Source organism: Homo sapiens, chromosome X, assembly GCF_000001405.40.
Source record: "Homo sapiens chromosome X, GRCh38.p14 Primary Assembly".
Taxonomy (NCBI): domain Eukaryota; kingdom Metazoa; phylum Chordata; class Mammalia; order Primates; family Hominidae; genus Homo; species Homo sapiens.
The window spans coordinates 119,780,662-119,884,687 of record NC_000023.11 but is presented as its reverse complement, the minus strand read 5'-3'; the positions used below and the strand labels follow the sequence as shown (position 1 = coordinate 119,884,687).

General features: G+C 44.3%; 4 protein-coding genes, 1 long non-coding RNA gene, 1 other non-coding gene and 1 pseudogene across 16 annotated transcripts, besides 7 other annotated features; 5 read left to right on the top strand and 2 right to left on the bottom strand.

The window, feature by feature from the left end:
- NDUFA1 (NADH:ubiquinone oxidoreductase subunit A1) lies at positions 8,026-12,856 on the bottom strand. The gene is made up of 3 exons (NM_004541.4): positions 12,675-12,856; positions 11,295-11,384; positions 8,026-8,174 (listed from the first exon to the last, which is right to left on the bottom strand). The coding sequence occupies exons 1-3, from the start codon at positions 12,774-12,776 to the stop codon at positions 8,154-8,156; spliced, it is 213 nt and encodes a 70-aa protein (NP_004532.1). The 5' UTR covers positions 12,777-12,856; the 3' UTR covers positions 8,026-8,153.
- Positions 12,533-13,242: an enhancer, noted in NCBI's record as "active region_29902". NCBI's record gives its function as "activates an Ori minimal core promoter by ATAC-STARR-seq in GM12878 lymphoblastoid cells {active_cell/tissue: GM12878}" and the evidence as "EXISTENCE:reporter gene assay evidence [ECO:0000049][PMID:35858748]".
- RNF113A (ring finger protein 113A) lies at positions 12,955-14,213 on the top strand. Its single transcript, NM_006978.3, has one exon. The coding sequence runs from the start codon at positions 13,075-13,077 to the stop codon at positions 14,104-14,106; it is 1,032 nt and encodes a 343-aa protein (NP_008909.1). The 5' UTR covers positions 12,955-13,074; the 3' UTR covers positions 14,107-14,213.
- Positions 31,691-31,750: an enhancer, noted in NCBI's record as "active region_29901". NCBI's record gives its function as "activates an Ori minimal core promoter by ATAC-STARR-seq in GM12878 lymphoblastoid cells {active_cell/tissue: GM12878}" and the evidence as "EXISTENCE:reporter gene assay evidence [ECO:0000049][PMID:35858748]".
- UPF3B (UPF3B regulator of nonsense mediated mRNA decay) lies at positions 31,725-79,377 on the top strand. 7 transcript variants are annotated; one of them, XM_017029738.2, is made up of 16 exons: positions 31,725-31,915; positions 32,815-32,921; positions 33,087-33,193; positions 39,392-39,490; positions 41,387-41,497; positions 42,910-42,953; positions 43,430-43,612; positions 44,004-44,042; positions 46,161-46,321; positions 46,637-46,931; positions 49,661-49,768; positions 52,929-53,138; positions 61,645-61,746; positions 69,381-69,488; positions 77,107-77,213; positions 79,253-79,377. In XM_017029738.2, the coding sequence occupies exons 1-15, from the start codon at positions 31,760-31,762 to the stop codon at positions 77,200-77,202; spliced, it is 1,926 nt and encodes a 641-aa protein (XP_016885227.1). In that variant the 5' UTR covers positions 31,725-31,759; the 3' UTR covers positions 77,203-77,213; positions 79,253-79,377. The 7 variants fall into 7 exon arrangements, with proteins under 7 accessions (XP_016885227.1, XP_047298331.1, XP_016885229.1 ...); XM_047442375.1 differs by having other exon boundaries at positions 77,107-79,377; XM_017029740.2 differs by lacking the exons at positions 77,107-77,213; positions 79,253-79,377 and having other exon boundaries at positions 52,929-53,036; positions 69,381-69,591.
- Positions 57,875-57,974: an enhancer, noted in NCBI's record as "active region_29900". NCBI's record gives its function as "activates an Ori minimal core promoter by ATAC-STARR-seq in GM12878 lymphoblastoid cells {active_cell/tissue: GM12878}" and the evidence as "EXISTENCE:reporter gene assay evidence [ECO:0000049][PMID:35858748]".
- On the top strand, positions 61,643-62,823 carry LOC100422368 (UPF3B, regulator of nonsense mediated mRNA decay pseudogene; annotated as a pseudogene).
- LOC107985694 (uncharacterized) lies at positions 73,720-92,972 on the bottom strand. 5 transcript variants are annotated; one of them, XR_001755949.2, is made up of 3 exons: positions 92,671-92,972; positions 90,952-91,112; positions 73,720-79,309 (listed from the first exon to the last, which is right to left on the bottom strand). It is a non-coding gene; the product is annotated as an uncharacterized LOC107985694 (long non-coding RNA). The 5 variants fall into 5 exon arrangements; XR_007068309.1 differs by lacking the exon at positions 90,952-91,112 and adding an exon at positions 85,368-85,485 and having other exon boundaries at positions 79,041-79,309; XR_007068311.1 differs by lacking the exon at positions 92,671-92,972 and adding an exon at positions 85,368-85,485 and having other exon boundaries at positions 79,231-79,309; positions 90,952-91,310.
- Positions 75,308-75,602: a silencer, noted in NCBI's record as "tiled region #4463; HepG2 Repressive non-DNase unmatched - State 24:Quies". NCBI's record gives its function as "weakly represses a minimal TATA promoter and a strong SV40 promoter by Sharpr-MPRA in HepG2 cells {active_cell/tissue: HepG2}" and the evidence as "EXISTENCE:reporter gene assay evidence [ECO:0000049][PMID:27701403]".
- Positions 75,308-75,602: an enhancer, noted in NCBI's record as "tiled region #4463; K562 Activating DNase matched - State 5:Enh". NCBI's record gives its function as "activates a minimal TATA promoter and a strong SV40 promoter by Sharpr-MPRA in K562 cells {active_cell/tissue: K562}" and the evidence as "EXISTENCE:reporter gene assay evidence [ECO:0000049][PMID:27701403]".
- Positions 93,058-98,184, top strand: RPL39 (ribosomal protein L39). Its single transcript, NM_001000.4, has 3 exons — positions 93,058-93,114; positions 94,677-94,780; positions 97,956-98,184. Exons 1-3 carry the CDS (start codon positions 93,112-93,114, stop codon positions 98,002-98,004), a joined length of 156 nt encoding a protein of 51 aa, NP_000991.1. The 5' UTR covers positions 93,058-93,111; the 3' UTR covers positions 98,005-98,184.
- Positions 93,064-93,323: an enhancer, noted in NCBI's record as "active region_29899". NCBI's record gives its function as "activates an Ori minimal core promoter by ATAC-STARR-seq in GM12878 lymphoblastoid cells {active_cell/tissue: GM12878}" and the evidence as "EXISTENCE:reporter gene assay evidence [ECO:0000049][PMID:35858748]".
- Positions 95,193-95,252: an enhancer, noted in NCBI's record as "active region_29898". NCBI's record gives its function as "activates an Ori minimal core promoter by ATAC-STARR-seq in GM12878 lymphoblastoid cells {active_cell/tissue: GM12878}" and the evidence as "EXISTENCE:reporter gene assay evidence [ECO:0000049][PMID:35858748]".
- Positions 97,204-97,335, top strand: SNORA69 (small nucleolar RNA, H/ACA box 69). Its single transcript, NR_002584.1, has one exon. It is a non-coding gene; the product is annotated as a small nucleolar RNA, H/ACA box 69 (small nucleolar RNA).

Genomic DNA, 104,026 nt, shown 5'->3' with positions numbered 1-104,026 from the left:
ACAGTATACCAAAGAAACTGTGTTTTTTTGTTTGGTTGGGGTTTTTTTGGTGGTGGTGTTTTGTTTTGTTTTTTGAGACGGAGTCTCACTCTTGTTGCCCAGGCTGGAGTGCAATGGCACAATCTCAGCTCACCGCAACCTCCGCCTCCCAGGTTCAAGCAATTCTCCTGTCTCAGCCTCCCGAGTAGCTGGGATTACAGGCATGCACCACCACACCCGGCTAATTTTGTATTTTTAGTAGAGACGGGGTTTCTCCATGTTAGTCAGGCTGGTCTCAAACTCCTGACCTCAGGTGATCTGCCTGCCTCGGCCTCCCAAAGTGCTGGGATTACAGGCATGAGCTGCCACGCCCAGCCACCAAAGAAACTCTTAACCACGTGGAAAATATCTTTGTTTTCTTGGGGCAGTAATGCTCAGTGTTCCCAGTGTTTTCCCTACCTTCTTTCTGTTGCCTTTGGGATTAGTTTTTTGGGGTCATAATTAAAATTGCATGGTTGTTTATAAGTTTTATTGCCTGATCACTCTCCAGCCCAAATATAATAATTGGTCTCTCCATGTTTGCTCGAACTGAGGAAGGCACCTACGAAGAACCAAAACAATGGATGATACCAAATGTGTTCAAACGAATAAAGCAACAGTTACTTGAGTTTATACAAGTAATATCTGCTGGGTCATTTTCTCAGTGGTTCCCTGTAAAGAACAATTATGTGTCTAATGGTGAATCAAGATTTGTGGAAATCCTAAAAGCAATTATTTGGATTTTTGTTGCAGAAGAGTCTTTGGGGTTGGAGGAAGGAGTATTACAGACAATAGCATAAGACATATAGGGTACAGAAATATGCCAAAAAAACTTAACAATTAAAGATTATGCAAACGTAACACAGGATTTATTCTTTATAGGAATTTCTTTCTCTCTGCCTTTTATCAAAACTGCATCAAAATGTGACAATTGGCCATGTGTGGTGGCTCACGTCTGTAACCCTAGCACTTTGGGAGGCCGAGATGGGTTGATCACTTAAGGTCAGGAGTTCAAGATCAGCCTGGCCAACATGGTGAAACCCCGTCTCTACTAAAAATACAAAATTAGCCAGGCATGGTGGGGGGGCGCCTGTAATCCCAACTACTCGGAGGCTGAGGCAGGAGAACCACTTGAACCCAGGAGGCAGAAGTTGCAGTGAGCCAAGCACTCCACCACTCATGCCATTGCACTCCAGCCTGGGTGACAGAGTGAGATTCCATCTCAAAAAAAAAAAAAAATTCTAGAGTATTCAAACCTCAAAGATAAAATATTTGGTCAGGAGGGTATGGATGAGGTGACAGAGGGAGCATTACACAAGCACACACAGACCCAAACCAGTAAGCTGAATGACAGTCTCTTTTGATATCTAAAATCCAAATCTATACACTTGGTATAGAAAAAAAAAAAAACCCTAAAATTGTACCATGTGCCTTGTTTCCCACAGAAGTACAGGAGAATAATTTCTCAGTTCACAGAAGTATCAGAGTGATATGGACTCTTGAAAACCAACTGATGTTTAACTCTCATCCTCCATCCCTTACCCTCAACCAGAAGCTTCTTGGTGAGAATGGCCAGCTTCAGTCCTATCCATTCAGCACCTTCCCTTAGAGCAGAGCAAGCAGCAAGAGCTGAGAGGGGTAACCAGGCACTCGGTTCTCACAGTGGCATGAAACTGCGTTTTTAGCTCTGCTTTCAGAAAACAGCTTCCAAACAATTAGTGTCTTCATCAAAGTTCCTACCGTCTGTTGTCCTTGCAGTGCTCTGAGATTCCCTAGCTGTGACCACTCTAACAGGGGACCAAAGACCTGGCCTGAGGGTCCTCCCAACATCACTTTTGTGTAAGTGCCTGAGGGATTTGGGGGTTGGCTGGAGAGCTGTTAAAGGGGTGCTCAAAATGCAGCAATGGTCCATTCCACATGCACGAGGCTGTACACTTAGAAACTACTTCACATACATGATTTCGTGAGATCTTCTCAGCTACCCAGGGACGTATGCAGGGCACATACTGTCCTCACTTGAGAGATGGGAGAACTGAAGCTAAGATCAGTGATGTGACCTACCAAAGGCCACACAACCCACAGGTGGTGCAGCTTCCTGATGTGAAGTTACTCCCAACTTTCTGTGTCTCCACATCTTACATCATCTATTTGGAAAAGAAACATGTTGTTCTGTGCCTTCTCAAGCTGAGGCACATCACTGAGAGTACATTGGGAGGCTGGGCACGGTGGCTTATGCCTGTAATCCCAGCACTTTGGGAGGCCAAGGCAGGTGGATCACCTGAAGTCAGGAGTTCGAGACCAGCCTGGCCAACATGGTGACACACCGTCTCTACTAAAAATACAAAAAATTAACTGGGTGTAGTGCACATGCCTGTAATCCCAGCTATTCGGGAGGCTGAGGCAGGAGAACTGGCTGAACCCCGGGGGTGGAGGTTGCAGTGAGCTGAAATTGCGCCACTGCACTCCAGCCCGAGCAACAAGAGCAAAACTCCGCCTCAAAACAAAAAAAAAGAAAGAAAGAAGAGTACATTAGGATACTTCCTTGGAAAAACAAACGCCTCCAGGGAAGGGATATGCTTCAAGTTTACAGATGAGCCAACAGAGATCTGAATGAAAAAAAGAACCAGGAGAGGGAGGGAGAAGGGAAATTGCTCCCATACATTTCTGAATAATTAGGACTTTTTAAAACTTTTTTCTCTCTTTAACGCTTTTTTTTTTTTTTTTTTTTTGAGAGGGAGTCTCACTCTGTCACCCAGGCTGGAGTGCAGTGGCGCCATCTCGGTTCACTGCAACCTCTGCCTCCTGGGTTCAAGTGAGTCTTGTGCTGCAGCTTTTCTAGTAGCTGGGATTATAGGTGCCCACCACAACACCCAGCAATTTTTGTATTTTTATTTATTTGTTTGTTTTTGAGACAGAGTCGCCCTCTGTCACCCAGGATGGAGTTCAGTGGCTTGATCTCGGCTCACTGCAACCTTCACCTCCCGGCTTCAAGTGATTCTCCTGCCTCAGCCTCCCAAGTAGCCGGGATTACAGATGCACACCACCACGTCCGGCTAATTTTTGTAACTTTTGGTACAGATGGGGTTTCACCATGTTGGCCAGGCTGGTCTCGAACTCCTGACCTCAGGTGACCCGCCTGCCTCGGCCTCTCAAAGTGCTGGGATTACAGGTGTCAGCCACCACGCCTGGCCTAATTTTTGTATTTTTAGTAGAGATGAGGTTTCACCATGTTGGCCAGGCTAGTCTCAAACTCCTGGCCTCAAGTGATTGGCCCGCTCTGGCCTCCCAAAGTGCTGGGATTACAGGTGTGAACCACTGCGCCCGGACTCTTTAATACTTTTTTTCAAAATAGATAAGGAGTTTTGCTGTGTTGCCCAGGCTGGTCTTGAACTCCTGGGCTCAAGCAGTTCTCCTGTCTCAACCACCCAAAGTGCTAGGATTACAAGTGTGAACCACTGTGCCCAGGCAGAATCTTTTTAAAAAACACTTCCCACTGTGTTCCTTAATGGAGAACCTGCTACTGTTTTCAGAGTTTCTCAACCTTGGCACTATTGACACTTAAGGCTACTGGAAACTGTCAATGTGGGACTGTCCTGTACATCTTAGGATGTTTAGAAGCATCACTGGCTTCTAACCACTAGATGTCAGCAACACCTCCCCACCCATACCTCCTGTTGCCTCAAGGAAAAATGTCTGCAGTCGTTGCAATATGCCCTGGGAGGCAAACTCACCCAGCTGAGAACCACTGTGCAGAGCAGCCAGGCAGATGTGCGCAAGTCACATCACTCTCCTACCTCTTGCTAGACTTCCCAGTCGCCCTCAGGAGGAATTCCGACACCCAGGGGGAGACATTCACGTTCTGGGCCCTGCCAACCTCTCTGGTCCCTCTCTTCTGCCTCACACTCTTCGCTCTGCAGAACTGCTTGTAGTTTCCCACATAGCCATGCTATTTGTGTCCCCACCCTTATGCTGTTCCCTCTGCTTGGAATGTCCTCCCCTCAGTTGTTTGTCTCGTAAATCCTATCCAGCCTTCCAGACAGCTTAGTGTAGACATCCTCTGGAAACGTATCCCTAAGCTCTTTCCTTTCCCCTCAACCCAAGGCTGGGTTGCCCCACTTCTGCGCTCCCACAGCACCTTCTGCAAACTTCTGTCACAGCACTTATCCTTCACATAGTTGTCTGTCACTCCCACTGACTGAGTTCCTGCAGAGCAATTCTGTGTCACATTCATTTATTTTAGGTCATTTTATTTTTTGGTAGAGATGGGGGTTTCGCTATGTTGGCCAGGCTGGTCTCGAACTCCTGGCCTCAAGTGATCTGCCCGCCTCAGCCTCCCAAAGTGTTGGGATTACAGGGGTGAACTACCACATCCGGCCTGTGGTGTCATATTCAAATCTGAGGTACAGCACCTGGCATGTAGCATTTACTCAATCAGTGTTTAGTGAAGTAAACCACAAAGAACAATACACTAGGTTGGGAGTCAAAACATCAGGATTCTAGTCCCAGCTCTGCCACTGGCTAAGTGATCATTTGGTTCCCAAACAAAAGGCAACGCCATTGTCTTCCTCTTCCTTCTGAATATGTGTGGCTTCCTCTATCTTTTTTCAGTCTTTTCCTATTGACTACTTTATTTGACCCTACAAGTAACAACCTGGTACATGTAATTTCAAACAAGAACCATTATTCCAAACTTCCAAAGAAGTGAACAGTATGTGTCAGATACTACAATTGCATACAAGACAGAAGAACCCGTTTGTATTTGTATGTGCAAAAAGAAACCCTATTGGCCAGGTACGGTGGCTCATACCTGTAATCCCAACACTTTGGGAGGCCGAGGCTGGCAGATCTCTTGAGCCCAGGAGTTCGAAACCAGCCTGGGCAATATGGCAAAACCCTGTCTCTACAAAAAATACAATTAGCCAGGCGTGGTGGTAAGTGCCTGCTGTGGTCCCAGCTACTCAGGAGGCTGAGGTGGGAGGATCACTTGAGCCCAGGAAGCAGTGGTTGCAGTGAGCTAAGATCTTGCTACTGCACTCCAGCCTGGGTGACAAAGTGAGACCCTGTCTCGAAAAAAAGAAAAAAAGAAAAAGAAACACTATTGACCATTTTTGGTTTGGGTTTAATAAAAAAGGATTTTTTTTTTGAGCCACCATGCCCAGCCAAAAAGGATTATTTTTAAAGTAAAAAGAAACCCACGCCAGGCGCAGTGGCTCACAGCTGTAATCCCAGCACTTTGGGAGGCCAAGGCAGGTGGATCACCTGAGGTCAGGAGTTCGAGGCCAGCCTGGCCAACATGGTGAAACCCCTTATCTACTAAAAATACAAAAACTAGCTGAGTGTGGTGGCGGGCACCTGTAATCCCAGCTACTTGGGAGGCTGAGGCAGGAAAATTGCTTGAACCCAGGAGGCGGAGGTTGCAGTGAGCTGAGATCACGCCATTGCACTCCAGTCTGGGTGACAAGAGCGAAAACACCATCTCAAAAAAATAAAAAAAAGAAACCCTTTGGGGTGGTGTGACAATTGACAGGTGTTGGGCAGGGGATTAGAGCAACTATTTTCACTGCATACCTCATATTGTTGGATTTTGAGCTAGGTGAATATAACATCTATTTTTTAAAAACTTAATGATAGTAAATAAAACCGAGCAAATGGGATAGTTTCCTAAGCAGCATTTTAACAGGCCTTAAGAGCTGGTGACAGATGGATCTGACATCAGTAGCTTTACCACATCAGTTAGAGCTGCTTAAGAAAACCCTTCTAATTGCACTTGCAGAAAAAAAAAAAAAAGAAAAGAAAAAATAAAAGAAATCCACCGTTAAATCTTCTATCTTCAAAGTGCTTTAATCTGGCTCACCCCCTAGCAGTAGAGTACAAAAATAAAGCTCAATTTCACAGCAGATGCTACAAAAAAGGGCAGTGAAGAATTTGGACTCTTAACCGTGAACCTAACCAACTCTACCTGTCATTTTGTAGCCCCTCACTATACAGCTGTGTAGCTGTGACAGTCGTCTAAGGACATAAAAATGTAGGGGATGATCCCTGCCTACAGGCAAAATGGAGAAATAACAGACCTAAAAATCAATAAAAGTAGTAATAGATAAGTCATGTTTTCAACACATCTTCTGTATCCACAACTCCCTAGGTGTACTACTTGCCCTCTTCCTTCCTTTCCAGGGATAGCTTTTTTGTTTGTTTTTTGTTTTTTTTGAGACAGAATTTCACTCTTGTTGCCCAGGCTGGAGTGGCGGTGGCGCAATCTCAGCTCACTGCAACCCCTGCCTCCTGGGTTCAAGCAATTCTCCTGCCTCAGCCTCCAGAGTAGCTGGGATTACCGGCATGCGCCACCATACCCAGCTAGTTTTGTTAATTTTAGTAGGGACGGGGTTTCTCTATGTTGATCAGTCAGGTCTTGAACTCCCGATGTCAGGTGATCCACCCGCCTCCCAAAGTGCTGGAATTACAGGTGTGAGCCACCGCCCGGCCGGCGATAGTTCTCCTAACAGTCAATTACACAAGGCCTGTGAAGCATTAAATGATAATACAGGTTCTATTAAGTTTGTAATCATGACCAGGCTTTCCTTATACAGTAAAAAGTAAAAGGTCATTGCCGATCAAGGGATGGCACAATCCAGCCACCACTGTAAGTTTAAACACCACTTCCTTCTATAAGCCCCGCCCTATAAAATTAGATCAATGGCAATCACACAGTGCAGGCATGTTCAAGGTAACCAGATCAAATGTTAAACTGGATAAGCAATGAAAAGCAACTTAGTATTCTCACCTGGAAGTGTCATCTGTGGTGTTGCTTTATACACATGGAGTTATCACCATCTTTAGTTTTATCTTTTCAGATCTTCATCTTTGGTTACCTTTAATGTTGAACATGCATCTCTATTTCAAGTGCTCAGTACACTCTCATTTTAATAAACCGAATGATTGCTGTTGCTGTATACTAAAACAAAAATTAACTTAAGCATATACTATTTGTTAGATACTATACAGAATGTATGAAGGTTGAAGGTGCAATCCGTTTTAAACATATCCCAACTGGAATTTTTTTTTTTTTTTTTTTTGGAGACGGAGTCTCACTCTGTCACTGTCACCCAGGCTGGAGTGCAGTGGCACAATCTCAGCTCACGGCAACCTCCACCTCCCGGTTTCAAACCATTCTCCTGTCTCACACCACCACTGCGCCCGGCCTGGAATTATCTTCTTACACCCCTCTCAGCTCAAACCTAACCAACTGGAATTTTAAACATTGTAGGATCCACTCAGAAAAGGAACTAGAAAAAAAATACTTTTTCTGTATTCCCCTGGTCATCTCTGAAGAAACTATGTTTGTAAAATTTACTAATATCAGCCGGGCAAAATGGCTCACACCTGTAATCCCAGCACTTTGGGATGCCAAGGTGGGTGGATCACTTGAGGTCAGGAATTCGAGACCAGCCTGGCCAACATGGTGAAACCCTGTCTCTACTAAAAATATAAAAACTGGCCAGCCCCGGTGGCTCACACCTGTAATCCCAGCACTTTGGGAGGCCGAGGCAGGTGGATCACGGGGTCAGGAGTTCAAGACCAGCCTGACCAAGATGGTGAAACCCCGTCTCTATTAAAAATATAAAAATTAGCCAGGTGCAGTGGCAGGTGCCTGTAATCCCAGCTACTCAGGAGGCTGAGGCAGGAGAATCACTTGAACTTGGGAGTCGGAGGTTGCAATGAGCCGAGATTGAGCCACTGAACTCCAGCCTGGGCAACAGAGCAAGACTCTGTCTAAAAAAATAAATAAATAAAGTTAAATAAAATATACTAGTGTCTATTACAATAGTAGCAACTACAATTTATGAAGTATTAGCTGCTAGGCACAGAGACAGGTGCTTGATGTACATTATGGATGTACATTATGTCTATACAAGCCTCACAGTTGCCTTCTAGTTTTTTTTAAGTGATAAAGACTACATTGGGTAGATTGCTTGATTTTGTGTAACATATTTAAAAAAAAGAAATGCATTTTTTTCATTTTATTTTTATTAAGCACTACATAACACATTGCATGCTACATAATACACTGTAACCTTCTAGCAGGGGTAGATGGCCATAACTGAGTTATTTTTTTCATCAATCAGGAAAATGCTTCCTTAATCAATGTTCTCCAAACCCTGAAAAACAGTTTAAAAAGGAGAATGTGACAAGTCTGTTCCCATCAAAGATATGCCATGTACTTTTATTTCCAGTGTCATTAAATGGCATTGTTATTAAAAAGAGTGCTTCCACATCCCACATTTCTCTAACTGCAACAATACATTGGATTAAATTTTATAATCACTAAAGAATAACCTGTAATGATTTCTAGTTTTCATTTTCTGACAGCAGCATATTGCTTTATATGAAACAAACCTTCCCCGACCCCCAATCAGAACTAAAGTCAAGCAACTCTTTACCACCTGGATCCTTTTTTTTTTTTTTTGAGATGGAGTCTCACTCCCGTCATGCAGGCTGGAGTGCAGTGATGCGATCTTGCCTCACTGCAACCTGCATCTCCCAGGTTCAAGCAATTCTCCTTCCTCAGCCTCCCAAGTAGCTAGGATTAAAGGCATGTGCCACCATGCCCAGCTGATTTTTGTATTTTTAGTAGAGAAGGGGTTTCGCCATGTTGGCCAAGCTGGTCTAGAACTCCCGACCTCAGGGGATCCACCTGCCTCGGCCTCCCAAAGTGCTAGGATTACAGGTGTGAGCCACTATGCCTGGCCTCCACCTGGATCCTTTTACAAAGCACCTCAGTGAGTCAGAGGACAAGAAGGTAAAATCTGTTTTAAAAAATAACAGCCAACATGAGGTAGATACTATTATTCTCATTCCATTTTTTTTACAAATGAGGAAATGGAGGCTCAGAGAGGTTAAAAGTCACCTGCTTAAGTCCATAAGGAATTAGCAGAGCCAGAATTCAGGGACCCCAACTCCCGAACCCTTCTCTGACAAGCACTACACTATCTATTCAAAATACCTACTGGATCTTACTAAGTTGACAACCAAATACTTCAGAAGCTATAAATTAAAAGATTACACCTGGCGTGGTGGCTCACGCCTGTAATCCCAGCACTTTGGGAGGCCGAGGTGGGTGGATCATGAGGTCAGGAGTTCAAGATCAGCCTGGCCAAGATGGTGAAACCCTGTCTCTACTAAAAGTACAAAAATTACAGCGCACCTGTAATCCCAGCTACTCGTGAGGCTGAGGCAGGAGAATTGCTTGAACCTGGTGGGTGGAGCTTGCAGTGAGCCAAGATCATTCCACTGCACTCCGGCCTAGGCGACAGAGCAAGACTCCGTCTCAAAAAAAAAAAAAAAAAAAAAAAAAGACTCATCAGTGATGACACTTCTTCTAGGTATTAAATAACATAGTCCAGGTATTTGGTTTACTATTACAGGAAGAACTGCCTTAAGAGAAGTTAAAACTGTATCTTCCTTGGAGCCATCTCTTAGAAATCCTAATTCTGTCTCACATGCTAGGTGATTCTGATGGTTATTCTTGGACCATACTTTGAGAAATATGGCTCCAGATAAGTAGATATCTATTATCATGTTCATTGGATTAGATTCTCAACTACCTCTCTACTGAGAGGTGTATCACCCAGGTTGAGTCCTTATAATATTACTTAATCACTCTGACCCTTGTCTATAAAATGGAAATACTATTTACTTAGGTTTGTTGTGAGGAATAAATGAGGAAGGAGAAAATATTAAAAAGTAAACATTTTTAAAAGAAGTATGAGAATGAACTACTCCTACAAAATATAAAAACATACTATTAGGGCCAGGAGTAGGGGCTCACGCCTGTAATCCTAACACTTTGGGAGGTTGAGGTGGGCGGATCACTTGAGGTCAGGAGTTAGGAAACCAGCCTGGCCAACATGGTGAAACTCCATCTCTACCAAAAAGTACAAAAAAAAATTTAGCTGGGCATGGTGGCAGGTGCCTGTAATCCCAGCTACTCAGGAGGCTGAGGCACAAGAATCGCTTGAACCCGGGAGGCGGGGGTTGCAGTGAGCCAAGATTGCACCACTGCACTCCAGACTGAGTGACAGCGTGAGACCTTGTCTCAAAAAACAAAAAAAAAGACAGAAAAACAAAAAATATACTATTAAGTTGAGCCTTATGAAATGCTACTGCTTGGTCGTTTTTGACCTACAAAAATGGCAATGTCATAATTGAATCAAAATATAAAATTATAGTAATTCTTTAAATGAAGTATTGTTGCAGGAATAGGCAGACCTAGAGTATAGAAAAGCACATCCGTGAAACAGGCCCATGTGTACATGGAAATTTAGTTTACCAGAGTGGTATTACAAATAAAAATAAATTGGGTGCTTGGTGGTTTTTTTTTTTTTTTTTTTTGAGACAGGCTCTCATTCTCTCGCCCGGGCTGGAGTGCAGTGGTACGATCCTAGTTCACTGGAGCCTCAAACCCCTGGGCTCAAGCTGTCCTCCTGCCTCAGCCTTCTGAGTAGCTAGGACTACTAAACTCTTCTATAAATGGGTAATTGCGATAACTAGCTACCTGTTGGAAAAAAGTAAAGTTAATCCTCCTTTCACATTATACTCCAAAATGACCTGTAGATGTAACCAAATAACTAATTTTTTAAAGAAACTAACAATATTAGGAGAAATTATTTTTTAAAAGTATTTTTATGAGCCAGGTATAGTGGCACACCTGCAGTCCCAGCTCCTCCGAAGGCTGAGGCAAGAAGATCACTTGAGCCTATGAGTTTGAGGGCCAGCCTGGGCAACACAGCAAGACTGTCTCTATTTTATTTTTTGAAAGTATTTTTATAATCTTAGATAGAAAAGGCCTTTGTACGGGAGACATAAAAACCTAGAATCCAGAACAACAAAACATGATACATTGAATATCAAAATTTAGAACTACCTGATGAAAAACATCATAAAGTAAAAAAGACAAACAGCAGACTGGGAAAAATGTCATATATAAAATAGACAAAAAAATTAAAGTCTAGAATATATAAAGAACCATAGCTCAAAAAGAAAAAGACAATGGAACAGGCAAAGGATATAGGCAACAATCCACAGAATAAGAAATATATGACAGAAGAAAAACTAAAAAAAAAAAAGAAATATAAAAGATTAAATATGTAAAAAGATGCCAACCTCACTAGTAGATAAGAAAATGCTAGTTATATATTAGCACTGTATGACCCTTGGCAAGGCATTACCAGAACCCACCTCAACCCTGGCAAAAGGCTGGCATCAGAGTGGCATCTTACCTTTGACACATAGTAACGATCAACTCCAGAGATGCGCCTATCTCTTTCCATCAGACTCCAGTGATACCCAAAATGAGCAACCCTTTTTTCCTTCAAATAAGAGACAATTATTGTTGCAGTTTATAAAAGTGAGTGACCCAATTGATAGATACTACAATTTTTAAAAGGGACATTCCAGAGAAATGGAATCATCGTTTAAATAAAAATGCAAATTAGTAGTACAAAGAACAGAATCTCCTAAATAAAATCAGACCACTAAACTTTAGGATTAAGTTGGTACCTGTGACTTTTTACACTATTTTAACCAACATGAATTTTTTTTCCTTTTTTTTTAAAAAAAAAAAAAAAGAAATATCTAGTTGTTGTCTTTTGGGACACTAAGAAACAACAGCTGTAGATCACACGTGAAGAACAATAACAAAATCAAAAAGTAAATAAATTTATATCCTGTACTCTTGAGATGATGTGAAGGACTAGGAAGAGGGGAAAATGAATCCTGATGTAAAAAAACAAGATCTCGCAGTAAATTCCTAAAGGCTTGCAAGAGAAAGTGGGGAATAAAAAAGTCAAGGGTGGCCGGTCGCGGCGGCTCACGCCTGTAATCCCAGCACTTTGGGAGATCAAGGCGGGTGGATCAACCGAGGTCAGAAGTTCGAGACCAGCCTCGCCAACATGATGAAACCCCGCCTCTACAAAAAAAAAAAAAAAGCCAGGCGTGGTCCCGGCTACTCGGGAGGCTGAAGCAGGAAAATTTCTTTCTTTATTTATTTTTTTTTGAGACGGAGTTTCGCTCTTGTTGCCCAGGCTGGAGTGCAGTGGCGCGATCTCGGCTCATCGCAACCTCCGCCTCCTGGGTTCAAGTGATTCTCCTGCCTCAGCCTCCCGAGTAGCTGGGATTACAGGCATGCGCCACCACGCCCAGCTAATTTTGTATTTTTAGGAGAGACGGGGTTTCTCCATGTTGGTCAGGCTGGTATCGAACTCCCGACCTCAGGTGATCCGCTCGCCTCGGTCTCCCAAAGTGCTGGGATTACAGGCGTGATCCACCGCGCCCAACCAGGAGAATCTCTTGAACCCAGAAGGCGGAGGTTGCAGTGAGCGATTCTCAGGCTTGAGCCACCTTTTCTAATCTACCTTCCCGGCCCCCGCGTCGCTACTCTGCCCTAAGGCCCACTCTGATACACCCAGAAACGCTGTTTTTCACTAGAGCAGGATGTAGTTTCTATCGGGCTTCGTTTCGCAAGCCTCGGCTTCTAGGCAACCGGAAGCAAGTAGAGGGCCGACCTCGGAGAGAGGGTTCGCAGGCTGACGGTCTCCCTGCCCACCACCCTTTTCGGAAATCAGCCCGTGGAGTCGGCCCCCGGGCCGAAGCCGGCTTACCTTGCCCCCGTTAGTGAACCTGTGGATGTACGCAGTAGCCAGTCCTGGAATCAACAAGCACACGCCCATGACGGAGAGTCCGGGGAGAATCTCGAACCACATCTCTGCCCCGTTACCTAGGCCAAAACCCTACTTCTGGGTCCTTGAAAGGTGACCTGGCTTCGCCTCTCTTCCCAGCAAGCCCCGCGGCCGCCCGCGAGCGGGGCGGTGCCACGTACGGCTCCGGAAGAAGCGACGGAATCTGCTAGGGCACAAGAGAGACGGGCGCTCGGGCTCTCGCAGTCCTCTTCCGTCAGTGTCTTTTGCTTCGACTCCCGGCGGAGCGCGCAACGTGGAGTGACGTGCAGGGGCCAAGTGCAACCCAGGCAGCCACGGCTGTTTCGGAGCTCAGGACTCTAAAATGGCAGAGCAGCTTTCTCCAGGAAAGGCGGTGGATCAGGTGTGCACCTTCCTTTTCAAAAAGCCTGGGCGGAAAGGGGCTGCTGGACGCAGAAAGCGCCCGGCCTGCGACCCAGAGCCCGGAGAAAGCGGCAGCAGTAGCGACGAAGGCTGCACTGTGGTTCGACCGGAAAAGAAGCGGGTGACCCACAATCCAATGATACAGAAGACCCGTGACAGTGGTAAACAGAAGGCGGCTTACGGCGACTTGAGCAGCGAAGAGGAAGAGGAAAATGAGCCCGAGAGTCTCGGCGTGGTTTATAAATCCACCCGTTCGGCGAAACCCGTGGGACCAGAGGATATGGGAGCGACAGCTGTCTATGAGCTGGACACAGAGAAAGAGCGCGATGCACAAGCCATCTTTGAGCGCAGCCAGAAGATCCAGGAGGAGCTGAGGGGCAAGGAGGATGACAAGATCTATCGGGGAATCAACAATTATCAGAAATACATGAAGCCCAAGGATACGTCTATGGGCAATGCCTCTTCCGGGATGGTGAGGAAGGGCCCCATCCGAGCGCCCGAGCATCTACGTGCCACCGTGCGCTGGGATTACCAGCCCGACATCTGTAAGGACTACAAAGAGACTGGCTTCTGCGGCTTCGGAGACAGCTGCAAATTCCTCCATGACCGTTCAGATTACAAGCATGGGTGGCAGATCGAACGTGAGCTTGATGAGGGTCGCTATGGTGTCTATGAGGATGAAAACTATGAAGTGGGAAGCGATGATGAGGAAATACCATTCAAGTGTTTCATCTGTCGCCAGAGCTTCCAAAACCCAGTTGTCACCAAGTGCAGGCATTATTTCTGCGAGAGCTGTGCACTGCAGCATTTCCGCACCACCCCGCGCTGCTATGTCTGTGACCAGCAGACCAATGGCGTCTTCAATCCAGCGAAAGAATTGATTGCTAAACTAGAGAAGCATCGAGCTACAGGAGAGGGTGGTGCTTCCGACTTGCCAGAAGACCCCGATGAGGATGCAATTCCCATTACTTAGGTTTCCCATAATTCTTAAATTTAAAAAATAAACGTTTTGTTCTTTTGGAAGTCTTACTTCGTGTCCTTCCTTTGTAGAGAAAGTGACAGAGCAGGCGGGTGGTGAAGTAGGGTCCTGGATTAAAAGCTTCAAGGTAGGTATAATCAGGATTTTTAGCCCTAGGATAACCATTTTGCCTGTGTTTCTTTTCAGAACACTTTGGCATAAATTATAGGGGTGGGAGTAGTTTGAGAAAAGAGCTATAATTTGCTCGAAGTAACCAAAGCCATGATGAAAGCAAGACCTCTGAGCCTGTTTATTATATCACATTTCTGTATCACTTAATAGTTTACAAAGTACTTTCATGCATTCTTTCTCTTGGGAGCCTGTACTACAAAATATACCCGAGCCAAGGTGTTGGGGAGAGGGGTTGTGTTTGGGGAACTGGTAGCTAGCACCACAGGCTTCACATATGGGAAATGTTCCTTGCTGTCTTGGTTATTTATTTATTTATTTGTTTTTGAGACGGAGTCTCGCTCTCTTGCCCAGGCTAGAGTGCAGTGGCGCGATCTCAGCTCACTGCAACCTCCGCCTCCCCGGTTCAAGCGATTCCCCTGCCTCAGCCTCCCGCGTAGCTGAGACTACAGGCGCATGCCACCACACCCGGCTATTTTTTTTTTTTTTTTTTGTATTTTTAGTAGAGACGGGGTTTCACCATACTAGCCAGGATGGTCTCGATCGCCTGGCCTCGTGATCCACCTGCCTTGGCCTCCCAAAGTGCTGGGATTACAGGTGTGAGCCACCGAGCCCGGCTCCCTTGCTGTCTTGGAAGCAGCTATAGTTAACCCCCACGTCCATGGGTGATAAAAGTATCTGTGCTCAGCTATCCAGTGTGACAGACACTAGCCCCAGGTGGCTATTGAGCACTTGAAATGTGTCTGACCACTGTATTGGACATTACTATTGTAGACAGAACTCGTGAACCTGCAGAGGTCAAAAACAATATTTTATCATCCATTACCTGAAACTATCTGTGTTCTCACAGTCTCTGTAATAGTGCTGATCACACCTTATTAAAATTAGTCAATGTACCTGTCTCTCCAACTGGTTTATGAACTCAGTGACTAGCCTAGTGCTTGGCATATAATAAGCACTTAATAAATAAGCCTAGAGAGGTTTAAAAAGGGAGATTGGGGCCAAAGCCTTGAATCCAAGCTGAGGAGCGTTGACTGTATTCTGTAGGCAGCGGGGGAGATAGCAGAGGTTTGGGAAGAGAACACAATCAGACTTGGGTTTTTTTGTTTGTTTGTTTGTTTTAGTGTTACTGTGGTTGCGGCTATAGGATGGCTCACAAGGGAGATGGAACACGAGGCCGGGAGGCCAGTTAGGCCAAATGATTAGTAAATTTTTATTGATATGGCTAGAATTTGGGCTAATCCCACGAAACAGATGCAAGAATAAATTCTGGGTTAGTGGTTTTTATTCACATTCATTAATCCATTTAAAGATATTCTTTTTTTTTTTTTTTGAGACAGAGTCTTGCTCTGTTGTCTAGGCTGGAGTGCAGTGGCGCGATCTTGGCTCATTGCAACCTCCGCCTCCCAGGTTCAAGCAATTCTCCTGCCTCAGCCTCCCGAGTAGCTGGGACTACAGACGTGCACCACCACACCCAGCTAATTTCTGTATTTTTAGTAGAGACAGGGTTTCACCATATTGGTCAGGCTGGTCTTGAACTTCTGACCTCGTGATCCGCCCGCCTCGGCCTCCCAAAGTGCTGGGATTACATGCATGAGCCACTGCGCCTGGCCTAAAGATATTCTTTGAGTAGCTACTCTAAATCAGGCACTGTGCTTGGCATGGGGGATATTAGCAGTGAACAAGATGGACACAGCCCCTGCCCTCATGGAGCTGGACATTAAATAATGACTGTTTGTTTGTTTTTGAGACAGAGTCTCGCTGTGCCACCCAGGCTGGAATGCAGTGGCATAATCTCAGCTCACTGTAACCTCCACCTCCCAGGTTCAAGCAATTCTCCTGCCTCAGCCTCCTGAGCTGGTCTCGAACTCCTGACCTCATGTGATCCACCCGCCTGGGCTTCCTAAAGTGCTGAGATTACAGGCCACCGTGCCCTGCCTGTTTCGTTTCTTTTAATTTCAAATAGGATCTCCTATGTTGCCCAAGCCCATCTCAAACTCCTGGCTTCAAGCAATCCTCCCGCCTCAGCTTCCCAACATGCAGGGATTACAGGCGTAAGCCACCATACCTGGCCTAGGAAAGCATTTGGAAAAGTGTCATGTCCTACACAAAGCTTCGGACGAAAAGGAAATAAATGAAAAGTGTCACGGAGGCAAGGCGCAGTGGCTCACGCCTGTAATCTCAGCACATTTAGAGGCTGAGATGGGAGGATCACTTGAGGCCAGGAGTTGGAGACCAGCCTGGGCAACAGGGAGACCCCCGTCTCTACAAAAAACAAGCAAAAATTTTAGCTGGGTGTGGTGATGTGCACCTGTAGTCCCAGCTACTCAGGAGGCTGAGGTGGGAGAATCCCTTGAACCCAGAAGATCAAGGCTGCAGTGAGCCATGATTGCGCTACTACACTCCAACCTGGGTGACAGGAGTGAGACCCTGTCTCAAAAAAAAAAAAAAAGAGAGAAAAATATGGCAATGAGTAGCAAAAGAACCAGAAAAAATGTTCATTTTTTTAACTATTTCTGATAATTTATACTAAAAAAGTTATTCAGGGTTGGGCACAGTGGCTCATGCCTGTAATCCCAGGACTTCATGAGGCCAAGATTAGAGGATCACTTGAGCTCAGGAGTTTGAGAACAGCATGGGCAACATAGCAAGACTCCCATCTCTAAAAAATAAAAATAAAAAAAGTTATTCAAAAGTAGAATAAAGTGTTATGGAAAAAGATATACTTTGAATTGTTATCTATTATATAAGCTGAGAGAAAAGGTCCAGGAGAAAACACAGATGATAAAAGGTGAAAGAATGCTGCTGATGACTAAATTCTAGGAGGTAGAACAGAGAAGCGACAGAATTAAGAGCATAAATCAGTCTTAAAGAGTTGAGAGGGCAAGAGAAAGATGACGTTTGTGCACTACTCTCCACATGACGTTTTTTAATACTTGTCTGTGAATCTTTTTTTCTTCTTTCTTTTTTTTGGTCTTGAGACAGGGTCTCACTCTGTCGCCCAGGCTGGAGTGCAGTAGCGCAATCTCGGCTCACTGCTACCTCTGCCTCCCAGGTTCAAGCAATCCTCCTGCCTCAGCCTCCCAAGTAGCTGGAATTACAGGCATGCACCACCACGTCCAGCTAGTTTTTTGTATTTTTAGTAGGGATGGGGTTTCACTGTGTTGGCCAGGCTGGTCTGGAACTCCTGGCCTCAAGTGATCTGCCTGCCTTGGCCTCCCAAAGTGCTGGGATTACAGATGTGAGCCACCGTACCCAGCCTTTTCTGTGAATTTTGAAAAAGTATACAATGTACTTGCAAATGAGCATTATTCTGGAGTCCGTAGCATTCAGCAGATTCTTAAAAGGGACCGTAACTCCATAAAAGCACCTAAATCAATAGTGTACTCAAAGTACTTTTCATGTTTACAAGCTTATGATTACATTTTCTACAGTTCAGGAATATTTTCATCACCTTTAATTAAATGGTACAACTTCATTTCATAGGTGGGAACTAAATAGTTATTCTTACAATTTAAAAGAAACTAAATATGTAGAGGGAAGCAAGCGCTCCAGAAGAGATGAGGTTGCAGCTGGACCCTAAAGGAGCTTACCTAGTTTGAAAGGTCAGGGCACCTATGTCTCCCCTAGGAAATGAGCCTCAAACTGAGACCCGAGAGGTGAGTTGGAGAAAGAGTATCTCAGGTAGAGGGACAAGTATATATACTAAGGCCCTGATGTGAGAGACTGCCTCCAGCTAAAAACTCAAGGCAGTCTAAGGTGGCTGGGGAAAAGAGACAAGGTAGTCAGGGCCAAAGAGCAGACACCTTGCAAGTCATGTTAAGGACTTTGGACTTTATCTGAAGGGCAAAAATGCGCCATGAAAGCATTTTAAGGGCCAGGCGCAGTGGCTCACGCCTGTAATCCCAGCACTTTGGGAGGCCGAGGTGGGCGGATCACTTGAGGTCAGGAGTTCGAGACCTGCCTGGCCAACATGGTGAAACCCCCGTATCTAGTAAAAATACAAAAAATTAGCTGGGTGTGGTGGCGGGCACCTTTAATCCCAGCTACTTGGGAGGCTGAGGCAGGAGAATCCCTTGAACCTGGAAGGTGGAGGTTGAAGTGAGCCAAGGTTGTGCCACTGCACTCCAGCCTGGGAGACAGAGCAAAACTCTGTCTCAAAAAAAAAAAAAAAAAAAAGTGGGGGGAGCTGGGCGCGGTGGCTCACACCTGTAATCCCAGCACTTTGAGAGGCCGAGGTGGATGGATCACGAGGTCAGGAATTCGAGACCAGCCTGACCAACATGGTGAAACCCCGTCTCTACTAAAGATACAAAAATTAGCCAGGGGTGGTGGCACGCACCTGTATTTCCAGCTACTCAGGAGGCTGAGGCAGGAGAAGTGCTTGAACCCGGGGTCGGGGGTGCACAGAGGTTGCAGTGAGCCGAGATTGCACCACTGCACTGCAGCCTGGGTGACAGAGCGAGACTCCGTCCCAAAAAAAAAATTTTTTTAAGGGTTTAAAAAGGAAAATGAAATGATCAGATCTAAATTTCAAAAAGATAATTCTGAAGAGTGGGGAATGGATTGAAGGCAGCCAGACATGAAACAGGGAGATCAGTTATGGGGGTGGTGCACTGGTCCAACTCAGATGATGGTAGACTGGACTAGACTGGTGGCTGTGAACATTCATTTAATAAATTTGTATTGATCACCCATTACATGACAGGCATTAAGCACTGGAGATACAGTCATGACAAAAGCACACAAGTCCCTGCTTTCATAGAACTTACATGAAGTGAGCACAGTGGCTCACACTTGTAATCCCAGCACTTTAGGAGGCTGAGGCAGGAGGATCACTTGAGGCCAGGAGTTGGAGACCAGCCTGGAAAACAAAGTGAGACCCCATCTCTACAAAAAATAAAAAATAAAAAACTTAGCAAGGGATGGTGGCATGTGCCTGTAGTCCCAGCTAATCAGGAGGCTTAGGCAGGAAGATCCCTTCAGCCTGAGAGTTTGAGGTTGCAGTGAGATGTGATCATGCCACTGCACTCCAGCCTGGGTGACAGAGAACCCATCTAAAAAAAAAAAAAAAAAAAAAGAACATACATGAGAGACAGTGACAGATATATATATATATATCAGATTGTGATGAGTGCTATGAAAAACAATAAAGCAAGGTAATGGGCTAAGAGTGCAGGGGTGTAGGGGAATGCTATTTTATATATGGTAGTCAGGGAGGGGCCTCTTCTGATAAGGTGACATTTGGGCAGAGACCTACATGAAACAGATATCGGGGAGAAGAGCATTCCAGACAGAGAACACCTAGTACAAAGGCCTGAGGCAGGAAAGTGCATAAAACACAACTTTGTAATAGAACCAATAATTATAGAAGAACACCTGCATAACCACCACCCGGGTCAAGAACTACAAGACTGAAAACACTGAAGAAGCCCCTCAAGGATCCCCTCCAGATCACACCCTCAGGATCACACCCTCAGGATCTCAGGATCACACCCTCAGGATCTCAGGATCTCAGGATCTCAGGATCACACCCTCAGGTAATCACTTAATCACTATATTGATTTTTTTTTTTTTTGAGATGCAGTCTCACTCTGTCACCTAGGCAGGAGTGCAGTGGCGCGATCTCAGCTCACTGCACCCTCCGCCTCCTGGGTTCAAGTGATCCTCCCACCTCAGCCTCTTAAGTAGCTGGAACTACAGGTGTGGGCCATGATACCCGGCTTTTTTTTTTTTTTTTTTTTTTTTTTTTTTTTTTTTTGGTAGAGACAGTGGTCTCCCTATGTTGCCTAGGCTGCTCTGGAACTCCTGGGCTCAAGCAGTCCTCATCCCTCAGCCTCCCAAAGCGCTGGGATTACAGATGTGAGCTACCACGCCTGGCTGTTGAACCTTTCTGTAAACACTTTTTTATTTGCTGAGGTGAAATTTACATAACATAAAATTAACCAGTTTAAAGCAAACAATTTAGTGGTATTTAATACATTTGCAATGTTGTGCAACTACCACCTCTATATAGTTCCAAAACATTGTTTTCATCACCCCAGAAGAAAACCCCACACCCATTAAGCAAATGCTCCTCATTTCCTCCTCCCCTCCACCAACCCCCCCCCCAATCCCTGGCAACCACCAATCTGCATTCTCTGTGGATTTAATTATGTTATATATTTCTTTTCTTTTTTTTTTTTTTTTTTTCCCGAGACGGAGTCTTGCTCTGTCACCCAGGCTGGAGTGCGGTGGAGTGATCTCAGCTCACTGCAACCTCCACCTCCCAGGTTCAAGCAATTCTCCTGCCTCAGCCTCCCAAGTATCTGGGATTACAGGTGCGCGCCACCACGCCCTGCTAATTTTTGTATTTTTAGTAGAGATGGGGTTTCACCATGTTGACCAGGCTAGTCTCAAACTCCTGACCTCGTGATCTGCCCGTCTCGGCCTCTCAAAGTGCTGGGATTACAGGCGTAAGCCACCTCGCCCAGCCTATGTTAGATATTTCATATAAATGGAATTGCAATATGGAATCTTTCATGTCTGGCTTCTTTCATTTAGTTTTCAAGGTTCATCCACATTGTAGTATGTATCAGTACTTCCTTTCTATGGCTAAACAGTATTCCATTGTATGCATAGAACACAATTTGCTTATTAACCAATCATCTGTTGATGGATATTTGTTCATTTACCTTTTAGCTCTGACTATGGGTGTACATGTATTTGTTTGAGTGTCTGTTTTCAATTCCTTTGGGTATATACTTAGGAGTGTAGTTGCTGGGTCATATGGTTAAGTTTATGTTTAACTTTTTATATATGTATATATAGAGAGAGAGAAAGAGACAGGGTCTCACTCTGTCACTCAGGCTAGAGTGCAGTGGCCAGATTATAGTTCACTGAAGCCTCACACTCTTGGGCTCAAGTGATCCTCCTACCTCAGCCTCCTGAGGAGCTAGAACTACAGGTGCACAACGCCATGCCTGGCTAATTTTTTTTTTCTTTTTTTTTTTGTTGAGACGGAGTCTGGCTCTGTCGCCCAGGCTGGAGTACAGTGGTACGATCTCGGCTCACTGCAACCTCTGCCTCCCAGATTCAAGTGATTCTCCTGCCTCAGCCTCCCAAGTAGCCGGGATTACAGGCACCTGCCACCATGCCCGGCTAATTTTTGTATTTTTAGTAGAGACGGGGTTTCACGTTCTTGGCTAGTCTGGTCTCGAACTCCTGGCCTCATGTGATCCGCCCACCTCAGCCTCCCAAAGTGCTGGGATTACAGGCATGAGCCACTGCACCCAGCTAAATCTTTTACTTCTTTTGACAATGTTTTATAGTATTTAGAGAATAAGTATTGCACTTCCTTTGTTAAATTTATTCCTAATATTTTGTTCTTGATGCTATTGCAAATAGAATAATTTTCTTAATTTCATTTTTAGATTATTCATCAACAGCATATAGAAATAAAATTTATTGTTTTCCAATATTGATCTTATATACTGGAACCATGCTGAACTCATTTATTGGTCCTAGCAGGTTGTTTTTTAGTGGATTCCTTAGGATTTTCTATATACATGACCACGATATTCTATGTACATGAACCAAGACTATGTCATCTGCCAATAAAGTTTTAGTTCTTCCTTTACAATCTGAATACATTTTATTTCATTGTCTTGCCCAGTTGCCATTGATGGAGCTTCCAGGACAATGTTGAATAGAGGTGGTGAGATTAGACATTCTTCTCTTGTTCCTGATCTTAGGAGGAAAACATCCAGTCTATCACCACTAAGTATGTTATTAGCTGCGAGTTTTTTGTAGATGCTCTTTTCTGAGTTGAGAAAAGTTCCCCTGTATTCCTAGTTTGTTGAGTGTTGTTATCATGAAAAGGAGTTGGATTTGGGGCAAATATTTTTTCTGCATCTTTTGAGATGATTATGTGGTTTTTGCTTTTTATTCTACTGATATGGTCTATTACAGTAATTGATTTTTGGATGTTTTAAAGATAGGAAAACAAAACAAAGTGTTTTTCCTACTCTCACACTCAAGGAAACACAGAACACTCCACCTGTGGTCACCAAAATGTGTGGGGAAATACACACATACACCAACCAAGCAATTCTCCAGCTGACATCAGCTGGATCTCCTCTAAATCAATTCAATTCCAACATTGCCTACCTGGAGATAGCATCAGATCCCATAGATCCTATACAGAGATTTGGGGCTCAGTCCTATGAGACTGCCCCCCACCTCAAATGCCAATAGTAAGTAGTAGGTTGTCATCTATACTTCTGACCCACCAGCTATAAATCAGGGGTTTCTACTACCCTCTCCTCAGGTTCCATTAATTTGCTAGAGTAGCTCACAGAATTCAGGGAAACACTTTACTTAAATTTACTCATTTATTATAAAGGATATTACGAAGCATATAGACAAATAGTCAGATAGAAAAGCTGTGTAGGGCAAGGCATGTGAGAAGGGGCCCAGAGCTTCCATGCTCTCTCTCTCAGAACCACCCTCAAGGTAACTCATGTCCAGCTAGCCAGAAGCTCTCAGAACTCAGTCCTTTGGGACTTCTATGGAGGCTCCATTACATAGGCATGATTGATTACATCACTGGCCATTGGTGATCAACTCAACCTTCAGCCCTTCTCCCCTCCCCAGAGGTCTAGGTTTGTGGGGTGATGTGGGGTTGAAAGTTCCAACCCTCTAATTACATGATTGGTTCCCCTGGCAACCAGCCCCCATCCTGAGGCTATCCAGGATCCCACCAAGAGTCACCTCATTAAAACAAAAGATGCTACTATGATCCAGGAAATTCTGAGGGATTTAAGAGCTCTATATATCAGAGCTTTCTTTAATCTAATTCGTTTCTTTTGTTTTTTTTTTTTTTTTTTTTTTTTTTTTTTTTGAGACGAAGTCTCACTCTGTCACCCAGGCTGAAGTGCAATGGCAAGATCTCGGCTCACTGCAACCTATGCCTCCCGGGTTCAAGCAATTCTTCTGTCTCAGCCTCCCAAGTAGCTGGGATTACAGGCGTGTACCACCACGCCTGGCTATTTTTTTTTTTAGACAGAGTCTTGCTCTGTTGCCTAGGCTGGAGTGCAGTGGTGCGATCTCAGCTTACTGCAACCTCCACCTCCCAGGTTCAAGTGATTCTCCTGCCTCAACCTCCCGAGTAGCTGGGACTACAGGCGTGCGCCACCATGCCCAGCTAATTTTTTGTGTATTTTTAGTAGAGACCGGGTTTCACCGTATTAGCCAGGATGGTCTCAATCTCCTGACCTTGTGATCCGCCCACCTCGGCCTCCCAAAGTGCTGGGATTACAGGTGTGAGCCACCGTGCCCAGCCTTTTTTTTTTTTTTTTTTGAGATGGAGTCTCAAATCTGTTGCCCAGGCTGGAGTGCAATGGCATGGTCTTGGTTCACTGCAACCTCCGCCTCCTAGGTTTAAGCAATTCTCCTGCCTCAGCCTCCCAAGTAGCTGGGATTACAGGTGCGTGCCACCACACCTGGCTAATTTTTGTATTTTTAGTAGAGATGGTGTTTCACTCTGTTGGCCAGGCTGGTCCTGAACTCCTAACCTGGTGATCCACCTGCCTCGGCCTCCCAAAGTGCTGGGATTACAGGCGTGAGCCACCACGCCCGGCCTCCTTACTTTCATATCCATATAATGTGTTACTGCATTTAACATTTGACATAAATAATCTCTTCATATTTTTGTAATGTAACAAACATTTTATTAATTTTATTAACATTACTTTTACATCTGAGAATTTACCAGTATTTTTAAGATAACTCTATAATTTTTTCTAGTTTTTTTTAATAGCCCCTACACAAACTCACAGGATTTAGGGTTTTCGTTTTGTTTTGTTTTGTTTTTTTAACTACCAGCCTTGGAGATGTAATTTAGATTTATGAATCAGCTGTATTACTTTCTAGCCATGTAATTTTGGGTTTGAGTGACCACGTGTCTTAATTTCACTCATTGCAAAATAGGGAAAACAACAGTACCCAATTCATAGGGCTGGTGTGAGGACTAACCAAGTCAACGCACACAAAGTGCCCAGCACAGGGCAAAAATAAGCTTTGATCATGATTGTTTTGTTGTTGTGAAAGTCCATAAGTCTCCTTTTGTCCAAATTTCATCTCACTCTCAGTACACAGGATCTTTCTAAGTCTACATTATAGAAATAGAACTGATAATTTTCTACGCTTATACCTGTAAAATTATTCCCCTGAGAAAATTACACAACTTCAGGATTTTTAAAGCTTACTGGATTTACTTACAAGTTTACATGAGTGCGGCTGGGTGCGGTGGCTCATGGCTGTAATCCCAGCACTTTGGGAGGCCGAAGCGGGAGAATCACTTGAGCTTAGGAGTTTGAGAACAGCCTGGCCAACATGGTGAAATCCCGTCTCTACTAAAAATACAAAAATTAGTCCCATGCCTGGCGCCTGTAATCCCAGCTACTTGGGAGGCTGAGGCAGGAGAATAGCTTGAACCTGGGAGGTGGAGGCTGCAGTGAGCCGAGATTATGCCACTGCACTCCAGCTTGGGCAACAGAGCGAGACTCCATCTCAAAAATAAATAAATAAATAAATAAAGTTTACATGTGTGGTACAGTTTGAGCATCCAAAATCTGAAATGCCCCAAAATCTGAAACTTTTTGAGCACTGACATGATATCACAAGTGGAAAATTCCACACCTGACCTCGTGGGACAGGCCACAGACAAAACACAGGCACACGACACACAGTTTATTCAGTGTCTCCAAGGAAAAAATTAAAATTACCTTCAGGCTCTGTGTACAAGGGGCATATGAAACATAAATGAATTTCATGTTGAGACTCGGGTCCTATCCCCAAGTTATCTCATTACATATATGCAAATATTCCAAAATTCGAAACACTTCTGAAATCCAAAACACTTCTGGCCTGAAGCATTTCAGATAAGGCATACTCAACTTGTATTCTCCCTCAGAATCTAATGTCACTCCTCCAAGGCTCAGCTACCAATTTTAAACTAAAAACTTTTCTTAATTGAGAAATTCATCTCTGTTTCCCATGTGACTGAATTCCTTATATTGTTCATTAGCTCCTCCTGTTTTTTTTGAGACAGAGTCTCACTCTGTTGCCCAGGCTGGAGTGCAGTAGTGCAATCTTGCTCACCACAACCTCCGCCTCCCAGGTTCAAGTGATTCTCCTGCCTCAGCCTCCCAAGTAGCTGGGATAACAGGTGCTCGCCACCACTTCCAGCTAATTTTTGTATTTTTAGTAGAGATGGGGTTTCACCATGTTGGCCAGGCTGGTCTCGAACTCCTGACCTCAAGTGATCTGCCCACCTCGGCCTCCTAAAGTGCTGGGATTATCAAGCCACTGCGCCCGGCCACCTCCTCCTGTTTTATGTCATCAGTAGACATCAGGAATAGCTGGTTAACATCTTTCGTTATAATCCTTAAACTGTGGGAAGGTACTTCAAATAATTATACTATGTAAGCCTCCTTTATGCACTGACTGGGAAGGAGTCCAACGTTCTCATACATATTTTTAACTTGGCTAATTCATAAAATATTACCCTTTCTTTCATAGGTAATATTAGGATCAGCAGGCGCTCATGTGAAATAATTTTTTGTACTGTACAAATTATCCAACTCCTTTCCTAATTATCTGTTTAGAATTTGGATAATTTCAGAGCTGATCTGGGTCAAGAATTAATTAAAAACAACATTGAATATAACATTTAAATAAAAGTCAACTTGATCTTAAAATTGGATATTAAACCACCTTTAAGCTAGATGGAGCTGAACACCAGGCAGTTCCACAAGATTTCCACAAGGAGTTTTATTTGTGAAAGGAATTAATAAAAAACGGGCAAGACAATTTATTAAAAGTAGCCTGTTCAATGGAGGGCAGGGAAGATGTTTTAAAGTAAGATTCTTCCATTTGTGTATAGATATTTTCTTTCTGGGTTTTTGTTTGTTTGTTTGTTTGTTTTGAGACAAGGTATTGTTCAGTCACCCAGGTTGGAGTGCAGTGGCGCGATCACAGCTCACTGCAGCCTTAACTCCCGGGCTCAAGCTATCCTCCCGCCTCAGCCTCCTGAGTAGCTGAGACCACAGGTGTGTGCCACCACACTCGGCTAATTTTTTAATTTTTTGTGGAGACGGGTTTTGCCATGTTGCCCAGGCTGATTTTGAACTCCTGGGCTCAAGTAATCCTCCCACTTCAGCCTCTCAAAGTGTTGGGATTACAGGCAGAGCCTCCTTCTACTTTTCTAAAATGGGGTCCCAAACATGATACTGCTCATCATCAGAAGTGGGAAGAGGAACCTTGGAGCATACAGTGAAACTGTGAGAATCAGTGGTGTGAGGAACTTTAGGGACAGCTCTCTTTCTCCCTCTCTGTCACACACACGCACACACTTATTCTTGTTCTCCCCCTTACTTGGTGGAAAGGAGCCATATCACCATCCCTGTTTTGTTTTGTTTCTTTTGCTCTGGCATAAATAATATAATAACCTGGTGCAATAACCAAAAGGATAGAAAGGCACACAGTGAAAAATGTATGAAAAGGTGCTTAACTTAATCATTAGAGAAATGCAAAGTGAAACTACAATGAGGCACCCCTACACACCCACGAGACAATACCAGATGTTGGGAAGGGTATGAAGCACTCAGGACTCTCACACACTGCTGATAAGTGTAAATTGGTACAACCCTGTTGGAAAACTCTATGGTAGTACCTACTAAAGTTGAGCATATGCTTACTCTGTGATCCAGCAATTCCACTCCTAGGTATGTATCTGACATGAATCATCAAACAATATGCACTAAAATCCCAGCAGCACTATTTGTATTAGCCCCTAAGAGTGGGATAAATTGCAGCAGACTCATACAATGGAATATTATGTAACAGTGAAAAGGAATAATCCACAGCTACATATAACATAAATAAGCTGGGCGTGGTGGCTCAAGCCTGTAATCCCAGCACTTTGGGAGGCCGAGGCGGGCGGATCACGAGGTCAGGAGTTCAAGACCAGCTTGGCCAATGTTAGAAACAAAATGCTTGTTCCTCGGTGCCACAAAGAAATAGCACTCGAACATAAATTTAATTTTCACAGCAAGACAATTTTTACTTCTATAGAAGGGTGCGACTCGTGAATGGAGTAATGGCAAGAGCACACCTGAACAAGGGAGGGGAAGGGGTTCTTATTCCTGACACAGGTAGCCCCTACTGCTGTGTCGCTCCCCTATTGGCTAGGGTTGGACTGCACAGTCTAAGCTAATTCTGATTGGCTACTTTAAAGAGACCAGGGGTATGAGCCAGAGTGGCGGGGTGAATAGTTTGGTGGGAAGGACGGTTAGGAACAGGTAACTAAAGGTGACTTAGGTCAGAGCAGGGACCAGGGGTGACTCAGGTCAAAGCGGATGACCGGGGTGAGTCAGGACGGAGCAGGTAACCAGGGGAACAGATGTGAACTACTGATGAAAACTGGTGGAAAATGTTGTTTACTGAAACTACGAGGAAGTTAAACTTTACAATGGAGGACAAAGAACTGAACATACTGACATACTGATTCTTTGAAGAGAGATCTAGATCTCACTGTATCCAACAGCCAATATGGTGAAACCCCATTTCTACTAAAAATACAAAAATTAGCCGGGCGTGGTGGCACACGCCTGTACTCCCAGCTACTCGGGAGGCTGAGGCAGAAGAATCGCTTGAACCCGGGAGGTGGAGGTTGCAGTGAGCCAAGATGTAAGCCAAGATGGCGCCACTGCACCTCAGCCTGGGCGACAGAGCGAGATTCCGTCTCTAAATAAATAAATAAAGAAATCTCAGTCATAAATGTTGAGAGAAAGGAGCCTAACATAAAAGAATACATGCTGTATGATTCAATTTACATAAAGTTCAAAACAGACAAACTCAATAGTATTAGAAGTCATTCATAAAAGGATGTAGCTGCTAAAAAAGAAAAAGCAAAAAGGATAGTGGTATTCTTGGTGGCGAAAATGACTGGGAACAAGTAGGAAGAGAGCATCTGGAGTGCTGGCAATGTTTTGTTTCTTGATCTACATGCTGGTTACATAAGTGTGTTCACTTTGTGAAAATTCAGCAAGCTGGATGCTTACTTTTAGTGCACTTGTCTGTACATCTGTTATACTGCAATTAAAAGTTTCATCAAAAAGGAAGTCTACAGTATGTGTTAGGTAGAATAATATCTCCCCCAAAGTTGTACACATCCTAATCCCCAGAACCCATGACTGTGTTAGGTTATATAGCAAAAGGAAATTAATGTTGCTAATCAGCTGTCCTTAAAATAGGGAGATTATCCTGGATTTTACAGGCGGACACAATGTAAACACAGGAGTCCTTCAAAGTGAAAGGGGAAAGTGCAGAGGCCAGGAGTTGGAGACCAGCCTGGGCAACACAGTGAGACCCCTTCTCTACAAAAATGAAAATAAATTAGCTGGGCATGGTGGCATGCACCTGTAGTCCCAGCTATTTGGGAGGCTAAGGCAGGAGGATCACTTCAGCTCAGGAGTTTAAGCCTTCAGTGAACTGTGACCCTGAAAAAAAAACTTGGAATGGCAAGGCAGAGAATAAAAGAGATATAGACAATAGACAGAAGTAGGGGCAGGGTCAGAGAGAGATGCTTGAAGACGAAGGGTTCATAAGCCAAGGAATATGGGCCGCCTCAAGAATCTGAAAAAGACAAGGAAATCTATTATCTCCTAGAGCCTCCAGGAAGGAACTCAGTCCTGCCAACACCTTGATTTTAGCCCAGTGAGACCCATATTGGACTGTTTGTTTATTTATTATTACTATATTTTTTTGCCCCCTCACAGGACAAAGCTAAAACCTTGTTGGACTTTTAACCTACAGAACTGTAAGATAATACACTTGCATTATTTAAACCCACTAAATTTGTGGTAATGTTACAGCAGGAATAGGAGGCTAATACAGTTGGTGTGGGGGAAGATCAAGTGTTCAGTTTTGGATGCATTCGGTGGCTGAACACGTTAGACGTCTTAAGTGGAGATGTTCAATAGGCAGTTGGATACATGACTCTGGAAATCATCAGGGAGGTATGGGCTGGAGATGTAAATTCTTTTTTTGTTTTGTTTTGGTTTTGAGACGGAGTCTCGCTCTGTCGCCCAGACTGGAGTGCACTGGCACAATCTCGGCTCACTGCAACCTCGACCTCCTGGGTTCAAGCGAATCACCTGCCTCAGCCTCCTGAGTAGCTGGGATTATAGCTGCCTGCCACCACGCCCGGCTAATTTTTTTGTATTTTTAGTAGAGACGGGATGTCACATGTTGGCCAGGCTGGTCTCGAACTCCCGACCTCAGGTGATCCACCCGCCTCGGCCTCCCAAAGTGCTGAGATTACAGCTGTGAGCCACCACGCCCGGCCTGGACATGTAAATTCTAGAGTAGAGTTGTCAGCAAAGACAGAAAAGCCAAAAGAATGAATGAGATTAATAAAGGAGTGAGTGTACATAGAAAAGAGGTCTAAGGACTGAGCCCTGGGACACTTTATTCTGGCAACTGACAAACAGCTGGTGGTTTAAAGCTAGTGAGGACACCAAAACAGAGGCATACACTACCAACATGCAAGTGCAGAGCTAAGCAGTAGGTCAGAGGCAGATGCATAAACAAGGCTCATAAGAACGGCCAGGTACTGAAAGCAAGAGTAACAGATGTCAAATACAGGGAAACCGTTTTAGCCACAGGAATAGGAATCCAAGAATAGGCTGGACAATTGGAGTGAGAAAATTTAAGTGCAGAGTCAGGGGAATATATTCTAGAGGTCGGCAAAAATGGGAGTTGGCCCTTAGGCAGCTTTCTGCCTTGGGCTCCTATTGCATCTTTAATTTGGTTTCTGTCCTCTATGGGTGTCTGTGTCTCTCTCTCTTTTTGAGATGGAGTCTCACTCTGTCACCCAGGTTGGAGTGCGGTGGCACAACCTCGGCTCACTGCAACCTCCGCCTCCCAGGTTCAAGTGACTCTCCTGCCTCAGCCTCCCAAATAGCTGGGACTACAGGCGCCTGCCACCATGCCCAGATAATTTTTGTATTTTAGTAGAGACAGGGTTTCACCAAGTTGGCCAGGCTGGTGTCGAACTCCTGATCTCAGGTGATCCGCCGGCCTCGGCCTCTCAAAGTGCTGGGATTACAGGAATGTGCCACCACGCCCTGCTAATTTTTTTTGTTTTTAGTAGAGACAGGGTTTCGCCAAGTTAGCCAGGCTGGTCTCGAACTCCTGACCTCAGGTGATCCACCCACCTTGGCCTCCTAAAGTGCTGGGATTACAGGCGTGAGCCACCACGCCTGGCCGACTGATCTGCTTTCTATCACTGTGGTTTTATTTTTCTAAAATTTCATATAAATGGAATTGTACAACATGTACTCTGTGTCTAGATTCTGTCACTCAACATAATCACTGTTAGATTCACATTTGGATTGTTTCCAGTTTGGAGTTATTATAAATAATGTAAAATTGGCCCTTTTTAAGTGAAGATGGTGATCGCAACTAAATCAAGTTGGGTTTTATTTTTATTCCCCTCCCTGTGGGACATCAGTACCTGGGGAGAAGGATCCTTTTGCTAAAATAAGGTGATGAAAACAAATCTTGTATATTTTAGTCATATTACTCCTTTAAATATCAGTATCTTGTGTTTATTTATTATTATCCTTCTTTTTTATATACAGGGTCTCGCTCTGTCGCCCAAGCTGGAGTGCAGCGGCGCGATCATGGCTCACTGCAGCCTCGAATTCCTGGGCTCAAGATCCTCTCTTCTCAACCTTCCCGAGCAGCTGGGACTACAGGCGTGCGCCACTGAACTCGGCTAATATTGTAGTATTTACTAAGTATCTGTAAATCCTAATCAATATAAGGAAAATAAAGTTTTTTAAATGTTAGGCTTTTTCTTTTAGTTGTAGGAAAATAAATGCTAAAGCCTCTGAATTCAATGATAAAAAATACAAGTCGCTCCCCTAGTGAGGCAAAATTTGGACGGCATTGAGTTTATCTGATGGAAACTAAGCGTGAAGAACCTATCTTTCGACCTGGAAAACTCTGAAGATGAAAGGATTCGATTTACTCACAAACAGGGACCCTGAGATAGCTCTGGCCCCTGAACGCCCAACAAAAGCGGGTAGCTGCTTTGTATGCCGGGATTTGTAGTCCCCGACAGAGTCACTTCAAGATGGCGGAATTGCTAATGACGCGCGAAGGGGCGGGCCCCGAGGGAGTCTGGGCCGCGAGGGGATTGGGTGGCGCAGGAACTTGGCGGGCGGGAAGTAAAAACCAGGTGTTAAAACCTTTGCACTGGGAAAGGCCCAAGTCTCGCGAGAGCTTGGCAGGACCCAATGGAACGTGGGGCCCGACTTATCACAAGGGGCATTTGTTGGGGGCGGAGCTTTGACGGGAGCTTCCCGGGAGCCGTTTGTGCCCGGGGTAACCCCGTTCCGGCCAAGCCGCTTCAGCGGGGGACGTAGCCATGAAGGAAGAGAAGGAGCACAGGCCTAAGGAGAAGCGAGTAACCCTGTTAACCCCCGCCGGGGCCACAGGCAGCGGTGGTGGGACCTCGGGGGACAGCTCCAAGGGGGAAGATAAGCAGGATCGCAACAAGGAGAAGAAAGAAGCGCTGAGCAAGGTGCCCGGTCGGCCGCTGGCCCGGGAGAGGGCGGGACGAGTCCGCAGCGCGGGGAGGATGGCTGGGAATGGGGCTGCCCCCTTTCTTTCTCAGGTTCTCCTTCTATCTCTTCGCCTGAATGGAAGTCGCATCATCCTGGTTCATCCATTCACCCGAAATGGGGAGAGCCCCTCCCGGCCAAATCCTGGGTGGGGGTGAGGAAAAGAGGGGACTCCCCAAACGGGAAGGGTTTAGGTCAGAGCTGTGAGATGATAATGGGAGGGAAGAGCGACGGTATAAAGAATGAGGAACTAAAGGTGTAATTGGGGAGAAATATTAAATAGTGAAGGAGACATGAGGGATGGGAATATTATTCATGGAGGCGAGTTGGGGGAGAGTGCAGGGTGATTAATGGTACAGGAGGGTAGATCGAGAGCATCCTATTTTGAGAGCAATGGGTAGATTTTTTGTATTCGTTAGAGTTTTGAATTCTTAAGTTCAATGGGCAAGGATTTTGTTTTAAGATGTGTTGGACGTGGGAGAAACTTGTTGCTAAATCAAGATTTCGTGGCACCCACAAAGACCAGCGTTGGCTTACTAAGTTATTGCCACTAGATCTGTTAAAAAATGGGTGATCGAAAATGATGCACAAACCTGGTAAACTGCAGGGCTGCTGTAAAGAGCAAAACCTGCGATTTTTCCTTGCTCCAGGTGGTTCTCATTTCCAAGGGTTTTTTTAAACCGCGTTACTATTATGTTTGACTAATTCTGAGCATTGGGCTGCAGAAGAATATTTTCTCCTGGGTTTTTACAAGTGATCTCATATTTTAAAGCCCAGCCTTCTTCAGGAACTGTGATTCTTTCAGGTATGACAGAAAACTGATTTGTACTAATTTTATTTTCCTTATGCATTTCTTAAGGTGGTAATTCGAAGATTACCTCCCACTTTGACCAAGGAGCAGCTTCAGGAACATCTTCAACCTATGCCTGAGCATGATTATTTTGAGTTTTTTTCTAATGATACGAGGTAAAAAAAAAAAAAAAAGGAAAGGGGTAAATGAAAAAGGTTTCTTTCATTCTTTTTATCCTACTGTTTTTCATTTGATTTTTGAGCTTGTCTTTAATATATGCATACTTGTAATTGGGCCAGACACCTGCGAGTACATTTACATAATTGCTTTCCTCTCTGCAGTTTGTATCCTCATATGTATGCCAGAGCATACATCAACTTTAAAAACCAAGAGGACATTATTTTGTTCAGGGATCGCTTTGATGGTTATGTATTCCTTGACAATAAAGGTGAGTCCTGGTAACTGAAGTAAAAAGGGAATTTCTTTGTCATTTGTATGTTTAAGACAACTCGTGCATTGCGTTGCTTCCTAGAGTTTTACACATTTAATAAGCTTATTGCAGTCTTATAAATAGACGTGACTTTTCACAGTCCTTGGTTATTTTTATTAACCTACTATTTTTTTAGTTTGATCAACTGAGTGAAATTGCAACTGTTTTCTCCTCGTGTGACACATTTTTTGCCCTGGCTTAAACCTGCTGTTTTGACTGTAGAATTTCAGCCGCAGTACTGATAAGTGACTCTTAAACTTGTTTGATAAGTTTTAAATATTTACTTCTTATTTTGCTTCGAGGACAAACATTTATTTAATTCAAATCCATTAAGCCAACAGTTCCCAATTGGGATACTGTTTAACATTCTCACAAAGTTGTATATAATTAAAACATGAAACTTGATACATCTCGGCCTGGTGTGGTGGCTCACGCCTGTTATCCCAGCACTTTGGGATGCCGAGGCAGGTGGATCACGAGGTCAGGAGATCGAGACCAGCCTGGCCAACGTGGTGAAACCCCATCTCTACTAAAAATGCTAAAAAAATTAGCCAGGCGTGGCGGTCCACGCCTGTAATCCCAGCTACTTGGGAGGCTGAGGCAGAAGAATCGCTTGAACCTGGGAGGCAGAGGTTGCAGTGAGCTGAGATCACGCCACTGCACTCCAGCCTGGCGACAGAGCGAGACTCTGTCTCAAAATCGAAAAAAAGAAACTTGATACATCTCTTACTTTATATCCAGAAAGGTCCAGTCTATAGGGAAGACACATTTCTACTTTAACACTCTATTATCTGCTACCTACATTTAGCCAGAGAATATCTAAGCTGCCATTTGCCACTTTTCTTTTTGGTTTGCAATTATAGGTAAATAGTGTGTCTTCTTGTTTTGTTTTGTTTTTTTCAATATTACTTCAAAGTTGGTAAAAATTAAATTTTTGTCAGGGACTATGCCAGTAAAAATTGAAGGATTGCCACTGTTTGTCCAACTTTTATTAATCTCCCCAAGCCAGCTATTTTTCCACTCCAACTATTTTATTCCAGTAGATATTTAACTAGATTCTAGTTACTTAGCCTGGAAATCTGAGTTGTGTTTAATTTTTTCCTTTTTTAAAAATCTCTTACATGTAAGTTATGAATCTTGTCAATTTATTGTTTATCTTTTGAGATAGGGTCTCCACCCAGGCTGGAGTGCTGTGGCGCAATCAGAGCTCACTGCAGCCTGGAATTCCTGGACTCAAGCAATCCTCCCACCTCAGCCTCCTGAGTAGCTGGGACTACAGATGTATGTCACCATGCCTGGCTAATTTTCTTTAAATTTTTTATAGAGATGGGGTCTCACTACGTTGCCCAGGCTGGTCTTGAACTCCTGGGCTCAAGTGATTTCCCCCCCCCCACCTCAGCCTCCCAAAGTGCTGGGATTACAGGTGCGAGCCACCATACCCAGCTCAACACCACTTATTAAAGAGACTATCCTTTCCTCATTGTGTTTTTTGTTTGTTTGTTTGTTTTGTTTTGTTTTTAAATCTTAGAGACAAGGTCTGCTTATGTTGCCCAGGCTGGATTTTATTGTTTTTTTTTAATATCTTGTTCACCTAGCCTTAAACAGTCACACTTTATGTCCTCATCACTTAATGCCTAGACAACCACTGTCTCTAAACTTACAGGATTTTCCATTTTTTTCATTCTTGTATAATTCAGTCTATTATATTGCCATGAAATTAATCTTTTTGAAAATAATGATTTAAATTAACAGTTGGGGGAAAAAGTCCAAACTCCTTAGCCTGGTAGTCAGGGTCCTCCATATTCTGGCCTCACTTCTGTTTCTTCAGCCTGTCTTCCACAATTTCCCTCTGTTTCAGTCTGGTTTATCTATTCCTTCTCAAATATATCACAGTTTTGTTTTTTGGTTTTTATTTTTGTTTTTTTTCTTTTTCTTCTCTCTCTCTCTCTTTTTTTTTTTGAGACAGAGTCTTAACTCTGTCGCCCAGGCTGGAGTACAGTGGCACAATCTTGGCTCATTACAACCTCCGCCTCCTGGGTTCAAGCAATTCTCGTTCCTCAGCCTGCCGACTTAGCTGGGATTACAGGTGTGTGCCGCCACGCCCAGCTAATTTTTGTAATTTTAGGAGATGGGGTTTCACCATGTTGGCCAGGCTGGTCTCAAACTCCTGGCCTCAAGCAATCCACCCGCCTCAGCCTCCCAAAGTGCTGGGATTACAGGCGTGAGCCACCATGCCTGGCCTAATATATCACAGTTTTGAAGCTAATCTGATTCTCTACTCACTGGGATTCCCAACATAATTTTTCCTCCATGACTGCTTTGCAGTGCCTTCTGGTCAATTCTGTTTATTTTTATTTTTCTGCTTATGTCTACATGCCAATGATTTAAGGATAGGATACCTTGTTTTTGACATTCTGTGACAGGGTGCTTGTGAATTTTTTTCCCATTAGTCACTTGGGGTTTTTGTATTGAAATATAACTCACCTATAATAAAATTCATCCTCTTAAAGCGTACAATTCAGTGGTTTCTGGTATATTCACAAGGTAGTACAACCATCAGTACTAATTCCAGAATGTTTTCATCCCTCCAAAAAGAAACCCATATCTATTAGTAGTTACCTCCCATTCTCTCCCTCCAGCCCCTGGCAACCACTAATCTACTTTATGTATCTATGATTTCCCTCCATTTCATATAAATGTAATCATACAATATGTGGTCTTTTCTGACTGGCTTCTTTTACCTAGCACAATGTTTTCAAGGTCCATCCATGTTGTAACATATAACATATATCATTACCTCATTCCTTTTGCATTTTTAAAAATTGTAAAAATACACGTAACATAAAATTTACCATCTTAACCATTTTAAGTGTACAGTTCAGTAGCATTAAGGTATATTCACACTGTTGTGCAACAATCTTGGGAACTTTTTCATCTTGAAAAACTGAAACTCTTTACCCATTAAACAACTCCTTATTTCCCTTCCTCCAGCCCCTGGCAACCACCATTATACCTTGTGTCTGTATGAGTTTCACTACTGTAGGTACCACATATAGGTGGAAACATACAGTGTCTGTCTGGCTTATTTCATTTAGCATAATATCTTCAAGGTGTATCCATGTCGTAGCATGTGTCAGAATTTTCATCTTTTTTTTTTTTTTTTTTTTTTTTGAGATGGAGTCTCACTTTGTTGCCCAGGCTGGAATGCAGTGGCGCGATCTCAGCTCACTGCAACCTCCGCTTCCTGGGTTCAAGCAATTCTCCAGCCTCAGCCTCCCAAGTAGCTGGGATTACAGGTACCCACCACCACAGCTGGCTAATTTTTTTGTACTTTTGGTAAAGATGGGGTTTCACTGTGTTGGCCAGGCTAGTTTCAAACTCCTGACCTGAAGTGACATGCCTGCCTCAGCCTCCCAAAATGCTAGGAATTACAGGCATGAGCCACTGCCCCCAGCCTCATTTTTAAGACTAATATTCCAGTATATGTATATACCACATTTTGTGTATCCATTCATCTGTCAAGGGGTATTCGAGTTGCTTCCACTCTTGGCTATTGTGAACAATATTGTTATGAACACAGATGTGCACATATTCGAGTCCTTGTTCTCACTGCTTTTGGATATATACCGAGAAATGGAATTTCTGGAGTCATTTGGTAATTCTATTTTTATTTTATTATTTATTTATTTTGAGACAGAGTCTCTGTCACACAGGCTGGAGTGCAGTGGCATGATCTTGGCTCACTGCAACCTCCACCTCCCAGGTGCAAGCAATTCTCCTGCCTCAGCCTCCCAAGTATCTGGGATTACAGACACCTGCCACCACACCCTGCTAATTTTTTATGTTTGTGGTAGAGACGGAGTTTCACCATGTTGGCCAGGCTGGTCTCAAACTCCTGACCTCAAGTGATGCGCCCACCTCGGCCTCTCAAAGTGCTGAGGTTACAGGTGTGAGCCACTGTGCCCCGCCGGTAGTTCTTTTTTGTTTTGTTTTGTTTTTTTGAGATGGAATTTCGCCCTCATTGCCCAGGCTGGAGTAAGTACAATGGCGCGATCTTCCCTCATTGCAACCTCCACCTCCTGGGTTCAAGCAATTCTCCTGCCTCAGCCTCCTGAGTAGCTGGGATTACAGGTGCCCACCACCACACCCAGCTAATTTTTGTATTTTTAGTAGAGATGGGGTTTTACCATGTTAGTCAGGCTGGCCCAATAATTCTATTTTTAATGTTTTATGGAACTGCCATACTGTTTTCCATGCAGCTGCATCATTTTACATTCCCACCAATACATGAGTGTTCCAGTTTCTCCACATCTTTGCCAACACTTGTTATTTTCTGCTTTTTGATAGTAGTCCTCCTAATAGGCGTGAGATGATACCTCATTGTGGTTTTGATTTGCATTTCCCTAATGACTAGTAATGTGGAACATATTTCCATATGCTTGTTAGCCATTTGTATATTATCTTTGAAGAAATGTCTATTCAAGTCTTTTGACCATTTTTTAAATTGGGTTATTTGGTTTTTTGTTGTTGAGTTATAGGAGTTCTTTATATATTCTCGATATTACCCCTTATCAGATAATATAATTTGCAAATATTTCTCCCATTCCATGGGTTGCCTTTTCACTCTGTTGATTGTGTCTTTTGATGCATAGAAGTTTCTAATTTTGACGTAGTCCAATTTATCTATTTTTTACTTTTTTTAAATAAGAGATATACTTTATATTTTTGTTTTATTGTGGTAAGAACACTTAACATGAGATCTACCCTCTGTATTTTTACTTTTGTTGCCTGTGCTTTTGGTGTCCTGGTGTATTTTTTTTTAAGTGTTAACAGATTTTTCCCCAGCTTTATTGAGCTATAATTGACAAATAAAATAATATATATTTAAATTTTACTATGTAATAATTGTTTTTTCTTTTTTCTTTTTCTTTTTTTTTTTTTTTTTTTACCAGGCTCGAGTGCAGTGGCACAATCTCAGCTTACTGCAACCTCCGCCTCCCAGGTTCAAGTGATTCTCCTGCCTCAGTCTCCCAAGTAGCTGGGATTACAGGCGTGCACTATCACGCCTGGCTAATTTTTGTATTTTTATTTATTTTTATTTTTATGTATTTATTTTTTTGAGACGGAGTCTTACTCTGTCGCCCAGGCTGGAGTGCAGTGGCATGATCTCGGCTCACTGCAATCTCTGCCTCCTGGGTTCAAGTGATTCTCATGCCTCAGCCTCCAGAGTAGCTGGGATTGCAGGCACGTGCCACCACGCCCAGCTAATTTTTGTATTTTTAGTAGAGACAGTGTTTCACCATGTTGGCCAGGCAGGTCTCAAACTTCTGACCTCAGGTGATCCTCTCATCTCGGCCTCCCAAAATGCTGGGATTATAGGCATAAGCCACGGTGCCCAGCCCAACGTGATAATTTTATATATGTATACATTATGAAATGTATACATTATGAAATGTATACATATTGTATACATATATACATTATGAAATGTATACATAATGTATACATATATACATTATGAAATATATACAATCAAGTTAACACATTCATCACCTCACATAACACATCACCTCAAATAGTTACACTTTTAAAAAATAACAGCTTTATTGAGATATAATTCACATGCCTGAAATAGTCACCCTTTTAAAGTATACAGTTCAGTGAATTTTAGTATATTCATAGGCTTATGAGCCTATCACCACAATCTAAATTTAGAACATGTTCATCACCCCTAAGAGAAACCCCACCCATTAGTTGTCACTCCTCATTCTTCTCACCACTTCTACCCCAAACTCCAGGCAGCTACTACTCTACGTTCTGTCTCTATAGATTTGCCTATTTTGGAGATTTCTAACATTTTAAAATGAAAAATAGTTTGTAGGGTCTTTTTCACATTAAAATATCACATTTTATAAGTTGAATTTATATGAATATTTTACTTTCATGCCGTGTTGTTTCACTATGTTATCAGTGTGAATTTGTGGCTCCTTTTGTAGTATGTTGATTATGGTTGTGCCAGTGTGCTTTATGCCTTTGGGAGACCCTCTTCAGATGACTGCCATCAAAAGAGTCATAGAAAGCAATGGGTTGATTCCCTTATATCCACTTTTGACATTTTCTTTGTTATAGCAAGTGTGGTATTTTTTTTCTAAACAGGTCAGGAATATCCCGCTATAGTAGAATTTGCACCTTTTCAAAAAGCTGCAAAAAAGAAGACTAAGAAAAGAGATACCAAAGTCGGGACTATCGATGATGGTACAGTATAGCTCTAATTATATAATGCTATTGCTGTGGGGTTTTTAAAAATAATATCTTTGTGAGAGTTAATTCGACCCCAAAATTTTAAATTAGAAAATATACAAAATAAAGTAAGTGAGAAATGTTATTTGCCGATGGAAGCTTTGCTTAATTGTTAGACTAGAGAGAGTTTCTTGCACAGAATCTCTGCTCTCTTTGGCTAGGGCATTTCATTCTTCAACCATTGAACAATATAATGTTGACTATTGAGTAACAAATCACCATAGGTTTATTGATTAGAAGATAGTGGAAAGGCCAGGCGTGGTGGCTCACGCCTATAATCCCAGTACTTTGGGAGGCCAAGGCGGGCGGATCATCTGAGGTCAGGAGTTTGATACCAGCCTGACCAACATGGAGAAACCCTGTCTCTACTAAAAATATAAAATTAGCCGGGTATGGTGGTGCATGCCTGTAATCCCAGCTATTCGGGAGGCTGAGGCAGGAGAATCTCTTGAACCCAGGAGGCGGAGGTTGCAGTGAGCTGAGATCACACCATTGCACTCCAGCCTGGGCAACAAGAGCGAAACTCCATCTCAAAAAAAAAAGAAAAAGAAAATAGTGGAAAAAAATCAGGTTTCAAAGTTTAACAGGTGCTTCTTGAGGCCTCACCATTTTTATGATTATTTATTTGACTTTTGGTTTCCATTATATTTATAAAGAAGAAGGTTTGAACTGTCATGGGAAAATTTCCATACCCAGGTAACTTTGTATAAAGTAGCTGAAGTTGTCACTCCTATTTTCTGGTCTTTGGATATACAATTAGCTACACACATAGTATTAGGTTGAACAGGAATAGAAGAACTGAGGCCAGGCGCGGTGGCTCACTCCTATAATCCCAGCACTTTGGGAGGCCAAGGCGGGCAGAGTTGCTGAGGTCAGGAGTTCGAGACCAGCCTGGCCAACATGGTGACACCCCATCTCTACTAAAAACACAAAAATTAGCTAGGCATGGTGGCGGGCACCTGTAATCCCAGCTGCTTGGGAAGCTGAGGCAGAAGAATCACTTGAACCCGGGAGGCGGAGGTTGCAGTGAGCTGAGACCGCACCATTGCACTCCAGCCTGGACAACAAAAGCAAAACTCCGTCTCAAAAAAAAAGAAAGAAAGAAAGAAATACAAGAACTGAAAAACCAAAATAATTGCCATTTAAGGTACACTGGCTCCAGATTTTGAGACCTCTGTAATGTTATGTTAGATAGCTGTTACACAACTCTTTATGTTGGATAAGGACTAGGACCATATTTTATATCAGATTGTTACTTTAGAATCATCTAGTTTAATTTCCATCATTTGTTACTATTACAGGTATTTTATAAAGAAAACACGGTAAGGACTCAATAACACATAGCTGTGATACTGGTTTTATTACAGATTTAGATCTGGAAGACTTGATCAAGTGACACATAGAAACAAGCAATATAATGGCTTAGATGTGTCACCCTTTCTGATGTTAGAGGTCTAGGAGAGAACTCCAGGAATTCCCATCACCTCAAGTGCCACATCTAGGACTTCTCTCTAATTTATCTTTTTGGAACACCTAACTTAGTTTAGTAGGACAGTGACTTTTAAAAGCAAACTATGTAATACCCCTAGTGGTTCTGTTATAATGCATGGCGTCTCATTTTTCCTGACCCCATGTTATACCAGATTCCTATAGTGAGTATCAGTGATAGGAGTCCTGAGAGCAAGTGACCAATTAAGCTCTAAATAGTCTACCTTGTGGGTATGGTTTGGTTTTTTTTAATCTTCCACGAAGTAAAAAATTATCTTCTTTGATAAATCAGTATTGTAGATAATGTCTTCTTTTTTTGTTTAAAGTCTATTATATTTTCTGTTTCCTCAAATGATTATTTAGATCCAGAATATAGAAAGTTTTTGGAAAGTTATGCCACAGATAATGAGAAAATGACATCTACTCCAGAGACACTGCTAGAGGAAATAGAAGCAAAAAATAGAGAATTAATAGGTAAGTGGGCAAAAAGAATCAGGGCAACAGTCTTTTCATCACAGTACCTAAGTCTCCTACCTCCATCAGTTGCTAGCTGTGTGACTTCAGGGAAGTTACTAGTTTCTCTGAGACTGTTACTGTAAATTGCAGATGGTAATACCTGCCTCACAGCATTATGAGAATCCATTAAAGTGGGAAAAATTCTTTGACCTATTTAGTTTCACACAAATGTAATATAAATACAAAAAGTTCGATGACTGATAAGGAATGTTTAGACAGTGGTAAGCCTTTGAAGGTCAATTGGTATTTTCTAGTAATAAGTTCATATTCCTAAAAAAATTTTGACTTGAAAATACGAAAAAATGAAATTAGTTACTGCAAAATTGAAAACTACTTGAGGAATTCTAGCTTGGATCTTGGTTCTCAGTAATAGGCTGTCACTACTGTATCAGTAGCTCTAAACATGAGCATAATCTTTGACCCAGGATTTCTACTCAGGAATTTATCCTAAGGAATATGTGGGGTTTTTTTGTTTGTTTGTTTGTTTTTTTTGCTTGCTTGCTCGCTCGCTCTCTCTCTGTGTGTGTGTGTGTGTGTGTGTGTATGTGTGTGTGTGTGTGTGTGTGTGAGAGATGGAGTCTTGCTCTGTCGCCCAGGCTGGAGTGCAGTGTCGCAATCTCGGCTCACTGCAACTTCCGCCTCCTGGGTTCAGGCGATTCTGCCGCAGTCTCCCGAGTAGCTGGAAGTACAGGTGTCCGCCACCACGCCCGGCCAATTTTGTATTTTTAGTAGAGCCGGGGTTTCACCATGTTGGCCAGGCTGATCTCGAACTCCTGACCTCAAGTGATCCGCCTGCCTTGGCCTCTGAAAGTGCTGGGATTACAGGCATGAGCCACTGTGCCCGGCCAGGAATATGTGTTTTAAGATGGCTGTAAGGCCAATAGCTTATTCAGAATGTTGAAAATGAAAAATATTCTTCCAAAACTTGACTTTTATTAATAGATGGATAGTACAAGCCTATTTCTGGTAACTTTCTTAGAATAAATTCCCAGAAGTGGAATTATGGGGTCAAAAGGATTAGATATTTTTAGCCCCTTCCCCCCAACTTCTTCCAGTTGAACAAGTTTACACTCCTATCAGTAAAACAAGAGAATGTCCTAAGTACTTAATTCTCATCAGTTGGGAATGACTCTTTTAATAAATTATTTTGTTGTTTTAATTTGAATTTCTTTACTTTTTAAAAGGTATTTTAATCCCGTATTGTTGAAATCGAATGCTGTAAAACTTCTTTCTGATATTACAATTGTGATCTTTCTGCATAAGGGGTGTACATGTTTTCCCACCTTGGGTGGTTGGCAGGGAATGTCAGAAAATGGAATCGTTTCTAGGGGTTGATAAGTATGATTAATAATCTGTTTACATTTATGTAGCTAAAAAGACAACCCCACTTTTGAGCTTCCTGAAAAACAAGCAGGTAAATCTTTTGTCTTTATAGTTCTCTCAATACTTTAATTTCTTTGCTTTGCATTCTATAAACATTTTAAGAGCATTGGGTTTCTAGAGGAGAAATAGCTGCTTTTTCCACCATTACTCTTTAAGGATTTGCCTTCTTGGTCTCACTCTCTAGCCTGCTCCTTCACTCTGGTTGTTGGACCAGGAGTTCACTCTACAAACGTGGAATGTTCTTAGGTTGTCCCAGAGACACTCATTTGATATTCTGAAAGCCTCTGGAGAGATAGTAAGGCAGCAGTGGAAGAATAATATTAGCAGGTTCTGGTCTTCATTGTCTTTCGTTTTCTGGGTGGAGTGGGGATAACGGTGGTAGAATGCCACTTTGTAGAAAGTAGGAAGGAAAGATTATTCAGTTGGGGCCTACCATGACTTCAGGATTTATTAGGGTTTTGGTGATGATTATTTTATTTGAAGGCTTGTGTTGATGTTTCTTTCTAGAGAATGAGAGAAGAAAAGAGAGAAGAAAGGAGGAGGAGAGAAATAGAAAGAAAAAGACAAAGAGAAGAAGAGAGGAGGAAATGGAAAGAAGAAGAGAAACGAAAAAGGAAAGATATAGAAAAGCTAAAGAAGATAGACAGAATTCCAGAAAGGGACAAATTAAAGGATGAACCAAAGATTAAGGTATAAGAATGTTGAAACTGACTGCATGTTGCTAAAAATTGCACGTATCTACTTCTTTAAATATGCATGCGTCTTGTGTTGGTGTAAATGAATTTTTTGTTTTGTTTTTGTTCTCTTTTGGGGGGAAGTGATCCAATAAAAATCTTTCCTGTAATAGTATTAGTTTTTAAATTTAAGATCATTTAAAAGGATAAAGTAGTATGTTATTTCTTCAGTGCAGATCTGTGCTGTTTTTGTCATTGAAAATGTTGGATTTTTAGACTATTGTCCTCTAAATTCATAGTAAATGAGGGCTTAGGGCTGGCTGGCATGATTTATGGTTTTTTTTCAGCTTTTTCTTCATAATTGATACATGAAGTTACCTCATCTGTTTGTTTTCCACTGTCTTCAGGTACACAGGTTTCTGTTACAAGCTGTGAATCAGAAAAATGTAAGGACCAAGTACATGATACAGAGCATCTAGTATCATGTCACACACACAGGTCTTAGCTAATAAGTCCTTTTGGTGGTGGTGGTGGTAGTGTTACTTGTTGAAAACCCCTTCAGGTTGACTTGAGTCTTCTTAAAAGCTGAGCTATTTTATTATAAATTTCTACTTTAAAAGGAAGCCCAGGTGACTTCCTGATGCTCTGCTGTGTGCCCAGAAGCTTCATTGACCTACAGCCAGAGGACAACCATGCCTATATAGTTCTTTCTCATCTTCTTATATGCTTCTCATAACTGGCTGCCTTGTGGGAGGACTAGGGATAAATACCCTGCAATATGTGCCTTTCCCTCTCACATGACTCCCGTAGTATCTTCCTGCATATATCTGGGAATCTGTGAGCAGCAGATTCGGATTCATGCATTGCATTTGGGAAGAAGAAAACCTGCAGAAAGATCCCAACCTTGCCACTTCCCTTCTAAGGGCATGGCTTGGGCAGCCCTTGTTTCAACATATTTCCTGGGGAAGTACTAGTACCTAGCACTTCAGATAAAGTCAAAGAAAATCTCACAGAGAGGGTGGCAGGGTCTCCTTATTTTATTTCCTGAAAACTCAGCAGTTTATGTAGCAAGGGTTCCCTAAGTCTCTACGGGGCTCATTACTGATGATGAGGGGCTTGGGGGAGGATGGAGTTTCTCATCTTAATTCTTTCCAGCAATCTCTCTGTCTGCTATGCCACAAGTGACTTGACTTGCTATTCCTAACAATCAGCAAGGCAGAAGGTAGAGCCAGCCATGCTAGAGACATTCATTAATGTTCTTATTAGAGTAATGAACACCTTGGTTTCTAATAAGGATGTTCATTGGAGAAATAAGAGCACTTCCAATGAAACCTGCACATGGTATCCTCATTTTACACTGGTGCCTTCTCAGTGTCCATTTTGGACTCACCATTTGCAGTGGCTGTCTGTGTGCCAAAATGCTTTGTGCTTATGTCTTGTGGTGCTTTGCCTTTTGCTTAGTAATTTACATGATGCCTTCACCCTGAGATGAACCTTGTGTGATACCTTCACTCTGAGACTTGAAATTCTTCTATTTTGCCTAAGAATCTCTCTGATTATCCGACACTTGGAGGTATTCTCGAGAGATTCATAGCAGCAATGTAAAAAACAATGGCATTTTTGAACATGCGTAAATATGGCATTAAATACAGAGTTCCTACTCAGTAGAGATGGAACTTCACTATTTGGTTGTATAAGGCCTTTAGATTTTTAAATCAAATGCCAAATAATTCTTGTTATTAATCTCTAATGGCAAGATAATTGTACCATCATAAGTATGTTATTCTCAGGCTCAAGGCAAAATTATTCCTGCAATGGATCTCTCCTTTGGTGACCAAGGTATTTGTCATTCCAAGTACTACATAAAAACAGTCCCAACAGAAACGATCTGCCTATCACTTAAAATTTGTGGGCTGTTTCCCATTAAGTTATATCAACATGCTGGTTTGCTACAGAAGCATACTTTGAAGTATGCATTGGTTCACTTAAAGGTTGACCCATTTAAAGCCAAAGGAAGCCGGGCACAGTGGCTCACACCTGTAATCTCAGCACTGTGGGAGGCCGAGGCAGAAGGATGGTGTGAGCCCAGAAGTTTGAGAACAGCCTGGGTGACATGATGAGACCTTGTCTCTACAAAAAAATTAAAAAATTAGCCATATGTGGTGGTGTGCATCTGTTGTCCTAGCTACTCAAGAGGCTGAGGCAGGAGGACCACTTAAGCCCAGGAGGTCAAGGTTGCGGTGAGCCATGTTCATGCCACTGCACTCCAGCATGGGCAACAGAGTAGTGAGACCCTGCCTCAGAATAAAAGCCAAAGGAGTCTTGATCCTATTGCCACAAAGTGATTAAACCACTTCGTTCAAGTGGATAACACTTTAACATTAATAGCATCCTTTTAGTAAATTACTACTCTTATGCACTAGTTGTTCACCTGAAAGATTAAGTGTACCTGCAGAGATAGGGGGCTTTGTCTAGTCTAAATTTTAAATATTTGGTATACTGGGTTTTTAATAGAAGATAGTGTCCCAGCCTTCAAAATAAAAATAAACATTTTATCTTTAAAGCTGCTCAAGAAGCCAGAAAAAGGAGATGAAAAAGAATTGGACAAAAGAGAAAAAGCCAAGAAATTGGACAAAGAGAATCTCAGTGATGAAAGAGCCAGTGGGCAAAGTTGTACATTGCCCAAGCGTTCTGATAGCGAACTTAAAGATGAAAAACCAAAGAGGTCAGTAGTCAAGGACTCTTTGTTATGTTTGATTTATACATGCTAGTTTTGCTGCTATGTCCTGGACATGTACCTGAATTAAGATAAGCTGTTTTATGCAGGGCAGGGGGATGAGGAGGAACAGTTTCAGAATATTCTTGTATCTTAATCTGGGTGAATGGTTTTGGGGTTTTGTTCCTTCTTAAAACACTAGTATTTTTCACTCTGCTCTAAAAGTGCAACCTCATTGCAGGGGCCAAATCAGAATCACAGTGTTCCTGCATTTGTGATTACAAGATCTTTCAGGGTTCTGTCTCAGATTTGTTTTTCATGCAGACCTGAAGATGAGAGCGGCAGAGACTATAGGGAGAGGGAACGGGAATATGAACGAGATCAGGAGCGCATACTTCGAGAAAGAGAGAGGCTGAAGCGGCAAGAAGAAGAGCGCCGTAGGCAGAAGGAGCGCTATGAGAAAGAGAAGACTTTTAAGAGAAAAGAAGAAGAAATGAAAAAAGAGAAAGACACACTTCGGGATAAAGGAAAGAAGGCTGAAAGTACAGAATCAATAGGCAGCTCAGAAAAAACTGAAAAGAAAGAAGAAGTGGTCAAGAGAGATCGAATAAGAAACAAGGTGCTGCTTGTCATTAAACTTGTTTATGAGGGTTTTTTTCCCTTTTCCTGCAAGTGTAAAGAAAGTGTAAAGGGCACTGTTATTATAGAATTTTTAAAGGGGAACTTTAATCATCTGCAACTTTTTTTTTTTTTTTTTTTTGAGACAGAGTCTGACTATGTTGCCCAGGCTGGAGTGCAGTGGCACAATCTCGGCTCACTGCAAGCTCCGCCTCCTGGGTTCACGCCATTCTTCTGCTTCAGCCTCCCAAGTAGCTGGGACTACAGGCGCCCACCACCACGCCTGACTTATTTTTTTGTATTTTTAGTAGAGACAGGGTTTCACCGTGTTAGCCAGGATGGTCTTGATCTCCTGACCTCGTGATCCACCTGCCTCAGCCTCCCAAAGTGCTGGGATTACAGGCGTGAGCCACCACGCCTGACCAACTTTTATTTCAGTCTTGGCTGGGCTTTTATTAACTTACTATAGAAATTGTAAACATACACAAAAGTAGAATAGAGAATAGTATGATGGGCCAGGTGCAGTGGCTCACACCTGTAATCCTAGCACTTTGGGAGGCTGAGGTGGGTGGATTGCTAGAGCCTAGGAGTTCTAGACCAGCCTGGCCAACATGGTGAAACCCCGTCTCTACTAAAAATACAAAAAATCGGCTGGATGTGGTGGCGCACACCTGTAATCTCAGCTACTCGGGAGGCTGAGGCAGAAGAATCACTTGAACCTGGGAGGTGGAGGTTGAGGTGAGCCGAGATCACGCCATTGTATTCTAGCCTGGGCAACAGAGCGAGACTCAGTCTCAAAAAAAAAACTGGCCGGGCGCGGTGGCTCACGCCTGTAATCCCAGCACTTTGGGAGGCCAAGACGGGTGGATCACGAGGTCAGGAGATCAAGACCATCCTGGCTAACATGGTGAAACCCCATCTCTACTAAAAATACAAAAAATTAGCCAGGCGTGGTGGCGGGCGCCTGTAGTCCCAGCTACTCGGGAGGCTGAGGCAGGAAAATGGCGTGAACCTGGGAGGCGGAGCTTGCAGTGAGCCGAGATCGCGTCACTGCACTCCAGCACGGGCAACAGAGCGAGACTCTGTCTCAAAAAAAAAAAAAAAATCGAATAGTATGATGAACTCCATGTACTGTACCCATCACCCAGCAGTTCATAGCCAACCTTCTTTCTATTCTACTTCATCCCTACCCCTACTAGATTATTTTCAAACAAACCCTGCACATAATTTCTTCCTTAAATACTTCAGTATATGAGATAAATACTCTATTAATATTACCCTAGTAGCATTTTCACACCAAAAAAAACTAACAATAATTCCTTAACGTCCTGTCTATTCAGTGTTCATATGTTCCCAATTGCTTCATTAATGTCTTTTTAAAATTAATTAATTATTTATTTTTTGCGATGGAGTCTCGCTCTGTCATCTAGGCTGGAGTGCAGTGGCATGATCTCAGCTCACCACAACCTCCACCTCCCGGGTTCAAGTGATTCTCCTGCCTCAGCCTCCCGAATAGCTGAGACTACAGCCTCAAGCCACCATGCCCGGCTAATTTTTGTATTTTTAGTAGAGACAGGGTTTCACCATGTTGGCCAGGCTGGTCTCGAACTCCTGACCTCAGGTGATCCTCCCGCCTCAGCCTCCCAAAGTGCTGGGATTACAGGCATGAGCCACCGTGCCCAGCCTAATGTCTTTTTTTTAATAGGACCTAAACAAATTCCACAAATTATGCTTCCTTGAAATGTCTTCTTCAGTTCTCTTTTGTTTTTAGTTTATTTTTTGAGACAGAGTCTTGCTATGTCACCCAGGCTGGAGTGCCGTGGTACAATCTCAGCTCACTGTAGCCTCGACCTCCTGGGCTTAAGCCATCCCCCTACCTCAGCCTCCAGAGTAGCTGGGACTACAGGCATGCATCACCATGCCCAGCTAATTTTTAAGTTTTTTTGTAGAGATGAGGTCTCCCTATGTTGCTCAGGCTGGTCTCAAACTTTTGAGCTCAGCCGATCCCCTCAAAGTATTGGGAATAAAGGTATGAGCCACTGCACCCAGCCAAGTTTTCTTTTAATCTAAACAATTTCCCCTTCTCTTGTTTTCCTACCATTTGTTGCAGAAACCAATTTGTCTTGTAGGGCTTTTCCTGTTCTGAATTGGCAGATTACATCCCCATGCTGTTATTTAACGTGTTCCTCTGTCTTCTGTGCTTCCTTTAAAACTGGCACTTAGGGCCTGGCATGATGGCTCATGCCTGTAATCCCAACAATTTGGGAGGCCAAGTCAGGAGGATCACTTAAGCCCAAGAGTTGGAAAGCAGCCTGGGCAACATAGGGAGAGCTTGTTTGTACTAACAATGTAAAAACAGCCCAGTGTGGTAGTGCGTGCCTATAATCCCAGTTACTAGGTACCTGAGGTGGGAGGATCGTTTGAGTCTGGAATGTCGAGGCTGCAATAAGCCTTGATCATCCCACTTGCTCTTCAGCCTGGGTGACAGGGTGAGGCCCTATCTCCAAAAAAAAATTTACCCAAGCATATAAAATAGTAATTACCAAATGGTTGCTTTTCTTTGGAGATGGAGAGAGGAAGTAGGCAAGTTGTCATTTACCGTGCCCTCACATTTTTGGTCTTAAATGACTTCACTTGAGCATATATTCATACATAACTATGACTCTTAAAAATCCCATATAAAAGCTTAGTAGCATTGTTGTAATGGTAACATATTTTATTGTACTTCAGGATCGTCCAGCGATGCAGCTTTACCAACCAGGAGCTCGAAGCCGAAATCGACTCTGTCCCCCTGATGACAGCACCAAGTCTGGAGATTCAGCAGCAGAAAGGAAGCAGGAAAGTGGTATTAGCCATAGAAAAGAAGGAGGAGAGGAGTGATAAGTCCAGATGGCCTTAGGTGTCCTGACTGTCTAGGCAGCCAAAGAGCACACGTTAAGCAATCCAGAGGTGCCTTCAGGGCAAAGAATAGAGAGAAAGGGAGCCGCTGTGCTGGTGGGGTACACTGCAGAGGAGTAAGTCTTGTGTCAAAGCAGGAATCTGATCAGAGGTTCAGAATTGGAAGTACAATTTCATTGCTTTTGCAATTTCTACAAATTAATTTTAAAGTGTCAGAAAAAGGTGACGGCAAGGACATGCATTGCAATTTGCAGGGGGAATTGTCAAGTGAGGACTTCATCACATATGACACGAGAGAAAAGTAAGAGCTGGTTCTAAAATCAAAAGCTGTTGTTCATCCTGAATTGAATTTTCTGAATTTGGGTGGAGCAGAGTCGCTTTGAAGCCTTGTTCCGATCTAATTCTATTGTATTGTTGATGATAAGTGTTGACATTGGGTAGTGTAGAAGCAACAAGCATGTCCTTGTAGTACAGGTACAGTGAAGGATAGAACACACTTTCGTTGATACAAAAATTTAAATAGTTATGTTACTTCTGTATCCAGTGTCCTAAAGTTTTAGGATTAGTTTTAGTTTTTTGTTTGCTTATATGAGCTTAGCGTAAAGAATATTTTTAAACTTCGTGTTTTGTCATCAGCATCTTTTCTATTAAGAGGTAAAATGTAGTCCTTGTTTGACTCTTGACAATCCAGTGTGTTTGATCTTAGGTCTCATGATCTGAGTGCATACCCTCTCCAGGAAGGAAACTGCACCAGTGTCTATTCCTGTTAAATAGCAACTTTTAGTCTCAGCTTGTTTCGTTTTGATGTCAATAAATAGTAACAGCATTCAAGTGTGAAGCTAAGTGTGTTTATTAACTTTACTAAATAGCTATGAGTTTTGAGAAATTAAATTTTTGACATCTGACATCACTCACCTTCTAGTGAAGCCTAAGGGAGCTTTAACTCATGGCAGAAGGTGAAGTAGAAGCAGGCATCTCACCCAAAACTGTAAACAAAAGTAAGAGCTGGTTCTAAATAAAACAAATAAAAGTCTATTAATTTAAACATAAAATAGGCTGGATGCAGTGGCTCACGCCTGTAATCACAGCATTTTGGGAGGCCAAGGTGGGCGGATCACTTGAGGTCAGGAGTTCAAGACCACCCTGGCCAACATGGTGAAACCCCATCTCTACTAAAAATACAAAATTATCTGGGCGTGGTGGTGGGCATCTGTAATCCCAGCTACTCGGGAGGCTGAGGCACGAGAATTGCTTGAGCCTGGGAGGTGGAGATTGCAGTGAGTCAAGATTGTGCCTCTGCACTCCAGCCAGGGCAACAGAGCAAGACCCCATCTCTAAAATAATTTTTAAAAATTAGCTGGGCATAGTGGTGTGCACCTGTAGCCCCAGCTACTCAGGAGGCTGAGACTGGAGGATCACTTCAGTCTGGGAAGTCAAGGCTACAGTGAGCCATGATCACACCACTGCACTCCAGCCTTGGTTACAAAGTGAGACCGTGCCTCAAAAAATTTAAAAAAATAATAATTTAAAAATAAATATAAACTGTTAGAAACAATAGGAAAGCAAGTGTTTGATCAATTTCTGCCTCCTTTTGTTCAGATACATGTTTGATTTCTTTGGAAATAAAGGTAGTATGGAGACAACTCAGACCTTGGCTGTCTAAACAATATTTGAGCACCTCCTAGTATGTGTTGGCACTGACACTATGGTAGTGAACACAACGTGGTTGCTTTCTCATGATGCTTACAGCCATGGGGAGTTAGCTGCTCTGGTGGAGAGAAGTGATGCTAGGGGAAGGAGGCAGGAAAAATTGAAAGGGTGAGGGCAGTGGGGGGTAGCTAGTTCCAGGGAAGTGAAAAAGGATGACTTGGGCATTCATGAAGCTTTAATGCCTTCAAAATCTGGAGGAACTGGAACTGGACCACCCTCCACAGCATGCATACGTTAGGTAGTCCGGAGACAGTAATGAAGCTTTGATTATAAAATTAAGATGTAACTTTCTATGGTATTCACAGATGTTATCTTTAATTCCATAGAGGAAAGGTTAAGGAGGTTTTGTAACCTTTTGTTGGTATAAAGAGTCCTGTATGTTACATGTTTTTGATGGCAGGGTGGGGTCAGGCTGCCTAGATTTTTCTTTACTGTCTCTGGGCTGTCCTTTATACTACAAAAATTTATTAAACCAATTATATCATTATTCAAGGTAGCCAAGATTACACTTGGTAAATTCTTGGAAAGTGTATGCTGACAGCTATATACATAGGATTAGTCATCCTTAGAAATCTCACAAAAGGCCAGGCATGGTGGCTCATGCCTGTAATCCCAGCACTTAGGAAAGCCACGGAAGCCACGGTGGGTGGATCACATGGGGTCAGGAGTTTAAGACCAGCCTGGCCAACATGGCAAAAACCCGTCTCTACTAAAAATACAAAAATTATCCGAGTGTGGTGGTGGGCACCTGTAATCCCAGCTACTCTGGAGGCTGAGGCAGGAGAATTGCTTGAACCTGGGAGGCAGAGATTGCAGTGAGCCAAGATCATGCCACTGCAATCCAGCCTGGGCAACAGAGTGAGACTCCGTCTCAAAAAAAGGAATGAAATGGGCCAGGTGTGATGGCTCATACAGGTAATCCTAGCATTTAGAAGGCCAAGGCAAGAGGATCACTTAACTTCAGGAATTTAAGACCAGCCTGGGCAACATAGGGAGACCCCATCTCTACTAAAAATTTAAAAACTTAGCCCAGTGTGGGAGAGTGTGCCTGCAATCCCAGCTGCTAGGGAGCTGAGATGGGAGGATCGCCTGTATCTGGAATGTCAAGGCTGCAGTGAGCCGCAATTGTGCTACTTGCACTTCAGCCTGGGTGACACAGATCCTGTAAAAGAAATTTACCCAGGCTTATAAAATAATAATTACAAAATGGTTGCTTTTCGTTGGAGATGGAGAGAGGAAGTAGAGAAGTTGTCATTTACTGTGCCCTCATATTTATGGTCTTAAATGACTGGGCTTTAGGATATATTAATATATAACTTATGATAAAGAAAATCCCATGTAAAAGCTTAGTAGCATTGTTGTAACAGTAACATATTTCATTGTACTTCAGGGTCGTCCAGGGATGCAGTCTTACCATCCAGGAGTTCAAAGCCACTATCAACACTATTTTCCTGATGACAGCACCAACTATAGATACTCACCAGTAGAAGAAAAGCAGGAAAGTAGTATTAGCTGTAGAAAAGAAGGAGGAGGCCAGGCGTGGTGGCGCACACCTGTAATCCCAGCACTTTGGGAGGCTGAGGCGGGCAGATCGCATGAGGTCAGGACTTCGAGACCAGCCTGGCCAACATGGTGAAACTCAGTCTCTACTAAAAATACAAAAATCTGTCGGGTGTCGGGGCAGGTGCCTGTAGTCCCAGCTACTTGGGAGGCTGCAGCAGAATTGCTTGAACCTAGGAGGCAGAGGTTGCAGTGAGCAGAGATTGTGCCATTGCACTCCAGCCTGAGCAACAAAGTGAGACTCAATCTCAAAAAAAAAAAACAAAAAAAGGAGGAGGAGAGGTGTGTGATAAGTCCTGATGGCCTTAGGTGTCCTGACTGTCTAGGCAGCCAAAGGGCACATGGTAAGCCATCCAAAAGTGCCTTCAGGGCAAAAGAATAGAAAGGGGGTCGCTCTGCTCGTGGGGTACACGGCAGAGGAGTAAGTTTTATGTCAAAGCAGGAATCTGATCAGAGGTTCCGAATTGGAAGTACAATTTCATCATTTTTGCAATTTCTACAAATTAATTTTAGTGTCAGAAAAAGCTGATGGTGAGGACATGCATTGCAGTTTGCAGGAGGGAAATGTCAAATGAGGACTTCATCACATATGACATGAGAGAAAAGTAAAAGCTGGTTCTAAAATCAAAAGCTGTTGTTCATCCTGAATTGAATTTTCTTAATTTGGGTGGAGTAGAGTGTCTTTGAAGTCTTGTTCCGATCTTGTTCTATTGCATTGTTGTTGGTAACTGTTGACTTTGTGTAGTGTAGAAGCAAAAAGCATGTCCTCATAGTACAAGTACAGGGAAGGATAGAACAAACTTTCATTGATGCAAATATTTATTTTTTATTTCTTTTTTTTTTTTTTTGAGACACAGTACTGAATTCATCTCTTGGAAGTATTGAAAGGAGAGGAATGATATTACTTTCTGCCTTCACTAGCTTACCTTGGTTTTTTCCACCAGGGAAAGATCAATTCATGGTTCACTACTATGTTAGGCCATTCTTGCATTGCTATAAAGAAATGCCTAAGAGTTGTTAGTTTATAAGAAAAGAGGTTTAATTGGGTCACAGTTCTGCAGGCTGTACAAGCATAGCATCTGACATCGCTCAGCTTCTAGGAGGCCTCAGGGAGCTTTTACTCATGGTGGAAGGTGAAGCAGGAGCAGGCATCCCACATCACAGAGTGAGCAAGAGAGTGAGTGCGGGGAGGAGGTGCCACACTTTACAGCAACCAGCTCTGTAAGAACTCACTATGGAGAGGACAGCACCAAGCCATGAAGGATCTGCCCCATAACCCCAACACCCCACCAGGCCCCACCTACAACACTGGGGATTATATTTCCATGAGATTTGGGTGGGGACAAATATCCAAACCACATCAACTATTCTGGTCCCTTAAGAACAAAATGTTTAGACAACATCCTTGAGCTTTTGCCTGATTTTCATTCATTCTGCCAGCCCTTCCTAACATGGCATCACTTTGCCTTTACTTTCTAAATAACTTTATGTTTCCTCAGCTTTTAGAAACAAGTAGCCCAAGAGGCATGTAGAAGAGCCACCAATAATGATTGAAAGTGAATGATTGTCAGCTGGGCGACAGGATTAAAGGAAGGGAAAATTTCAAGAAGGAGATTGGCTGACATTGTCCCATGCCACAGATTAAGGAAGACAAGAAATGGAAGTGTTCATTGGATTTGGCAGTCGTGATTTCATTAGTGAACTAATGAAACTGATGACCTAAAAGAGACAAACCATGTTACAGTGAGGGGTGAATGGCAGGTGGGAAATGGATGTATGGATTTGGAATTCATCCATTTTTAGGGGTCCATTGAAGTCATGACCATGGATTCTGTCACTTTAGGGAGAGAGAAAAGAACAGAAGCAGACCTAGGGCCCAGCCTTGAATAACCCTAACATTACATAGAGGTAAGGAAATGTATCTACAAAGACAGAGAAGGACTAGCCAGAGAATAGGAGAAAAACCAGAAGACTCTGGGTTACTTAATCCAAGAGAAAAGTTTCAAGGAAGAGGAGTGGCCAGCAGGGTTGGATGCTGCTGAATGGTCAAGTATGATGCCTGACAAAGGCCATGGCATTCAGTGACTTGCAAATCATTGATGACCTACAATTATGGGACAGGGAAGCCAGATTGGGTTGAGGAAGGAAACAATATATACAACTTTTTAGAGAAGTACAAGGGAACTTCAAAAGTCTGTGGACCCTTAGTTCTACTTTGAGGCCTCCTTCACATTATCCTTAACATATCAAAGTATAATTATAAGAAAGAATCACCAGGCAGGGTGGCTGACGCCTGTAATTCAGCACTTTGGGAGGCCAAGGCGGGCAGATCACGAGGTCAGGAGTTTGAGACCAGCCTGGCCAATATGGTGAAAGCCCATCTCTACTAAAAATACAAAAATTAGCCAGGCATGATGGCGCACGCCTGTAGTCCCAGCTACTCAGGAGGCTGAGGCAGAAGAATCGCTTGAACCGGGGAGGCGGACATTGCAGTAAGCCGAGATTGTGCCACTGCACTCCAGCCTGGGAGACAGAGTGAGACTCCATCTCAGAAAAAAAAGAAAGAATTGGCTAGGCATGGTGGCTCACGCCTGTAATCCCAGCACTTTTGGAGGCAGAGGTGGATGTATCACCTGAGGTCAGGAGTTCAAAACCAGCATGGCCAACATGGTGAAACCCCGTCTCTACTAAAAATACAAAAATTAGCTGGGTGTGGTGGTTGGCGCCTGTAATTCCAGCTACTCGGGAGGCTGAAGCAGGAGAATCGCTTGAACCCAGGAGGCAGAGGTTGCAGTGAGCCGAGATGGCACCACTGCACTCTAGCCCAGGTGACAAGAGCAAAACTCTGTCTCAAAAAAAGAAAGAATGAATCATGATGTGCAGTAAGTTCCTATAAGGAGATTTTTTTTTTTTTTTTTTAAGTAAAGACTCCCTCTGTCACCCAAGCTGGAGTGCAGTGGCACAGTCGCGGCTCACTGCAGCCTTGATATTCTGGGCTCAGTTGATTCTCCCACCACAGCTTCTTGAGTAGCTGAGGTTACAGGCATGTGACACCACACTCAGCTACTTTTTGTATTTTTTGTAGAGATACGGTTTTCCCATGTTGCCCAGGCTGGTCTCAAACTCCTGGGATCAAGCAATCTGCCCACCTTAGCCTCCCAAAGTGCTGAGATTACAGGCATGAGCCACTGTGCCCAGCCTCATATGGATTTTCAAAAGAACAGGGGCCAGGCGTGATGGCTCACGCCTGTAATCCCAGCACTTTGGGAGGCCAAGGCAGGTGGATCACCTGAGGTCAGGAGTTCAAGACCAGCCTGGCCAACGTGGTGAAACCTGGTCTCTACTAAACAATACAAAAAAAATTTAGCGAGGCATGGTGGCATGTGCCTTTCCTTCCAGCTCCAATTACATGGAAGGCTGAGTCAGGAGAACCGCTTGAACCTGTGAGGCAGAAGTTGCAGTGAACCAATATTGAGCCACTGCACTCTAGTCTGGGCAACAGAGCGAGACTCCGGCTCGAAAAAAGAAGAAAACCTGAAAAAAGAAAAAAAAAAAAGGTCGGGCACGGCGTCACACCTGTAACACCAGAACTTTGGGAGGCCGAGGCAGGCGGATCATCTGAGGTCAGGAGTTCCAGACCAACTTGGCCAACATGGTGAAACCTCATCTCTACAAATATAAAAAAATAAAATTAGCCGAGCATGATGGTGGGTGCCTGTAATCCCAGCTACTCGGGAGGCTGAGGTGGGAGAATTGCTTGAACCCGGAGGCAAAGGTTGCAGTGAGCTCAGATCGCACTGCTGCACTCCAGCCTGGGTGACACTGTGAGACTCCATCTCAAAAAAATAAAGAAGAGGAAAAAAAACCCAAGAGTGTGTGGAAAGTAGAAATAAAAGGCTGGGCGCGGTAGCTCGCGCCTACAATCCCAGCACTTTGGGAGGCCGAGGCATGCAGATCACGAGGTCAAAAGACCGAGACTATCCTGGCCAACATGGTGAAACCCTGTCTCTATTAAAAATACAAAAATTAGCTGGGCGTGGTGGTGCACCTGTAGTCCCAGCTACTCAGGAGGCTGAGGCAGGAGAATCGCTTGAACCCAGCCACTGCACTCCAGCCTAGGCAACAGAGAGTCCGTCTCGAAAATATATATATATGGGTGCGTGTTTGTGTGTATATATATATATTTCTCATAAGCTCCACCAAGGTCAAGACACTTTGTAAGCAGTGATACTAGCCATTTATTTATATATTTATTTATTTTTGTCTCTTGCTCGCAGCACCTAGATACTAGCCATTTCATCCATCCCCAAGGAATTGGAGATCGTGGTAATTTAACCACATCAATGAGATCTTTTTTACATTATTTACTGAAGAGAAATGGTTGCCCTTTACAGATTTTTTAAGATTAGGAAACAAAAAGAAGTCAGAGGGTACTAAATCCTGACTGTGAGGTAGATGCCTAATGGTTTTCCATGGAAACTCTCAAAATTGCTCTTGTTTGATGAGAGGCATAAGCAGGAGCATTGCCGTGGTAGAAAAGGACTCTCTGGTGAAACTTTCCTGCGCATTTTTCTGCTAAAGAGTTAGCTAACTTTCTCAAGACACTCTCATAATAAGCAGATGTTATTATTTTCTGGTCCTCCAGAAAGTCAACAAGTAAAATTCCTCAAGCAGCTCAAAAAGCTATTGCCATGACCTTTGCTCTTGGCCAGTCCATTTCGCTTTGACTGGATCACTTTCACCTCTTTGGAGTCATTGTTTTGATAGTGCTTTGTCTTCAGAGTCATACTGGGAAAGCCACGTATCACTTCCTGTTACACTTTCCCAGTAGATGCTTCATGATCTATTGGTTGGAGCAAAAGTCATTGCTGTTTTTGACATTCCTTTCAATGGCAAAAACAATAATTAATTTTGCAGCAACCTAATAGATCCCACTTGTTTACAATTTCCATTGAAATCTCTGTTCTTGTCTGCAGCTGATCTGGTTTTGGCAGCCATCAAGTGGAAAGTTTGCTCAACTTTTAATTTTTCAGTCAGAATTGTGTAAGCTGAACCAATAGAGATGTCGGTGTTGGCTGTTGTTTCTGCTGTTTATTTTTTTTCTTTTTGAGACGTGGACTCGCCCTGTCGCCCAGGCTGGAGTGCAGTGGGGCAATCTCGACTCACTGCAACCTCTGCCTCCTGGGTTCAAGCTATTCTCCTGCCTCAGCCTCCCCTAGTACCTGGGATTATAGGCACGCACCACCAGGCCCGGCTAGTTTTTGTATTTTCAGTAGAGACAGGGTTTCACCATGTTGGCGAGGCCGGTCTCAAACTCCTGACCTCAGTTTTTCCACCCACCTAGACCTCCCAAAGTGCTGGGAATACAGGCATGAGCCACCGCATCTGGCCGTGTTTCTGCTGTTAATCGTTGGTCCTTTTCTTTTTTTGAGACAGAGTCTCACTCTGTTACCCAGGCTGGAGTGCAGTGGCACGATCTCGGCTCACTGCAAGCTCCGCCTCCCGGGCACAAGCGATTCTCCTGCCTCAGCCTCCCGAGTAGCTGGGACTATAGGCGTGCGCCACCATGAATGGCTAATTTTTGTATTTTTTTAGTAGAGAATGGATTTCACCAGGTTGGCCAAGCTGGTCTCAAACTCTGGACCTCAAGTGATCCACTTGCCTTGACCTCCCAGAGTGCTGGTATTACAGGCATGAGCCACCACACCTGGCTGACTCTTCAGTTAGGGCACAAAGAGGATTAATTTCTTTCCTTGCAAATTGATGTGGATGTCCTGCTGCTGCAGCCTTCATCTTTAACGTCATCTTTTCCCTTGTTACAAGTTATCCATTTGTAAACTGCTGATTTTTTTAGGTGCATTGTCCCCATAAACTTTTGGTAAAGCATCAGTGATTTTACCATTCTTCCACCCAAGCTTCACCCTAAATTTGATGTTTGTTCTTGCTTCAATTTTAGCAGAATTCATTTTGTTCTGATAGGGGCTCTTTTCAAACTGATGACTTCTCCTTTTTTAATGCCTCAAACTAGATCCTGTTGAGATATTTTATAATGAATTAGTACCAGTTTATTTTGGTGCAAAAAGATTTTGAAATCCATGCATAGTTTTTCATAATACACAATTTCCATGGACTTTTTAAGACTTCTGATATGGCTGTTGATATAGTTTGGCTGTGTATACCCACCCAAATCTCATCTTGAATTGTAATCCTCATGTGTCTAGGGAGGAACTTGGATTATGGGGGCAGTCTCCCACATGCTGATCTTGTGATAGTAAGTCTCACAAGATCTGATGGTTTTATACAAGGCAGTTTTTCCTATGTTCGCACTTCACCTCTAGTCTGCTGCCATGTAAGACATGCCCGCTTTCCCTTCTGCCATGATTGTAAGTTTCCTGAGGCTCCCCCAGCCATGTGGAACTGTGAGTCAATTAAACCTCTTTTCTTTATAAATTACCCACACTCGGGTATTTCTTTCTACCAGTGTGAAAACGGACTAATACAGCTGTGAAAGAAATGGAGATACGGCTGGGCGCAGTGACTCACACCTGTAATCCTAGCACTTTGGGAAGCCAAGGCCGGTGGATCACCTGAGGTCAGGAGTTTGAGACCAGAACGGCCAACATGGTGAAACCCCGTCTCTACCAAAAATAGAAAAATTAGCCGGGCATGGTGGTGCACACCTGTAGTCCCAGCTACTCGAGAGGCTGAGGCAGGAGAATTGCTGGAACCCAGGAGGCGGCGGTTGCAGTGAGCAGAGATCATGCTATTGCACTTCAGCCTGGGCGACAGAGCAAGACTCCATCTCAAAAAAAAAAAAAAAAAAAAGAAAGAAATGGAGATACATAGGTTAATGGTGTTAATGAAGCATTATTTTAAATATAAGAAAGTATGTTTAGAAGCCAAAAGGAAAGCTCTAGAAGGATGAACACCCACGAGAAAGAGACAACAAATACTGTAGGCTTCTTGCAAAGGCAGGTGTAAATGGAAGCCAAGGTAGAGGTTAGAGGAGTTGGCCTTAAGAGAAGCAATTCTCCTGAACCACCAGGCATGAGTTGACATCCCTTGCCTCTTTGTCTAGCCTGTTGCCAGCCATCTCAAGGCCGTTTTCACGTCAGCACCTCCCTCTTCTGTTCTACTTGCCTTGCCTGTCCAGCTCTGGATAAACCACACGTCCCCACCCCACCCTCTTCAATTTCTTCCATTTGCTCATTCATTTAGCAAACATGTACCAATCACTGACTGTGTGCCCGGCCCTGGGGTCAAGGATTAAAATAAGTCCTTGTCTGTGTTGAACTCATGGTTCAATATTGGCAAGAGGCAAATAGCAATAATCAGATCATGATGCACAATGTCAGAAGGGTCGAGGTAGCACAGGGTGTTGTGGGAGCCTCTTGCCCCTAAGCTGCAAGTGTCGCTGGAGAAAATCCCTCAGCCAGATCAACCAGTGAAACCACAGGAGGGCCCTCCCTCCTGCGAAGCAATTTTTAAAATCCATCTTTAATTGATATCCTTTCCCCCAATACCATCTTTCTTCTTCTAGTTTGCTCCCTTCCTCTCCTTTCTTGTGTTGTAGGCAGTGGGGGTGAGGACCACTTCCTCATAAAGCATAATTTCACATCCTTAATAACTATAGGCCAGGCACCATAGCTCATGCTTGTAATCCTAGCACTTTGGGAAGCCAAGGCAAGAGGATCACTTTGAGGCCAGGAGTTCAAGACAAGCCTGGGGCCAGTGTTGGTGGCTCATGCCTATAATCCCAGCACTTTGGGAGGTCAATGCGAGCAGATCACTTGAGGTCAGGAGTGTGAGATCAGCCTGAAAAACATGGTAAAACCCTGTCCCAACTAAAAATACAAAAATTAGCCGGGCATGGTGGCGCATGCCTGTAGTCCCAGCTACTTGGGAGACTGAGGCAGGAGAATCGCTTGAACTGGGGAGGCAGAAGTTGCAGTGAGCCGAGATCACACCACTGTACTCCAGTCTGGGCAACAGAGCAAGACTCTGTCTCAGACAAAAAAAAAAAAAAAAAAAGAGGAAAAAAAGAAAAGAAATGGGCCAGGCGTGATGGCTCCTGCAGGTAACCCTAGCATTTGGGAGGCCAAGGTAGGAGGATCATTTAACTTCAGGAGTTCTAGAACAGCCTGGGCAACATAGGGCAACCCCGTCTCTGCTAAAATTTAAAAACCCAATGTGGTAGCACGGGCCTGCGATCCCAGCTACTAGGGAGCTGAGGTGGTAGGATTCCTTCAGTCTGGAATGTCGAAGCTGGATCATGCCACTTGCACTGCAGCCTGGCTGACACAGTGAGACCCTGTCTCCAAAGAAAATAAATTTAACCAGACATAAAAAATAATAATTAGGAAATGGTTGCTTTTCTTTGGAGATGGAGAGAGGAAGTGGGCAAGTTGTCATTTACCATGCCCTCATATATTTGGTCTTAAATGACTGGGCTTTAGTATATATTAATATATAAGGTATAACCTAAAAATCTCATGTAAAAGCTTAGTAGCATTGTTGTAACAGTAACATATTTCATTGTACTTCAGGACTGTCCATGGATGCAGTGTTACCATCGAGGAGCTCGAGGCCGAGGTCGACTCTGGCACCCTGATGACAAGTCTGGAGATTCAGCAGTAGAAAGAAAGCAGGAAAGTGGTATTAGCCATAGAAAAGAAGAGGAGAGGCCGGGCGTGGTGGCTCATGCCTGTAATCCCAGCATTTTGGGAGGCCGATATGGGTGGATCACCTGAGGTCAGGACTTTGAGACCAGCCTGGCCAACATGGTGAAACCCAGTCTCTACTAAAACTACAAAAATTAGCCGGGCTTGGTGGCAGGCGCCTGTAGTCCCAGGTACTCGAGAGGCTGAGGCAGGAGAATTGATTAAACTCAGGAGGTGGAGGTTGCAGTAAGCCATGATCGTGCCACTGCACTCTAGCCTGGGTGACACTAGGGAGGCTCTATCTCCAAAAAAATTAAAAAAAAATAAAGAGGAGAGGAGTACGCAGCAGAAGAGTAAGTTTTGTCTCAAAGAAGGAATCTGGTCGGAGGTTCAGAATTGGAAGTACAATTTTATTGTTTTTGCAATTTCTATAAATTAAAGTGTCAGAAAATGCTGATGGCGAGGACATGCATTGCAATTTGCAGGGGAAATGTCAAGTGAGGACTTCATCACGTGTGACACGAGAGAAAAGTAAGAGCTGGTTTTAAAATCAAAAGCTGTTGTTCATCCTGAATTGAATTTCTAAATTTTGGTGGAGCAGAGTCGCTTTGAAGCTTTATTCCCATCTATTTCTATTGCATTGCTAATGATAACTGTTGACTTTGGGTAGTGTAGAAGCAACAAGCATGTCCTTGTCTATAAGTACAGGGAAGGATAGAACAAACTTTCATTGATGCAAACATTTAAATAGTCATGTTACTTCTGTATCCAATGTCCTAACATTTTAGGGTTACTTTTGTTTTTTTATTTGCTTACATAAGCTTAGCATGAAGAATATTTTTAAACATCTCGTTTTGTCTCCAGCATTTTTTCTATTAAGAGGTAAAATGTAGTCCTTGTTGGATTCTTGACAATCTAGTTTGTTTTATCTCAGGTCTCATGATCTGGTGCCTACCCTCTCCAGGAAGGAAACTGCACCAATGTCTGTTGTTGTTACATATCAACTTTTAGTTTCAGTTTGTTTTGTTCTGATGTCAATACATAGTAACAGCAGTCAAGTATGAAGCTAAGTGTGGTGAGTAACTTTAGTAAACAGCTGTGAGGTTTTTTTTGTTTTTTTTGTTTTTTTTTTGAGACAGAGTTTCACTCTGTCACCCAGGCTGGAGTGCAGTGGCACAATCTCGGCTCACTGCAACCTCCACCCTCCGGGTTCAAATTATTCTCCTTCCTCAGCCTCCTGAGTAGCTGGGACTACAGGCACCTGCCACCGCGCCTGGTTAATTTTTTGTATTTTTAGTAGAGATGGGGGTCTCACCATCTTGGCCAGGCTGGTCTTGAACTCCTGACCTCGTGATCCACCGGCCTCAGCCTCCCAAAGTGCTGGGATTACAGGCGTGAGCCACCACGCCCAGCCAGCTGTGAGTTTTGAGAAATTAAATTTTTTATACTGTATTAGCCTCTTGGAAGTATCAAAAGCAGATGAATAATGTTAGTTTCTGCCTTCACAGGCATTGCCTTTGTTTTGTCCACCAGAGAAAGATCAGTTCATGGTTCACTCCTGTATTAGGCCGTTCTTGCATTGCTATAAATAAATGCCTGAGACTGGGTAGTTTATAAGAAAAGAGGTTTAACTGGTTCACAGTTCTGCAGGCTGTACAAGCATGGCATCTGACATTGCTCAGCTTCTGGGAGGCCTCAGGGACCTTTTACTCATGGCGGAAAGTGAAGCAGGAGCAGGCATGTCACATCACAGAGTGAGCAAGAGAGTGAGTGTGGGAAGGAGGTGCCACACTTTACAACAACCTGATCTGTAAGAACTCACTATGGAGAGGACAGCACCAAGCCATGAGGGATCCGCCCCATAACCCCAATACCCCACCAGGCCCCACCTACAACACTGGGGATTATATTTCCATGAGATTTGGGTGGGGACAAATTTCAAAACTACATCAACTGTTCTGGTCCCATAAGAACAAAATGTTTAGACAACATCCTTGAGCTTTTGCCTGATTTTCATTCATCCTGCCAGCCCTTCCTAACATGGCATCTGTTTGCCAGATGCCTGGGCTCAAACAATCTGTCCACTGTAGCCTCGAAAAGTGCTGGGATTATACGCATGAGCCACCGTGTCCAGCTTTATATGGATTTTTAAAAGAACAGAAGCCAGGGGCAGTGGCTCATGCCTGTAATCCCAGCACTTTGGGAGGCTGAGGCGGTTGGATCACCTGAGGTCAGGAGTTCGAGACCAGCCTGGCCAACATGGTGAAACTCCATCTCTACCAAAAAATACAAAAAAAAAAAAATTGGCCAGGCTTGGTGGAGCGCACCTGTAGTCCAAACTCCTCGGGAGGCTCAGGCAGGAGAATCACTTGAACTTGAGTGGCAGAGGTTCCAGTGAGCAGAGATCTCAATCCTGCACTCCTGCCTGAGCAACAGAGTTAGACTCCATCTGCCCCCCTCACCACCACACCCAAAAAAAGGCCGGGCTTGGTGGCACATGCCTGTAATCCCAGCACTTTGGGAGGCTGAGGTAGGTGGATCACCTGAGGTCAGGAGTTTGAGACCAGCCTGGCCAACATGGTAAAACCCCATCTCTACCAAAAAATACAAAAAAAAAATTTGGCCGGGCTTGGTGGAGCACACCTGTAGTCCAAACTTCTCAGGAGGCTCAGACAGGAGAATCACTTCAACTCGGGAGGCAGAGGTTGTAGTGAGCCTAGATCTCACCACTGCACTCCTGCCTGAGCGACAGAGGGAGACTCCATCCTCCCCACAACAAAAAGGCAGGGGATTGAGGTGGCACATGCCTGTAGTCCCAGCACTTTGGGAGGCCAAGGCGGGCACTTCACCTGAGGTTAGGGATTCAAGACAAACCTGGCCAACATGGTGAAACCCAGTCTCTACTAAAAATACAAAAATTAGCCAGGCACAGTGGCGGGCTCCTGTAATCCCAGTTAGTCGGGAGGCTGAGGCTAGAGAATCGTTTGAACCCAAGAGGCGGAGATTGCAGTGAGCCAAGGTCGTGCCACTGCACTCCTGCCTGGGCGACAGAGCCAGACTCCATCTCAAAAAAAAAAAAAAAAAAAAGGAAAAATAGAAAAGAAAAGTTTGTGGAAAATAGAAATAAAAGAAAAAAATATAAACTTCTCATCGTAAGATCCACCAAGGTCAAGACACTTTCATAAGCAATGATAACTAGCCATTTATGTATGTATGTATGTCTCTTGCTCACAACAATTACATACTAGTCATTTCATCCATCCCCTAAGAAGTGGAGGTCCTTGGAATTTAACCACATCAATGAAATCTTTTTTACATTATTAACTGAAGAGAAATGGTTGCCCTTTACAGACTTTTTAAAATTAGGAAACAAAAAAGTGACAGAAGAAGCTAAATCCCGACTGTAAGGTGGATGCCTAATGGTTTCCCATTGAAACTCTCAAAATTGCCCTTGTTTGATGAGAGGCACGAGCAGAAGCATTACCGTGGTAGAAAAGGACTCTCTGGTGAAGCTTTCCTGGGCATTTTGCTGCTAAAGCTTTGGCCTTCTCAAAACACTCTTATAATAAGCAGGTGTTGGCCGGGCACGGTGGCTCATGCCTGTAATCCCAGCACTCTGGGAGGCCGAGATGGGAGGATCACGAGGTCAGCAGTTCGAGACAAGCCTGACCAACATGGTGAAACCTCGTTTCTACTAAAAATACAAAAATTAGCCAGGCGTGGTGGTGCGTGCCTGTAATCCCAGCTACTCAGGAGGCTGAGGCAGGAGAACAGCTTGAACCTGGGAGGCAGAGGTTGCAGTGAGCCGAGATTGCACCACTGCAGTCCAGCCTGGGTGACAGAGTGAGATTTGGTCTCAAAAAAAAAAAAAAAAAAGCTGGTGTTACTATTCTTCGGCCCTCCAGAAAGTCAATAAGGAGAGTTGCTCAAGCAGCTCAAAAAACTATTGCCATGACCTTTGCTCTTGGCCAGTCCAGTTTTGCTTTGACTGGATCTCTTCCACCTCTTCAGAGTCATTGCTTTGATATTGCTTTGTCTTCAGAGTCATACTGGGAAAGCCACGTATCACCTCCCGTTACACTTTCCCAATAGATGCTTCATGATCTATTGGTTGGTGCCAACGTAATTGCGGCTTTTGACATTCCATGGCATAAACCACAATTAATATGCAGCAACGTAATAGATCTCACTTGTTTAAAATTTCCGTTGAAATCTCTGTTCTTGTCTGCAGCTGATCTGGTTTTGGCACCCATCAAGTGGAAAGTTTGCTCAACTTTTAATTTTTCAGTCAGAATTGTGTAAGCTGAACCAATTGTGATGTCTATGGTGATGGCTGTTGTTTCTGCCATTAATAGTTGGTCTTAGTCTCTCACGAAGGCTGGAGGCCAGTGGCACAATCTTGGCTCACTGCAACCTCTGCCTCCCGGGTTCAATGATTCTCCTGCCTCAGCCTCCCAAGTAGTTGGAATTACAGACACCTGCCACCGCACCCAGTTAATTTTTGTATTTTTATTAGAGACAGGGTTTCACCACGTGGGCCAGGTTGGTCAGATGACCCGCCCGCCTTGGCCTCCCAGAGTGCTGGAATTACAGGGGTGAGCCACCACACCCAGCCGATGCTTTTCAGTTAAAGCACGAAGAGGATTTTTGTTGTTGTTGTTTTTTAAGACGGAGTCTCATTCTGTTGCCCAGGTTGGAGTGCAGTGGCATGATCTCAGCTCACCACAACCTCCGCCTCCTGGGTTCAAGCGATTCTCCTGCCTCGGCCTCCTGAGTAGCTGGGACCACAGGCTCATGCCACCATACCCAACTAATTTTTGTATTTTTAGTAGAGACGGGGTTTCACTATGTTGGCCAGGCTGGTCTTGAACCCCTGACCTTGTGATCCACCCGCCTCGGCCTCCCAAAGTGCTGGGATTACAGGTGTGAGCCACTGCGCCTGGCCTAATTTTTTCCCTTGCATATTGATGTGGATGACCTGCTGCTGCAGGCTTCATCTTCAACATCATTTTGTCCTTTCTTACAAGTTATCCATTTGTAAACTGCTGATCTCTTTAGGGGCATTGTCCCCATAAACTTTTGGTAAAGCATCAGTGATTTTACCGTTCTTCCACCCAAGCTTCATCTTAAATTTTATGTTTGTTCTTCCTTCAATTTTAGCAGAATCCATTTTTCGCTGATAGGAGCTCTTTTCACACTGATGCTTTCTCCTTTTTAATGCCTCAAACTAGATCCTGTCGAGATATTTTTTAACGAGTTAGTACCAGTTTATTTTGATGCCAAAAGATTTTGCAATCCATGCATAGTTTCTTGATAATACACATTTTCCATGGACTTTTTGAAGACTTCTCATATGACTGTTGATATGATTGAGCTCTGTTCCCGCACCCAAATCTCATCTTAAACTGTAATCCTCATGTGTCAAGGGAGGAGCTTGGTAGGAGGTGATTGGATTATTGGGGCAGTCTCACACATGCTGATCTTGTGATAGTGAGTAAGCCTCACAAGATCTGATGGTTTTAAACAAGGCAGTTTTTCCTATGCTCGCACTTCACCTCTAGTCTGCTGCCATGTAGCATGTGTCCACTTCCCCTTCTGCCATGATTGTAAGTTTCCTGAGGCTCCCCCAGCCATGTGGAACTGTGAGTCAATTAAACCTCTTCGGCTGGGCTTGGTGGCTCACCCCTGTAATCCCAGCTTTGGGATACCAAGGCCGGTGGATCACCTGAGGTCAGGAGTTCCAGACCAGCCAGGCAAACATGGCGAAACCCATCTCTACTAAAAATACAAAAATTAGCTGGGTGTGCTTATGCCCGCCTGTAATTCTAGCTACTCAGGAGGCTGAGGCAGGAGAAGCGCCTAAACCTGAAGGGCAGAAGTGTGGTCAGCCGAGATCGCACCATTGCACTCCAGCCTGGGCGACAAGAGCGAGACTACGTCACATATTTTATTTATTTTATAAATAAATAAAAATAAAATAAAATAATTAAACCTCTTCTCTTTATATATTACCCAGCCTTGGGTATTTTTTCTACTAGTGTGAAAACCAATTAATATAGCTGTGAAAGAAATGGAGATACATAGGTTAATGGTGTTAATGAAGCTTTATTTTAAATATGAGAAAGTAAGTAAGTTTAGAAGCCAAAAGGTAAGCTCTACAAGGATGAATACTCAAGAGAAAGAGACAACGAATACTGTAGGCTTCCTGCAAAGGCAGGTGAAAATGGAAGCCAAGGTAGAGGTTAGAGGAGTTGGCCTTAGGAGAAGCAACACTCCTGAACCCCCAGGCATGAGTTGACATCCTTGCCTCTTTGTCTAGCCTGTTTTCATGTCAGCACCTCCCTCTTCTGTTCTACTTGCCTGGCCTGTCCAGCTCTGGATAAATCACCCATCCCCACCCCACCCTCTTCAATTTCTTCCATTTGCTCATTCATTTAGCAAACATGTACCAATCACTGACTGTGTGCCAGGCCCTGGGGTCAGGGATTCAAATAAGTCCTTGTGCACGTGGAACTCATGTTTCAGTGTTGGCAAGAGGCAAATAGCAATAATCAGATCATGATGCACAATGTCAGAAGGGTCGCGGTAGCACAGGGTGTTGTGGGAGCCTCTTGCCCCTAAGCTGCAAGTGTCGCTGGAGAAAATCCCTCAAGCAGATCAATTGGTGAAACCACAGGAGAGCCTTCACTCCTGCTAAGCAATTTTTACCATCAGTCTTGAATTGATATCCTTTCCCCAGTGCCACCTTTCTTCTACTTTGCTCCCTTGCTCTCCTTTCTTGTGTTGCAGGCAAGGGGGGTGAGGACCACTTCCTCATAAAGCATAATTTCATGTCCTTAATAACTATAGGCCAGGCATGGTGGCTCATGCCTGTAATCCCAGCACTTTGGGAGGCCGAGGCAGGTGGATCACTTGAGGTCAGCAGTTGGAGATGAACCTGGCCTACGTGGTGAAACCCCGTCTCTACTAAAAATACAAAAATTAGCCGGGCTTGGTGGTGTGCACCTGTAGTCCCAGCTACTCAGCAGACTAAGGCAGGAGAATCGCTTGAACCCGGGAGGCAGAGGTTACAGTGAGCCGAGATTGCACTACTGCACTCCAACCTGGACAACCAGAGCGAAACTTCGTCTATGCAGGCAATCCTAGCATTTGGGAGGCCAAGGTGGCAGAATCATTTAACTTCAGGAGTTCAAAGCCAGCCCGGATAACATAGGGAGACCCCATCTCTATTAAAAATTTTAAAACTTAGCCCAGTGTGGTAGAGCGTGCCTGCAATTCCAGCTACTAGGAAGCTGAGGTGGGAGGATGGCTGGAGTCTGGAATGTCAAGGCTGTTGTGAGCTGCAATCTTGCCATTTGCACTTCAGCCTGAGTGACAAAATGAGACCATGTCTCTAAGAAAAATAAGTTGTACCAGGCTTATAAAATAATAATTAGGAAATGGTTGCTTTTCTTTGGAAATGGAGAGAGGAAGTGGGCAAGTTGTCATTTACCATGCCTTCACATTTTTGGTCTTAAATGACTGGACTTTAGTATATATTAATATATAAGTTATGACTTGAAAATCCCACGTAAAAGCTTAGCAGCATTGTTGTAACAGTAACATATTTCATTGTACTTCAGAATCATCCAGGGATGCAGCGTTACCATCCAGGAGCTCGAAGCCAAGGTCGACTCTCGCACCCTGATGACATAACCAAGTCTGGAGATTCAGCAGTAGAAAGAAAGCAGGAAAGTTGTATTAGCCATACAAAAGAAGAGGAGAGGCTGGGTGTGATGGTTCACGCCTGTAATCCCAGCACCTTGGGAGGCCGAGGCGGGTGGATTACCTGAGGTCAGGAGTTTGAGACCAGCCTGGTCAACATGGTGAAACCCCATCTCTACTGAAAATACAAGAACTAGCCAGGCGTGGTGCCAGGTGCCTGTAGTCCCAGGTACTCGGGAGGCTGAGGCAGGAGAATCGCTTGAACTCAGGAGGCGGAGGTTGCAGTAAGCCGTGATCTTGCCACTGCACTCCAGCCTGGGCAACAGAGTAAGACTCCATCTCAAAAAAAAAAAAAAAAAAAAAAAAGAAAGAAAGAAAAGAGTAGAGGAGTGTGCAGCAGAGGAGTAAGTTTTGCCTCAAAGCAGGAATCTGATCAGAGGTTCAGAATTGGAAGTACAATTTCATTGCTTTTGCAATTTCTATAAATTAAAGTGTCAGAAAAAGATGATGGCAAGGACATGCATTGCAATTTGCAGGGGGAAATGTCAAGTGAGGACTTCATCACATATGACATGAGAGAAAAGTAAGAGCTGGTTCTAAAATCAAAAGCTTTTGTTCATCCCAAATTGAGTTTCTAAATTTTGGTGGAGCAGAGTCGCTTTGAAGTCTTGTTCTGATCTATTTCTACTGAATTGTTGATGATAACTGTTGACTTTGGGTAGTATAGAAGCAACAAGCATGTCCTTGTAGTACAAGTACAGGGAAGAATAGAACAAACTTTCATTGATGCAAACATTTAAATAGTCATGTTACTTCCGTATCCAATATCCTCAAGTTTTAGGATTAGTTTTAGTTTTTTATTTGCTTATCTAAGCTTGGCATGAAGAATATTTTTAAACATCTTGTTTTGTCTCCAGCATTTTTTTTATTAAGAGGTAAAATGTAGTCCTTGTTGGATTCTTGACAATCTAGTTTGTTTGATCTTAGGTCTCATGATCTGAGTGCCTACCCTCTCCAGGAAGGAAACTGCACCGATGTCTATTCCTGTTAAATAGCAACTTTTAGTCTCAGCTTGTTTTGTTTTGATGTCAATAAATAGTAACAGCATTCAAGTATGAAGTTAAGTGTAGTGAGTAACTTTAGCAAACAGCTGTGAATTTTGAGAAATTAATTTTTTGATACTGAATTAACCTCTTTGGAGTTTGGAAAGCAGATGAATGATATTAGTTTCTGCCTTCGCTAGCATGCCTTTGTTTTGTCCACCAGAGAACGATCAGTTCATGGTTCACTCCTGTATTAGACCATTCTTGCACTGCTAAAAAGAAACACCTGAGACTGGGTAATTGATAAGAAAAGAAGTTTGGCCAGGCACGGTGGCTCATGCCTGTAATCCCAGCACTTTGTGAGGCTGAGGTGGGATGACCACTTGATGTCAGGAGTTTGAGACCAGCCTGGCCAACATGGTGAAACCCTGTCTCTACTAAAAATACAAAAAAATTAACCGGGCATGGTGGCACGCTCCTGTAATCCAAGCTACTCGGGAGGCCGAGGCAGGAGAATCGCTTGAACCCAGGAGGCAGAAGTTGCAGTGAGCCAAGATAGCACCACTGCACTCCAGCCTGGGTGACAGAGCGAGACTCCATCTCAAAAAAAAAAAAAAAGAAAAGAAAAAAATAAAAGAGGTTTAATTGGCTTATAGTTCTGCAGGCTGTACAAGTCGGGAATCTCACATTGCTCAGCTTCTGGGAGGCCTCAGGGAGCTTTTACTCATAGCGGAAGGTAAAGCAGGAGCAGCCATCTCACATCACAGAGTGAGCAAGAGAGTGAGTGCGGGGAGGAGGTGCCACACTTTACAACAACCAGCTCTGTAAGAACTCACTATGGAGAGGACAGCACCAAGCCATGAGGGATCCGCCCCATAACCCCAACACCCCACCAGGACCCACCTACAACACTGGGGATTATATTTCCATGAGATTTGGGTGGGGACAAATATCCAAACTACATCCACTATTCTTGTCCCATAAGAACAAAATGTTAGACAACATCCTTGAGCTTTTGCCTGATTTTCATTCATTCTGCCAGCCCTTCCTGACGTGGCATCAGTTCGCCTTTACTTTCTTAATCACCACTTTATGTTTTCCCAGCTTTTAGAAACAAATAGCCAAAGAGGCAGGTACAAGAGCCACCAATAATGACTGAAAGTAAATGATTGTCAACTGGGCAAGAGTACTAAAGGAAGGGAAAATTTCTAGAAGGAGATTGGCTGACAATGTCCCGTGCCACAGAGAGGCTAAGGAAGACAAGAAATGGAAGTGTTCACTGGATTTGGCAGTCGTGATTTCATTAGTGAACTAATGAAACTGATGACCTAAAAGAGACAGAAACCATGTTACAGTGAGGGGTGAATGGCAGGTGGGAAATGGATGTATGTTTGGAATTCATCTCTTTTTAGGTGGTCATTGAAGTCATGGCCATTGATTCTGTTACTTAAGAGGGAGAGTGAAGTAAGAACAGAAGCAGACCTAGGGCCCAACCTCGAAAAACTAACATTACATAGAGGTAAAGAAATGTATCTACAAAAACAGAGAAGGACTAGCCAGAGAGTAGGAGAAAAACCAGAAGACTCTGGGTTACTTAATCTAAGAGAAAAGTGTTTCAAGGAAGAGGAGTGGCCAGCAGGGTTGGATGCCGCTGAATGGTCAATTATGATGCCTGACAAAAGCCATGGCATTCAGTGACTTGCAAATCACTGATGCCCTAGAATTATGGGGCAGGGAAGCCAGATTGGGTTGAGAATGGAAAAGATATATACAACTTTTTAGGGAAGTACGAGGGATCTTCAAAAGTTTCTGGACCCTTAGTTCTACTCTGAGGCCTCCTTCACATTCTCCTGAACATATAAATATGTAATTATCAGAAAGAATCATGGCTTGCAATTAGTTCCTAGGTGGATTTTTTTCTTTTTTTTTTAAGACAGAGTCTTGCTCTGTCACCCAGGCTGTAGTGCAGTGGTGCCATCTTGGCTCACTGCAACCTCCACCTCCTGAGTTGAAGAAATTCTCCTTCCTCTGCCTCCCAAGTAGCTGGATTGCAGATGCCTGGCACCACACATGGCTAATTTTTGTATTTTTTGTAGAGACAGGGTTTCACCATGTTGGCCAGGCTGGTCTCCAATTCCTCACCTCAAGTGATGTGCACACCTAAACCTCCCAATGGGCTGAGATTACAGGCATGAGCCACTGGGCCCAGCCTGGATTTTTTTTTTTCTTTTGAGGTAAGGTTTCTGTCTGTCACCACCACTGGAGTGCCATGGCACAATCACGGCTCACTGCAGCCTTGACCTTCTGGGTTCAGTTGATCCTCCCACATCAGCCTCCTGAGTAGCTGGGAATATAGGCATAGGCCACCATGCCCAGCTAACTTTTGTATTTTTTGTCAAGACAGGGTTTTCCCATGTTGCCCAGGCTGATCTCAAACTCTTGGGCTCAAGCAATCCGCCCACCTTAGCCTCGCAAAGTGCTGGGATTACAGGTATGAGCCACCGTGTCCAGCCTGAGGGATTTTTTTTTTTTTTTTTTGAGACTGAGTCTCACTCTGTCACCAGACTGGAGTGCAGCAGCACGATCTTTGCCCACTGCAACCTCTGCCTCCGGGGTTCAAGTGATTCTCCTGCCTCAGCCTCCCGAGTAGCTGGAACTTCAAGCACGTGACACCAAGCCCAGCTAATTTTTGTATTTTTAGTAGAGACGGGGTTTCACCATGTTGGCGAGGATGGTCTATGATCTCTTGACCTTGTGATTCATCCACCTCGGCCTCCCAAAGTGCTGGGATTACAGGTGTGAGCCACCGCACCCGGCCATGGATTTTTAAAAGAACAGATGATGGGTGCAGTAACTCACTCCTGTAATCCCAGCATTTTGGGAGGCCGAAGCAGGTGGACCACCTGAGGTCAGGAGTTCAAGACCAGCCTGGCCAACACGGCAAAACCCCACCTCTACTAAAAAAATAGAAAAAAAAATTGCTGTGTGTTGTGTCGCGTACCTGTAGTACAAACTACTCAGGAGGCTCAGGCAGGAGAATCGCTTGAACCCGGGAGGCGGAGGTTGCAGTGAGCGGAGATCACGTCACTGCACTCCAGCCTGGGTGACAGAGCCAGACTCTGTCTCAAAAAAAAAAAAAAGTTTGTGGAAAATAGACGTAAAAGATAAAAAATATAAACTTATAAGATCCACCAAGGTCAAGAAACTTTGACACTTTTGTAGGCAATGATATTAGCCATTTATTTATTTATTTTTGTCTCTTGCTCACAGCACTTAGATACTAGCCATTTTATCCATCCCCAAAGAATTGGAGTTCCTGGGAATTTACATCAATGCAATCTTTTTTACATTATTAACTGGAAAAAAAATGGTACCCTTTACAGATTTTTTATCATTAGGAAACCAAAAGAAGTTGGAAGGAGCTAAATACCAACTGTAGGGTGAATGCCTACTGGTTTCCCATTGAAACTCTCTCAAAATTTCCCGTTTGATGAGAGGCGTGAGCAGAACCTTTGCTGTGATAGAAAAGGACTCTCTGGTGAAGTTTTCCTGGGCATTTTTCTGCTAAAGCTTTGGCTTTCTCAAAACACTCTCATAATAAGCAGATGTTATTTTTCTTTGGCCCTCCAGAAAGTCAACAAGCAAAATTTCTCAAGCAGCTCAAAAAACTATTTCCATGACCTTTGCTCTTGACCAGACCACTTTTGCTTTGACTGGACCACTTCCACATCTTCGGAGCCATTACTTCGATTGTACTTTGTCTCCATAGTTGGAAAGCCACATTTCACCTCCTGTTACACTTTCCCAATAGATGCTTCATGATCTATTGGTTGGGGCAAAAGTAATTGCGGTTTTTGACATGTCTTTCAATGGCAAAAACTGCAATTAATTTTGTAGCAACCAATAGAGCCTACTTGTTTAAAATTTCCATTGAAAGCTCTGTTCTTTGCAGCTGATCTGGTTTTGGCACCCATCAAGTGGAAAGTTTGCTCAACTTTTGATTTTTCAGTCAGAATTCTGTAAGCTGAACCAATTGTGATGTCTATGGTGTTGACTGTTGTTTCTGCTGTTAATCGTTGGTCCTTCCAAATTAGGGCACAAAGAAGATAAATTTTTTTTCTCACAAATTGATGTGGATGACCTGCTGCTGCAGGCTTCATCTTCAGCATCGTCTTGTCCTTTCTTACAAATTAACTATTTTTATAAACTGCTGATTTATTTAGGTGCATTGTCCCCATAAACTTTTGGTAAAGCATCAGTGATTTTACCATTCTTCCACCCTAACCTCACCCTAAATTTGACGTTTGTTGTTCCTTCAATTTTAGCAGAATTCATTTTGCTCTGATTGTAGCTCTTTTCAAACTGATGACTTCTCCTTTTTAATGACTCAAACTAGATCCTGTTGAGACATTTTATAATGCGTTAGTACCAGTTTGTTTTGGTGCAAAAAGATTTTGTTTTTGAGATGGAGTCTCACTCTGTCGCCCAGGCTGCAGTGCTGTGGCGCGATCTCAGCTCATTGCAACCTCACCTCCCCAGTTCAAGCTATTCTCCTCCCTCAGCCTCCTGAGTAGCTGAGAATACAAGTGTGAACCACCACACCTGGCTAATTTTTCTGTTTTTTAGTAGAGACGAGGTTTCACCATGTTGGCCAGGCTGGTATCAAACTCCTGACCTCAAGTGATCCACCAGTCTCAGCTTCCCAAAGTGCTGGGATTACAGGGGTGAGTCACCATGCCCAGCCCTCAAAAAGATTTTGCAATCCATGCACAGTTTCTTGATAATACACATTTTCCATGGACTTTTTGAAGACTTCTCATATGGCTGTTGATATGGTTGGGCTCTGTGTCCCCACCCAAATCTTATCTTGAATTGTAATCCTTATGTGTCAAGGGAGGAAGTTGGTGGGAGGTGATTGGATTAGGAGGCTGGTTTCCCTCATGCTGTTCTCCTGATAATGAGTGAGTCACACCAGATCTGATGGTCTTAAAAGTGGCAGTTTTTCCTATACTCGCAATTCACCTCTCGCCTGCTGTCATGTAAGGCATGCCTGCTTCACCTTCTGCCATAATTTTAAATTTCCTGAGGCCTCCCGAGCCATTCGAAACTGTGAGTCAATTAAATCTCTTCTCTTTATATACTACCCAGTCTCGGGTATTTCTTTCTACCACTGTGAAAACAGACTAACACAGCTGTGAAAGAAATTGAGATACATAGGTTAATGGTGTTAATGAAGCATTATTTTAAATATGAGAAAGTAAGTTTAGAAGCCAAAAGGAAAGCTCTAAAAGAATGAATACCCAAGAGAAAGAGACTACTAATACTGTAGGCTTCCTGCAAAGGCAGGTGAAAATGGAAGCCAAGATAGAGGTTAGAGGAGTTGGCCTTAAGAGAAGCCATTCTCCTGAACCACCAGGCATGAGCTGACATCCCTTGCCTCTTTGTCTAGCCTGTTGCCAGCCATCTCAAGGCCGTTTTCACGTCAGCACCTCCCTCTTCTGTTCTACTTGCCTTGCCTGTCCAGCTCTGGATAAACCACACGTCCCCACCCCACCCTCTTCAATTTCTTCCATTTGCTCATTCATTTAGCAAACATGTACCAATCACTGACTGTGTGCCCGGCCCTGGGGTCAAGGATTAAAATAAGTCCTTGTCTGTGTTGAACTCATGGTTCAATATTGGCAAGAGGCAAATAGCAATAATCAGATCATGATGCACAATGTCAGAAGGGTCGAGGTAGCACAGGGTGTTGTGGGAGCCTCTTGCCCCTAAGCTGCAAGTGTCGCTGGAGAAAATCCCTCAGCCAGATCAACCAGTGAAACCACAGGAGGGCCCTCCCTCCTGCGAAGCAATTTTTAAAATCCATCTTTAATTGATATCCTTTCCCCCAATACCACCTTTCTTCTTCTAGTTTGCTCCCTTCCTCTCCTTTCTTGTGTTGTAGGCAGTGGGGGTGAGGACCACTTCCTCATAAAGCATAATTTCATGTCCTTAATAACTATAGGCCAGGCACGGTGGCTCATCCCTATAAGCCCAGCACTTTGGGAGGCTGAGGCAGGCAGATAACTTGAGGTCAGCAGTTGGAGACGAGCTGGGCCTACATGGCGAAACCCCGTCTCCTAGCATTTCGGAGGCCAAGGCGGGAGGATCACTTAACTTCAGGAGTTCAAGACCCGCCTGGATAACATAGGGAGACCCCCTCTCTACTAAAAATTTAAAAACTTAGCCCAGTGTGGTTGCACCTGCCTGCAATCCCAGCTACTAGGGAGCTGAGGTGGGAGGATCGCTTGAGTCTGGAATGTCGAGGCTGCAGTGAGCTGCAATTGTGCCACTTGCACTTCAGCCTGGGTGACACAGTGAGATGATATCTCTGAAAAAAAAGAAACTGAACCAGGCTTATAAAATAATAATTATAAAATGGTTGCTTTTCTTTGGAGATGGAGAGAGGAAATGGGCAAGTTGTCATTTACCATGCCCTCACATTTTTGGTCTTAAATTACTGAGCTTTAGTATATATTAATATATATAAGATATGACCTGATAATCCCATTTAAAGCATATTAGCATTGTTCTAACAGTAACATATTTCATTATACTTCAGGATCATCCAGGGATGAAGCTTTACCATCCAGGAGCTCGAAGCCCAGGTCGATTCTGGTGGCAAGATGGCAGCACCAATCTGGAGATTCAGCAGTAGAAAGAAAGCAGGAAAGTGATATTAACCATAGAAAAGAAGGAGGAAGGGAGTGTTAAGTCCAGATGGCCTTAGGTGTACTGACTGTCTAGGCAGCCAAAGAGCACACGTTAAGCAATCCAGAAGTGCCTTCAGGGCAAAGAATAGAGAGAAAGGGGGTGGTTGTGCTGGTGGGGTACACTGCAGAGGAGTAAGTCTTGTGTCAAAGCAGGAATCTGATCAGAGGTTCAGAATTGGAAGTACAATTTCATTGCTTTTGCAATTTATACAAATTAATTTTAGTGTCAGAAAAAGCTGATGGTGAGGACATGCATTGCAATTTGCAGGGAAATGTCAAGTGAGGACTTCATTACGTATGACACGAGAGAAAAGTAAGAGCTGGTTCTAAAATCAAAAGCTGTTGTTCATCCCGAGTTGAATTTTCTTTTTTTTTTTTCTTTTTTTTTTTTTTTTTTTTTTTTAGACAGGGTCTCACCCTGTTGCCCAGCCTGGAGTACAGTGGCTCAATGTCGGTTCACTGCAACCTCCACCTCCTGGGTTCAACTGATTCTCCTGCCTCAGCCTCCCGAGTAGCTGGGATTACAGGTGCCCGCCACCTTGCCTGGCTAATTTTTGTATTTTTAGTAGACATGGGGTTTCACCACGTTGGCCACGCTGGTCTTGAACTCCTGACCTCAGGTGATTCCCCCCGCTTCGGCCTTCCAAAGTGCTGGGATTACAGGTATGAGCCACCGTGCCCGTCCATTCCAATCTAGTTTTATTGCATTGTTGATGATAACTGTTGACTTTGGGAAGTGTAGAAGCAACAAGCATGTCCTTGTAGTATAAGTACAGTGAAGGATAGAACAAACTTTTGTTGGTGCCAAAATTTAAATAGTCATGTTACTTCTGCATCTAATGTCCTAAAGTTTAAGGATTACTTTTAGTTTTTTGTTTGCTTACATGAGCTTAGCATGAAGAATATTTTCAAACATCTGCTTTTATCTTCAGCTTTTTTTATTTTTTATTATACTTTAAGTTTTAGGGTACATGTGCACATTGTGCAGGTTAGTTACATATGTATACATGTGCCATGCTGGTGTGCTGCACCCACTAACTCGTCATCTAGCATTAGGTATATCTCCCAATGCTATCCCTCCCCCCTCCCCCAACCCCACCACAGTCCCCAGAGTGTGATATTCCCCTTCCTGTGTCCATGTGATCTCATTGTTCAATTCCCACCTATGAGTGAGAATATGCGGTGTTTGGTTTTTTGTTCTTGCAATAGTTTACTGAGAATGATGATTTCCAGTTTCATCCATGTCCCTACAAAGGACATGAACTCATCATTTTTTATGGCTGCATAGTATTCCATGGTGTATATGTGCCACATTTTCTTAATCCAGTCTATCATTGTTGGACATTTGGGTTGGTTCCAAGTCTTTGCTATTGTGAATAATGCCGCAGTAAACATACGTGTGCATGTGTCTTTATAGCAGCATGATTTATAGTCCTTTGGGTATATACCCAGTAATGGGATGGCTGGGTCAAATGGTATTTCTAGTTCTAGATCCCTGAGGAATCGCCACACTGACTTCCACAATGGTTGAACTAGTTTACAGTCCCACCAACAGTGTAAAAGTGTTCCTATTTCTCCACATCCTCTCCAGCACCTGTTGTTTCCTGACTTTTTAATGATTGCCATTCTAACTGGTGTGAGATGGTATCTCATTGTGGTTTTGATTTGCATTTCTCTGATGGCCAGGGATGATGAGCATTTTTTCATGTGTTTTTTGGCTGCATAAATGTCTTCTTTTGAGAAGTGTCTGTTCATGTCCTTAGCCCACTTTTTGATGGGGTTGTTTTTTCTTGTAAATTTATTTGAGGTCATTGTAGATTCTGGATATTAGCCCTTCGTCAGATGAGTAGGTTGCGAAAATTTTCTCCCATTTTGTAGGTTGCCTGTTCACCCTGATGGTAGTTTCTTTTGCTGTGCAGAAGCTCTTTAGTTTAATTAGATCCCATTGGTAGTCCTTGTTTGATTCTTGACAATCCAGTGTGTGTTTTATCTTAGGTCTCATGATCTGAGTGTGTACCCTCTCCAGGAAGGAAACTGCATCAATGTCTGTTCCTGTTAAATAGCAACTTTTAGTCTCAGCTTGTTTTGTTTTGATGTCAATAAATAGTAACAACATTCAAGTATGAAGCTAAGTGTGTTTATTAACTTCACTAAATAGCTGTTATATTTGAGAAATTAAATTTTTGATACTGAATTAACCTCTGGAGAATTTCAAAAGTGCATGAATGATATTAGTTTCTGCTTTCACTGGCATGCCTTTGTTTTGTCTACCAGGGAAAAATCAGTTCATGGTTCACTCCTATATTAGGCCTGATGTTTTTTGGCTGTGCCCCCACCCACATCTCATCTTGAATTCCTACATGTTGTGTGAGGGACCCAGTGAGAGGTAATTGAATAATGGGGCAGGTCTTTCCTGTGCTGTTCCCATGATAGTGAAGAAGTCTCACAAGATCTGATGGTTTCATAAAGAGGAGTTCCCCGGCACAAGCTCTTTTTGTCCTGCTGCCATCCATGTAAGACATGACTTGCTCCTCCTTGCCTTCTGCCATAATTGTGGGGCCTCCCTACCCATGTGGAACTGTGAGTCCATTAAAGCCTCTTTTCCATCCCAGTTTCGGGTATGTCTTTTTTTTTTTTTTTTTTTTTTTTTGAGACAAGGTCTTACTCTGTCACCCAGGCTGGAGTGCAGTGGCGTGATCTCAACTCACTGAAACCTCCACCTCCCAGATTCAAGCAATTCTCCTGCCTCAGCCTCCCTAGTAGCTGAGATTACAGCCATCCGCCACCGTGCCTGGCTAAATTTCGTATTTTTAGTAGAGATGGGAATTCACCATGTTGGCCAGGCTGGTCTTGAACTCCCGACCTCAGGTGATCCACTGCCTCGGCCTCCCAAAGTGCTGGGATTACAGGCATGAGCCACCACTCCTGGCCTCGGGTATGTCTTTATCAGCAGTGTGAAAACGAACTAATACAGGCTGTTCTTACATTATTATAAAGAAATACCTGGCCGGGGCTGGGGGCAGTGGCATATGCCTGTAATCCCAGCATTTTGGGAGGCTGAGGTGGGTGGATCACGAGGTTAGGAGTTTGAGACCAGCCTGGCCAACATGGTGAAACCACATCTCTACTAAAAATACAAAAAATTAGCTGGGCGTGGTGGCACACGCCTGTAGTCCCCAGCTACTCAGAAGGCGGAGGCAGAAGAATCACTTGAACCAGGGAGGTGGAGGTTGCAGTGAGCCGAGATTGTGCCACTGTACTCCAGTCTGGGTGACAGAGTGAGACTCCATCTCAAAAAAAGAAAAAAAAAAAATACCTGGCCAGGTGCAGTGGCTCCCGCCTGTAATCCCAACACTTTGGAAGGCTGAGATGGGCGGATCACTTGAGGTCAGGAGTTTGAGACCAGCCTGGCCAAAATGATGAAACCCCATCTCTACTAAAAATACAAAAATTAGCCAGGCATGGTGGCAGGTGCCTGTAATCCCAGCTGCTCAGGAGGCTGAGGCAGGAGAATCACTTGAACCCAGGAAGGTGGAGGCTGCAATGAGCCGAGATCACACCACTGCACTCCAGCCTGGGCAACAGAATGAGACTCTGCCTCAGAAAAATAAATAAATAAATAAATAAATAAATACCTGAGACTGGATAATTTATAAGAAAAGAGATTTAATTGGCTCCCAGTTCTGCAGGCTGTACAGGAAGTGTGGCACTGGTATCTGCTCGAGTTTTGGGAAAGCCTCAGGGAGCTTTTACTCATGGTGGAAAGTGAAGCAGAAGACATCCCACATCACAGAGTGAGCAAGAGAGTGAGTGCGGGGAGGAGGTGCCACACTTTACAACAACCAGCTCTGTAAAACTCACTATGGAGAGGACAGCACCAAGCCATGAGGGATCTGCCCCATAACCCCAACACCCCACCAGGCCCCACCTACAACACTGGGGATTATATTTCCATGAGATTTGGGTGGGGACAAATATCCAAACCACATCAACTATTCTGGTCCCTTAAGAACAAAATGTTTAGACAACATCCTTGAGCTTTTGCCTGATTTTCATTCATTCTGCCAGCCCTTCCTAACATGGCATCACTTTGCCTTTACTTTCTAAATAACTTTGTTTCCTCAGCTTTTAGAAACAAGTAGCCCAAGAGGGAGGTACAAGAGCCACCAAAAATGATTGAAAGTGAATGACTGTCAGATGGGCGAGAGGATTAAGGGAAGGGAAAATTTCAAGAAGGAGATTGGCTGACATTGTCCCATGCCACAGAGAGATTAAGGAAGACAAGAAATGGAAGTGTTCATTGGATTTGGCAGTCGTGATTTCATTAGTGAACTAATGAAACTGATGACCTAAAAGAGATAGAAACCATGTTATAGTGAGGGGTGAATGGCAGGTGGGAAATGGATGTATGGATTTGGAATTCATCCATTTTTAGGGGTCCATTGAAGTCATGACCATGGATTCTGTCACTTTATGGGGAGAGAGTGAAGTAGGAACAGAAGCAGACCTAGGGCCCAGCCTTAAAGAACTCTTAACATTACACAGAGGTAAGGAAATGTATCTACAAAGACAGAAAGAATAGCCAGAGTAGGAGAAATACCAGAAGACTCCGGTGTTACTTAATCCAAGAGAAAAGTGTTTCAAGGAGGAGGAGTGGCCAGCAAGGTTGGCCACTAAAAATACGGCTGGGCGTGGTGGCTCATGCTTGAAATGCCAGCACTTCGGGAGGCCGAGGCGGGAGGATCACTTGAGGTCAGGACTTCAAGACCAGCTTGGCCAACATGGTGAAACCCCACCCCTACTAAAAATACAAAAATTAGCCGGGCGTGGTAGTGCACATCTGCAATCCAAGCTACTTGGGAGGCTGAGGCAGGAGAATTGCTTGAACCTGAGAGATGGAGGTTGCAGTGAGCCAAGATCGCGCCACTGCACTGCTGCCTGGGTGACAGACTGAGACTCTGTCTCAAAAAAATAAACACCAAAAAAAAAAAAAAAGAAAAAATATTAAAAATACAAAAGTCAGCCAGGCGTGTTGGCACAAGCCTGTGGTCCCAGCTACTCAGGAGGCTGTGTCAGGAGAATTGCTTGAACCCAGGAGGCAGAGGTTGCAGTGAGCCAAGATCACACCAGTGCACTCCAGCCTGGGCAAGAGAGCAAGACTCTGTCAAGAAGAAAGAAAGGAAGGAGGAAAAAAATGGAAAGGAAGGAAGGAAGGAAAAAGAAAGAAAAGAGGAAAGAAAGGGAGGGAGGGAGGAAGGGAAAGAAAGAAAAGGGAGGGAGGGAGGGAGGGAAGAAAGGAAGGAAGGAAAAAAGGAAAGAAGGAAGGAAGGAGAGAAAGGGAGAAAGAGAAAAAGGAGGAGGAAGGAAGGAGAAAGAGAAAGGAAGGAAAGAAAAGAGAAAGAAAAGGGAGGGAGGGAGAAAGGAAGGGAAAGAGAAGAAGGAAGGAAGGAAAAGGAAATAAGGAAAGAAGGAAGGAGAAAGAAAAAAGAAAGAAGGAGGGAGGGAGGGAAAGAGAAGGAGGGAGGGAGGGAAAGAGAAAGAGAGAGAAAGAAAAAGAAAAAGAGAAAGAAAAGGAAGCAAGGAAAAGAGTGAGAGGGAGGGAAGGAGGAAGGAAAGAGGGAAGGAGAGAGGGAGGGAGGGAGGAATGAAAGAAGGAAGGAAGGAAAAAAGGAAGGAAAGGAGGGAGAGAGAAGAGGGAGGGAGGAAGGAAGGAAAGAAGGAAGGAAAGGAAAGAAGGAAAGAAGGAAGGAAAGAAAGAAAAAAAGGAGAAAGGAAAGAAAGAAAGAAAAAAAAAGAAAGAGAAAGAGAAAGAAAAATGAGCCGGGCATGAGAGCTCTTCCAGGTAATCCTAGCATTTGGGAGGCTGAGGTGGGAGCATCACTTGAACTTAGGAGTTCGAGACTAGCCTGGGCAACATAGTGAGACCCTGTCTCTATTAAAAAAAATAAAAAATGTTGGCCTGGCACAGTGCCTCACACCTGTAATTCTAGCACTTTGGGAGGCCAAGGTGGGATGATTGCTTGAGCTCAGGAGTTCAAGACCAGCCTGGGCAATATAGTGAGACCCCACTTCTAAAAAAAATGAAATACTGATTCATGCTACAACATGGATGAACCTTGAAAACATTATGCTAAGTGAAAGAAAGCAGACACAAAAGGCTACATATTGTGTCTCCATTTATATAAAATATCCAGAATAGGCAAATCCACAGAGACGGAAAATAGATTAGTGGTTTCCTAGGGCTGAGAGAAGAGTGGGAATGAAAGAGTGACTGCTAGGCCAGGCACGGTGGCTCACATCTGTAATCCTAGCACTTTGGGAGGCTGAGGCGGGTGGATCACCTGAGGTCAAGAGTTCAAGACCAGCTGGGCCAACATGGCAAAACCCCATCTCCACTAAAAATACAAAATTAGCCAGGCGTGGTGGCACATGCCTGTAATCCCAGCTACTTGGGAGGCTGAGGTAGGAGAATCACTAGAACCCAGGAGGCGGAGGTTGCAGTGAGCTGAGTTCATGCCACTGCACTCCAGCCTGGGTGACAGAGACTCTATCTCAAAAATAAATAAAATAAAATAAAATAGTGGCCGGTGCGGTGGCTGACACCTGTAATCCCAGCACTCTGGGAGGCCGAGGTGGGCAGATCACCTGAGGTCAGGAGTTCAAGACCAGCGTGGCCAACATGGTGAAACCCTGCCTCTACTAAAAATACAAAAATTAGCTGGGTGTGGTGGTGCATGCCTGTAATCCCAGCTACTTGGGAGGTTGGGGCAGGAGAATCGCTTGAACTCGGGAGGCCGAGGTTGCAGTGAGCTGAGATCACGCCATTGCACTCCAGCCTGACAGAGCAAGACTCTGTCTCAAAAATAAAATAAAATAAAAAAACGGTGATTTTCATATTACGTGAATTGTATCTCACTTAAAGAATGGGAGAGAAGTTGGAAACAGTGAATGAAGACAAATCTTTACCAGGGTTTTGTTGTAAAGGGAAGGAGAAGAAGAAGTAGCTGGCAAGGGAGTTGGAGTAAAAAGCAGCTTTTTTAAGATGACAGCATATTTATTTGTATGTTGATGGGAATAATGCAGTGAACAGCAAGGACAGAAAGGGAAGACTAGTCAGAGCAGGGTTGTTGAATGGGCGAGAGAGGTTTGGATCTAGGGCACAAGCGAGCAGACAGGCCGGACATAGTTCAAACGTTTCATTCACAGTAACAGAGGGATGGGGGAATAGTCACGTGGAGGTGTTGGCAGATAGCATGTGTGGATGGGCTGTGGGAGTTCTCTTGTGATTGCTTAAATTTTCTCAGTGACTAGGAAGCCAGGTCCTCAACTGAGTGTGAGAATGGAGGAAGAAGGGTTGCAGGTTTGAGGAGGGAGAGGAGAGTCTTGACATAATTATCTAGGCCTAGGCTCAGCAAATTACAGCCTATGGACCAAACCTGGCCACTGCGTGTTTTTGTACAGCCTGAGAGCTAAGAATGGTTTCTGTATTTTTGAATGGTTGAAAAAAATCAAAAGAATATTTTGGGACACATGACAATTCTATTGAATTTAAATTTTAGTATCTGTAACTAAAGTTTTCTTGGAACCCAGCCACACCGTTCATTTACATATTGTCCTGCAGCTTTCATCCTGCAACAGCAGAGTTGAGTAGTCGCAACAGACACTGTATGTCATCTGCAAAGCCTAAAATATTTACTATCAGAAAAAGTTTGCTGACCAGGCGTGGTGGCTCATGCCTGTAATCCCAGCACTTTGGGAGGCTGAGGCGGGCAGATCACCTGAGGTCAGGAGTTGGAGACCAGCCTGGCCAACATGGCGAAACCCCGTCTCTACTAAAAATACAAAAATTAGCGGGCATGGTGGTAGGTGTCTGTAATCCCAGCTACTCCAGAGGCTGAGGCAGGAGAACTGCTTGAACCTGGGAGGCGGAGGTTACAGTGAGCCGAGATCGTGCCACTGCACTCCAGCCTAGGCGACAAGAGCGAGACTCTGTTTCAAAAAAAAAAAAGCATAATTTTAACAACCGCCCCCACGAGCCTTCTTGTTTCCACTATTGTCCCCATCCCCATCTACTCTCCAGCTGGCCAAAGGATCTTTTTAAAATACTTACATAATTGGCCAGGCACGGTGGCTTATGCCTGTAATCCCAGCACTTTGGGAGGCCGAGGTGAGATCGCTTGAAGTCAGGAGTTCGAGATCAGCCTGGACAATGTGGTGAGACCCCGTCTCTACCAAAATACAAAAAATTGGGTTGGCAGCACGCACCTGTAGTCCCAGCTACTTAGGGGCCTGAGGTTGGAGGATGGCTTGAGCCGGGGAAGTGGGGGTTGCAGGGAGCTGAGAATATACCACTGCACTCCAGCCGGGGTGATAGAGCAAGACCCTGCCTCCAAAAACAACAACATCAACAACAACAAATATATAATTGCCACTTACTCTTACCCTTTAAAAGCTTTCAAGGCTCCCAATTGCCTTCAGCAGTAATTTTGAAAATCCACCCTCAAACAAGAAGGGTCGGGCCAAACAATGAAGATGTAAACTGCCCTGTGGAGTCTGTTCTTTGATGTTGTCTCTTTGATGTATTAGCGTTTGTTCATTCATTCACCAAATATTTACTGCGCATCTACTATGTGTCAGGCACTGTTCCAGGCTCAGGGAATACAGCAGTGAACAAAATACACAATCCATGACCTCATGGAGCTTACATTCTAGGCAGGGAGTCAAACAATAAATAAAATATATGTTATCTCAGGTAAGTAATATGGAGAAAAATAAAGCAGTAGTAGGGGTAGGGAGTGCTGAGTGGGGGCCAGGGGTTGCAAATTTTTTTTAGAGAGAGTCTCACTCTGTCACCCAGGCTGGAGTGCAGTGGCTCAATCACTGCTGACTGTAGCCTCGAACTCCCCAGGCTCAGGTGAGCCTCCCACCTCAGCTTCCTGAGTAGCTGGGACTACAGGCATGTGCCACCACACCCAGCTAATCTTTGCATTTTTCTTGTAGAGGCGGAGGTCTCACCATGTTGCCCAGGATGGTCTCAAACTTCTGGGCTCAAGCCCAGAATGCTGGGCCTTGACCTCCCAAAATGCTGGGATTATAGGTGTGAGCCACTGCGCCCGACCTGGGGTTTGCAATTTTACTTTATTTTATTTTATTTTACTTTATTTTATTTTTGAGACAGAGTGTCCCTCTGTCTCCCAGGCTGGAGTGGAGTGGCATGATCTCAGCTCACTGTAACCTCCACCTCCCGAGTCCCGGTTCAAGCAATTCTCCTGTCTAAGCCTCCTGAGTAGCTGGGATTACAGGCACACACTATCATGCCCAGCTAATTTTTTGTATTTTCAGTAGAGATGGGGTTTCACCATGTTGGCCAGGCTGGTCTCGAACTCCTGACCTCATGATCTGCCCGCCTCAGCCTCCCAAAGTGCTGGGATTACAGGCGTGAGCCATCGCGCCCGGCCGAGCTGCAATTTTAGATAGATAGAGTGGTTAGGGAAAGCCTCACTGAGGTGACATTGGAAAAAAGACCTAAGGAGACTGATGAAGGAAGCCATGAAGGCGTGGGGACATCTAGGGGAAGAGCTTCCAGGTAGCGAGAAGAGCAAGTGCAAAGGCCCTGAGCTGAGAACTGCCCAGTATGGCCAAAGCCCAGTGAACTGATGGTGAGAGCAGTGGGAGATAAGGTCACAGAGGTGAGGTGGAAGGGGCTGATGTGGAAGCGTATGCCTGTTGTGAGAACTTGAATCTTTAATTTTTTTCTTCTTTTTATATTTTTTTTGGAGATAGAGTCTTGCTCTGTTACTCAGGCTGGAGTACAGTGGTGTGATCTCATCTTACTGCAGCCTTGACCTTCCGGGCTCAAGCAATCCTCCCACCTCAGCCTCCTGAATAGCTGAGACCACAGGTGTGTGCCCCGACATCCGGCTAATTTTTTAACGTTTCGTAGCGACAGGGTCTCCCTATGTCGCCCAGGCTGGGGCACTTAGATATTTACTGGAGTGAAATGAGCCATTAAGAACCACTAAATAGGCCAGGCACAGTGGCTCATGCCTGCAATCCCAGCACTTTGGGAGGCAGAAGGGGGCAGATCCCTTGAGCTCAGGAGTTCAAGACCAACATGGCCAACATACACCCCCATCTCTATTAAAAACACAAAAATTAGCCGGGTGTGGTGGCATGTGCCTGTAGTCCCAGCCATTTGAGAGGCTGAGGCACAGGAATCACTTGAACTCAGGAGGTGGAGGTTGCAGTGACCTGAGATCATGCCACTGCGCTCCAGCCTGGGTGACAGAGCAAGACTTAGTCTCAAAAAAATGAAAAATAAAAAGGAGCCACTAAATACAGTGACATGATCAGGCTTAGGTTTTAACAGGGTCATTGACTGCTGTGTTGAGAAGAAACTGTAGAGGGGCAGGGCCAGAAGAAGGGGGAAGAGTTTGAAGGATTTTGCAGTAATCCAAGTGAGAGATGAACGACGGTGGGGGAAATGAGCACTGAATTCGAGAAACATTTTTGAGACAGCTGACAGGATTTGCTGAGACTGGATTAAGGGTGTAACAGAGAAGAGTCAATGGTGAGTTTCTATATAAAATGGCTTTTAAAACAAAGAGCCATTCTGTTAAAGAAGTCTGCAAACTACATCGGGCGTGGTGGCTCACGCCTGTAATCCCAGCACTTTGGGAGGCTGAGGCGGGTGGATCACTTGAGGTCAGGAGTTTGAGACCAGACTGGCCAACATGGTGAAACCCATCTCTACTAAAAATACAAAAATTAGCTGGGGATGGTAGCATGTGTCTGTAATCCCAGCCACTTGGGAGGCTGAGGCAGGAGAATTGCTTGAACCAGGGAGGTGGAGGTTGCAGTGAGTGGAGATAATACCATTGCACTCCAGCCTAGGCGACAGAGCGAGACTCTGTCTCAAAAAAATAAAAATAAAAGAAAGAAAAAAAAAGAAGTCTGCAAATTGTTGGTCCCCAGGATAAAGCTCAGACTCCTAGGCTGGCTCTGGGAGGCCCTGGATACCTGTTCTTAGCATCTACACCTTTGCAGATATAATCGTCTCTCAGTATCCATGAAGGATTGGTTCCAGGATCTCTTTAATACCAAAACCCACTGATGTCCAAGTCCTTTATATAAAATTATGTAATATTTGCATATAACCTACACACATCCTCCTGTATACTTTAAGTCATCTCTTGTTTACTTATAATACCTAATGTAGTGTAAATGCTATGTAAATAATTATTATACTGTATTGTTTTTCATTTGTATTTATTTTTAGAGATAGGGTCTCACTACATTGCCCAGGCTGGACTTGAACTCCTGGGATCAAGCAATCTGCCTACCGCAGCCTCCCAAGTAGCTAGGACTACAGGTGCATGCTGCCACACCTGTCTATATTTGTATTATTTTTTATTGCTGCATTATTTTTTTCCAACTTTTTTTTTTTTTTTGAGACAGGGTCTCACTCTGTTGCCCAGGCTGAAGTGCAATGGTGCGATCTCGGCTCACTGAAACTTCCACCTCCTAGGTTCAAGCAATTCTCCTGCCTCAGCCTCCTGAATAGCTGTGATTGCAGGTGTGCCACCATTCCCGGCTAATTTTTGTATTTTTAGTAGAGACAGGGTTCTGCCATGTTGGCCAGGCTGGTCTCGAACTCCTGATCTAAGTTGATCCACCCGCCTCAGCCTCCCAAAGTGCTGGGATTACAGGTGGGAGCCACCACGCCCGGCCATTTTTCCAAATATACATTTTTTAACTTGGATTTTTTGGATTTTTATTGCTCATTTATTTAAGAGCAAGCATTTTCTTTCTGGTGACCAGAAGCAGCAGCAAATAAGCTTTTAAGTGCTTATGTCAATTATCCTTTTAATTCTTACTGCTTTTAGAAAGAGCACTTCTTGCTGGTTTTCCTTCTACCTTTCATGCCACCCTTTCTCAATTTTTTTTTTTTTTTTTTTGAGACGGAGTCTCCCTCTGTCACCAGGCTGAAGTACAGTGGCATGATCTCCACTCACTGCAACCTCCACCTCCCGGGTTCAAGCGATTCTCCTGCCTCAGCCTCCCGAGTAGCTGGGATTACAGGCGCCACCACCACACCCGGCTAATTTTTTGTATTTTTAGTAGAGACGAGATTTCACCATGTTGGTCAGGCTGGTCTCGAACTCCTGACCTCGTGATCCACCCGCCTCGGCCTCCCAAAGTGCTGGGATTATAGGCGTGAGCCACCGCGCCCAGCCCTCAATTTTTTGTTTGTTTTGAGACAGGGTCTCACTCTGTTGCTCAGGCTGGAGTGCAGTGGCACAATCATGGCTCACTGCAGCCTCGAACTCCTGGGCTCAAGCGCTCCTCCCTTCTCGCCTTCCAAGTAGCTGGAGCTACGGGCACGTGCCACCACATCCAGTGGCTAAATTTTGTATTTTTTGTAGAGAGTCTCACTATGTTGTCCAGGCTGATCTAAAACTCCTGGTCTCAACTATTCCTCCTTCCCCAGCCTTCCAAAATGCTGGGATTACAGGTGTTAGCCACTGCACCTGGCCCCTGCTTTGCTTTTCTTGATGACACCTCCTTCTGATGTGCCATGTAATTTACATATTTGTTGTCTAACTCCCCACTATAATTAAACTCAATGAAGGCAGAGTTTTTTTAGACTTGTATTTTGAAATAACAATAGATTCGCAAGAAGTTGCAAAGAAAGGGACTGAGAGGCCCTGTGTACCCTTTATCTAGTTTTCCCCAGTGTTAGCATCTTGCATAACTATAGTACAATATCACAACCAGGAAATTCACGTTGGCACAGTCCACAGAGCTTATTCAGATTTCACCAGTTATACATATGCCCCTTGGGGCAGGGGTGGGCAGGGGGGAGTTGTATAGAATTGTTTTTTTTGTTTTTTTGTTTTTGTTTTTTGAGACAGAGTCTCACTCTGTCACCCAGGCTGGGGTGCAGTGTTGTGATCTCGGCTCACTGCACCCTCCACCTCCTGGGTTCAAGCAATTCTCTCTGTCTCAGCCTCCTGAGTAGCTTGGACTACAGGCACGCACCAGCATGCCCGGCTAATTTTTTTTGTTTGTTTTGAGACAGAGTCTCGCTCTGTCACCCAGGCTGGAGTGCAGTGGCGCGATCTCGGCTCACTGCAGCCTCCACCTCCCGGGTTCAAGCCATTCTCCTGCCTCAGCCTCCTGAGTAGCTGGGATTACAGGCGCGCGCCACCACACTTGGCTAATTTTTGTATTTTTAGTAGGGACGGGGTTTCACCATGTTGGTCAGGTTGATCTCGAACTCCTGACCTCAGGTGATCCGCCCGCCTCAGCCTCCCAAAGTGCTGGGATTACAGACGTGAGTCACCACACTTGGCAAATTCTATCACACGTGTAGCTTTGTGTAATTCCCACCACAAAAAAATCCAGAACCATACCATCGCCACAAGACTCCAAGAGGGCAGGGATTTTTGGTCAGATTTGTTTGCTTCTGTACCCCCAACACGAAGACCCGAACCAGACAGAGTAGGTTCCCAAAATCTGTGTTGAAAAGGCAGTAGAGGGTAGTGGTGACAGCACAGACTCTGAAGCCTGGACTACCTGAGTCTGAGTACCGGCTGTGCAACATAGTAGCTGTGTGACCTTGGGTATACAACTTAATCTGTCCCTGTTGCAGTTCCCTCTTCTGTAAAATGAGGATGATTAACCATACTTACCTTGTAGTGTTCTGGTGAAGATTCAAAAGGTCACTGGTAAAACATGGTAAGCTCACAGTGAGGCTTGAATTAATACATGCAGCTACATAGTAACTATCAAGCCCCATAAGCAGCAGCCACTGTTACTTTCATCCTTTTGCATTGCAACAGAACAGATAGTGCTAGGAGCCATAAGAAAGGTACAAATAAACTATTACAACAGTGTTGAAGGGGTGATGATTTCCAGCTAAGGGGAAGAGACAGCATTTGAATTCGGCCTTAGAAGGTGACTGGTGGTGTCATGAGCTAAATTATGTTCCCCCAAAATTCATGTGTTGAAGCCCTAATCCCCAGGACCTCAGAATGTGACTTTAGGCCGGGCACGGTAGCGCACTCCAGTAATCCCAGCACTTTGGGAGGCCGAGGCGGGCGGATTACTTGAGGTCAGGAGTTCGAGACCGGCTTAGCCAACATGGCGAAACTCCGTCTCTACTAAAAATACAAAAATTAGCTGGGTGTGGTAGTGCGTGCCTGTAGTCCCAGCTACTCGGGAGGCTGAGGCATGAGAATCACTTGAACCCGGGAGGCGGAGGTTGCAGTGAGCCAAGATTGTGCCATTGCACTCTAGCCTGGGCAATAAAGGGAGACTCAGTCTTGAAAAAAAAAAAAAGGAAATATGTGCTATAGTAATACATGGGCTTCTTAACATAGTTCTATTTGTGAACTTATAACTAATGTAATTTAAAGGGAGTGTGTAAATAATATATGGAGACATCTGCATCAACTGTAATGTAACATGAAGCCATCTATGGTTTCTATTAGTGACCAAGTCACGAGTACTGCTAATGCCACTGTGGTCTGTTGCCTACATTCCTAAATAAAGAAAGCATTACATTTCATTAAATTTGGTGAAAATAAAGTTGTATTTTCCCATTCAAGTTCATGGGATCCTCTGAATTCTATACATGGACTCTTGTGGACTCCAGGTTAAAAACCCTTGCTGTAATCCGTTGGTGTAAAAATGCTTGAGGTGACTGCAAATATACATGGAGGTTTTTGCGTTTATTTATTTACTTTTTCTTTTTTGAGATGGAGTTTTGCTCTTGTTGCCCAGGCTGGAGTGCAGTGGCGCAATCTCGGCTCGCTGCAACCTCCGCCTTCAGGGTTCAAGAGATTCTCTTGTCTCAGCCCCCGCAGTAGCTGAGATTACAGGCGCCCGCCACCACGCCTGGTTAGTTTTTTTGTATTTTTAGTAGGGACGGGGTTTCACCATGTTGGCCAGGCTGGTCTCGAACTCCTCGTTTCAAGTAATCCGCCCGCCTAGGCCTCCCAAAGTGCTGGGATTACAAGCGTGAGCCACCACGCCCAGCTTATTTTTATGTTTATTTTATTTACTCATCAAAAAGGAAAGGTTTTTGCTTTTAAATGGGGAAAAGGATGAAAATGGGGAACACTAGCATCCCAAACGCATGTTATTAATTATTGTACATCTTGCCAAAGGCGGGCTACAATGTCAGGCTGGACTTCTAGCAGCCAAGGAAGAGGTTCTGTCCCTAACTTTCTGAGTTGAAAACTTTGATTGGCAACCTTCCGCCTAGTCGAAAACCCCTAGGCTTACATAAGCGTCCACGTGGTCCAACCCCCTCCAACTTCTCCGGCTTCCTCCGACACGACTGTCCCTTCCCACACCTCCCAGCCAGGCCGAAATGACTCGTAACCCTCTGGGAAAATGGCACTTACTCTCCGCCTGCCGAGCTCCGACCCGGCGTTCCGAGTCCCCGGCGCCCGGAGGTGACGGTCGCTTCCCCTGCCCTCCCTTAGGGTTAGTCCCGCCCAATCGGCTCCTTAATTTTTCGGAGGGGCTTCTACTTTGGCATTTATCACGGGCTGTCTGCCTCACTTACGAAGCAGGGTGCCCCTAGCACACTGCCGGGCCCCTGGGGGAACGCACTTAGGGAAGCGAAGCAAAGCTAACTGCATTTGGCAGAAACCAGCGCGCTTTCCCACGGCGCCACGGGAGCGCACCGCTAGACAGAGAAGGCACTAGAAGAGGCGGTCGGTGCATAGCGTCACCTCCTAAACTCCGCCCATCGGAAGCGCCTTCTAAGCTCGTTCTTCCGCCAGCTTCCCTCCTCTTCCTTTCTCCGCCATCGTGGTGTGTTCTTGACTCCGCTGCTCGCCATGGTAAGTCCATCGGCCCCCATCGGCCCCGGGGTGGCTTCCCAAAACCCGAGGCCGCTGCCAGGAAATGCCTGGGCCGCGCGGAGCGTTGAGGGGCGGGAGCCTTTTAAAGGCTTTTTCAAGAAAATATCCAGTTCGGCCACTGTTGTCTTTCGTGGCCTGGAGGGAAGCTAGTGAGCCAGCGAGCAACCTGGAGAGGGACGGGCTGCGCTGCGGCCGCGGATTCAAGGGGGCTCTTTCTTTGCCCGGCCGCTGCCGAGTCGGGCAGGGATTCCGGTTTCCCTTCGCTTGTAGCGAACTCGTTCTGGAGGCGGGGGGTGGGAGGTGGCAGCCACCCCCGAAATCGTGGCCTGACTGTGGGCTGCCCGTGGCATGCGCAACGTGGAGGGTAATCAGGAGGGTATTGTGGGCTACTGGTTTTCGAAAAGGGTTTAGCTTGGCGTGGAGAAGCGAACCGCATTTTTAGATCCCAGGACTTTTGTTTAGAGGACGTTTATTCAGAGACTTGAGCGTCACCCCGTGGAAGCGCCTAGAACAAGGGGTGTTTTGCGAACCTGTGTGTCATTCTGGCCTTCTTAGTAAATGGCAGCAGCGAACCAGTCACTCTTTACTGGGAAATGTAAAATGTTGATTTCTAGATATGGAGGCGATAAGTACTGGTATTTTATTACTTGTCAAGTAATTTATTACTTGACAAAATTTACAACTGCTACTGTGGATGGGGGACGGGGTGTAATCTTTGCCTTCTTTGTATTGGCTCCCATTATTATGCAAGGGTATGTTCGTCCAGGTTGGCCAGGCATTAAACCTGCATCCGTGCCAATTTTGCAAGATTATTCTGTAGATTTGGGGGAGTATTGGGGTTGGCCTTAGATGAAAGCCAAAAGATGCAACTAGAAATTGAGACAGTCATCCTTGGAAAAGTGACATTTCATTTATTTTTAAATTTAAAAGTTTATTTTTTTAGCCAGTGAAATTTAGCAGTAGAGATAGAGTTAGGATTAATACCGAAATGGTGAGTAGGTTAGATCTTCTGAATGTCAGGGACTTTCCCTAAGTCTTAATTACCCTCCCAATAACACTTGAAAAGTACGTACCCCTGTTTTACAAAGTAGAGCACTGAGATTCGTTGACTTGCAAATGGTAGGTAGGTGGTTCTGTTTGACTCAAAGCTGTGTTCTTCCCAGGAAGCCAGATTCCCTAGCCATTCCCAGTGTGGTCGTCTGAGTCCTTGGGGGACCACAGGGTAAATTGAAAGGTAGCCTCTGGCTGTGGAGCAGAAAGGACCTGGGTTTGAATCCTGGTTCTGCACATTGATGCTCTGATTTTGTGCATGTTTCTTAACCGGATTCCACTTATTTTATCTGAACGATGGAAACTGTGGTATCTGCCCCCAGAGAAGTTGTGAGGGTCAGAGACTTGCTTGGCTTGATGGCTTAGCATTGAGAAGATTTTGGGGCTGGGGTATGTGTTAAGCACTCAAATGTTGGTTTGAAGGAGTTCTTGACTTTGAATCATTCGGGCAGGCTCTAATATTGTCTAAATTGATTGCATTTTCTTCCCAGTCTTCTCACAAGACTTTCAGGATTAAGCGATTCCTGGCCAAGAAACAAAAGCAAAATCGTCCCATTCCCCAGTGGATTCGGATGAAAACTGGAAATAAAATCAGGTAAGACCTCCATCATACTGCTTGTATTTTGCTAAATGTAAGAGCCACTGTGTCTGGCCAGGGTTACTTTTTGAGTATAAATACATGATTAAAATTGCATGCAATCCAATCCACCCTTTGACAGCATTCTCAAATTCGTTTTTAAAAACGTACTTCCTTTGTTTCTGCACTGCATCCAGCCCACATCTGGGCTTATGGGCAGATAATTCTCCAATACTTATTAATTTCCTGGTCATCTTCAGTCTGAGCTAGGTCATAAGGTGGAAGGCTGTCTTATACACATCCTGGTGGGGAAGACCCAGTCAGTATTTTTAGGCTTTTTGTTTTTGTTTTTGTTTTTGTTTTTGTTTTGAGACGGAGTCTCGCTCTGTTACCCGGGCTGGAGTGCAGTGGCACAATCTCGGCTCACTGCAACCTCTGCCTCCCAGGTTCAAGTGATTCTTTTGCCTCCGCCTTCAGAGTAGCTGGGACTACAGGCGTGCGTCACCACGCCCAGCTAAGTTTTATATTTTTAGTAGAGATGGTATTTCACTATATTGGCCAGGCTGGTCTCAAACTCCTGAGCTCAAGTGATCTGCCCCTCTCGGCTTCCCAAAGTGCTGGGATTACAGGCATAAGCCATTGTGCCCGGCCTTTGTTTTTGTTTTTTGAGACAGGATCTTGTTCTGTTTTACATGCTGCGTTGACACTATCTCCCTGCAACCTCTCCCTACCTACCAGACTCAAGTGACCCTCCCACCTCATCTCTCTGAGTAGCTGGGACTACAGGCACACGCCACCACACCTGGCTAATTTTTAAATTTTTTGTAGAGATGGGGTCTCTCTGTGTTGCCCAAGCTGGTCTTGAACTCCTGAGCTCAAGCAATCCTCCTGTCTCACCCTACCAAAGTGCAGAGATTACAGGCGTGAGCCATCACACCTAGCCCAGTCTTTTAGATGTTTCTCTTTTCTAAAAAGAGACTAGAAAAGATTGGAAAACTGTCCTCTACTGCAGAAGTAGTTGATCTCAAAGGAAAAACATTACTAGAATTGCTATGAAGGACCTCCAAGGTCATCTAGACTAACTCCAGGGAAAGCTAGGCCTGAAACAGTCTCCTGCATGGCTTTTTCAGCCCATCGCTCTTTGGTCCTGATGGGCCTTGAGACAGGTTTTGAAGGGAGCATCAAGAATCAGCAAGAGTTGCCCAAGGTTCAGCAGTCGCTCTCTCACCCAGGCTGAGTGCAGTGGTGTAACCCTCCCACCTCAGCCTCCTCCTGAGTAGCTGGGACTACAGGCGTTCACCACCATGCCTGGCTAATTTGTGTACCTGTTGTAGAGATGGGGTTTCGCCATGTTGCCCAGGCTAGTCAAAGCACTTTCTCTTTTTTTTTTTTTTGAGATGGAGTTTTGCTCTCATTGCCCAGGCTGGAGTGCAATGGTGTGATCTTGGCTTACCGCAACCTCTGCCTCCCAAGTTCAAGCGATTCTCTTGCTCAGCCTCCCAAGTAGCTGGGATTACAGGTGCCTGCCACCACACCTGGCTAATTTTTGTATTTTTAGTAGAGACGGGGTTTCACCATCTTGGCCAGGCTGGTCTTGAACTCCTGACCTCGTGATTCACGCGCCTCTGCCTCCCAACATGCTGGGATTACAGGCATGAGCCACCGCGCCCAGCCAGAACTTGATTCGACTTGTATGGCAAAGCTAGTGGGATTGGTTTGCTAAGAAGACTTAAAGGGGTGGCTTCTTAGGGCTAAAGTTGAGGGCCTATTTCCTTGGTTCATTTAGCTAGTTAGATGTGAAAATTGCCACCCATTGTAATGTTATGGGCTAGTTAATTGCTTACCATTTGTTTACTGGATACTAGACACTGTCCTTTATTATTTGATACATCTACTTGAACGTGGGTTTCTCTGTGTCCTGCCTGATGGTGGGACCTGCTTGTGAAGAGTGAAAGAAGTATATATAAACCAGGCACAGTGCTTCATACTTATAATCCCAGCACTTTGGGAGAGGCCAACGCAGGAGGATTGCTTGAGGCCAGGAATTTGAGACCAGCCTGGGCAACATAGGGAGACCACCCCCGTCCATCTCTACCAAAAATATAAATTAGCTGGACTTGGTGGCACGTGCTTGTAGTCCTAACTATTTAGCAGGCTGAAGTGGGAGGATCACTTGAGCCCAGGAATTCACAGGCTGCAGTGAGCTGTGATCCGGCCGCTGCATTGTAGCCTGGGCAACAGTGTGACCCTGTCTCAAAAAAAGAAAAATGTATGTAAAACTCAACGCCTAGTTCAATAAATAACCTGCTATTAAACTCTGTGGTCTCCTAGAATTGGGAAGGTATTTTGTACGTAAGATTATATACCCTTGACCCAGATAATTGACCCAATGGAATGATTTTCATTGTTTTAGCTATCTTCCAGCGTTAAAAATGTTTTTGAAAGCAGGTTGCAATTACAGTGCTTCATTTTGTGGAAGTACTGCCATTATCCTGCTGAAAGAAAAGCCGTGTTAATCATTTTTGATTTTGCCTTTATGAGGGTAAAATCATGACAGATTGACATGGACAATTCTGGGATTGCTGTTTCCCTGCACTAGACGTGAATGGAGGAGTTGATCGATTGTAAAGATCATGCGAGGCCAGGTGCAGTGGCTCATGCCTGTAATCTCAACTCTTTGGGAGGACGAGGCGGGTGGATCTCGAAGTCCAGCCAGTTCGAGACCAGCCTGGCCAACATGGTGAAACCCTGCCTCTACTAAAAATACAAAAATACAAAAATTAGCTGGGTGGTGTTGGGGGGGCGGGCGACTCTGTCTCAAAAAAAATATCATGCGGGAGCTTTTATATGTTTGTGACCCATTATGAGGGGGTTCAGAGTATGTCTGTGTACCTCCAGGTCCATTGAATCAAAAGTGGGTACAAGTACACTTGGAGAGAGTGGGCTTCGCCACTACTCTGATCCTAGTTAAGAGCCTAGCCTTCAAATTATTTTGAGAGGATAAAACTTGACTTGGCTAGTTTTTAAACACATAGGGAATTATTTTTTTTACTCTCCAGAAAGAACTCCAAACTTGTTAGAGGAGAGAAAAGCAGTACCCTTTGTATTTTGTGGTACCTAAAAGGTTATGTGAATGGGAACAGCTACATTGCTGTCAGACTGCCTTTGTAACTTGACATTTTTTTCTGTGTAGGTACAACTCCAAAAGGAGACATTGGAGAAGAACCAAGCTGGGTCTATAAGGAATTGCACATGAGATGGCACACATATTTATGCTGTCTGAAGGTCACGATCATGTTACCATATCAAGCTGAAAATGTCACCACTATCTGGAGATTTCGACGTGTTTTCCTCTCTGAATCTGTTATGAACACGTTGGTTGGCTGGATTCAGTAATAAATATGTAAGGCCTTTCTTTTTAATTGCTGTTGTATTGTGGTTTGTCAATTACTGAATTCTCCCTTCCCTGCCAAACCTAATAACAACACTATCCAGTAGAACTTTCTGCAATGATAGAAATGTTCTCTGGCTACCATGTGCTTGAAGTGTGTTTAGTGTAAAGGACTGATTCTGTAAATTTTATTTTATTTTTTTTTAATGTATTTATTTATTTTGAGACAGAGTCTGGCTCTGTTGCCCAGGCTGGAGTGCAGTGGTGCGATCTTAGCTCACTGCAACCTCCACCTCCCGGGTTCAAGCAATTCTCTTGCCTCAGCCTCCTGAGTAGCTGGGATTACAGGCGCCCCCCACCACATCCAGCTAATTTTTGTATTTTTAGTAGAGATGGGGTTTCACAATGTTGGTCAGGCTGGTCTCGAACTCCTGACCTTGAGATCCACCCACCTCGGCCTCCCCAAAGTGTTGGGATTACAGGCATGAGCCACCACGCCCGGCCTCACATGAGTTTTACAATTAATCAACTCCCCCATTCACGTCTAGTGCAGGGAAATAGCAATCGCAGAATTTTATTTTTAGTAGAGATGGGGTTTCACCATGTTGGCCAGGCTGGTCTGGACCTCCTGACCTCAGGTGGTCCACCACCTCTGCCTCCCAAAGTGCTGGGATTACAGGCCTGAGCCACCGCGTCCAGCCATCTGCTGCCTGTTTTTGTACAGTCTGTGAACTATATGGTTCCTACATTTTTAAATAGTTGAAAGAATATTTTATGCCATCTGAAAATTGAAATACAAATTTCTGTCCATATAAAATGTTCTTGTTTCACAGCCATATGCATAACTTACGTATTATGTATATAAATGCACCCTTGTGCACAGAGATAATGTGGCCTGCAAAGCCTAAAATATTTACTACTTTGCTCTTTATGCAAAAAGATTGCCCACCCCTGTTCCTGGATTCAAGCGAGTTCACTTGTTTAAAAAAAATCTAGGTTAATTGTTGACATTGTAACAGGTAATGCTATTGCCTGACTTACTGAAGAGCTACAGCTGAGTGAATGTACATGGTGGAAATCTTGTGGATTTGAGCTTTTACTGGGTTAGTGCAGCTTCTTCGGTACCCCTTGCAGTTTCCCTGGCTGACGAATCATCAGGGAATTATGTTTAACATCTCAAAGAACCAGTAGCAACTTCATATTTAGAGAGATGCATTAACAAATTATTGGCCACCTTTGTGTCAGACACTGTTCTAGGTACTTGGAATTCATTGGTTGATAGACAAATTATGTGGCATGTTAAGTGGTAACAACGAATAGGCCAATATACAAACCTTAGCAGATCTTTTCTGTAGAAAACGTGAGAGGGAACAAAGCTCCCCCAAATACCAGTGGAATTAGGATTGAAACTGCAGCAACAAGGGAAAGAACAGGGTTTGGCTGTAACTCCCTGCCCAGTCGATAGGGGGCCTGTGCTGCCTGGACATAGCTGAGAAGGCAGGTGGCAGAAGATGTGGGCTGCTGCATAAAGTGTGCAAGTGGTAATGGTGGGATTGCACAGCAAAGGGGTCCCTGCCTTACAACCACACTAGGAGGTTCAGATGAAAGCAATTCCGGCTGGGCACAGTGGCTCACACCTGTGATCCCAGCACTTTGGGAGGCCGAGGCAGATGGATCACCTGAGGTCAGGAGTTCAAGACCAGCCTCGCCCACGTGGTGAAGCCTCGTCTCTACTAAAAGTACAAAAATTAGCCGGGCGTGGTGGCGCGCACCTGCAGTCCCAGCTACTCAGGAGGCTGAGGCAGGAGAATTGCTCAGACCCGGGAGGCAGAGGTTGCAGTGAGCTGAGATCACCCCACTGCACTCTAGCCTGGGCAACGGCAAGACTTGTCTCAAAAAAAAAAAAAAAGCAATTCCTAAGAGCATGGCGCTCACCAGAAATGTGAAGAGTGAGCTCCAGAATACCAAGGAAATTAGGAGCTTTAAAGGGATCTTTGGAACCTATCTCCTGAACCCCTAGACTGCAATTTTTTTTCTTTTTTCTTTTTCTTTTCTTTCTTTCTTTTTTTTTTTTTTTTTGAGACGGAGTCTTGCTCTGTCACCCAGGCTGGAGTGCAGTGGCGTGATCTGGGCTCACTGCAACCTCTGCCTCCCGGGTTCAAGCAATCCTCCTGCTTCAGCCTCCCAGTAGTTGGGATTACAGGTGCCTACCACCATGCCCGGCTCATTTTTGTATTTTTTTTTAGTAGAGATGGGGTTTCGCCATGCTGGTCAGGCTGGTCTCGAACTCCTGACCTCAGGTAATCCGCCTGCCTTGGCCTCCCAAAGTGCTGGGATTACAAGTGTGAGCCACTGTCCCCGGCCTGACTGCAAATATTTTTTCTTATTGCATCAGTGATGCCTTCATATTCAAAGAAAGTTGCCACTGTGAACAGCAGTTGGTAAATATTAACATACTTAAAAATGTTACTCAAGGCTGAGCGCAGTGGCTCGCCTGTAATCCCAGCACTTTGAGGGGCCTAGGCAGGTGGATCGCTTGAGCCCAGGTGTTTGAAACCAGCCTGCACAATATGGCAAAACAAGAAATTGGCCAGGGTGGAGTGCACCTGTAGTCCTAGCTATCTGGGAGGCTGAAGTGGGAGGATCACCTGAGCCTGGAAGATCGAGGCTACAGTGAGCTGTGATCATGCCACTGCACTCCAGCCTGGGTGACAAGAGTGAGACCCTGTCTCAAAAAACGATACTCAAGTCCAAAGGAGAGGGACTTGATAAAATTAACTGGCAGTCACAAGACAGGGACATTTCTAACCATTTCAGAGCATTAGAAAGCAGTCTTCTGCTTCAGAGTAGGTTGGGTGTTTGCTAACAGAGCCCAAGGAGGTTAAGTGACAAGGCCAAGATCTAATGGCATAGGCAGCTTTCTCTACAGACCTCGAATAGTTGGGATTACAGGCACCCAAGTATTGCACCTGTAATCCCAACTACTCGGAAGGTAGGATTAGGATTTGGAGAAAGGGAAAATGACATGGACATGGGGTTAGCCGTGTGTGAGGGGTTTATTTGGAGCCTGGGAGTTGAAAGCTGTGGGGTCTGGATCCAGTGGCCCCTCGCTATCTTGTACAATTGCCAGTACCTGTTTCCCCATATCTATGAAGGGAGTTGGGTTAGATCAGTGCATCTTGAAGGAAGGAAGGGGAACTTGCGATGTATTTTAAGATTTCAAAATGGTACTGAAATAGTAAAGAAGGGAAGCATTAGATGACAGGTTTTGAAAGACAGGAAGTCACCCTTGTGATGACACTGCCCATCCCTTGACCTACTGAGAGGCAGGCAGCAGATTGGTTGAGTTTGCTGCTGTCTGTGTATCACCAGACTATAGTCTGGATTCATTAAACACTGCTCCCGGGCCGGGCATGGTGGCTCATGCCTGTAATCCCAGCAGTTTGGGAGGCCGAGGCAGGTGGATCATTTGAGGTCAGGAGTTCGAGACCAACCTGACCAACATGGTGAAACCCTGTCTCTACTAAAAATACAAAAATTAGCCGGGCGTGGTGGCACATGCCTGTGGTCCCAGCTACTCGGGACACTGAGGCAGGAGAATCGCATGATCCTGAGAGATGGAGGCTGCAGTGAGCCGAGATCGTGCCATTGCGCTCCAGCCTGGGCCACAGAGTAAGACCCCATCTCAAAACTAAACAAAACAAAACCCTGCTCTCCACCACTCACCAGTTGTAAGCCCTCAGCGTCCTCATCTGCAAAATGGGGTCTCCCTCAGAAGGTTGTGAGGATGAAATTTAATAATGCACCAAAGCACTTGGTTCAGTTGCCTGACTAGGAAAAGGAGATGAGGAGTAGGGAGTGAGCAGGAAGAACGTTTTGGTGTCAGTCCCCAGCACAGATGCACCATATGTTGGCACAGGGAGAGGGACGTTGTGATGGGAGGCTGAGATAAAATCAGGCTGAGCTGCCATGGAGTTGGTGCTCAACATAAGCTGCTAAATTGATGCCAGTTCTCTTCCAACTCCAGGGTTTTAATTTGGAGGGACAGAGTAACCCCTCAAGGTCTTGCAGGCAAGCCTAAGGTTGAATCCCAGCTTCATCACTGAACCAACTGTGGGACCTTGCTCTCTTAGAAGACTTTTATATCCAGTCATACCTGACTACCTCAGGTTTGTAAGGATTGAATGATGTCTGTAAAGGATTAGTTCCAGGAGTGTATTTTCAAGGTAACTTCAGTCTATGCTCCCAGGTAAAAAGGTTTGTTTTTTTTTTGGGAAGGAGTCTCGCTCTGTCGCCAGGCTGGAGTGCAGTGGCGCAATGTCGGCTCACTGCAATCTCCGCCTCCCGAGTTCGAGTGATTCCTCTGCCTCAGCCTCCCGAGTAGCTGAGACTACAGGCACGCACCACCACGCCTGGCTAATTTTTTTGTATTTTAGTAGAGACGGGGTTTCACCATGTTGGCCAGGATGGTCTTGGACTCCTGACCTCGCGATCTGCCTGTCTCAGCCTCCCAAAGTGCTGTGATTACAGGCGTGAGCCACTGTGCAGAGCCTTGTTTGTTTTTTTTTGTTTTTTGTTTTTTGGATTTTTTTTTGAGACAGAGTTTTGCTCTTGGAGTTCAATGGCGCAATCTCGGCTTACTGCAACCTCCACCTCGCAGATTCAAGCGATTCTCCTGCCTCAGCCTCCCAAGTAGCTGGGATTACAGACCTGCACTACCATGCCCAGCTAATTGTATTTTTAGTAGAGACAGGGTTTCACCATGTTGGCCAGGCTGGTCTCGAACTCCTGACCTCAGGTGATCCACCAGCCTCGGCCTCCCAAAGTGCTGGAATTACAGGCGTGAGCCACCATGCCTGGCCGTAAAAAGTTTTTAAAAAGAGAAAAGGATCAATTCCACTAGATATTCTTCCATTTTACAGGTAAGAAAAAGGTAAGCTGGACGCAGTGGCTCATGCCTGTAATCCCAGCACTTTGGGTGGCCGAGGCGGGTGGATTGCTTGAGCTCAAAAGTTCGAGACCAGCCTGGGCAACATGGTGAAACCCCGTCTCTACCTCAAATACATAAACTTAGCTGGGCGTGATGGTGCACACCTGTGGTCCCAGCTACTTGGGGGGCTGAGGTGGGGAGGATCGCTTGAACCCGCGAGGTAGAGGTTGCAGTGAGCCCAGCTTGCACCACTGCACTCCAGCCTGGATGACAGAGTGAGACCCTGTCTCAAAAACAAAACAAAACAGAAAGTACCACCTCCCATTCCCTTGTCCTGGAATGTTCTCCCTCTTCATTTGGTTAACATCCATTCATTCTTCAGGTCTCAACCTGCTTGTCACTTCCACAGGGAGACCTTCCCTGACTTCCCCCTCTCTTCTTCCAGTCCAGTTAGGTTCTTCTGCTTACTACCTCTTAAATTACCCTGTAGTTTTCCTTCACAATTGTAACTATAAGGTTACATGTGTGGTCAATTAATTGATGTCTGCCTCCTTTGCTAGACTGTGAGCTCCACAAGGATAGATCCAGAAGGGTATGTCTTGCTCGCTACACTTTGCTTTCAACAAACTGCATCTGGCATGAAGGAGGTACAATAAATGCATTTGTTGGCTGGGCGCAGTGGCTCATGTCTGTAATCCCAACACTTTGGGAGGCCAAGGCAGGCAGATCACGAGGTCAGGAGATCAAGACTATTCTGGCCAACATGGCAAAACCCTGTCTCTACTAAAAATACAAAAATTAGCCGGGCATGGTGGCACACACCTGTAGTCCCAGCTACTCGGGAGGCTGAGGCAGGAGAATTGCTTGAATCCGGGAGGCAAAGGTTGCAGTGAGCCAAGGTCCGTGCCACTGCACTCCAGCCTGCCAACAGAGCAAGACTCCG

Coding starts and splice junctions, on each gene's coding strand:
- NDUFA1 (NM_004541.4), bottom strand. CDS start 12,776: ATGTGGTTCGAGATTCTCCCCGGACTCTCCGTCATGGGCGTGTGCTTG. Junction 11,385..12,674: donor GGTTCACTAACGGGGGCAAG/GTAAGCCGGCTT, acceptor TCTTATTTGAAG/GAAAAAAGGGTTGCTCATTT. Junction 8,175..11,294: donor ATCGTTACTATGTGTCAAAG/GTAAGATGCCAC, acceptor ACTGTTTTTCAG/GGTTTGGAGAACATTGATTA.
- RNF113A (NM_006978.3), top strand. CDS start 13,075: ATGGCAGAGCAGCTTTCTCCAGGAAAGGCGGTGGATCAGGTGTGCACC.
- UPF3B (XM_017029737.2), top strand. CDS start 31,760: ATGAAGGAAGAGAAGGAGCACAGGCCTAAGGAGAAGCGAGTAACCCTG. Junction 42,954..43,429: donor GCTTCCTGAAAAACAAGCAG/GTAAATCTTTTG, acceptor GTTTCTTTCTAG/AGAATGAGAGAAGAAAAGAG. Junction 61,747..69,380: donor CAGCAGTAGAAAGAAAGCAG/GAAAGTGGTATT, acceptor ATTGTACTTCAG/AATCATCCAGGGATGCAGCG.
- RPL39 (NM_001000.4), top strand. Junction 94,781..97,955: donor AAAACTGGAAATAAAATCAG/GTAAGACCTCCA, acceptor TTTTCTGTGTAG/GTACAACTCCAAAAGGAGAC.